Raw genomic sequence first — 141,393 nt, forward strand, 5'->3', positions numbered from 1 at the left:
CACACATAGCTAGACTAATCTCGTTAGAGATGATGCCCTACCGGTTAGTTGAAAGCGAAGCTTTCAAAGCCCTGATGGACTACGCTGTACCACGCTACGAGCTACCCAGTCGACACTTTTTTTCCAGAAAAGCCATCCCAGCCCTCCACCAGCATGTTAAAGAGCGCATCGTCCATGCACTCAGGCAATCTGTGAGCACAAAGGTGCACCTGACAACAGATGCATGGACCAGTAGGCATGGCCAGGGACGTTACGTGTCCATCACGGCACACTGGGTAAATGTGGTGGATGCAGGGTCCACAGGGGACAGCAAGTTTGGGACAGTTCTGCCTAGCCCACGGTCTAGGAAACAATTGGCTGTAGCCGTTCGCACCCCCTCCTCCTCCTCTTCGTCCTCCTGCAGAAGTGAGAGCTCGTCCACAGACCGCAGTCGCACAACCACTCCATCCGCAGCTGCCACTGTTGCACACCAGGTCTCCCATTATGGGGCAGCTACTGGCAAACGTCAGCAGGCTGTATTGGCTATGAAGTGTTTGGGCGACAACAGACACACCGCGGAAGTTCTGTCCGAGTTCTTGCAGAAAGAAACGCAGTCGTGGCTGGGCACTGTAGATCTTGAGGCAGGCAAGGTAGTGAGTGATAACGGAAGGAATTTCATGGCTGCCATCTCCCTTTCCCAACTGAAACACATTCCTTGCCTGGCTCACACCTTAAACCTGGTGGTGCAGTGCTTCCTGAAAAGTTATCCGGGGTTATCCGACCTGCTCCTCAAAGTGCGTGGACTTTGCTCACATATCCGCCGTTCGCCCGTACACTCCAGCCGTATGCAGACCTATCAGCGTTCTTTGAACCTTCCCCAGCATCGCCTAATCATAGACGTTGCAACAAGGTGGAACTCAACACTGCACATGCTTCAGAGACTGTGTGAACAGAGGCGGGCTGTTATGTTTTTGTGGGAGGATACACATACACGGGCAGGCAGTAGGATGGCAGACATGGAGTTGTCAGGTGTGCAGTGGTCGAAGATTCAAGACATGTGTCAAGTCCTTCAGTGTTTTGAGGAATGCACACGGCTGGTTAGTGCAGACAACGCCATAATAAGCATGAGCATCCCCCTAATGCGTCTGCTGATGCAAAGTTTGACGCACATAAAGGATCAGGCGTCTGCAGCTGAGGAAGAGGAAAGCCTTGATGACAGTCAGCCATTGTCTGGCCAGGGCAGTGTACAGGACGAGGTAGCGGGCGAAGAGGAGGAGGAGGACGAGGAGGATGATGGGGATGATTATATTTTTAATGAGGAAGCTTTTCCGGGGCCACTGGAAATTGGTGGCGCGGCAAGGCCGGGTTCTGGTTTTTTGAGGGACACAAGTGACGTGGATTTGCCTGAAACTGCCCCTCAACCAAGCACAACCGCAGATTTGAGAACTGGAACTTTGGCCCACATGGCGGATTATGCCTTACGTATCCTCAAAAGGGACACACGCATTACTAAAATGATGAATGATGACGATTACTGGTTGGCCTGCCTCCTTGATCCTCGCTATAAAGGCAAATTGCAAAATATAATGCCACATGAGAACTTGGAACTAATATTAGCAACCAAACAATCAACTCTTGTTGACCGTTTGCTTCTGGCATTCCCTGCACACAGCGCCCGTGATCGTTCTCACACGAGCTGCAGGGGCCAGCAGACCAGAGGAGTTAGAGGGGCAGAAATCAGAAGTGGCGTTGGCCAGAGGGGTTTTCTGACCAGGTTGTGGAGTGATTTTGCTATGACCGCAGACAGGACAGGTACTGCAGCATCAATTCAAAGTGACAGGAGACAACATTTGTCCAGTATGGTTACAAACTATTTTTCATCCCTTATCGATGTTCTCCCTCAACCGTCATTCCCATTTGATTACTGGGCATCAAAATTAGACACCTAGCCAGAATTGGCAGAATATGCATTGCAGGAGCTTGCTTGCCCGGCAGCTAGTGTCCTATCAGAAAGAGTATTCAGTGCTGCAGGTTCAATACTAACAGAAAAAAGGACTCGTCTGGCTACCCAAAATGTAGATGATCTAACCTTCATTAAAATGAACCACAACTGGATTTCGAAATCTTTTGCCCCACCTTGCCCGGCTGACACCTAGCTTTCCTATGAAAAGGTCTTGCCTGTGGAGTATTCTGAATGCCTTTTCCAATCTCGTAATTTTCTGCACCTGATTGTCCAGCATACATGTTTACACCTCACTAAATGGCCAAACTCCCCACACGGGGCCGTGGTATCGACACTTGGCGACAGCACCCGTGAGAGTGCAGTTTGTCTGAAGAGGTGGGTGAGCCCGCTTTTGGTCGACGGCACTGCCACTGGGTCCCTCCTAGTACAATAAAGTGTCTCTGGCGGTGGTGGTGCGCACCCAACGTCAGACACACCGTTGTAATATGAGGGGCCCTGGGCCTGTACCGCCGGCCACAAGACAGTTTCCCCCCACCCCAGCTTAAACAGTGCTCTACCACTTGCAAAATTATCTCACAGCTCCACCAATGTTTAGTCTATGCGCTGACATCCTTCAATGCCTGCCACTGACAATACCATTGTATTGACATTTTTGTTATGTTAGGCCTTCGATGCCTGTCTGTGGTCACTCCTTCCACTAGGCCTCCACTGACCACACCACTGCTGCCCGTGTACCCCTGTAACCAATTTAAAATTGCCTACAGCCATGTGTTATTATTTTAGGCCTTCGATGCCTGTCTGCGGTGACTCCTTCCACTAGGCCTCCACTGACCACACCACTGCTGCCCGTGTACCCCTGTAACCAATTTAAAATTGCCTACAGCCATGTGTTATTATTTTAGGCCTTCGATGCCTGTCTGCGGTGACTCCTTCCACTAGGCCTCCACTGACCACACCACAGCTGCCCGTGTACCCCTGGAACCAATTTAAAATTGCCTACAGCCATGTGTTATTATTTTAGGCCTTCGATGCCTGTCTGCGGTGACTCCTTCCACTAGGCCTCCACTGACCACACCACTGCTGCCCGTGTACCCTGGAACCAATTTAAAATTGCCTACAGCCATGTGTTATTATTTTAGGCCTTCGATGCCTGTCTGCGGTCACTCCTTCCACTAGGCCTCCACTGACCACACCACTGCTGCCCGTGTACCCCTGTAACCAATTTAAAATTGCCTACAGCCATGTGTTATTATTTTAGGCCTTCGATGCCTGTCTGCGGTGACTCCTTCCACTAGGCCTCCACTGACCACACCACTGCTGCCCGTGTACCCCTGTAACCAATTTAAAATTGCCTACAGCCATGTGTTATTATTTTAGGCCTTCGATGCCTGTCTGCGGTCACTCCTTCCACTAGGCCTCCACTGACCACACCACTGCTGCCCGTGTACCCCTGTAACCAATTTAAAATTGCCTACAGCCATGTGTTATTATTTTAGGCCTTCGATGCCTGTCTGCGGTCACTCCTTCCACTAGGCCTCCACTGACCACACCACTGCTGCCCATGTACCCCTGGAACCAATTTAAAATTGCCTACAGCCATGTGTTATTATTTTAGGCCTTCGATGCCTGTCTGCGGTCACTCCTTCCACTAGGCCTCCACTGACCACACCACTGCTGCCCGTGTACCCCTGGAACCAATTTAAAATTGCCTACAACCATGTGTTATTATTTTAGGCCTTCGATGCCTGTCTGCGGTCACTCCTTCCACTAGGCCTCCACTGACCACACCACTGCTGCCCGTGTACCCCTGTAACCAATTTAAAATTGCCTACAGCCATGTGTTATTATTTTAGGCCTTCGATGCCTGTCTGCGGTCACTCCTTCCACTAGGCCTCCACTGACCACACCACTGCTGCCCGTGTACCCCTGTAACCAATTTAGAATTGCCTACAGCCATGTGTTATTATTTTAGGCCTTCGATGCATGTCTGCGGTCACTCCTTCCACTAGGCCTCCACTGACCACACCACTGCTGCCCGTGTACCCCTGTAACCAATTTAAAATTGCCTACAGCCATGTGTTATTATTTTAGGCCTTCGATGCCTGTCTGCGGTCACTCCTTCCACTAGGCCTCCACTGACCACACCACTGCTGCCCGTGTACCCCTGGAACCAATTTAAAATTGCCTACAGCCATGTGTTATTATTTTAGGCCTTCGATGCCTGTCTGCGGTGACTCCTTCCACTAGGCCTCCACTGACCACACCACTGCTGCCTGTGTACCCCTGGAACCAATTTAAAATTGCCTACAGCCATGTGTTATTATTTTAGGCCTTCGATGCCTGTCTGCGGTCACTCCTTCCACTAGGCCTCCACTGACCACACCACTGCTGCCCGTGTACCCCTGTAACCAATTTAAAATTGCCTACAGCCATGTGTTATTATTTTAGGCCTTCGATGCCTGTCTGCGGTCACTCCTTCCACTAGGCCTCCACTGACCACACCACTGCTGCCCGTGTACCCCTGGAACCAATTTAAAATTGCCTACAGCCATGTGTTATTATTTTAGGCCTTCGATGCCTGTCTGCGGTCACTCCTTCCACTAGGCCTCCACTGACCACACCACTGCTGCCCGTGTACCCCTGTAACCAATTTAAAATTGCCTACAGCCATGTGTTATTATTTTAGGCCTTCGATGCCTGTCTGCGGTCACTCCTTCCACTAGGCCTCCACTGACCACACCACTGCTGCCCATGTACCCCTGTAACCAATTTAAAATTGCCTACAGCCATGTGTTATTATTTTAGGCCTTCGATGCCTGTCTGCGGTGACTCCTTCCACTAGGCCTCCACTGACCACACCACTGCTGCCCGTGTACCCCTGGAACCAATTTAAAATTGCCTACAGCCATGTGTTATTATTTTAGGCCTTCGATGCCTGTCTGCGGTCACTCCTTCCACTAGGCCTCCACTGACCACACCACTGCTGCCCGTGTACCCCTGGAACCAATTTAAAATTGCCTACAGCCATGTGTTATTATTTTAGGCCTTCGATGCCTGTCTGCGGTCACTCCTTCCACTAGGCCTCCACTGACCACACCACTGCTGCCCGTGTACCCCTGTAACCAATTTAAAATTGCCTACAGCCATGTGTTATTATTTTAGGCCTTCGATGCCTGTCTGCGGTGACTCCTTCCACTAGGCCTCCACTGACCACACCACTGCTGCCCGTGTACCCCTGGAACCAATTTAAAATTGCCTACAGCCATGTGTTATTATTTTAGGCCTTCGATGCCTGTCTGCGGTCACTCCTTCCACTAGGCCTCCACTGACCACACCACTGCTGCCCGTGTACCCCTGGAACCAACATCAGAAAATATAAAAATAAGTATTTTGCTTATAAAAAAGAAAATACTGGAGAGATATCAAATGCAGACATTTTAACATTAAAAACAAACACATACAACAAAAATCTGGTACAGTACTAAAAATGGCCACCAGCTACAATAACTTTCTCCTGCAAGTAGTTAACTGAAAGGTTTTTTCAATTTTAAACACAGATATGGCATCCACCGAGTGTTGTCCTGTCGCGTCTTCTTTATATTATTGCCAAGAAGATGCAAAACAATGAAAATAATAAAATCATTATTTACCAAAAAAATAGAGTAAGTCAAAACCACATTGCAAATAAACATTCATTACAAATAAAGAAGCAGGGCGCGTCCGAGGGTGAGTATATACCTAATAAGAATATAATCACCCTCGGACGCGCCCTGCTTCTTTCCGACAGCCTTCCTTCCTAAGAATCAGCCCTTCCGTGGTGTAGAGAGAGGGTTTGTTACACTCCAAGGTGTTCCCCAGGTTGCCTTTCCTGAGCTTCGATCTTCCGGCTCTCGTTTAGTTGTTGGAAACTACGCTGCATTGGGCCTACAAATTGGGTATGGGGTGTAGAGAGATGGTGTGTTCCACTCCAAGGTGTTCCCCAGGTTGCCTTTCCTGAGCTTCGATCTTCCGGCTCTCGTTTAGTAGTTGTTGGAAACTACGCTGCATTAGGCCTACAAATTGGGTATGGGGTGTAGAGAGATGGTGTGTTCCACTGTAGAGAGATGGTGTGTTCCACTCCAAGGTGTTCCCCAGGTTTCCTCTCCATTGCTTCGATCTTCCGGCTCTCGTTTAGTAGTTGTTGGAAACTACGCTGCATTAGGCCTACAAATTGGGTATGGGGTGTAGAGAGATGGTGTGTTACACTCCAAGGTGTTCCCCAGGTTTCCTCTCCATTGCTTCGATCTTCCGGCTCTTGTTTAGTAGTTGTTGGAAACTACGCTGCATTAGGCCTACAAATTGGGTATGGGGTGTAGAGAGATGGTGTGTTACACTCCAAGGTGTTCCCCAGGTTTCCTCTCCATTGCTTCGATCTTCCGGCTCTCGTTTAGTAGTTGTTGGAAACTACGCTGCATTGGGCCTACAAATTGGGTATGGGGTGTAGAGAGATGGTGTGTTCCACTCCAAGGTGTTCTCCAGGTTGCCTTTCCTGAGCTTCGATCTTCCGGCTCTCGTTTAGTAGTTGTTGGAAACTACGCTGCATTAGGCCTACAAATTGGGTATGGGGTGTAGAGAGATGGTGTGTTACACTCCAAGGTGTTCCCCAGGTTTCCTCTCCATTGCTTCGATCTTCCGGCTCTCGTTTAGTAGTTGTTGGAAACTACGCTGCATTAGGCCTACAAATTGGGTATGGGGTGTAGAGAGATGGTGTGTTCCACTGTAGAGAGATGGTGTGTTCCACTCCAAGGTGTTCCCCAGGTTTCCTCGCCAATGCTTCGATCATCATGCTCTCGTTTAGTAGTTGTTGGAAACTACGCTGCATTAGGCCTACAAATTGGGTATGGGGTGTAGAGAGATGGTGTGTTCCACTCCAAGGTGTTCTCTAGGTTGCCTTTCCTGAACTTCTATCTTCAGGCTCTCATTAAATTGTGGTTAAACGGAACAACTGCATTTGGCGTACTAGTTGGTTTGGGGCCTACTATCGGTGTCTGCCGCTCCTTGCTGTTCTCCTGGTTTCCTGTCCTGAAATTCCGTTTTCAGGCGCTCGTTAAGTAGTTGTTAATGTTAGACTGCATTTGGCCTACTAGTTGGGTTGGGGCCTACTATCGGTGTCTGCCACTCCTTGCTGTTCTCCTCCACTGAACAAAGCTGTGCCGCCTGTTTACTACTGTTGCCAATTTTGAACTGCATTTCGACTACTTACTGATTTGGGCCTACTCTCTGTGTCAGCCTCTCATTCCAGTTGTCCTCCACTGCAATGCCCCCTGATTAGTCCTGTGTTACCAATATTGAACTGCATTTAGCCCACTTTATTCTTTGGGCCTATATCTGTGTTTCCTCCTCATCCTGCCCATTGCCCAGCCAGTGATAGATGAGTCTGCTGGTACATTGACCCATAACGCAACATTTCCCGTGCACGCTACACTGCAAGATTGTGACCCTGCTGAAAGTCAGGTCCCTCTTCCCGCATACCATACCACCTTACACGGGGACAAACAGGAAGGTGCAGATGAAAGTGCAGGTTCCTTCATCAGGTGGGGGGAGGAATACTAGTTGGCGACGTCACTGGCACAGGGCCTCTCATGGTACGCAAAAGTGTTGCTGCCGGTGGGAGGCGCCCCCGCCGTGCAAACACACCGCTGTACTTTGAGGGGCCCTGTGCCAGTGCCAATGCCAACGAGTGGGCCCCCCCTGCTTGCTCAGGTTCACAGCACTTGCAAAGTTGAAATACTTACCTCTCCCTGCTCCACTGCCGTGACGTGGTCCAGATTTCCTGGGCCCACTAATTACTTTAACCAGCCCTACCCACCACAACTTTAGCCAAATGACCCCCAATTTCAAATGCCTTCCAATTATTATAAGGTAAATTACGCTTGACAAGCTTCATTAAGAAGAATGGATGGTTTTGACATTAAAATGGGCACTCTAGGTGTTTTCCTGGCCCCCACTCACTGCCGACTATGCTGCCCCATTGACTTGCATTGGGTTTCGTGTTTCGGTCGATCCCGACTTTACGTCATAATCGGCCGATTTCACTCGACCCGACTTTTGAGATAGTCGGGTTTCGCGAAACCCGGCTCGACTCTAAAAAGGTCAAGGTCGCTCAACTCTAATAAGGAGGCATCCAATACCACCATACAACCTCCTTTATCCGACTGCTGCACTACAATATTAGAATTATTCTGCAATTCCTTAATAGCCCTGTGTTGATCAGTAGTTAAATTGTTGTAAAACTGTGATATTCATTATGCAATATATGCATTTGCTACCTGTCATGCAAAGCTCAATACATTGGTTGTACTATACGCAAAGTTAAAAAAAAATTGCAAAACATTTGGCTAATATTCACAATAAGAAAGCGGCATATTCTGGTACTTCTAAACATTTTGTCAATGTTCACAAAGGGGATACTTCCCATTTTGCGTTTTATGCATTCCAGAAGGTACATAACCCTATTCGAGGTGGTAATAGGCAAAAGCTCTTGACAATACGTGAAGGCTTTTGAATATTAAAACTCGATAGTAAATATCCTAGAGGCATAAATTTAAGAAATGATTTGTTTTATGTTTATTGATACGTTTGTGTCTGGTAATTATCTTCCCACTTTGTAACATTTGGTGCATAATTAATGTAATTGCGTACATGCTTTCTGATTGGTGTTTTGTCTTATATAGGCTTATGTCACTTTGCATTTTATATCCTATGATTAAGGGCGATAGTAACGCGCCAGAAACGCGTCAGGTGTTTCCTATGTTTTTAACATGGCTTGACATACCGAAATAAAGGTTTTGATATTTTTATACAGGTTGGATGTGCATTGGTGTGTCCATTTCCCTTGCTTTTTTTCTGTGGCTGTGCTCACCAGTGGAATGAGCACCCACCTGTTTTGCCTGATTGGACTCAGCCTCATTTGGTTTTCATTTTCTGTCCTGTTGAGGGCAGAGCAAAGTACTGCAGTGCACAGGTGCTGGAAAAGGTCAAAGAGCCCCGGCACCTGCACACTGCAGTACTTTGATCTGCCTTCAACAGGGTAGAGAAGTATGCCTGCAAAGGAGCGCGGTGCCAAGGAGACTGTGTGGATGATGCAGGGTCGCATCATCCACACGGAGCAAGCAGGAGGGCGACATCTCAAGAAGAACGATGCCCTTTCGGACCAGACCACCCCGAGTATAACAAAAGTTATTTTTTTTCTCTTACAGGTTGATTTGTTGTATATAGGCCCTGAAAGGTGATGGTCGTAACTCGTATCGGACAAAACTGCTGACAGGTTCACTTTAAATAAAGGTGCTTCCCCACACAAAAAAAGTCAGAAAGCGCCTGGGGTACAAAAATTGTCTTATTAGACATAGAAAGATACAAACTGAATGGTGACAATACCAGAAATGGTTCATTTGACTTACTCATTTACTAGTGCATTCTGTGCTGTTATGTGCGACATGCTGTACTTCGAGTTACTAAACTTTTATATAGTGCAGTCATTTCCTGGTTGCTTATGCACAGAAACCCTCAATATTACAGTCAATCCTTGGCTGCTTATTTGCTACAGGGGTCACATGATTTCGCCAAAAGTTGATAACAGGGGAATGGTGGACACATCACTGAGTATGGAGGAGTGCAACCAGTCCACGGACTGAGGATCGATTTTTTGTTTTACCTTCCCGAACCCCTGAATAAGGAGTTGTCGATATTGGACAACCTTATTAAGCCTAGGTACTATGCTTACTATACAAAAGTAAAAAACTTCATATTATTAGATATGAAAAAATGGTTTATTTGATTGAAAAATAAATGGTTTATTTGATTAACTGTAATTACTGACCACTGGCTGACTTTGGTTGAGTTTTACATGCCATCCTTTATAGAGCAACTAAACTTTTTTTAATCACATATGTAATTTCAAGACATATGGTAATATGGCTAGTTATGCAATCCTGATTCCTTATTATAAGAAAAGTGATTCAGAATTTCTGTCCTAAACGTTCATTGCTGGAGAAGATCAAAGTTAACAGTGTATGCTAATCCAAATACTGAGTACAGGGGTGAGAGGGCACAGTATGGAAGTCATGGGTAACCTTTCTCTTGTTTAGAAGATCACATGCTACAGCCCCAGTGAGAATGCTGAAGTCCCATGCCTGGCTAAGCTCCTACAACTTTAGAGGTCACAGTGTGGTTGCAGTGTCCTCTATTGTAGAAGTTTAGCTACTCTTTAATATAGGAAGACTGCACGCATTTCAGGCTGTTATGATTAGATCCGCTATCTTGATGACCTGCTCCATATTTGTGGTGGTCTGTGCTGCAGATTTTATAAAACAATCACCAATGATAGCCCTGCATTCCCAGGAGCTGTAGCGGTCTGCTTGGACTCTTCCTGCATGCTTTCAGGTAAGTCATTGAAGAGATACCCCTTTACCCCCTCTGGAGCCATGGTTGTCATCTCCTGGCCAGCATCTATTGACTGTCCACTGTGGTCATCTTTACAACTGACTTGATCTTGACATGCATCATTCAAAGAGGAAGCAGTACATGGAGAGGTGTCTTTGGGGTCTATCATTCGAGGGGTTGGGTGCTTTCGACTTTTGTGAGCAGCAAGGTTATCCCTCTTCTCAAACCTCTGACCACAAATATCACAGGGAAACTTATAGAAAGAATCTGCATCGTGTTTCTTCATGTGCCAGTTAAGTGACGCTTTCTGCCTGCAGGTGAAGCCACAGAACTCACATCTAGGTAAGAAAAAGATTACATAATCAGAATAGTAATAAAAGCAATAAATATATGGCAAGGGTTGGGAGAAGTCTAAAAACAAATTGCAAACTTGCAGTGTGTTGCAAAAAGTATTCAATCCCTTACAAAGTGAACAGATTTGTTTGCATTACAAAGTACAGTTAAACAGATGGTCCCAATCAAAAATGTTATTAAGAAAATGGTATCATATCGGGAGTAACCACACTGAAAGTTCATTATGTTTCAGCAGGATTATTTTTCAGTAAAATGAAACACTGAGATATTCTGTGTACCTCAGAAATTGTTGTCTTGCTAAATAGATTTTCCCTTGAAAGGGAAGCAGGTTCACTGTTAGAAACGGGCATTGTGTTAAGTTTGTGTTGCATAGTGTACTCAATTCTGGCTAGAATCATTTTTTGGCTCATCTTACATACAATGCTTAGCCATGTTCCTCTGATTCTTTTTAGGCGGTTATCTTCCGAAATAACATGTTTTTAGCCATCATCTCATGAAGTTGTCAAGTTACTGACATGGCTAAGAAGTGAACCATAATGCAGCCACCAGACTCTGCAGCTTCTTTAAAATGACTGTTGTTGCCTCACAAGTCCCCTACCAGTTCTGAAGTGGTGTTTCTCGGGAATTCATTGTCTAGGCAGTGCATGCGTGATACTATACAATATCAGCTTAGAGTTCCTCCAACAGTGCCCTTAGTGATGTCAACAGTTGGAATATAAGGTTTAGTCTTTTTCTAAGGGTGTATTCGTCACTTACGGATCATTCAACTTTATATAAAAATCCCTATTTATTATAATTGCCAGACCTGAAATAACAAGCACTTGTCACCTATTGTGTCCCCCCATTTCCTTGTAGATTGTAAGCTTGCGAGCAGGGACCTCACCCCTAATGTCACTGTTTAAATTGTCTTAACTTGTACTGAATTTATTGTCTGTACATGTCCCCACTTAATTGTAAAGCGCTGCGGAATATGTTGGCGCTATATAAATAAAAATTATTATTATTATCTGTACTTAGTCTATTATTATATTGATTTGATTGATATTGCTCAGTTTGACTAGTTGGTTCACTGATCACTTTTTCCTACGCCCCCTGCCTGGATGTGGCACTTTGGTGTCATTTTCATATTTTTAATTGCCTTTGTCTCTATTGTATTTATTTACTTCTGTTTTAATTATCTTGCAATAAAATTAAGATAATTTTTATTCAGCTCAGGTGTCCATTTTCCTTTGGTTTTTCTATAAGTCTATATGGCAGAGCTTATGTATTTGAATCCCCTCTTCTTGGTTTACTTTTTGTGTACACTGTAGAATGACAGACAGCTGCTAAACAGTTGCGGGGGAGCAGGCGGAAGTCACTCAGAGCAGGTGACAAGGAGGCACGATACACCTAGTCTGTAGTGATAATCTCCTGCTGATAAAACACTGATTTTATTGAAACGGCAACACACAGTCCAGTAAGAGAAACATTGCTGAGTTAGGGTCTCTGTCCCTACATCATGCTGCTTTCAGATTACAAAGCAAAAACAACAGATTCCTTTTAATAGACTAGTGATAATAAAGATAATATATTGTGCTAGGAAAATAGCTATGAAAGAATGGATGACTAAACCCCCTTTAACAAAGGAAAAATGGGTGTAAAGAAAATGTTAGAATTTGAGGCAATGTATCATACAGATAAAAAAGGGAAAATAGTCTAAAATGCTATGGGAACATGGGCTATAGCTGCCTTCAAATGGCGGAGAGTAGACAGAGAGAGAGGAGATCCATTTCTTTTCCTTTGGACATAGGGATAATAATTGGATTGGGAGAGTGGGTGATATTTTGTATGCTATACATTTTTTTACTACATGTACAATGTAAGTCTGTATGAAAAATTCAATAAGGAGCAATAAAAAAGCAAACCAATTCTGCTGTACGCGAAACTTAGAAGTGTAAGTATGACTAGATGAAAATGGTATTCTATAGTACAGGAGTATGCCATGACTTACTGAAGTGGCTTCTCGCCTGTGTGAATACGCCGGTGTATGATGAGGTTACTACTGCTCCGGAATGCACGGGCGCAGAATTCACAGATAAAGTCCCTCTGGTCTGATTAAAAAATAGGAAACTATTAGAAAACAACAATGAAGCCCTTGAAACAAATCGTTAAATATCCAGCCATTTCCTAAGATGTACATGCTTGTAGCCAATATAGTTACCATGACAGTTCTCAATGGCATTGTCAATGTCAGCTACTTTAATTTGCAAATTGCCTCTTCTGAGAAAAAGAGGACTTAAACTCTATAGCGCCACCTGTTGGAAGTAGCGATCCTACAAGTCACAATCAACTCTTTAACGAGTCGTGCAATATGACTTAGGATAAAAGCCAAATTAGTATCTCAATTCGCAGACACGGTGTTTCGGGCTGTTGGCCCTCGTCAGTGCGAAGCATGAGAACTAATTTGGCTAGGTGAGAGGCTCTGGACTGGGGTCTAAGGGGTATTGTTTCTCCTTATGGAGAGTGACATACCATCTCTGGCTTGTCAAGGTAAGGAGACTTATTCGCCGTGCAATGCTCCTCTGGGAAATATAATATGCAAATTGCCTCTTCTGAGAAAAAGAGGATTTAAACTCTATAGCGCCACCTGTTGGAAGTCACTCAAAAGCAGATAAACATAATATTCCACAAATTGATCAAAAAATCTTATCAATGATTCTTCTCATACACTAAAAATAGCCTGTTTTTCATTAGTGTTTTGTGTGTCAGTTTTTACCACCAATGTTCCATCAGAGTTTTTTTTTGAATACGAGAAAATAGGATACTGATAGCATCAGAGTGCGCTTAGGATTTTTTTTGAGGATCCACAGACTTCCATTGTGAGATTGATTTGTGACTCAGATGACAAAACAGACATGTGTGATTTTGTGCAGACCACTCAGTCAGCAAAAATACATATACATCTCAACAGTTCCATGGACTGTAACAGATGCGGGTTCTCCCACGTGAAAAAAAATGGATAGAACTTGTACGTGCAAAACTGACGACTGAACGAACCCTAAAGCCATATTCACAGTAGTATTTGGTCAGTCTTTTACATCAGTATTTGCAAGTCAAAATTAGGAGTGGAACAATCAGAAGAAAAGTAGAATATTAACATGTGCACCACTTCTGAATTTTTCACCCACTACTGGTTTAAAATTCTGACCAAATATTGAATGTGTGAACGTGGCTTAAGACTTCGGGCCAATCCTGACAAAATAGGCGGATTGAGTGGACTTCATTCTAATGTTGGGGTGTCTCAAACTTACCACTGTGTCTTTTCTCATGTTCTTTAAGATGCTTCTTAAAGTTGAACGTCTTCCCACACTCCGTCACTGAGCAGCGGAAGGTGCGCTGGTTCATGTGCTGATATTTCTGATGATACTAAAAGTAAATGGAAAGAATAAAAGGATACCTAAGGGGGACCTTTAGTATAATGATCTAGACGCCAGGGGTTATTTTTTGGGATAAATGCCCCAACTGAACTATCTATAGAAGAAAATGGATTCCATTCAGTCAACAATCACAAATCAACATTTGTACACTGAACCATGGATCTCTGAGGCACACCTAATGATTTACAATGAGGTTAGTGCCTACCTATAGAAAGCAGAACAAGATCAGAAAGGCTTTTGGTCGTTATCCAGTAAAAAGCATGCCCCCAAAAAATATAAAAGAAAAAAAAATGTTTCTTAGCAGATTTTTAGCTATATCTACAAAGCTGGGTGAAAATCAATATGGCTGCCATTGCTCCTCTTTAACCCCTTTGCACAGCAGCTAGTTTTGACCTTCCAGACCAGGGCCTATCTTTTAAGGGTAAGTTCACACAGCGTGTTTTTGCTGCGTTTTTTTGCTGCTTTTTTATGCTAATTTTCAGCTGCTTTTCACAATACCAGCAAAGCCTATGAGTTTTCAGAAATCTCATGCACACACATTGGTTTTTGGTTTGATCAGTATTTTGCGCTTTGATGCGTTTTTGGACTTAGAACATGTCACTTCTTTCAGCGTTTTTGCTGAGTTTTTTTCACCCATTGACTTGAATGGGTGTTGAAAAAACGCAGGTATCATTATTTGCTGCGTTTTTGCTGCTGAAAATCCAAGGACATTAGCATGGACAATGAGAAAAAAAAACACGCACCAAAAAACACACCAAATATGCAACAAAAAACACACCAAAACGCACCTAAACCTGTGTTTTTGACGCAGCTTCTTTCCTGCCAAGAAGATCAGGTTTTGCTGCAGAAAAAAAAAGCAGCAAAAACGCCCTGTGTGAACTTACCCTAAATCTGACATGTGTCTGTGGCACCCCAGAGTCCGGTTGCCATGGTGACACTGCCTCCCTCTGTAGGGTGATGTCATGCCTGGAAGCAGAAAGAGGTCCCCATGCCAGGTAATACACAGCATGCATCACAGTTCCTGCTCCAGGCCAGAGGGGGGAGCTTGAGACCAGACTTCTGGGGAGCTGCTCTCTCTGGACGGGAGGAGGAGTCAGAGTAGTCTGTGAGGAGTTAGTCTAGGAGAGAGGAGGGGAGACAAGGGCTCTGGAGAAATGCAGCTGTGTCAGAGCTGACCCTGGAGCGGAGCGCTGTCAAGGAGAAAGCCAGAGTCCTTGGCTGTGTGGGTGCTGTACTCCCCGACAGCTGAATCTGGAGGCCAGGAGACTGCAAGCTCTCTGGCCACACCGAACACCTGGAAGCACCGCAGCAGACCAGGAGCTGCCAGTGAACAGGCAGTGCCGTGATAGGTTTGCGCTGTCTGCCATACGGATCAAAGCCAACACGCAGGAGAGGGCCACAGCTTAGCTACAGGCAGCATGGACCCGAAAAGAGAGTGCAGTTGGAAGGCCTCCACCCCCACCTGGCAATGTGGACCCCCTGAATGCTTCCAGGCTAGCTGGTACCCTGAATTGCCTTGTCATCTATTAAGAAGAAAAAAGATGCACTTTCCTACGTCCCTTGCTTAATTTCTGCACCCCAACGTTCATAACCACCTGAACTGACTGTTATATCTGCCCTGGGGCCCTGCTGCACCATCTTTGCTGCGTCACCACCGGCCCCAGTGGACCTGAACTGCAGAGTCGGCCATCCCCTGCCGAACACCACGTGTGGCATCACGAATCAATCCCATATAATTTTCCATCTTGCATTTTTATTGCATGCCCAGGGCCACGGAGTCGGGTCATGGCCCCTTGACTTCCCCAAAGAACTGTCCGACCCGGTTCCGAGTACCCCACGGACCTGGTGGGCATTGTATGTCACCTTATGTGGTAATAACTCTGGAATGCTTCCACATATCCCAGTGATTCTGACTTTGTTCTTTGGGGACACATTGTACTTTATGACTGAGATATACAGTTAGGGCCAGAAATATTTGGACAGTGACACAATTTTCGCGAGTTGGGCTCTGCATGCCACCACATTGGATTTGAAATGAAACCTCTACAACAGAATTCAAGTGCAGATTGTAACGTTTAATTTGAAGGGTTGAACAAAAATATCTGATAGAAAATGTAGGAATTGTACACATTTCTTTACAAACACTCCACATTTTAGGAGGTCAAAAGTAATTGGACAAATAAACATAACCCAAACAAAATATTTTTATTTTCAATATTTTGTTGCAAATCCTTTGGAGGCAATCACTGCCTTAAGTCTGGAACCTATGGACATCACCAAACGCTGGGTTTCCTCCTTCTTAATGCTTTGCCAGGTCTTTACAGCCGCAGCCTTCAGGTCTTGCTTGTTTGTGGGTCTTTCCGTCTTAAGTCTGGATTTGAGCAAGTGAAATGCATGCTCAATTGGGTTTAGATCTGGAGATTGACTTGGCCATTGCAGAATGTTCCACTTTTTGGCACTCATGAACTCCTGGGTAGCTTTGGCTGTATGCTTGGGGTCATTGTCCATCTGTACTATGAAGCGCCGTCCAATCAACTTTGCAGCATTTGGCTGAATCTGGGCTGAAAGTATATTCCGGTACACTTCAGAATTCATCCGGCTACTCTTGTCTGCTCTTATGTCATCAATAAACACAAGTGACCCAGTGCCATTGAAAGCCATGCATGCCCATGCCATCACGTTGCCTCCACCATGTTTTACAGAGGATGTGGTGTGCCTTGGATCATGTGCCGTTCCCTTTCTTCTCCAAACTTTTTTCTTCCCATCATTCTGGTACAGGTTGATCTTTGTCTCATCTGTCCATAGAATACTTTTCCAGAACTGAGCTGGCTTCTTGAGGTGTTTTTCTGCAAATTTAACTCTGGCCTGTCTATTTTTGGTATTGATGAATGGTTTGCATCTAGATGTGAACCCTTTGTATTTACTGTCATGGAGTTTTCTCTTTACTGTTGACTTAGAGACAGATACACCTACTTCACTGAGAGTGTTCTGGACTTCAGTTGATGTTGTGAACGGGTTCTTCTTCACCAAATTAAGTATGCGGCGATCATCCACCACTGTTGTCATCAGTGGACGCCCAGGCCTTTTTGAGTTCCCAAGCTCACCAGTCAATTCCTTTTTTCTCAGAATGTACCCAACTGTTGATTTTGCTACTCCAAGCATGTCTGCTATCTCTCTGATGGATTTTTTCTTTTTTTTCAGCCTCAGGATGTTCTGCTTCACCTCAATTGAGAGTTCCTTTGACCGCATGTTGTCTGCTCACAGCAACAGCTTCCAAATGCAAAACCACACACCTGGAATCCACCCCTGACCTTTTAACTACTTCATTGATTACAGGTTAACGAGGGAGACGCCTTCAGAGTTAATTGCAGCCCTTAGAGTCCATTGTCCAATTACTTTTGGTCCCTTGAAAAAGAGGACGCTATGCATTACAGAGCTATGATTCCTAAACCCTTTCTCCGATTTGGATGTGGAAACTATCATATTGCAGCTGGGAGTGTGCACTTTCAGCACATATTATATATATAATTGTATTTCTGAACATGTTTTTGTAAACAGCTAAAATAACAAAACTTGTGTCACTGTCCAAATATTTCTGGCCCTAACTGTATTTATGTTGATATGCTTCCATTTATTTCAGAAAATATCTGAAATTTGCAACCTTTTGAAAACTGAGCAATTTTTTTCAAAGGTGGCATTTTTATGCCTTTTAAATTGTCATACCGCACAAAATAATTCATTAATACGTCTACTTTTCATCAGCATCATTTTTTCAATGTCCTTTCATTTTGTTAAGATGTTAAGAAGACTTAAAAAGTTAGAAGAAACCTTTCAAAAGTTTGCAAAACTCATTTTTTAGCGACCTGACAGCTGATACATGCTGCCAATCCATGGGCCGAAGGTATTAGACACTAGCTGTATACTCTCATCCAGGTACAGTATGTTTGACTCTCAAATGCAGTGGCATTTCAGAGAAAGACGTCTGCTAAAAGCTTTTCCCCACCCGCTGCCAGTGACTGACAGGTCTCTCCCTGCACGTATACAGAGAGACCTGTCACTACCGGGCTGCAGGCGGCTTTTAAAGCGTGTTTTTTCTCTGAAATGCTGCAACATATATGGTCGAAATCATGCAACTAGAGTCTGAAAAATACTGCTTTGGGTTTTTAGAAATATGTCACTGATCAAAGTTCAATGGCTGCAGAATGCTCACAAGTGTAGACCTAAAAAATACAGTGCTAAAAATTGAGCACAAATTGCAATCAATTAAATGTCACTAACCAGCGCTCAACAGCTGTAGGATGCACACACAAAATTAAGGCAAAAAATGACAGGAGAAAAAAAAAAAGATATATTTTGTGGTAAAATATTAACATGGACTCTGATCACTGATGTGCAATACTGAGCACAAGGGCAGAGGATGAGCACACACAGGTAGCACAAGCGAAAAAATAAAAATTAGCACACAAAAAAAATCAGAACCAAAATTTGAGCACAGTTGCAGGAGGGGTGATCGGAACAGCGACAGTGAAATTTAAAAAATCTGACCAGTGTCACTTTATGTGGTAATAACTCTGGAACGCTTTGACAAATTCCAGTGATTTTGAGAGTGTTTATTCGTGACATATTATTTATGATAATGGTAAATTTAGGTTGATATGTTTTGTGTTTACTTATAAAAAATATCAGAAATTTGACAAAAATGAAAAAAATTAGCAATGGGTGTGAGGCGGCACAAATCTCCTCCCATGGGTGCGGAGTAATGATGACCTGCTGACAATATCTATCTTCATTTGGTCACCATATGATTAGACATGGTGACCACTTCCTGCTGCGCAGTACAAGTATGGTGCTTGCCAGGAAATTCTTGTCAGCAGGACAGATCATGCTCAGTGTGTGTCAGGAAGGGCGAAAGGGGCTGCCACCTTCTTTTTCACACTTCAGAATTTAACATCTTGGCAGCAATGGCAGTGATAGGTTTTCTTACCTAGCTTTCTGAAGAAGAAAAAATAAATAAAAAAGATGAAACAGCTAAATAGAAGACGTAAAGGGTTACACCCACCAAAAACTAGTCATCCCCTATCTAATCTAAAGAGTACAGAGTTAACTTTTCCAACAGCCACATAGACAATGATTGGAGCGAAGTACGACATCCACTGAAGATGGTGAAACAGAGCCCTGATCGTGGGATTGTTGGTGGTCCTTGCGGTCAGACCCCAGTGATCAGTAATATTTAGCCCACTCTATGGATATGGAATACCTTCCATTTTGTCAATATCCATTTAATAAGTTGACATGCAAAAAATTTTTATTGAGGAGGGAAGATTTTTTCTATACATCTCAGAGATGGTACAAAGAACTTTTCAGAAGCTTAGGGGTCATCTAACTAATTACATTGCTGGGTAAAAAGGAAGTAAAAAAGATCAAATATTCTTTCCTGCACACAAAAGGATATTCCATCACTGAGAAAATCAACTTTGATTTTTTATGAATGAGGCTGCAAGTTCTCCACATTATTCTCTGCCTACCTCCACTCTCATGGACCTGAATTAACCTCTGTTCAAGGCCTCACTGTTATCAGCAGCGCTAAGCAGACATCTAGTAAGCCCACTGGGTTGGAAATGATATAGAAGAAAGATGTAATTAGTTTTGTGACCCTTAATCTCCTGACTGGTTCACTTTACTATCTCTGTAAATTACAAAATAATATTGTGGTACCGTAAAAATCGATGTAAATACTTATGTCCCAAAACATTGAGAAAAGTATTCAAGGAGTGATACCTTTATTGGCTAACCAGAGAAATTAAATTTGCAAGCTTTCAGAGCTCAAAAGGCCCCTTCATCAGGCTTATATTACAAGTGAGTTACTAAGAAAAGATGGCAACATTTAAATAGGAATTAGACAAGGACATGAGGAGATGCTTGCTACAGATAGGCCAAGGAGATCAAATTAAGGTTTTTGTTATACATGCAGATGAGGTGGAAGTGTTCTATTAGAGATCTGAAGACCTTCTTGTGGAGGTGTGAACTGTGTCCATGCAATGAGTCATGAATCCAGGTGTCAAATTCAGTCCTATTGTTAGAGATTGAAACATACACTGCTCAAAAAAATAAAGGAAAAACTTAAACAACAGAATATAACTCCAAGTTAATCAAACTTCTGTGAAATCAAACTGTCCACTTAGGAAGCAACACTGTTTGACAATCAATTTCACATGCTGTTGTGCAAATGGAATAGACAACAGATGGAAATTATTGGCAATTATCAAGACACACTCAATAAAGGAGTGGTTCTGCAGGTGGGGACATAGGAGGACAACAACCCATCAGCAGGACTGCTATCTCAGCCTTTGTGGAAGGAGGAACAGGAGGAGCACTGCCAGAGCCCTGCAAAATGACCTCCAGCAGGCCACAAATGTGCACGTGTCTGCACAAATTGTTAGAAACCGACTCCTTGAGGATGGTCTGAGTGCCCAAAGTCCACAGATGGGGGTTGTGCTCACAGCCCAAAACCGTGCAGGATGCTTGGTATTTGCCACAGAACACCAGGATTGGCAAATTCGCAACTGGTGCCCTGTGCTCTTCACAGATGAAAGCAGGTTCACACTGAGCACATATGACAGACGTGACAGAGTCTGGAGACGCCATGGAGAGCGATCTGCTGCCTGCAACATCCTTCAGCATGACCGGTTTGGCAGTGGGTCAGTAATGGTGTGTGATCGCTTTTCTTTGGAGAGTCGCACAACCCTCCATGTGCTCGCCAGAGGTAGCCTGACTGCCATTAGGCACCGAGATGAGATGCTCAGACCCCTTGTGAGATCATATGCTGGTGCGATTGGCCCTGGGTTCCTCCTAATGCAGGATAATGCCAGACCTCATATGGCTGGAGTGTGTCAGCAGTTCCTGCAAGATGAAGGAATTGAAGCTATGGACTGGCTCGCCCGTTCCCCAGACCTGAATCCGATTGAACACATCTAGGACATCATGTCTCGCACCATCCACCAACGTCACGTTGCACCACAGTCTGTCCTCCAAGAGTTGGTGGATGCTTTAGTCCAGGTCTGGGAGGAGATCCCTCAGGAGACAATCCTCCGCCTCATCAGGAGCATGCCCAGGTGTTGTAAGGAGGTCATACAGGCACGTGGAAGCCAAACACACTACTGAGCATCATTTCCATGTCTTGAGGCATTTCCACTGAAGTTGGATCAGCCTGTAACTTCATTTTCCACTTTGGTTTTGAGAATCATTTCAACTCCAGACCTCCCTGGGATATTTGTTGTGATTTACGTTGATAATTTTTAGGTTTTATTGTTCTCAACATATTCCACTATGTAATGAATAAGGATTTACAACTGGAATATTTCATTCAGTGATATCTAAGATGTGAGATTTTAGTGTTCCCTTTATTTTTTTGAGCAGTGTGTTTATCAACTTGAACATACACTTCTCTAGACGTGGACATAGTATGGCAGATCTAAAAGCCCTAATATTGAAAGGTCTTTTTAACAGTGACAGAGATGGAAAAATCTGGGAGTTCAAGTTGATAAGTATGTTTCAATCTCTAACAATAGGTCTGTGTTTGACACCTGGATTCATGACTCATTACATGAACACAGTTCACACCTCCAAAAGAAGGTCTTCAGATCTCTAATAGAACATTTCCACCTCATCTGCATGTATAACAAAAACCTTAATTTGATCTCCTTGGCCTATCTCTAGCAAGCATAACCTCATGTCCTTGTGTAATTCCTATTTAAATGTTGCCATCTTTTACAATTCACTTGTAATATAAGCCTGATGAAGGGGCCTTTTGAGCTCCGAAAGCTTGCAAATGTAATTTCCCTGGTTAGCCAAATAACGTATTACTCCTTGAATACTTTTCTCAATTTTTTGGGACATATTTACACCAGCTCTGTAAACAAACTCCTCTACCCTTATAATAGACTCTGCCTGTCTAATGCACTCACATTCAGGTATTGTCTCTTTGAAAAGATCTTCCCGCAGTCATCGTATTCACACATTAATAGCTCCTGAGGTGTGGCTTTCCTGCAGAAAATACAGTTTTTCATTAAAGCGCCCATGTTAGATTAAAGTATATTGCTAGTTGAACAATCATTTAACAAAAGATCGTAATGACGAAGCAGTCATCATACATACATTCTAGTCCATATGGTCACTGTCCTCAAAGTAAAAAAAAAAAGTTAAAATAAATATTGAAATAAAAATAAAAAAGTTATACTCACCTTAACACCTAATCCCTGAAGCACTTGTCCCCTGTAAAAAATAGAAAAACACCAATACTCACCTTAACGCCTAATACCCGATGCCGATGTCACCTATAAAAGAGAAAAAATAATAAACCAATATAACCCTCACCTTTTCATCGTAATGCATACTGTCCCACAACGATTCGGATCACTTGTAGTCACATCAGCTGATGCGACTGCTCTACCTGGCTACACACTGACAGGAGCGTGTAATCGCTCCTGCAGTATGTAGCACTGAGCTGCGGTGAGAAAGTTCACCGGAGTTCATCAACTGATGAGCCCCAGTGATCTCAAAGCGCCACCGCTGCGCAAGAAAGTTCTCATACAGGAGGACCGTCAACACGTTCATCAGGGTTCAGCTGATAACCTCCTGTGTGAGTGTGAGCTTGCTGTCTTTGAGATCAGTCACATCAGTGTCTGCTGATGTGACTGCTCTCAAAGTCATCAGAATCGTCATGGGACATTATGGATTATTCATTCCCTCTGGACAGGTGAGCATTATGGTTTTTTTTTACAGGGGACAAGGGTATCAGGGATTAGGTGTTCAGGTGAGTATAATGTGCTTTTTATTTTAACATAAATGTGTAAAACCTTGTGGTCATTTATATGAAATAAAGGACTTTGTTCTGGGTGTTTTTTATTTACAATTTGAATATGGGGTTAGTGATGGGGGTGTCTTACTGATGCCTCTTCATTACTAACCACTGGGCTTATGTCAGCTGCCAATACAAGGCTGACATGATCTCCCCCAACCCTCTTACCCCATTTGTCACAGCATCAGGGCAAGTGGGAAAAGCAAGGCTAAGCGCCAGATTTGGTGCATCTTATTGATGCGTCCTTTCTGGGGTGGCTGAGAGCTGATTTTTAGTCTGGGAGGGGGCCAATAACCATGGAAAAGAAAAGGTTGAACAGGGATATTATATCACAAAAATTAATAAATATCTTTATTTAGCTCCAAAAAGCATTAATTGCTGTACAAAAACACATAAAATATTTACCATTGCGTTTTTGCTGCCAACATATTCCTAGAGATGCAGAAACGCTGCAGAAATTTTTGTAATCAAATACTCAGTGTGCACATACCCTTACTGTACATTTTATGGTAAAATGAATGGTGTTCGTCAAACTACAATTTAATCTGACAAAAATAATCCCTCATATCGCTCTCTTGACCAATGAAAAAAACTTATGGTTCTTGGAACAAGTGGAAGAAAAAAGAAAATTACAAAAATGAAAAAAGTGGTTATAGCAGGTGGCAGTGACATTTTCAATGGTGCCTTGAATTTGTATTGTTTTTAAGAGTGGACTTAAATATACATTATATATTCAATGGTTTGTTTCTTTAGTTCCTAATATATTTAGGTGTGCAAATTATTCTTGTGTTCTTTTCTTGTATGGTCTGTATTTGTTCTGCTTGCATTTTCTCATACATGTAAGGTATCATAAGGAGGGAGCACCAGTGTTTGCTGCGAGAGTCTACAAGACCGGTCAGCTTATTACACATGACTTACCTGATTCTCTTTTTACAAATTTGAGCCAGTTCTTCATCAATTAGAGATTTGTGCCTGGAAATGATATATTAAAGAAAAAATATTCTTACAAAATTGTAATCCTTCCCCAAATCACTTAACGGTTTAGGTGAGAAGAATTTTCCATTTTTGGTTGACATTCTCCTTTGAAGGTTATTCTCATAAAATTAACTGATGGCTTTTAGCACTAGCAACTGCCATCACTTTAGAAGTGAACTCATACTGAGAATTGGAAAATAGAGGGGCTGCAGTGCTGTTTAATTAAAGATTTTCAAAATACATAGACAGAGTTGATACGTTATAATACCAAACACATTGTGAAACAAACCATATTCATTCTTATGTATACAAACAACACAATGGAGTTTAGAACTTTAGCCCGCTGTCCCCTTCTAAAAAATATTCTGCTCAGTTATGGAAACGGTGAAGAAGATGCAGTGATCATAAAATAGTGTTACTGTAAGAAATGCACAGATCAATACTGCAGACACTTTTATTCTCAAGTCACAGAGGTATACCCCCAGCTAGGAAGTGATCATGTATTTTAATGATAAGTCACCACTTTGTAAGACTATGTTCAAAGATTACATTTTTGCAGTGTTTTTTGGTGCATTTTTTATCGAGCAGAAAATAAGCTACATTTTACAGTACCTGCAAAAGCTAATCATGTGCACATACTCTAAAGAAGATTTTTATTTCTCAGTCTACATCTTTTTGTAACAGCCATATTTTTCTATCTGCATCATACGTGTTTATTACAGCAATCACATGATAGGGACCTGAACTGATCCAGAGGTCCAGAAGATGTAACCAAGGCTAGCCTGCTGGTAACTGATCCGAGTATTGGTGTTGTAGTGGGAGAATCAGTGTCAAAGTATTTTTATGTTAATGATGCACACAGCCTAGTAAATACCAGCAAAAAATTACTTACGCCAGTCTAGGAGGTAAATCTGTCTCCAGATTTCATGATACAATTATTAAACAAATCTATTGGAACTGATCAGGATGGTGTACTTACTTTGAAAAGCCATGTCAGATTGGATGTACAGTCATGGCCAGAAGTTTTGAGAATGACACCAAAATTATATTTTCACATGATCTGCTGCCCTCTGGTTTTTATTAGTGTTTGTCTGATGTTTATATCACATACAGAAATATAATTGCAATCATATTATGAGTACCAATAGGTTATATTGACAGTTAGAATGAGTTAATGCAGCAAGTCAATATTTGCAGTGTTGACCATTCTTCTTCAAGACCTCTGCAATTCTCCCTGGCATGCTCTCAATCAACTTCTGGACCAAATCCTGACTGATAGCAGTCCATTCTTGCATAATCAATGCTTGCATTTTGCCAGAATTTGTTGGTTTTTGTTTGTCCACCCGTCTCTTGATGATTGACCACAAGTTCTCAATGGGATTAAGATCTGGGGAGTTTCCAGGCCATGGACCCAAAATCTCTGTGTTTTGTTCCATGAGCCATTTAGTTATCACCTTTGCTTTATGGCAAGGTGCTCCATCATGCTGGTAAAGGCATTGTTGGGCGCCAAACTGCTCTTGGACGGTTGGGAGAAGTTGCTCTTGGAGGACATTCTGGTACCATTCTTTATTCATGGCTGTGTTTTTAGGCAAGACTGTGAGTGAGCCGATTCCCTTGGCTGAGAAGCAACCCCACACATGATTGGTTTCAGGATGCTTTACAGTTGACATGAGACAAGACTGGTGGTAGCGCTCACCTCTTCTTCTCCGAATAAGCTGTTTTCCAGATGTCCCAAACAATCGAAAAGGGGTTTCATCAGAGAAAATGACTTTGCCCCAGCCCTCAGCAGTCCACTCCCTGTACCTTTTGCAGAATATCAGTTGGTCCCTGATGTTTTTTCTGGAGAGAAGTGGCTTCTTTGCTGTCCTCCTTGAAACCAGGCCTTGCTCAAAGAGTCTCCGCCTCACAGTGCGTGCAGAAGCACTCACACCAGCCTGCTGCCATTTCTGAGCAAGCTCGGCACTGCTGGTAGTCCGATCCCACAGCTGAAACAGTTTTAAGATACAGTCCTGGCGCTTGCTGGTCTTTCTTGGGCGCCCTGGAGCCTTTTTGACAACAATGGAAGCTCTCTCCTTGAAGTTCTTGATGATGCGATAGATTGTTGACTGAGGTGCAATCTTTGTAGCTGCGATACTCTTCCCTGTTAGGCCATTTTTGTGCAGTGCAATGATGGCTGCACTTGTTTCTTTAGAGATAACCATGGTTAACTGAAGAGAAACAATGATACCAAGCACCAGCCTCCTTTTAAAGTGTCCAGTGATGTCATTCTTACTTAATCATGACTGATTGATCACCAGCCCTGTCCTCATCAACACCCACACCTGTGTTAATGGATCAATCACTAAAACGATGTTAGCTGCTCCTTTTAAGGCAGGACTGCAATGATGTTGAAATGTATTTTGGGGGTTAAAGTTCATTTTCTGGGCAAATATTGACTTTGCAAGTACAGTAATTGCTGTTAAGCTGATCAATCTGACATTCAGGAGTATATGCAAATTGCCATTAGAAAAAATGAAGCAGTAGACTTTGGAAAAATTAATATTTGTCTCATTCTCAAAACTTTTGGCCATGACTGTATAATTATATTAAAATATGCATTACTATTATATGGATTTGTAAAATGCACATTTTAATATTATAATTATACATCTAATCTGACATGGCTCTTATTGTTGAATTTACCAAAATAAATCTTTTTTTATACTACTGTTCTCTATCCATTTTTTCATATGGAGTCTTGCACTTTGCTTCTTAAAAATGGAATTTTATCCATGAACATTAACCAGTCACAAGGCCCTTCCAGTTGTAAATATTTTTCAAGCAACACTAATGCATGTGTCATAGGTACCTGTAGATCTTGCTTGTTGTATCTACACTGTCACATTCACTTGAAACATCTATATATATAATTGTCCAAGGGTTTTTCCGTCTGTCTGTCTGTCTGTCCTGGAAATGACCGGCACAGCATCGACGTAGAAATCCCGCGTCTCTGATTGGTCGAGGCCGCCAGGCCTCGACCAATCAGCAACGGGCACAGCGACGATGATGTCATAAAGGACGTAGACATCTCACATCTCTGATTGGTCGAGGTCGCCAGGCCTCGACCAATCAGCAACGGGCACAGCGACGATGATGTCATAAAGGACGTAGAAATCCCACGTTTCCGATTCAGCGACGGGCACAGTATCGACGTAGATGTCATAATGGTTGCCATGGCGACGATGATGTCCTAAAGGTTTCCTCGACCAATCAGCGACGGGCACAGTCTGCCGCGAATTCTGGAATCATCATTGTCCATATACTACGGGGATATGCATATTCTAGAATACCCGATGCGTTAGAATCGGGCCACAAACTAGTCTATATATATAATTGTCTAAGGGTTTTTCCGTCTGTCTGTCTGTCTGTCTGTCCTGGAAATCCCGGCTCTCTGATTGGTCGAGGCCACCAGGCCTCGACCAATCAGAGACCGGCACAGCATCGACGTAGAAATCCCGCGTCTCTGATTAGTCGAGGCCTGGCGGCCTCGACCAATCAGCAATGGGCACAGCGACGATGATGTCATAAAGGACGTAGAAATCCCATGTCTGATTGGTCGAGGCCGCCAGGCCTCGACCAATCAGCAACGGGCACAGCGACGATGATGTCATAAAGGACGTAGACATCTCACGTTTCTGATTCAGCGACGGGCACAGTTATCGACGTAGATGTCATAATGGTTGCCATGGCGACGATGATGTCCTAAAGGTTTCCTCGACCAATCAGCGACGGGCACAGTCTGCCGCGAATTCTGGAATCATCATTGTCCATATACTACGGGGATATGCATATTCTAGAATACCCGATGCGTTAGAATCGGGCCACAAACTAGTCTATATATATAATTGTCTAAGGGTTTTTCCGTCTGTCTGTCTGTCTGTCTGTCCTGGAAATCCCGGCTCTCTGATTGGTCGAGGCCACCAGGCCTCGACCAATCAGAGACCGGCACAGCATCGACGTAGAAATCCCGCGTCTCTGATTAGTCGAGGCCTGGCGGCCTCGACCAATCAGCAATGGGCACAGCGACGATGATGTCATAAAGGACGTAGAAATCCCATGTCTGATTGGTCGAGGCCGCCAGGCCTCGACCAATCAGCAACGGGCACAGCGACGATGATGTCATAAAGGACGTAGACATCTCACGTTTCTGATTCAGCGACGGGCACAGTTATCGACGTAGATGTCATAATGGTTGCCATGGCGACGATGATGTCATAAAGGTTGCCTCGACCAATCAGCGACGGGCACAGTGTGCCGCGAATTCTGGAATCATCATTGTCCATATACTACGGGGACATGCATATTCTAGAATACCCGATGCGTTAGAATCGGGCCACAATCTAGTTATGTATAAATACCATGTTTTACTTTTTCAGTTCCTATTTTCAAGCAGCCCCTTTGCCAACTGTAAGACTATGTTCCAACATTCAGGATATAGCAAGGTTTTGGACACAGCATATTTTTGCTGCATCCAAAATGCTGCGTTCTAATCTTGCAGGTAAATCTGCATGTGTTCACTGAACCAAGTGGACTTACTGCATGTAATGAATGGCTAAGGGTGAGACTATGCAGCGAAGACTAGGGTCTGCGCTTCAGATAATTGACAAGCTGCAGCTCTTAATCCAGGCCGCGGGTGAGTTTACGCAGCATCGAATAGAAGCACAGTGGCCATGCAGCGTTTTGGACACAGCACAGGTGAGCTGTGTCCAAAATGCTGCTATTCTGCATCGTGGGCACATACCCTTAAGTGGCATGGTATCTCCTTGTATATTCTGCTATAATGATGTACTTTCTTACCCAATGGGCTTGGCTCCACTGAATTTATTATGTTTGTGCAGGTTTCATCAATTTCACAAATGGCCCGGTTATGGTCATGATACAGTTGATACAAAAGTTGAGGGCTAGCTTGGCCAACACAAAAAATTTATTGTGATGAGTTTTGCTATTGAGTGACCTATAAATACTATGGTCATATACATGGTGTCAGAGAACAAAAATATATGCAGGACCCTGGTCCAGTGGCCACATCAGTAACCTGTGGCTACCACACCAGAGCACTGTGAACTTCCTACTCTGTGTGATATTCCTGGCACCTCTTCTGATGTTATATGTGTGTGCTGCACTATGGAATGACAGGCCTACTAATCAGAAGAGGTGCCGGGGATGGCACAGGTAAGAGGGTAACTCTCCTCTGGTCCAGGGGCCAACATCAGTAACCTGTGGATACCATGACAGAGCACTGTGAACTTCCTACTCTGTGTGTTATACCTGGCACCTCTTTGATGTTATATGTGTGTGCTGCGCTATGTAATGACAGGCCTACTAATCAAAAGAGGTGCCGGGGATGGCACAGGTAAGAGGGTAACTCTCCTCTGGTCCAGTGGCCACGTCAGTAACCTGTGGCTACCATACCAGAGCAGTGCCATCTTCCTACTCTGTATGTTATTCATAGCACATCTTCTGAAGTTATAAGTGTGTGCTGCACTATGTAATGACAGACCTACTAATCAGAAGAGGTGCCGGGGATGGCACAGGTAAGAGGGTAACTCTCCTCTGGTCCAGGGGCTACGTCAGTAACCTGTGGCTACCATACCAGAGCAGTGCGATCTTCCTACTCTGTGTGTTATTCCTGGCACCTCTTCTGATGTTGTGTGTGCTGGACTGTGTAATGACAGGCCTACTAATCAGAAGATGTGCCGGGGACGGCACAGGTAAGAGGGTCACTCTCCTCTGGTCCAGGGGCCACATCAGTAACCTGTGGCTACCATACCAGAGCAGTGCGATCTTCCTACTATGTGTGTTATTCCTGGCACCTCTTTGATGTTATATGTGTGTGCTGCGCTAGGTAATGACAGGCCTATTAATCAGAAGAGGTGCCGGGGATGGCACAGGTAAGAGGGTAACTCTCCTCTGGTCCAGGGGCCACGTCAACAACCTGTGGCTACCATACCAGAGCAGTGTGATCTTCCTACTCTGTGTGTTATTCCTGGCACCTCTTCTGATATTATGTGTGTGCTGCGCTATGTAATGACAGGCCTACTGGGGATGGCACAGGTAAAAGGGTCACTCTCCTCTGGTCCAGTGGCGACATTCAGATACAATAATCAGTAAGCATCTAATACAGTAAGTGGCCGAGAGCATGGTCAGAATATACCAAAATAGCTCTCTCTATTATCAGACAAATACATATGAGTAGGAGTGTCGCTCCCAAATACAAGAGTACCAAACCAGCGAACCAAAGGAGTATCGACACAAAAATAGAAAAAAGATACCAATATTTTATTAATACATAAATACAACAAAAATAACAGACACATAAAACGGCATGATAGACTGTAACAAGAATTCCATCATGCTAGGAGGAGGAGAACCAACCAGTACACTAATGGTAAACCACACCGATACGAAATAAGACCCGGGTAAGTATCAGAGAAATTACTTCAAGTGATCACGGATATTAAAGTACCTACCATGAGGGATAATCCCTCCGGAGCCAGATAGGCACCATAAGGTAGTTAAAGATAATATAATCCTAGATACACAGTATCATCAACATGCTGTATACTCACCCATCATCAGTCTGTATCGACGTGGCCTTCCCACTGCCCCTGACGCGCGTTTCGCGTTCGTAGCTTTCTGGCTCCGGAGGGATTATCCCTCATGGTAGGTACTTTAATATCCGTGATCACTTGAAGTAATTTCTCTGATACTTACCCGGGTCTTATTTCGTATCGGTGTGGTTTACCATTAGTGTACTGGTTGGTTCTCCTCCTCCTAGCATGGTGGAATTCTTGTTACAGTCTATCATGCCGTTTTATGTGTCTGTTATTTTTGTTGTATTTATGTATTAATAAAATATTGGTATCTTTTTTCTATTTTTGTGTCGATACTCCTTTTGTCCGCTGGTGTGGTACAGTGGCGACATTAGTAGTCTGTGTGTGCTAGACCACAAACATCTGTCTTCTGTATTTGTGACACGAGAGAAAAACTGCTGAATGTTTCAGTACATCTTTTTACATTGACATTTGCATACTCTTATTGCTATAATAACGTTTTGCTCCTGCACATGTTGTATATAAGATACTAGCTGAAGAGCCCGGCGTTGCCTGGGCATAGTAAATATCTGTGGTTAGTTATAGCACCTCACTTCTCTTATTTTCCCATCACGCCTCTCATTTTCCCAATCACATCTTTCATTTTCCCCCTCACATCTCTCATTTTCTCCCTCACACCTCTCATTCTGCCCTAACACTTGTCATTTCAACCTCACATCTGTCATTTTCTGATCACTCCACTATTTTTCCTCACTCCTCTCATTTTGCACTCACACCTTTTCATTTTCACCTCACACCTCTCATTTTCACCTCATCACCTCAGTATATACATGTTTGTCATCTCCCTTATATATAGTATACATCTGTATGTCATCTCCTGTATAAAGTATATACCTGTATGTCATCTCCCCTGTATATAGTATATACCTGCTGTGTGTCATCTCCCCTATATATAGTATATACCTGAATGTCATCTCCTTCTATATATAGTATATACCTGTATGTCATCTCCTCCTGTATATAGTATATACCTGTGTGTCATCTCCCCTGTATATAGTATATACCTGCTGTGTGTCATCTCCCCTATATATAGTATATACCTGAATGTCATCTCCTTCTATATATAGTATATACCTGTATGTCATCTCCTCCTGTATATAGTATATACCTGTGTGTCATCTCCCCTGTATATAGTATATATCTGTGTGTCATCTCCTCCTGTATATAGTATATACCTGCATGTCATCTTCTATATATAGCATATACCTGTATGTCATCTCCTCCTGTATATAGTATATACCTGTAGGTCATCTGCTCCTGTATAAAGTATATACCTGTGTGTCATCTCCTCCTGTATATAGTATATACCTGTGTTGTGAATTCTGTGGTCAAGCTCCCTCCTGTGGTCATGAGTGGTACTTCGGCTGGTTCTGTCTATGAGCTTCCTCTGGTGGATGTGAGTGGGGCTGCGGCTTCTGAGTTTCCTTCCTCAGGTGACGAGGTTAAGTCGTTAGGTGCTGCTCTATTTAACTCCACCTAGTTCTTTGTTCCTGGCCTCCAGTCAATGTTCCAGTATTGGTCTTGCTCTCTCCTGGATCGTTCTTGTGGCATGTCTGCCCTGCATAAGCTAAGTTCTGCTTGTGTTACTTTTGTGTGCTATTTTTTCTGTCCAGCTTGCTATATTGGTTTTTCTTGCTTGCTGGAAGCTCTGAGACGCAGAGGGAGCACCTCCGTACCGTTAGTCGGTGCGGAGGGTCTTTTTGCCCCCTCTGCGTGGTTGTTTGTAGGTTTTTGTGCTGACCGCAAAGCTATCTTTCCTATCCTCGGTTTATTCAGTAAGTCGGGCCTCACTTTGCTAAAATCTATTTCATCTCTGTGTTTGTATTTTCATCTTAACTCACAGTCATTATATGTGGGGGGCTGCCTTTTCCTTTGGGGAATTTCTCTGAGGCAAGGTAGGCTTATTTTTCTATCTTCAGGGTTAGCTAGTTTCTCAGGCTGTGCCGAGGCGCCTAGGTTTTGTCAGGAGCGCTTCACGGCTACCTTTAGTGTGGTATTATAGGATTAGGGATTGCGGTCAGCAGAGTTCCCACGTCTCAGAGCTCGTCCTATGTGATTAGCAACTATCAGGTCATTTTCTGTGCTCGTAACCACCAGGTCCATTGTGATTCTGAATCACCTGTTCATAACATACCTGTATGTCATCTCCTCCTGTATATATATGTACCTGTATGTCATCTCCTCCTGTATATAGTATATACCTGTGTGTCATCTCTCCTGTATATAGTATATATCTGTGTGTCATCTCCCCTGTATATAGTATATACCTGTGTGTCATCTCCTCCTGTATTAGACCTCGTTCACACGTTATTTGCTCAGTATTTTTACCTCAGTATTTGTAAGCTAAATTGGTAGCCTGATAAATCCCCAGCCAACAGGAAGCCCTCCCCCTGGCAGTATACATTAGCTCACACATACACATAATAGACAGGTCATGTGACTGACAGCTGCCGTATTTCCTATATGGTACATTTGTTGTAGTTTGTCTGCTTATTAATCAGATTTTTATTTTTGAAGGATAATACCAGACTTGTGTGTGTTTTAGGGCGAGTTTCATTTGTCAAGTTGTGTGTGTTGAGTTGCATGTGGCGACATGCATGTAGTGACTTTTGTGAGATGAGTTTTGTGTGGCAACATGCGTGTAGCAACTTTTAGTGTGTCGAGTTGCATGTGACAGGTTAATGTAGCAAGTTGTGTGCAGCAAGTTTTGCACATGGCGAGTTTTGCGCGTGGCGAGTTTTATGTGTGGTGCCTTTTGAGTATGTGCAAGTTTTGTGTGAGGCAACTTTTGCATGTGTTGCAACTTTTGTGCATGTGGCAATTTTTCCGCGTGTGCAAGTTTTGCGTGTGGCGAGTTTTCCATGAGGTGAGTTTTGCACGTGTGGCGAGTTTTGCGTGAGCCTAGTTTTGCATGTGGCGAGTTTTGAGCGGCGACTTTTGTGTTTCGACTTTTATGTGGCAAGATTGGTGTATGTGTGGTGAAATGTGTGCTGAGGGTGGTATATGTGTTCAAGCATGTGATAGTGTGTGGTGCATTTTGTGTGTATGTTCATATCCCCATGTGTGGTGAGTATCCCATGTAGGGGCCCCACCTTAGCAGCTGTACGGTATATACTCTTTGGCGCCATCGCTCTCACTCTTTAAGTCCCCCTTGTTCACATCTGGCAGCTGTCAATTTGCCTCCTACACTTTTCCTTTAATTTTTTCCCATTATGTAGATAGGGGCAAAATTGTTTGGTGAATTGGAAAGCGCGGGGTTAAAATTTCACCTCACAACATAGTCTATGACGCTCTCGGGGTCCAGACGTGTGACTGTGCAAAATTTTGTGGCTGTAGCTGCGACGCCTCCAACACTTTTCCTTTCACTTTTTCCCCATTATGTAGATAGGGGCAAAATTGTTTGGTGAATTGGAAAGCACGGGGTTAAAATTTCACCTCACAACATAGCCTATGACACTCTCAGGGTCCAGACGTGTGACTGTGCAAAATTTTGTGGCTGTAGCTGTGACGCCTCCAACACTTTTCCTTTCACTTTTTTCCCCATTATGTAGATAGGGGAAAAATTGTTTGGTGAATTGGAACGCGCGGGGTTAAAATTTCGCCTCACAACATAGCTTATGACGGTCTCGGGGTCCAGACGTGTGACTGTGCAAAATTTTGTGGCTGTAGCTGCGACGGTGCAGATGCCAATCCCGGACATACATACACACACACACACATACACACACATTCAGCTTTATATATTAGATGTTTATACATCTAGGCATGAACATACTTTAATCACATGAGGTGTTTTTCACATACCAGTTTTGTGTATGATGTCAATGTCAATGTGGTAGAATTTCATTTAAACACCTCAAGTTATGGCATTACATGTCCACCAGTCAACTACTTGTTTGCGGATTGGCAGTTGTTTAATAGCCTTTTTAGACAAGCAGATAGCATTTCTTATGCAAACAGAATAATCAGATACACATAAACTGTCATTATTCTCGGCAGCACAAATCCTACTTACACAGGGTGATGTGCTGCCTGGAACAATGATTTTTAAGTAGGCATAAAAATGATTTTGCCTGATGGATGAGTGTTTTTCTAGTTCATTAATTGATTGGCAATTTTTTAAATTGCCCAATTATTGGGAAATTAATGTTCTTAGGAATTCTCTTTGATGATAATCAGCCAATGCAAATCTAGCTTTAGGAAAGAGCACTTGAGCTCTATACCATGACTAAGACCTGGTTCAGAATGATGAATTTCATGGTCCGTGTACTGACTGCAATGACTAGACCAACTGACGGGTCTCCTGTCCTGAACTCAACAGTTTGTTAGACAAATAGAGGCTGATGTGTTCGGGTCAGGAAACTCATGCAATGCCACCAAGGAGGCATCTGATTGGCTCCAATTTTATTCTGCAGAAGGGCAACCACAATGAACATACAGCCAATGTCATTAGGAACAATCATCGGGATAAAGGAGTCCTAGGATTAATAATATGGTCTCCACGGAGCCCTGATCTAAACTTCATTTACTCTTTCTGGGATTACATGAAAAGACAGAAGGATCTGCACAAGCCTACATCCATAGAAGATCTGTGGTTAGTTCCCCCAAAATATCTGGAACAAATTCCCTGCAGAGATCCTTCAAAAACTATGCGTAAGTGTACCTAGAAGAACTGATGCTTCAATGCGGTTTTAAAGGGAACCTGTGATCAGGATTGTGCACAGTAACACACAGTGTCAGGTCGGCGCCGTTATACTGATTAAAACGATACCTGGGTGATGAAATCGGTCTTGTGGTTGTTGTTCAATCTTCATTTTCAGTTTTGAGTTAATGATATGCTCGTGCTCTAGGGCAGCATGTGGGTTGGGGTGGGGGAGTCTTCATGTGGTGTTCTGCTTAGGGATTCATAATGCAGACTGCTGACGGGTCACTGATCCCTCAGTGACCTGCCCCCTATTTTACATAATGAATGTTATATATACAGTACGGACCAAAAGTTTGGACACACCTTCTCATGTAAAGATTTTTCTGTATTTTCATGACTATGAAAATTGTACATTCACACTGAAGGCATCAAAACTATGAATTAACACATGTGGAATTATATACTTAACAAAAAAGTGTGAAACAACTGAAATTATGTCTTATATTCTAGGTTCTGCAAAGTAGCCACATTTTGCTTTGATGACTGCTTTGCACACTCTTGGCATTCTCTTGATGAGCTTCAAGAGGTGGTCACCGGGAATGGTTTTCACTTCACAGGTGTGCCCTGTCATGTTTAATAAATGGGATTTCTTGCCTTATAAATGGGGTTGGGATCATCAGTTGTGTTGTGCAGAAGTCTGGTGGATACACAGCTGATAGTCCTACTGAATAGACTGTTAGAATTTGTAATATGGCAAGAAAAAAGCAGCTAAGTAAAGAAAAATGAGTGGCCATCATTACTTTAAGAAATGAAGGTCAGTCAGTCCGAAAAATTGGGAAAACTTTGAAAGTGTCCCCAAGTGCAGTGGTAAAAACCATCAAGCGCTACAAAGCTCACATGAGGACTGCCCCAGGAAAGGAAGACCAAGAGTCACCTCTGCTTCTGAGGATAAGTTTATCACCAGCATCAGAAATCGCAGGTTAACAGCAGCTCAGATTAGAGACCAGGTCAATGCCACACAGATTTCTAGCAACAGACACATCTCTACAACAACTGTTAAGAGGAGACTTTATGCAGCAGGCCTTCATGGTAAAATAGCTGCTAGGAAACCACTGCTAAGGACAGGCAACAAGCAGAAGAGACTTGTTTGGGCGAAAGAACACAAGGAATGGACATTAGACTAGTGGAAATCTGTGCTTTGGCCTGAGGAGTCCACATTTGAGATCTTTGGTTCCTACCACCGTGTCTTTGTGCAACGCAGAAAAGGTGAACGGATGGACTCTACATGCCTGGTTCCCACCGAGAAGCATGGAGGAGGAGGTGTGATGGTGTGGGGGTGCTTTGCTGGTGACACTGTTGGGGATTTATTCAAAATTGAGGCATACTGAACCAGCATGGCTACCACAGCATCTTGAAGTGGCATGCTGTTCCAACCGGTTTGCGTTTAGTTGGACCATTTATTTTTCAACAGGACAATGACCCCAAACACACCTCCAGGCTGTGTAAGGGCTATTTGATCAAGAGGAGAGTGATGGGGTGCTACGCCAGATGACCTGGCCTCCACAGTCACCAGACCTGAACCCAATCGAGATGGTTTGGGGTGAGCTGGACCTCAGAGTGAAGGAAAAGAGCCAACAAGTGCTCAGCATCTCTGGGAACTCCTTCAAGGTTGTTGGAAGACCTTTCCCGGAAACTACCTCTTGAAGCTCATCAAGAGTGTGCAAAGCAGTCATCAAAGCAAAAGGTGGCTACTTTGAAGAACCTAGACTATAAGACATAATTTCAGTTGTTTCACACTTTTTGTTAAGTATATAATTCCACATGTGTTAATTCATAGTTTTGATGCCTTCAGTGTGAATGTACAATTTTCATAGTCATGAAAATACAGAAAAATCTTTACATGAGGTGTGTCCAAACTTTTGGTCTGTACTGTATGTAAAGCTGCTTTTATGCTGAGTAATTCGTTACCTTTCTTGCAGAAATCTGGTTTGCTGCTTTATAGAAATCCACAGTTGAAATCATATGCTAATGGTTATACTGTAAGTGTGGTTGTCAGACACTGCACTTCCAGCTTTTCTGCCTCCCTCCCTATTCTGCCTCCTGTCACCTGTCAGTCACAGAGAGGAGATGAATACCCACATAAACAATAAGCAACAGTAAACAAGAAAAATTTAAAGACTATATACGGACAAAAAAACTGGTGCTATAAAGTCTCATAAAATATATCTTTATTATAATTTTATAAACTTAAAAATGCTCAATACAACTAAAGACAGAGTGCCCCAAAGAGGAGCAATGCATATAATATAACACAATAAATAAGATATGGTACTATATATCCCCTAGTCTATAAGATATATTCCTATACTGCCTAAGAGGATCATGTCTACCTATTTAGGAGGACTATACTTACATCAAGTGATGTGACAGGAAGGGGATGTGTGTGGTACGGTCTAGGAATATATCTTATAGAGTAGGGGATATGCGGTAGTACCTTATCTTACTTATTGTGTTATATTATAAACGGTACATTGTGTGCATTGGTCCTATTTGGGGCACTTTAATTGTATGACATTAAAACAACTCAACACAAATAAAGACAAAGATATATGTTTTATGAGACTTTATATCAGCAGTTTTTTTGTAGGTATGTAGTCACAGACAGGCAACAGAAGGGGAAAGGACAGAAGCAAGAAGAGCTGCCAGTTCAGCACTAAAGTGCCTTTTTATTCATGCCATTAGTTTGGAGTATAAAATCCTGTGATCCTCTCTTTAAGAGACCAAATGTGTATACAGAGCACCAGGAGTTCTGAGAGATACGGATGAGCTTCCAAGTTTCTACCTACCGGCTTGTCCTTTGGCTTCTGCACTGAGTACTCTGTCGATCCTGTCCATCGTCTTCATGTGGTTTTATTTGAGAGTTCTGATCGTCCTCCCCCACCACTTTTGACATCTCAACACTCTCACTCTGTGGCTCTTTGTGTTCTTCAACAGCAGCTAAACTATAAGTTAAGAGAACATGTAGGGAATATATGGTATGATTAATTATGTCTATCAGCTGATTTACTTAGAAAGGACAAAAAGCTAGAAATGTTCTAGTTTACAGTCTCCTGTGTTAACAATAATCTGAATGTGATTTTACCTACAATTTATGGGTTTTGTCTTCACGAGCCACTAGTTATATACCACTTGTGCGTTGGCGAGATTGTGCAAAGAGCTTTTTGCTACACGATTTTTGCAGGTGAGTAACAAGTTAGCAATCTCATTTATCTGGAAAAACACGTGACATATACTGGCCCATGCAATGATAGCCTGCACTACCTGCCCTACATGGACCATAAGATCAGACATATGAATGCAAAAAGAGGATACAACGGACTGTGTCACAATGATTAAACAGCAGCAAAGTTGTCTTTTTAATCATGCAGAGTTCTCCTTAGTCACTCTGCCCAATAACTAAGGGGCGCTAAAGGCATCTGTGCAGGCTATGATTTCTCTTGAGCAAGACACTTCCCCTTGATAAAGCTGCACACAAAACGCGCGTCAGGTCTGTGCTGGCAGAGCCCCACCGAGTCTCTTCTCCTCCCCTCACAATGGGTAAGCATTACAAACTGTGAACCAACTTCTTTTTACATTCTGAGTCTTTTTGGGCTTTAATTTCATATGGTGACTGGGTGCACAGGTTTTGTACATATTATACACGGCTTATTATGCTGGTCTGACTTAGTGGATCTCTGCACGTTAATCCTCCTTATTTTTGATATATTGTTGTATTATCTGTTACTTATTTTTAATGATTTTTTCTTTCTCTTTTATTTGCATGTCTTTTGGAGTACTCCACCGCTTGATGTCGTGGTATTATTACTTTAAGGGGGACACTAGACTCTAGTCCCTTACCCTTTAATGCAGGGGTCCCCAACTCCAGTCCTCAAGGCCCACCAACAGGTCATGTTTTCAGGATTTCCTTTGCATTGCACAGGTGATGCAATTATTACCTGGGCAAGACTAAGGAAATCCTGAAAACATGACATGTTGGTGGGCCTTGAGGACTGGAGTTGGGGACCCCTGCTTTAATGAATATGTGCTTTTGGAATGTCTCTTTATTATTATAGACTGCTTCATTGTTGCAGATTTTTCAAACATTTGTGACTTTTTTGGCAACGGAACATGGCCTTAAGAGTTTTTTTTAACCCCATTAACATGATCTCCAATCCAAACGGTTTAATCTGAAATGGGACCATTGAGGCCAATGGTTTGCTATAGCAATTGGAGGCCAAAGACTATGTTAACACATTGCATAAAATATCCACACCAGATTTGGTCATAAATCCGTAAAGGTACCGTCACACATAACGATATCGTTAACGATATCGTTGCTTTTTGTGACGTAGCAACGATATCGTTAAGGAAATCGTTATGTGTGACAGCGACCAACGATCAGGCCCCTGCTGGGAGATCGTTGGTCGCTGGGGAAAGTCCAGAACTTTATTTTGTCGCTGGACCTCCCGCAGACATCGCTGAATCGGCGATTCAGCGGCCCTGCGCTTAGTAACCCGATATTTACCCTGGTTACCCGGGGACTTCGGGATCGTTGGTTGCTGGAGAGCTGTCTGTGTGACAGCTCTCCAGCGACCAAACAGCGACGCTGCAGCGATCGGGATCGTTGTCGGTATCGCTGCAGCGTCGCTTAGTGTGACGGTACCTTTAAGGTACCGTCACACATAACGATATCGTTAACGATATCGTTGCTTTTTGTGACGTAGCAACGAGATCCTTAAGGAAATCGTTATGTGTGACAGCGACCAACGATCAGGCCCCTGCTGTGACATCGTTGGTCGCTGAGGAAAGTCCAGAACTTTATTTTGTCGCTGGACCTCCCGCAGACATCGCTGAATCGGCGTATGTGACGCCGATCCAGCGATGTCTTCACTGGTAACCAGGGTAAACATCGGGTTACTAAGCGCAGGGCTGCGCTTAGTAACCCGATGTTTACCCTGGTTACCAGCGTAAACGTAAAAAAAACAAACACTACTGCGCCTCCCATCTTCATACGATGACGTCCTCTTCTTGTTTTCCTGCCGCGGCTCCAGCGCAGGTGTACTTTATCTGCCCTGTTGAGAGCAGAGCAAAGTACTGCAGTGCGCAGATGCCGGGCCTCTCTGACCTTTCCCGGACCCGGGCCGCGACGCCCTTCGGACCCGGACCGCAGCGGCACCGCCCCTGGGTGAGTATAATATAACCTGTTTTTCTTACCTTTCAGCTTACATCGGGGGCTTATCTACAGCATTACAAAATGCTGTAGATAAGCCCCTGATGTTGGTGGCCTTATCTCATATACGATTTTTGGGGTGACAGATTCCCTTTAATAAATGCCGCTAGGGCCTACATTCCAGTTTTGTGGGAACACAAGGATCAACCCTTACTAAAAGTTTGGCCTTTAAAAGTGCAGGTGATGCGGATGGAAGACCTTTCAGCATGTATGAACGGGAACCATGACAAATTCCTCAACTCCTAACCTTATTGGGTTACATTTCTGGAATATGCCAAATGCAAAGCTTTACTTCTACAATATGCATTAATGGCTAATGCTTCAAATCTTGCCCTGCCTTTACTGACACCCTTACCTGTCCCACCTGTCCCCCTATCTTTCATACTTTCTCTTAATATAGCATCTAATACAAAGATCAAATAGGTAAGTGGCATTGTGTCTTAGCTGTCTTGACCTGAAAAGGTTGTAGTTTGATGTTGCCTGTCTTTCTATTTTATTGTCTTTATGAGGATTTGTTCACTGATCACATTGTAATGTTCTTGACACACACACATACCAGTTTAAAAATAAAAGATTAAAACAAAAAGAATGACTATAGAGATGTTAAAATCCTAAGCATGTGATCACTTTCATATTGCTCTGTTTCACAACATGTGAATGGGGATTGAAAACCCAATTCACTTGGATTATATTATTATAATAAGTTGTTGTGAATTTGGGGTGCAAAAAGGTGCAAATTGGTCACAAAACAGACGTATGCCAAAGTCTGCAACTTTTTTATTTCAGTATTCTGGTGCAAAGTCTATAATAAATTAGTCACAATGAGTACAGAAAAATTAACTTTTAAACTAATGGACTTTATTTAAAGGGAACCTGAAAGGCATACCTTCTGCCCAAACTGCCAATGGCTGTACATTCACCGCCATGTATGTTTGATTCTGAAACGCTGTAGCGTTTCAGGTAAAAACATGTGGTACTTCTAATAGCTTCCGGGGGCTGAGCCACACTGAGCAATAGTTGTACAGACGGGTCTCCAGCGACTTCTTCCCGCCATCTGACAGTGACTATCTATACGTGCTTATCAGTCACTGTCAGCGAGAGGGGAGATTCTGCCGGGGACCCACATATATAACTAGTGCACATCACGGCATACCTGGTTGTGATCATACAGCCAGTGGCTGAGAAATGCTGCCCACAGTTCGGACAGCATGGATCACCTGTCAGGTTCCCTTTAAAGATGGTCTGAAAATTGCTAACAGAACTTAAGGGTCTGTCCCGATGATTTGAAAAAGCTTCACAATCTAATATTCTAGAAAAAAAGTGTTCTAGTGATTGCTGGGGTCCCAATTCTCATACATGTATCATCTATCACCTGCATTCTGAATTATTCCTAAATGTATTTTGTGGCAAATCTCTTTATGTATGTAGTTTTTACATGGCACAGTTGTCTGTTACCTTTCAATGTTCTTTGAAGGTGTTTTTCGTCTGCAAACATCTTCTGTTAAGGAATCATCTACGGGACATATTATTTTTGCTAAATCGGTATTTGGAGCTGATCCATCAAGTACATCCAAATCTTGGCCTACAGAAATACATTTTCTTTAGTGATTATTTCATGTTAAGACATATTCTAAAATCTGTGAGTTTTCCATACCTTTCTCGTCACTGCTAACTCTGGTCAAACTCGTAATGTGAGTTTTTGAATGAGATACGTCTTCTTTCATATCATCTTTCGAGCAAAAAGTCCTGCTACTACGAGGAGACCTTCTGCAAGGTATTGATGCTAATGGTTGCTTTGGTTTAGTCATTATGGCTTGTTGGCAGATCTGTGATAGTTTGCTACGAGTGCTTTGATGTCTGCAAGCTCTGCCTAAAAGGAGATTTAAAGAGCCAGAATTTGAAATTTAAGCAAGTTGATATTTGGAAGGACCTTTAAACACAGAAAACAAAAGAATAGGATAAAACACAGCAAAAGAACAAAGACTAAATCAATTAAACGAACCACCTAGATCATTTTTTTACCAATTAAAAACAAATACCAAAATGCATGAAATATTTTTTCTAGTCCCTTTTTATTTTATTTTTATAGATTTTTTCAATGTAAATTTCTGTACACTATTGGGATAGCAATCCTGCCTGGGCTACCTAATCAAGATGGACACATCAAATACTAGTCTGGAGATAAAGCAGCGGTGAGGTGACCTCTGACCATGGTGTGATCCTGTCTTATCTGTCTCCAGCTTCATAACTGATCCATACACATCATGATAACCCCACCACATGATGATAATGAGATGACTGATGAGAAGTCATTTCTACAGAACATGAGACACATATTATAAGACAGTGGCAGCCTACAATCTACTATATACGGTAATTGTCTAAGGGTCACTTCCGTCTTTCTGTCTGTCCTTCTGTCTGTCACGGATATTCATTGGTCGCGGCCTCTGTCTGTCATGGAAATCCACGTAGCTGATTGGTCGCGGCAAAACAGCCACGACCAATCAGCGACGGGCACAGTCCAGAAGAAAATGGCCGCTCCTTACTCCCCGCAGTCACTGCCTGGCGCCCCCGCATACTCCCCTCTGTTCAGCGCTCACACAGGGTTAATGGCAGCGTTGACTGTGGTGAAACGCACTCGGTTAACGCTGCTATTAACCCTGTGTGACCAACTTTTTACTATTCATGCTGCCTATGCAGCATGAATAGTAAAAATATCTAATGTTAAAAATAAAAATAATAAAAAATAGTTACATACTCACCCTCGGTTGGCCCCCGGATCGAAGCGACCGGTTACCGATGCTCCTCGCGATGCCCCGGTGACCTCTCCATGCATTGCGGTCTCGCGATATGTTGACGTGCGGTCATCATCTCGCGAGACCGCAATGCACTCTTCAGACCGGAGCGTGCGACGAGCATCGCTAACCGGCCGCTTCGATCCGGAAGGTGAGTATGTAACTATTTTTTTTTAATTATTTTTTTAAACAGGGATATGGTGCATACTACGTGACTGGCCAATATACTACGTGACTGGGCAGTATACTACGTGACTGTGCTGTATACTACGTGGCTCTGTGCTGTATACTACGTGGCTCTGTGCTGTATACTACGTGACTGGGCAATATACTATGTGGCTGGGCAATATACTACGTGGCTAGGCAGTATACTACGTGGCTGGGCAATATACTACGTGGCTGGGCAATATACTACATGGCTGGGCAATATACTACGTGGATGGGCAATATACTACGTGGCTGGGCAATATACTACGTGGCTGGGCAATATACTACGTAGCTGGGCAATATACTATGTGGCTGGGCAATATATACTACATGGCTGGGCAATATACTACTTGGCTGGGCAATATACTATGTGGCTGGGCAATATACTACGTGGCTAGGCAATATACTACGTGGCTAGGCAATATACTACGTGGCTGGGCAATATACTACGTGGCTGGGCAATATACTACATGGCTGGGCAATATACTACGTGGATGGGCAATATACTACGTGGCTGGGCAATATACTACGTGGCTGGGCAATATACTACGTAGCTGGGCAATATACTATGTGGCTGGGCAATATATACTACATGGCTGGGCAATATACTACTTGGCTGGGCAATATACTACGTGGCTGGGCAATATACTACGTGGCTGGGCAATATACTACATGGCTGGGCAATATACTACGTGGATGGGCAATATACTACGTGGCTGGGCAATATACTACGTGGCTGGGCAATATACTACGTAGCTGGGCAATATACTATGTGGCTGGGCAATATATACTACATGGCTGGGCAATATACTACTTGGCTGGGCAATATACTACGTGGTTGGGCAATATACTACATGGCTGGGCAATATACTACGTGGCTGGGCAATATACTACGTGGCTGGGCAATATACTACGTGGTTAGACAATATACTATGTGGACATGCATATTCTAGAATACCCGATGCGTTAGAATCGGGCCACCATCTAGTAAGGAATAATAGCCAATAGGAAAACTGCAATATTTCAAAATATTTTCTTAAAATAGAAATTTAGATAGACACTTTTTGATACCTTGAACATAGAAAATGACCAACTATTTAAATCAAATTTTGAACTATGAATTCATTTGTAAATGTCACTTAAGTCCTTACCAGAAATTTCAGTTTCAGGCTTCTTCTTGATCAGGTCTATGGAGATGCTCTCCTGAGTATCTTCAGAAACCTCAAGATTTGGAGGCACTGAATCTTCATCTTCATTCTCTGTGTCTTCATCCTCTACTGAGGAAACTAGTATTTTGTGTCCTATACTTTGGCACAGACCCTCATTGGTTACTCTTACTTGGTCCTGCTGCGTTTCAGACACACTGCTTTTCAGTGACCATTCATTTCCAGGGGTCATCTGTAGTTTGTGTTCAGATGTTTGCTCAGTTATTCTCCCGGTATCATTACATTGCTCAGATTGAACATCATTCCTGGACTGGTTCCCTTGTAAGGTTTCTTGTACAACCGTGTTGTGTGGTTCTATCTCTGTTCCTTGCAGGCTTATTCTGTTTTCCGAATTAATCACTGGTCCTTGCTCTATTATCATACTAGACACATTCTCCTGTTCCATAGTACTGTTTTGGTCCATGGATGAAAGGTCTGCAATATCTTCCTTTGCATTATTATTTTCAAAGGCTGCATGTGGATCCCAATGAAACTGATGATCTTTTTTGCAACCCCATAAAAGAACTGGTGTTTCAGAGAACACCACTGAGCATGGTTGTGCCAAAATGGTGGGGGGAGAATTGCAGTTTCTGCCATGTTGGTGACATAAGAAAGCCAGATGATCAAGAGAAGGAACAGGTACAGAAAGCAGTGTAATTGGTTTAGGAACTATACAAAAAGAAAAAAGGAGATTAGAAAATCGGTATAGCAAGATGAGTTATTCACAATACTAGCATAATTGCAAAATTACCGCACTTTTAAAACATCTTTGTATTTAAGGATTCACTTTGCTTTAAGCGTAACACATTAATGACAAAGCCTATTTAAGACACATGCCCATTTAAAAAAAAAATCTAGTATATGTCCCTTTACGTGACAATAATTCTGGAATGCTTATACTTATTAACCCCTTCCTAAAATTGGACATCCTGATACGTCCAATGTCAGGGTCCATATTTGTGATGCTGACACATGAGCTGAGCTTGAATATCTGATAGATAATGACTGTCTTACACAGCCAGCATTTGCCACTAACAAAACCCTGATAGCTGTAGACAGCGGCATCTACAGCATGCGGTCTGTAGGATGCACGCAATTTAAGGGTTTCACAATAAATCACTGGGCTAAGGTGGGTGGCAATGGCAGCTGGGGGCCTGCTGAAAACCCTTATGCCTGCTATGATAGTGCTCCTATGAAAACCAATCACAGGCTAGCCTTCATAGGAAACCGTGATATTTGCTATATGCAGTAATACCATGGTATTACGGTATATACTATAGGCGATCAGACAACTACAGGTTAAAGTCCAGTAAGGGCACTAAAAATTGGCATAAAAAAGACTAAATGTTAAAAAATATATATATATATTTTTAAATCAATGTCCATGAACCCATTTTTCCCCCATTAAGAATATGAAAAATTAAAAAAAAATTGTTATTGCTGCGTCTGTAAAAGACTGATCCAACAAAATATAAAATTAATTAACCCGATCAGAAAACAAAGTAAACAAAGAAAAGTTAAACATCAGAATCGCAGAGGTTTTTAGGGTCACCAAGCCTCCCTAAAAAAGGCAGTGAAAAGCAATCCAAATGTTGTATATTTCCTCAATAAAGCCATCAGCTCACCATGCAAAAGCAAGCCTTAGTACCGTACAACAGCTCAATTGACAGAAAAATAAAAATGCTATGTGCCTTTGAAAATACTCAATAACTTTTTGCTGTTTTTTTTTTTTTACAAACTTCTGATTTTTTTCACTAAAATCAGTCTGCTAAAAATTTTTTACGAGTGATCAAAATGTTGACTCAACCCCAAAATGGTATAAATAAAAATGACAACTCACCACACATAAAACAAGCCCTCATACAGCTACATCAATGAAAACATTACAGGTCTCGGAAATGGTGACACAAATTATTTTTTTTTACAAAATTGTATTGACCTGGAGAATCATATTGTCAGGTCAATTTAGAGAACAGTGGACAACTTAAAAATAAAAACTCCAGTTAATATTTCCACACTTCTGTGCTGTGTAATAATATCTTTAAAGCTTATTTAGCCTGCACACTCCGGTGGGCGGGTCCTGTGGACACAACAGGTCATGTCCCTCTGATGACATCACAATCATACGTATTTTTATGTTGCTGTCTGCTTATGATTGGTCAGTGTCAAACATCAGGCAGAAGTACAGGCCCCCGGTAAAACTACTAATACTAATAAAATCCACTTGAACCTAACTAAAATTAACTCAACATGCAAAATATTTGTTAATATGTCCGCAAAAAAGAGGCATAATTTAAAAAAAAAAAAAAGTTTTGTTTCGCTCTGCGGCCAGTATTACATCATGTTTCCAGCTCAACATGAAAAATGTTGCCCTTTTTAATTAGGGAACACAGCTAGCATACGCAAGAAGGTGCTCTGGTCAGATTAAACCAAAGTAGAACTTTTTGAGTTGAATGCAAAACGCTATGTGTGGTGGAAAACTAACTCTATTTTCCATATGAAGAGATAAAAGACAGCGGCACTCACCAGTATGCTGAAATAAACATCTTTAATGTGCCTTCAGTCCAGAACACGGATTATATTAGACACATGCCAGGTTATTGTGAGGGAGCGGGGAGTGAAAGTGGACGACGGCCGTTTCGTGCAATCAGCACTTCTACGGGTCCCTACGAAACGGCCGGTAAAAGGTGTATCGGCTGTCGTTAATGGGTTAATGCAGCTTTACTGAAATGCAGGTCTTGGTGACTTTATTTCTAGCTTTGCACTTATCAAATAGATCAGTATGGGGAAGGAGCAGAGAAAATAGTTCTCTCAATGATTGGGAAGGAAGCCATATCAACTTTTTCCTTGATTAGAGGCTATACGATAAAGACTATTTTAGCTAGATTTTTCCTTACTAAAAGTGCATCTTATCATGCAAAACATATGATAATTTTCGACTGTTGTTTCATAGGTCCACAGAAGATACTCAGGCAAAATACCGTTAGCTGCCACAAATTCAAGTAAAGAAAACTGAATAAAAGTCAGAAAAAATCAAAAACTGAAAATGGATTAAAAAAAGAATGAGTGCTTATTCACAATAGCCAAGGTAGGATATTACCCCGAGATTGGCTGTTGAACCCCTCAAATGCAGTCAATAGTGATTGAAGGGACTATCTCTGTAATGTGACCACACTCCCATGATGAGATCATGCAATGCAGACATTTGACTATATTAATGAGCCTGAAAAAAACCCTCAAAAATATTCTTTATAATATAGAGGGAAAAGCATAAAAATAAAAGCCAAAAATACAACACTAATTGCATTGTAAAATTGATATTTTTTTAAATTCTTGACCTCCTAAAAATAAATAAAAATAGTCAAAAACTAAAATGAAAAATATTAAAAATTACAACTCATTGCGCAAAAAAATCTAATGGTTATGGATCTAACAATACAGAATTAAAAGAAAAATGTCATGCTACCAAGGACACAACTAGCTGCACTACAGTGAGTCCCAACTTACGTACATCCGACTCGCGTACGATCCCTTGTTATGAATGTAGGATTTTCAAAAAAAGAAAACCTAAGGCTACGTTCACATTAGCGTTTCCCGACGCTGCGTCGGGAAACGCTGCGGCGACGCATGCGTCATGCGCCCCTATATTTAACATGGGGGGCGCATGGACATGCATTGTGCTGCGTTGTGCGACGCATGCGTTTTTTTTGCCGCAAGCGTTGGGCGCAGAAACGCAACAAGTTGCATTTTTTTTAGTCCAAATTTCGGCAAAAAAAAGAACGCATGCGTCGCAAAACGCAGCGTTTTTGCGTGCGTTTTGATTTGCGTTGTGCGTTGCGTCGCTGACGCAGCGGCGCACAACGCAAATGTGAACGTAGCCTAACATACCCACCTCTCCGCTGACATGTCGCGCACAGCCTCTTCAAGATTTCCGACTGTGTCCAAGCCTTGGAGGACAGTATGAGTCATAAGGTCGCGATGCTAATGTTATTACTAGTGATGGCTCTGAGTGAACGTGCTCGCCACTACTCAATACTCACCCGAGTATTGGGGTACTCGGCGAGCATTTCTGGGATTATTCGGCGGTAACTGCAGTCTCCACTTCACGTTTTTGTCGGACTTTAGAGACCCAATCACGGTGCAGGGATTGTCTGCCAGGCCATGAAATGCCGCAGCCATCTTTGTTGTGGTCGTGCAGTGATTGGCTGGGTTGTACAGCATCATCCCGAGTATAAGAGACAAGGCGCCGCCCTGCTCGCCACATTCTGTTTCTGTTTCAGCGAGAGTAGGGAGAGCTGCCGCCGAGATAGGGTCAGAATCGTGGTTTTAGAGTTAGGGTAGGTCTGCAACTCTTACATCCACAACTCCTGAGAAACCAAAAGTCCTTTTTAGGGCTAATTCATGGGTCCTGATATTGCAGCTCTAGGCAGGCAGGGCACAGCATATCCACATCAGTGCAAGGCCTGAAGGCACTGTAGGTGCCTCCATTGCTCCCACTGCATCCCTCCCAAAGCTCAATAACTGCCTGCTGCTGCTGCAGCTTATTTACTATCTATATACCTTTTTTTTCCCAAAAATTCCCCCCCACCCCAAAAAAAAAAAAAAAAGTAAAATAAAATATATATATACATATATATATATATATACACAGTCTGTTCTGTCAGACAGAGGTTTGTTGAAAAGTGATAGCTTGTCAGGCATACGTAGCATAGTTGTGTGTGCTACCCTTGTGTCCCTTTTTTTTTTGGTGTTTTAAATTCACCGAAAAAGGCCTGATATATCTCTGCTCCAAGTTTTGGCATTGGAGGCTGGGGTACTTACTTTGTGGCTGTGTGATACTCAAATTCTATACAGTGCTATTTAGCCCCCCAATTTTTTTAAAGGCCACAGATTTGCCAGTGTGGTATTTCTGCTACAGCCGTCATATATCTCTGTTGCAAGTTTTGCCATTGGAGGCCAGTGTACTTACTTTGTGGCCGTGTGATACTCAAATTCTATACAGCGCTATTCAGCCTAAAAAAATTCACTAAAGGGGTTAAATAGTGGGACAGTTTAATAGGTCAGTATGTTCCAGACGCGGCGATACCAAAGATGTGTACTTTTTTTCAATAAAAATAATTATTTCTGGGTACAATATACTTTTATCTTTTTATTATTTTGAGATTTTTTTTAACAAAATTATTTAACTTTTATACTTTGTCCCACTATGGGACTTTCACTTTTTGCAGTCTGATCACTTGTAAAGCATAGCAAAGCAGCTTTGCTATGCTTTACAAACTAGTGCTGCATTGACAAACTTGATACATCATGCTCTAAGCATAATCTACAGTAATAATAAATCTAGCACGTTAGGTAGTGCTGGTGACACAGATGTCGTCATGACGACATCGGGTCACCATGGCAACAATTGGCCCCTCGGGATGACGTCATAGGAGGGGCCGATCAGAGAGCTGAGGGCCTATATGTTCATAATAAATGCCACTATATGATGCTAACGTATATACTGTTACAAGATGTGTTAAGAGAAGAAGCGTGAGCTGTCTAATTGGGAAGGAGGGGGGAGGGGTTGGTAAGGGGGGGTTGTTGTTGGGGAAAATCGAAAACACATGTATTGATGTCAAATGTTTTATTGAAATTTTCTACTTAATAAAAACCTATTTGACTTAAAAAGAGAGCTGAGGGCAGTGGCGTAACTTGAAACTCATGGGCTCCAATGCGAAAGCTCCACTGGGGCCCCCAAATATTTTAAATCTTTAATAGCAATAGTCTTTTGCTACAGGCCAAAGGGACTTTTAGGGCCCCCTAGTTCCAGCGCCTGGGTGCGATTGCAACCCCTGCATCTGTTGTAGTTACGCCTCTGGCTGAGGGGGCTCCCACTGTTATGGACCTGGTGGTTAGGAGCACCCGGAACGACCTGATGGTTAAACTCATACAGGACAAGCTCTGGGAAGTGGGAGCTCTGCTGACCGCAACCCCTAATCCTATCACACAACTAGAAATAGCCGTGGAGCGTACCTAACACGACCTAGACGCCTCTTCACGGCCTAAGAGCTAACTAGCCCTAAAGATAGAAAATAAAGCCTACCTTGCCTCAGAGAAATTTCCCAAAGGAAAAGGCAGCCCCCCACATATATTGACTGTGAGTTAAGATGAAAGTCACAAACACAGAAATTAAACAGGTTTCAGCAAAGGGAGGCCAGACTTACTAAACAGACTGATGATAGGAAAGGTATCTTTGCGGTCAGCACAAAACACTACAAAAAGACCACGCAGAGTGTGCAAAAAGACCTCCGCACCGACCCACGGTGCGGAGGTGCCACTCTGCATCCCATAGCTTCCAGCTAGCAAGGCAAAATCATGATAGCCAACTGGACAAGGAAACAATGAACAAATAATTAACTAGCAGGGACTTAGCTTCTGCTGGAGTAGACAGGTCACCAGAAAGATCCAAGAGCGAACTGAACCAGTACAAGAACATTGACAGCTGGCATGGAGTAACGATCTGAGTGGGGTTAAATAGAGCAGCCAGCCAAAGAATCAACCACGTCACCTGTGGAAGGAACCTCAGAAGCAGCAGCTCCACTCACAGCCACCAGAGGGAGTCCATGGACAGAACTCGCCGAAGTACCATTCATGACCGCAGGAGGGAGTTCGATAACAGAATTCACAACATCCCTCCCTCTGCATGCCTACTAAGTGCTGCAATCGATATCGATCGCGGCATTTAGCGGGTTAAAGTGCCACAGGTACCGCTCCTGGCACTGAGTGTCAGCTGTCAGAATCAGCTGACACCCGGCGGTGATCGCCCACGCACAGCCTCCTTAGCACAGGAGATCACCATGACATACATATACTGGATCAGTCGGGAAGTACTTCCCAACCATGGCGAATATATATTGCAAATGTTGGGAAGGGGTTAAAATGTTTTCAGTGGTCGTTGTGGTTGTAAATAAAGCATTTCCTCCCCAATATCAACAAAAAACGAATATAAAAAAAACAGCAACTAGGCACCATGTGTCATAAAAAAAAGAGGCAAAAGATATTTGAATATGTGAATGAGAACATTTTTTATAGCTGTTAAAATAGCTTGTACAAAAAATAATGTGCTTGGTCAAGAATGGGGCAAAATGGCCAGGTGTGAACTGGGAAATATGATTGTGAGAACACTTCAGAGAGCACAAACGTCTGCAAAACATTCATAATAGTGAAAACATACATACTGTGCTATTCACCATTATTGGCACCCCTTCATTTTTTTCATAAACTGTATAATATCTTCAGAAATAAATGGAAATGTACCAAAGTTATATCCTCAGGATTTTTTAATTAGTGGTCCAAACTAATACAGCAATAAAACATTCTTTTCAACTTATATGTTGCAATTTCAATGAAGAAACAGAATATACAGCATGTACAGTTATAATGGCATCCCTAATTAATATTTAGTTGCACACCCTGTGTACTTTTGGATGTGTGCTTTGGGTCATTGTCTTGCTGGAGGAACCATGATCTTCGACTCAAACCAAGTTTTCTTACACGGAGTAGGACATTTCACTCTAAAATCACTTGATAATTCTCTGATTTCATGATCCCTGTGATATGTTCAAGGCCTCCAGTACCAGACGCAGCAAAACAACACAGCATTATGGATCCACCACCATGCTTAACTATTGGTAGGGTGTTCTTTTCCTAATAAGCTTTATTGTGCTGCCTGTAAACAAATTGTTGCTTTGCATTGCCAAAAGCTCCATTTTTGTTTCATCTGTAAACAGAACATTTTCCCAGAAGGATTGTGGTTTGTCAAGGTACTCTTTGGCAAAGATCCTTTTTATGTCTTTTCTTCAGCAATGGTTTCTTCCTTGGCCTTCACCCACAAGGCTCTGCTTCGTTTAGTGTACGGCATATGGTATGGTACTTGTTGAATCCATGACCCCAGACTGTTCCGGGTTGGCATTCAGGTCTTTGGATGTTTGATGTGGTGTTTTTTCCACTAATCACACCAACCTTTCAAGACATCTCTTGTCAATTTTCCTCTCCCCCCCACGTCCAGGGAGGTTCTTGAAGGTACCATATTTAGCAAACTTAAAATTGCACACTGCTGAAACTGGGATAACAAGGTTTTTGCAGGTGACCTTATACTCTTTGGAAGTCTTTTGTTTGCTAATAATAGCAGTTCTCATGTCCTCAGTCTGCTCCTTTGTCTTCATCATTGTAACAAAGCAACAGGTCCTTTCATGTAGCTTTTTAAAACACTGAAGACATCATTCATTGGCTAATTCATGTCACATGTGCCCCAACAATTAATCACAGTTGATTCTCATTTGTAAATTACCACAGGCCAGTAAAAAATGTGTTTCTATACTAATTTCATCCCTTAATCCCATATGACGAACTATCCCATCAAGGTGACCTGGGAATTAATTCCCAGTAACGGGATAGTACGTCATATGCAATCGGCCGCGCTCACAGGGGGAGCGCGGCTGATCACGGCCGGGTGTCAGCTGACTATCGCGGACCACTCCTGGCACATTAACCCCCTGAACACTGCGATCAAATATGATCGCATCATTCCGTGGACATAGGGAAGCATCGCACAGGGAGGGGGCTCCCTGCAGGCTTCCCTGAGACACTCGGTACAAGTCGATGTGCTCACCTTGTACCGAGCGTCTCCTCCCTGCAGGCCCCGAATCCAAAATGGCCGCGGGGCTACTTCCGGGTCCTGCAGGGAGGTGGCTTACAAGCGCTTGCTCAGAGCAGGCGCCTGTAAGCCTCCAGCAGTGCACGTCAGATCGCTGATCTGACACAGTGCTCTGCAAAGTGTCAGATCAGCGATCTGTCAATATAGTATGATGTCCCCCCCTGCGACAATGTCATAATGTAAAAAAAAATATTTAGATGTGTAAAAAAAAAAAAATTCCTAAATAAAGGAAAAAAAAATATTGTTCCCATAAATACATTTCTTTATCTAAATAAAAAAAAAACAATAAAAGTACACATATATAGTATTGCTGCATCCGTAACGACCTGAGCTATAAAACTGTCCCGCTAGTTAACCCCTTCAGTAAACACCATGGGAAAAAAAACCCAAAGAGGCAAAAAACAACGCTTTATTATCATACCGCCGAACAAAAAGTGAAATAACATGCGATCAAAAAGACGGATATAAATAACCATGGTACCGCTGAAAACGTCATCTTGTCGTGCAAAAAATGAGCTGCCATACAGCATTATCAGCGTAAAAATTAAAAAGTTATAGTCCTCAGAATAAAGCGATGCAAAAATAATTATTTTTTCTATCAAATAGATTTTATCATATAAAAGAGCCAAAACATTAAAAAAATTATATAAATGAGGTATCGCTGTAATCGTACTGACCCGAAGAATAAAACTGCTTTATCAATTTTACCAAGCATGGAACGGTATAAACACCCCACCAAAAGAAATTCATGAACAGCTGGTTTTTGGTCATTCTGCCTCACAAAAATGTCACATGCCCGAAAATGTTACCAATAAAAACGTCAACTCGTCCCGCAAAAAACAAGACCTCACATGACTCTGTGGACCAAAATATGGAAAAATTATAGCTCTCAAAATGTGGAGACGCAAAAACTATTTTTTGCAATAAAAAGCGTCTTTTAGTGTGTGACAGCTGCCAATCATAAAAATCCGCTAAAAAAACGCTAAAAAAGTAAATTAAACCCCACTTCATGACCGCCTTAGTTAGGGAAAAATTATAAAATTGAAAAAAATGTATTTATTTCCATTTTCCCATTAGGCCTAGGGTTAGGGCTAGGGTGCTAAGGTTAGGGCTAGGGTTGGGGCTAGGGTTAGGGTTGGGGCTAGGGTTGGGGCTAGGGTTAGGGCTAAAGTTAGGGTTAGGGCTGGGGCTAAAGTTAGTGTTAGGGTTGGGGCTAAAGTTAGGGTTAGGGTTGGGGCTAAAGTTAGGGTTGGGTCTAAAGTTAGGGTTGGGGCTAAAGTTAGGGTTTGGATTACATTTACGGTTGGGAATAGGGTTAGGGGTGTGTCAGGGTTAGTGGTGTGGTTAGGGTTATGGTTGGGATTAGGGTTAGGGGTCTGTTGGGGTTAGGGGTGTGGTTGGGATTAGGGTTAGGGGTGCGTTTGGGTTAGGGTTTCAGTTACAATTGAGGGTTTCCACTGTTTAGGCACATCAGGGCTCTCCAAACGCGATATGGCGTCCGATCTCAATTCCAGCCAATTCTGCGTTGAAAAAGTAAAACAGTGCTCCTTCCCTTCCGAGCTGTCACGTGCGCCCAAACAGAGGTTTACCCCAACATATGGGGTATCAGTGTAGTCACGACAAATTGGACAACTTTTGGGGTCCAATTTCTCGTTACCCTTAGGAAAATAAAAATTTGGGGGGCTAAAAAAACCTTTTTGTGGGAAAAAAATTATTTTTTGTTTTCACGGCTCTGCGTTAAAAACTATAGTGAAACACTTGGGGGTTCAAAGTTCTCACAAAGTTCCCCCCTTGGGGGGGTTTAGTTTCCAATATGGGGTCACTTGTGGGGGGTTTCTACTGTTTACGTACATCAGGGGCTCTCCAAATGCAACGTGACGCCTGCAGAGCAATCCATCTAAGTCTGCATTCCAAATGGCGCTCCTTCCCTTTCGAGCTCTGCCATGCACCCAAACAGTGGTTCCTCCCCACATATGAGGTATCAGCGTACTCAGGACAAATTGGACAACAACTCTTGGGGTCCAATATCTCCTGTTACCCTTGGAAAAATACAAAATTGAGGGCAAAAAAATTATTTTTGTGGAAAAAAAATATTTTTTCTTTTCACGGCTCTGCGTTATAAACTGTAGTGAAACACCTGGGGGTTCAAAGCTCTGACAACACATCTACATAAGTTCCTTGGGGGGTCTACTTTCCAAAATGGTGTCACTTGTGGGGGGTTTAACCCTGCTGTTCTGTTCGGTCTGGGGAGACCTATTTTGAACTTTGGTATTTTTTGGGGTGTTCAAGATGCGGTTCTGAAACTTGTGGTTGATTGACTTAAATGAGGATGGGTCGGTCGGCCACGGGTTTCAGAGCCGCATCTTGAATATTTTAAAGAATATTGAAGTTCAAAGTCGGTCATTTTTGACCAACAGAACAGCAGGGTTAAATGTTTAGGCACATCAGGGGCTCTCCAAACGCAACATGGTGTCCCATCTCAATTCCAGTCAATTTTGCATTGAAAAGTCAAACGGTGCTCCTTCCCTTCCGAGCTCTGCCATGCGCCCAAACAGTGGTTTACCCCCACATATTGGGTATCAGCGTACTCAGGACAAATTGCACAACAACTTTTGTGGTCCATTTTCTCCTGTTATCCTTGGTAAAATAAAACAAATTGGAGCTGAAGTAAATGTTTTGTGAAAAAAAGTTAATGTTCTTTTTTTTTTAAAACATTTCAAAAATTCCTGTGAAACAATCTTAAGGGTTAATAAACTTCTTAACTGTGGTTTTGAGCACCTTGAGGGGTGCAGTTTTTAGAATGGTGTCACACTTGGGTATTTTCTATCATATAGACCCCTCAAAATGACTTCAAATGTGATGTGGTCCCTAATAAAAAATCGTGTTGTAAAAATGAGAAATTGCCAGTCAACTTTTAACCCTTATAACTCCCTAACAAAAAAAATGTTGGTTCCAAAATTGTGCTGATGTAAAGTAGACATGTGGGAAATGTTACTTATTAAGTATTTTGTGTGACATATCTCTTTGATTTAAGGGCATAAAAAGTTGAAAAATTGCGAAATTTTCAAAATTTGCGCCAAATTTCCATTTATTTCACAAATAAACGCAGGTAATATCAAATAAATTTTACCACTATCATGAAGCCCAATATGTCACGAGAAAACATTGTCAGAATCACCGGGATCCGTTGAAGCGTTTCAGAGTTATAACCTCATAAAGGGACAGTGGTCAGAATTGTAAAAATTGGACTGGTCATTAACGTGCAAACTACCCTTGGGGCTTAAGGGGTTAATGTAAATTGTGCCAATACCAGTGTCACAGCAAGTTTTATGTTTTCATATTTTTCCCTCCCATTGATTTTTGTTTTATATTATTGTTTATCATTTGGTCGTTTGCATTTAAAGGGAACCAGTCAGCAGGATTGTGCTGAGTAACCTACAGACACTGTCAGGTTGGCGCAGTTATACGGATTTAAAATGATACCTGGGTTGATGAAATCCGTCTTGTGGTTGTTGTTTAATCTTTATTAGTAGTTTTTAATGATATTTTCGTGCTTCGGGGCGGCCTGTGGAAGGGTCTTTATGTGGTGCTCTACGTACATACTCATCTGTATGGATTATGACAGGTTACTGATCCCTCTGTGACCTACCTCCTATTATAAATACTGTATATCTTATTTTTTTGAAAAAAATAAAATAATTACATTCATCATACTGGCGACAGCGCCTGTGCTGTAGCATGATGGGAACAATAATATCCATATATTAATTTTATTTAGTGATATAAATTTGAGAAAAAAAGGTATTCCTCAAAATGGCATCGTTCAAGCCTTCACAGTAGCATAAATAGGAAAGCAATAGATGCTACAGTGCAGGCACCACCGCAGGCGACATTTTGATAGAGGAAAAAAAAAATTGTCTCCTCCAAGATGGCGCCAGCCTAGCCTGTGTAGTAGCATTTATCGGTGATCCGATAAATACTACTGCGCAGGCGCCACGTTTTTTTTTCTCAAGAAATTTATATCACTAAATAAAATGAATATATGGATATTATACATCTGATCATGCTACAGCGCAGGTGTCGCAGCCGGTATCATTTTAATCAGAATAATGAAGCCAACCTGACAATATCTGTAGGTTACTCAGCACAATCCTGCTGTCAGGTTCCCTTTAACACGATTGCTATTTTCAAAAAACTTTCACTTGATTCATTTTTTTCAGGAGATATGTATTATGTACTTAAACTTTATGGGTACCAAAAACAATGAGAATGAGTGTATGCTATGATGAACTGAAGACAACAAAGAAACTAAATGATCCCCAATATAAAAAATGCATACAAAGAAAAAAGAAACGCCCCAACAAAGATTCCGATTACCTGTCTACTGAAAGGTGATGAGAGAGAAGGAATGAGAGGAAAAATGAGAGAGAATGAGAGACAGAGAAGGAATGACAGAGGAAAAATGAGAGAGGGAATGAGAGAGAATGAGAACGAGAGAGAATAAGAGAGAATGCAAGAGAGAGAGAATGAAAGAGAGAGAAAGAGAGAGAATGAGACAGAGAGAATGGACTTCTAGACCCCAGCCTGGACATGCCCCTATCCTCTAAAAGGAGCCTGATATATCCTGGACCTCTATATGCCTCACTACCCCCGCCCCTCTATTTTTTCCATTTGCTTTGGCAATGCTAACGTACTTACCGTAGTTTTGCCAATAAAGCACATTTGAATTGAATAAGAGAGAGAGAATGTGAGAGAAAGAGAAAGAGAGAGATAATGAGAGCGAGAGAGAGAATGAGATTAAGATAGAGAATGAGAGAGTGAGAAAGACAGAGAGAAAGAATAAAGGTACCGTCACACTAGACGATATCGCTAGCGATCCGTGACGTTGCAGCGTCCTCGCTAGCGATATCGTCCAGTGTGACAGGCAGCAGCGATCAGGATCCTGCTGTGCTGTCGCTGGGCGGGGAAGAAAGTCCAGAACTTTATTTGGTCGCTGGACTCCCCGCAGACATCGCTGAATCGGCGTGTGTGACACCGATTCAGCGATGTCTTCACTGGTAACCAGGGTAAACATCGGGTAACTAAGCGCAGGGCCACGCTTAGTAACCCGATGTTTACCCTGGTTACCATCCTAAAAGTAAAAAAAAACAAACACTACATACTTACCTACCGCTGTCTGTCCTCCAGCGCTCAGCTTCTCTGCACTCCTCCTGTACTGGCTGTGAGCGTCGGTCAGCCGGAAAGCAGAGTGGTGACGTCACCGCTCTGCTTTCTGGCCGCTGTGCTCACAGTCAGTACAGGAGGAGTGCAGAGCACAGCGCTGGAGGACAGACAGCGGTAGGTAAGTATGTAGTGTTTTTTTTTTTTTTACTTTTAGGATGGTAACCAGGGTAAACATCGGGTTACTAAGCGCTTCCCTGCGCTTAGTTACCCGATGTTTACCCTGGTTACCGGCATCGTTGGTCACTGGAGAGCTGTCTGTGTGACAGCTCTCCAGCGACCAAACAGCGACGCTGCAGCGATCCGGATCGTTGTCGGTATCGCTGCAGCGCCGCTTAGTGTGACGGTACCTTAAGAGAGAGAATGAGATAGAGAATGAGAGAGAGAGAGAAAGATGTTTCTTTTCATTGCAGTTTGAGAATCCAGTTCAGGTACTGTTCCAGTGCCCAAAAGGAATGTTTTTAAAAGTTCGGGTCAGGTACCAAAACTCTAACTTCCACCGGTCCGCCAATCCCTAATTATAAGCAATTATATTTATATTATTATGAAGGTTTAGGACTATAATCTAAATGAATCCTAAAGGCTTTGTTGTAATGAGGTGTTCCCACTTTGTCATGTTTTGACTCTGGATACAGATATTAAAATGAAAATAAGGGCCAAGTTCTATATGAATGGCTTTCTAATGGGATACTTGATCAACGCAAGTCTTTAGGAAACACAAAATATTTCTCACCTGGAGTTTCAGGCTTGGTAGATATCTTATGACTGGGAAGAAAAAAGAAATTGCAGTCAGGGCAAATACAGCTCAAGTTATTGTGCAAATGGTCAATTGTGAACACATACAGTGGGGAGAATAAGTATTTGATACACTTCCAATTTTGCAAGTACACTTCAACTGTGAGAGACAGAATTTTACAATACAAAAAAAAAAATCCAGAAAATGACATTATAGGAAGGTAACAACTGTTGGCACAATTATTCAAAAATGGACGAAACACAAGATGACTCTCAATACAAAATCTCACCTAGTGGGGTAAGGATGATTCTGAGAAAGGTCTGGAATCAGCTCAAAGCTACACGGGACGAGGTGGTCAAAGACCTGAAGAGAGCTGGGACCACAGTCTCGAACATTACCGTTAGCAACACACTACACTGTCATCCTGCAGCACCAGTTAGCCATGGAATTTCTTCCCAAGTGTCAAGGTTCTATTTAAAAGGAGCCAGACATACCAGCCAATGTAATCCCACCAAAGAAGCTGATGCGAAACTCACATTGGGGTATCAGCCCTCAACCATTCAGGTCATACACATGAGAGTTTGATGGATTCTTTTCATATTTCAGGTTGAAGTATATGTATCCCTCTGACACCAGTGTCCAGACTATTACTTGTTAGCACCGCTATCTAGCTCCCATATGGGCATACAATTCAGTGGCTAGGACATTGTTTCATAGGTACTATTTTAAGATACATTATGCTTCCCCTTGGTTAGGATATTGAACAGTTGGTATCCTTGGAATTACTATTTACCATATTGATTACTGAATATTATCCTGATATTGGTTGCATCATTGCATATACTGTGTCATCTGCATATTTGCTTGATATTAATTTTTACCACATGTATTTCATGGAATTCGCTATTCATTAGGTAAATTCAATTATTTACTAGGCTATATTTAGCTTTAGCCGTAGACACCATGTCTTACATGTACTGAACTAATTCCTTTTTTATTGATTTATCATTGTACATGTTTCCTGATACTCGTATATACTGATATTATTCTGTCTGTTACCTGGAGCCTCTGTCATTTTTCCCTTTTTCATCAAAAAATTAATTTGTAAGCCATCTATGATGATGAAATAATAAATTTTACTCTTTGGAGGAAGAAGGATGATTACAATCCAAAGAACACTGTTCCAACTGTGAAGCATAGTGGGAGAAACCTCATACTATGGAGGGGCTTTCTGCAAAGGGGACAGGGCGACTGCACCGTATTGAAGGGAGGATGTATGAGGTCATGTATCATGAGATTTTGGCCAACAACCTCCTTTCCTCAGTAACAACATTGAAGATGGGTTGTGACTTGGTCTTTCAGCATGGCAATGACCCGAAAGACACAGCAAGGGCAACTAAGGAGTGGCTCCGTAAGAAGCATTTCAAGGTCCTGGAGTGGCCAGCCAGTCTCCAGACCTGTAACCAATAGAAAATGTTTGGAAGAAGTTGAAATTCAACGATGCCCAGCGACAGCTCCAATAGCGGAAAGATCTGGAGAAGGTCTGTATGGAGGAGTGGCCCAAAATCCCTGCAGCAGTGTGTGCAAATTTCAAGAACTACAGGAAACGCCTGACCTCTGTAATTGCAAACAAAGGTTTCTGTGCCAAATATTAGGGCCTGTTTTTCTATTGTATCAGATACTTATTTCATGCAATAAAATGCAATTAATAAAATTAATTATGTAAAAATCATGCAATGTGATTTTATGGATTTTATTGTTAAGATTCTGTCTCACAGTTGAAGTGTACATACGATAAAAATTATCAACCTCTCCATTCTTTGTATGTGAGGAAACTTCATAAATCTTCAGAATCAGCAGTGTATCAAATACCTATTTTATCCACTGTATAATTGTGAGGTGAGTGAGAAGTGAGGTCAGAAAAAAAATGGTGAAATGAGTGTAACCAAGCACCTGTACTGACCTGTCCAGCAAGAATTTGGCAAGTTGAGAGTGCAGAGAAAAGCCTAACTGATTTTTCAAGGCGCACCATTCATCAAGGTGAGAGCCAAGACGGATTCGGCACTTTCCTCGCTGAGCATCTAAAAGCCGTCTCTTCTCACGCCGTGTAGCTTCCTAGAAGAACACGGACATTTCAAAGCTGGGTCTAATAAATTCCCCAATCACAGAATCGATACTCATGAAAGATCTACTTTGGATTCACACTCCTTATATACATGTACGGTCATAATGCCACTATTGTTTGATGTAAGCCTTACAGAGGTGTCCCCAAAAATCCATATTCACCCTGACATACTGCTAAAAAAAATCAAACGATGTAACCCAACATCCACACATTCCACCCATCCCTTAAATGTGGCATATGGGACACTCATAGATCATTTTACATACAGTACAGACCAAAAGTTTGGACACACCCTTCTCATTTAAAGATTTTTCTGTATTTTCATGACTATGAAAATTGTACATTCACACTGAAGGCATCAAAACTGAATTAACACATGTGGAATTATATACGTAACAAAAAAGTGTGAAACAACTGAAATTATGTCTTATATTCTAGGTTCTTCAAAGTAGCCACCTTTTGCTTCGATGACTGTTTTGCACACTCTTGGCATTCTCTTGATGAGCTTCAAGAGGTAGTCACCGGGAATGGTTTTCACCTCACAGGTATGCCCTGTCAGGTTTAACCCCTTCCCAACCTTTGACGCAGCGTATGCCTCATGAAAACCTGTGCCAATCCAACATGTGAAGCAGCATATGCGTCATGGTCGGATCGCGCTCCTGCAGGTCGGGTGAAAGGGTTAACTGTAATTTCACGCGACCTGCAGGGACAGGGGGAGTGGTACTTGAGCCCAGGGGGTGGCTTCGCCCCCCCCCCTCCCCTGTGGTTACGATCGCTCTGATTGAAAGTGAAACGTCACTTTCAACAGCCAATCAGAGCAATCCTAATAATTCACCAATGAAAATTGGTGTAATATTACAATCCAGCCATGACCGATGCTGCAATATCATCGGCCATGGCTGGAGACCGCGATCTGCCGCTGCCACCGCCCCGTCCTCCATCCTGTCCTCCGCTCCCCTCCGTCCTCCTGTCCGCTCTCCCTGCAGTCCGATCTCACCCCCCTTGTGGTCCGATCCCACCCCTGCATACTTACCAAGCTCCAGTGTCCCCCCCAGTGTCTGTCCGTCTTCTCCATGGGCGCCGCCGTCTTCCAAAATGGCGGGCCCAGCGCAGTGCGCCCACCAAATCTGCCGGCGGGCAGATTCTTTCCAGGTACATTTTGATCGCCGTGATAGGTTCTATATAATATAATAATAAATACACCCCCCTTTATCACTCCCATAGGTAGGGAGCATAATAAAATAAAGAAATATATTTACTTTTATTTTTCCACTAGGGTTAGGGTTAGAACTAGGGTTAGGGTTGCAATTAGGGTTAGGGTTGCAATTAGGGGTAGAATTAGGGTTAGGGTTGCAATTAGGGTTAGAATTAGGGTTGCAACTAGGGGTAGGGTTGCAATTAGGGGTAGGGTTGCAAATAGGGGTAGGGTTAGAATTAGGGTTAGGCATGCAATTTTAGTTAGGGTTCCAATTAGGGTTAGGGTTCCATCAAAGTCTGCATTCCAAAACGTCACTACTTCCCTTCCGAGCCCTGACGTGTGCCCAAACAGTGGTTTCCCCTCACATATAGGGTATCAGCGTACTCAGGACAAACTGGACAACAACTTTTGGGGTCCAATTTACCCTGTTAACCTTGTGAAAATAAAAAATTGCGGGCTAAAAAATAATTTTTGAGGAAAGAAAAATGATTTTTTATTTTCACGGCTCTGCGTTATAAACTTCTGTGAAGCACTTGGGGGTTCAAAGTGCTCATCGCACATCTAGATTAGTTCCTTGGGAGGTCTAGTTTCCAAAATGGGGTCACTGGTGAGGGAGCTCCAATGTTTAGGCACACAGGGGCTCTCCAAACGCGACATGTGTCAGAGGGTTCCTCGTGCGCACGTCCCCAGTTGCCTCCATGACCATACACTCCCGGCTCTTCTCATACCTGCATTTTTTATACCTGTATCTCCGTGTGGGACCCTGGATCTGTGCTGTCCCGACCTTACCAGGGAACACCTCCAGCTCGGGGTTCCATGGGGTCCCCACAACCTCTACTGCCATAACCTCTAGAGGGAGCCTATCGGGATTACACTCTGTCCCTAGGTTGTCGACCCCTATGGCAGGTATCTTAGCATCTTCATGTTCTGCACCCGGCACCATATTTACCGTGAGAGGGTTGACCCTGGTCTCCCACAGGGACCAGAATAGGGGCAAGTCTCTTCCCAACAAAGCCCATTATGGAAGGGTCTTCACCACTCCCACCACATGTTTAATGTCCCCACATGGTGTGGAAAAGTTATCCTCCCCTGTCGGGTATTCCCAGATTTCCCCGTGGATACCCATCACCTCCACTTTTGGTCTTTTAGGGCTCTCACCAGCAACAAGGGACCCATGAACCAAGTTAACTATGCTCCCCAAGTCTAGGAGAGCCTCTGTTTGGTACCCGTTCATAAGTATCTGGCACAGCTGAGGTTCACTGTCAGCGGTGTATGTAGTGGTGGTACCGACTGGCTAAGCATACATAGAAATATGGCGTCCATACCTGCAATCCATAGGTTTAGACACTAGCGGGCAGTTGGCAGCCACATGGCCTGGCCCTTGGCAATGCCAACACCTGATCTCTGCGGCATGGCTGTACCCAGCCTGAGCCATTTTAGTTTTCCCAGGCTCCTGGGCTGGGCTCCTGGGCTGGGGAAGCCTTACGTGACAACCGAAATGGAGCAGTGTCCCGTATAAAGTCCTGAGTGGCTGTATACCTCTCTACCAGTCCCACCACCTCATCCAGAGTAACTGGGTCCCCTTGTCCCACCCAGCGCTGTATGCTGGCAGAGCCCTCACCAGGCGGTCTACCACCACCCTCTCTACCATCTGGAACGGTGATAATGTCTCAGGTTGAAGCCATTTTTTTACCAGTTGCAGCAAGTCATATGCCTGATATCGGGCAGGACGAGTCTCGGAAAAAGACCAATGGAACATCCGATGGGCCCGTTACTTATTAACCCCCAGTCTGGCAAGGATCTCACCTTTCAGCTTCCCATAGTCCAGGGCATCGTCCCGACTGAGGTCTGTGAAGGTTTTCTGTGTATCTCTCGTCAGGAAGTTGGACACCACTGAGTCACCGGTAAGCTCTCCCGCTCCGCGGTGCATTCGAAGATGGTGAGAAAAGCCTCCATGTCGTCTTCAGGTTTCTTCTTCCTCAGCGCTGACCGGACTTTGTACCGGGCTTCCGACCGGTATATGGTTGCTGAAGGATCTACCTCTCGCATAGCCGCGATCTGCTGAATCAACAATTCATTTGTCTACTGCTGTTGCACCATCTACTGACACTGTAACTGCAGCACCTCCTGCTGTTGTGTTTGAGACACGGCCAACTGTCTTAATATTTCCTCCATCTTACCCACGGGCTTGAACTGTAGCGTTGCTTGCTTAAATATTGACATACAGCACTCTTTGGGTATGCCTTAGTTCACATGGCCTGCATTCTTTTCACCATATGTGATGCAGCGGTAGCACCATACACAGTGAAACGGCAGTGACCCAAGCAAGTGCAAACAAAATGTTCCTTTAATGTGGACTTCACACAGTCCATTAGAAATACACAGTAAACGACTTTAGTTTGCAGTCCCTAAACAGGCCAGATTTCCCTTTGTCCAGTTTCCCTGGGCGACCGCACGCTGATACCAAGTCTCTTTACTCACGCCGTTTACCGCACACTAGATCCTCCGGATTGCAGTCGGGTAAACATAAGACAGCTAGAGATGCAGGGTGTCAGTCTCTTTTGTTCCTCTTGCCCTTGTGTGGCTTCACACAGGGAGTGCTCTGCAGACAACTGCTCTGTCTGCTTCCAAGAACAACACTGACATACCTCCCCCTGTACTGCAGGGCTTTTTAATCAGTCACTGCTTCACCATTCTAATCATAGTTATAACTGTGACTGCAATACGCCCTCAGGCCTCACTACGCCTCTGTGCGCATTCTAGCTGTAACAGGGTTCACTACCTGACTATATATATATATATATATATACAGTTAGGTCCATATATATTTGGACAGACACAACATTTTTCTAATTTTGGTTATAGACATTACCACAATTAATTTTAAACAAAACAATTCAGATGCAGTTGAAGTTCAGACTTTCAGCTTTCATTTGAGGGTATCCACATTAAAATTGGATGAAGTGTGTAGGAGTTTCAGCTCCTTAACATGTGCCACCCTGTTTTTAAAGGAACCAAAAGTAATTGGACAGATTAAATAATTTTAAATAAAATGTTCATTTTTAGTACTTAGTTGAAAACCCTTTGTTGGCAATGACTGCCTGAAGTCTTGAACTCATGGACATCACCAGACGCTGTGTTTCCTCCTTTTTGATGCTCTGCCAGGCCTTCACTGTGGTGGTTTTCAGTTGTTGTTTGTTTGTGGGCCTTTCTGTCTGAAGTTTAGTCTTTAATATGTGAAATGCGTGCTCAATTGGGTTGAGATCAGGTGACTGACTTGGCCATTCAAGAATATTCCACTTCTTTGCTTTAATAAACTCCTGAGTTGCTTTGGCTTTATGTTTTGGGTCATTGGTCGTCGTTTCATACTATAGATGGACAATCAGTTTGGCTGCATTTGGCTGGATCTGAGCACACAGTATGGCTCTGAATACCTCAGAATTCATTCGGCTGCTTCTGTCCTGTGTCACATCATCAATAAACACTAGTGACCCAGTGCCACTGGCAGCCATGCATGCCCAAGCCATCACACTGCCTCCGCCATGTTTTACAGATGATGTGGTATGCTTTGGATCATGAGCTGTACCACGCCTTCGCCATACTTTTCTCTTTCCATCATTCTGGTAGAGGTTGATCTTGGTTTCATCTGTCCAAAGATTGTTCATCCAGAACTGTGCTGGCTTTTTTAGATATTTTTTAGCAAAGTCCAGTCTAGCCTTTTTATTCTTGATGCTTATGAGTGGCTTTCACTGTGCAGTGAACCTTCTGTATTTACTTTCATGCAGTCTTCTCTTTATGGTAGATTTGGATATTGATACGCCGACCTCCTGGAGAGTGTTGTTCACTTTGTTGGCTGTTGTGAAGGGGTTTCTCTTCACCATGGAGATTATTCTGCGATCATACACCACTGTTGTCCTCCGTGGGCGCCCAGGTCTTTTTGCATTGATGAGTTCACGAGTGCTTTGTTTCTTTTTCAGGATGTACCACACTGTAGATTTTGCCACTCCTAATATTGTAGCAATTTCTTGGATGGGTTTTTTCTGTTTTTGCAGCTTAAGGATGGCTTGTTTCACCTGTATGGAGAGCTCCTTTGACCGCATGTTTACTTCACAGCAAAACCTTCCAAATGCAAGCACCACACCTCAAATCAACTCCAGGCCTTTTATCTGCTTAATTGAGAATGACATAACGAAGGGATTGCCCACACCTGTCCATGAAATAGCCTTGGAGTCAATTGTCCAATTACTTTTGGTCCCTTTAAAAACGGGTGGCACATGTTAAGGAGCTGAAACTCCTAAACCCTTCATCCAATTTTAATGTGGATACCCTCAAATGAAAGCTGAAAGTCGGAACTTCAACTGCATCTGAATTGTTTTGTTTAAAATTCATTGTGGTAATGTCTATAACCAAAACTAGAAAAATGTTGTCTCTGTCCAAATATATATGGCCCTAACTGTATATGTATATATATATATATATATATATAGATAGATAGATAGATAGATAGGAAAAAACGAGAGCAGCACAATCCTCACCGGTGGGTGCCAAGCCTCCTGGATAGGACCATCCACTAGTCCAACCACGTAATATATCAAGCAAAAAAAGAAGGCAGCACTCCAACATCAGATAAAGGTGAAAAAAGGCTGTGAAGTTTATTTCAGACCCACATCTCGCGACGTTTCGGCTCGCACTGAGCCTTTCTCAAGCCGAAACGTCGCGAGATGTGGGTCTGAAATAAACTTCACAGCCTTTTTTCACCTTTATCTGATGTTGGAGTGCTGCCTTCTTTTTTTGCTTGATATATATACAGTGGGGCAAAAAAGTATTTAGTCAGTCAGCAATAGTGCAAGTTCCACCACTTAAAAAGATGAGAGGCGTCTGTAATTTACATCATAGGTAGACCTCAACTATGGGAGACAAACTGAGAAAAAAAAATCCAGAAAATCACATTGTCTGTTTTTTTATCATTTTATTTGCATATTATGGTGGAAAATAAGTATTTGGTCAGAAACAAAATTTCATCTCAATACTTTGTAATATATCCTTTGTTGGCAATGACAGAGGTCAAACGTTTTCTGTAAGTCTTCACAAGGTTGCCACACACTGTTGTTGGTATGTTGGCCCATTCCTCCATGCAGATCTCCTCTAGAGCAGTGATGTTTTTGGCTTTTCGCTTGGCAACACGGACTTTCAACTCCCTCCAAAGGTTTTCTATAGGGTTGAGATCTGGAGACTGGCTAGGCCACTCCAGGACCTTGAAATGCTTCTTACGAAGCCACTCCTTCGTTGCCCTGGCGGTGTGCTTTGGATCATTGTCATGTTGAAAGCCCCAGCCACGTTTCATCTTCAATGCCCTTGCTGATGGAAGGAGGTTTGCACTCAAAATCTCACAATACATGGCCCCATTCATTCTTTCATGTACCCGGATCAGTCGTCCTGGCCCCTTTGCAGAGAAACAGCCCCAAAGCATGATGTTTCAACCACCATGCTTTACAGTAGGTATGGTGTTTGATGGATGCAACTCAGTATTCTTTTTCCTCAAAACACGACAAGTTGTGTTTCTACCAAACACTTCCAGTTTGGTTTCATCAGACCATAGGACATTCTCCCAAAACTCCTCTGGATCATCCAAATGCTCTCTAGTAAACTTCAGACAGGCCCGGACATGTACTGGCTTAAGCAGTGGGACACGTCTGGCACTGCAGGATCTGAGTCCATGGTGGCGTAGTGTGTTACTTATGGTAGGCCTTGTTACATTGGTCCCAGCTCTCTGCAGTTCATTCACTAGGTCCCCCTGCGTGGTTCTGGGATTTTTGCTCACCGTTCTTGTGATCATTCTGACCCCACGGGGTGGGATTTTGCGTGGAGCCCCAGATCGAGGGAGATTATCAGTGGTCTTGTATGTCTTCCATTTTCTAATTATTGCTCCCACTGTTGATTTCTTCACTCCAAGCTGGTTGGCTATTGCAGATTCAGTCTTCCCAGCCTGGTGCAGGGCTACAATTTTGTTTCTGGTGTCCTTTGACAGCTCTTTGGTCTTCACCATAGTGGAGTTTGGAGTCAGACTGTTTGAGGGTGTGCACAGGTGTCTTTTTATACTGATAACAAGTTTAAACAGGTGCCATTACTACAGGTAATGAGTGGAGGAAAGAGGAGACTCTTAAAGAAGAAGTTACAGGTCTGTGAGAGCCAGAAATCTTGATTGTTTGTTTCTGACCAAATACTTATTTTCCACCATAATATGCAAATAAAATGATAAAAAAACAGACAATGTGATTTTCTGGATTTTTTTTTCTCAGTTTGTCTCCCATAGTTGAGGTCTACCTATGATGTAAATTACAGACGCCTCTCATCTTTTTAAGTGGTGGAACTTGCACTATTGCTGACTGACTAAATACTTTTTTGCCCCACTGTATATATATATATATATATATATATATATATACACACATACAGTACAGCCCACTAGACTAGATCAAACATACACATATTTGGTATCGCCGCGTTCAGAATCGCCCGATCTATCAATAAAAACAAAGGATTAACCTGACCGCTAAATGGCGTAGCGAGAAAAAAAATCAAAACGCCAAAATTACACTTTTTTGGTCGCCGTGACATTGCATTAAAATGCAATAACGGGCGATCAAAAAATTTTTATCTACACCAAAATGGTATCATTAAAAACGCCAGCTCGGCACTCAAAAAATAAGCCCTCACCTGACCCCACATCACGAAAATTGGAGACGCTACGGGTATCGGAAATTGCGCAATTTCTTTTTTTTTTAGCAAACTTTGGAATTTTTTTCACCACTTAGATAAAAAATAACCTAGACATGTTAGGTGTCTATGAACTCGTAATGACCTGAAGAATCATAATGGCAGGTTAGTTTTAGCTTTTGGTGAACCTAGCAAAAAAGCCAAACAAAAAACAAGTGTGAGATTGCACTTTTTTTTGCAATTTCATCACACTTGGAATTTTTTTCCCGTTTTCTGTTACAGGGCATGGTAAAACCAATGGTATCGCTCAAAAGTAAATCTCGTCCCGCAAAAAATAAGCCCTCACATGGCCATATTGACGAAAAAATAAAAAAGTTATGGCTCTGGGAAAGAGGGGAGCAAAAAACGAAAATGAAAAAACGGAAAAAGCTCCGGGGGTGAAGGGGTTAACAAGCACTTCCGGCAATTGCGCCGGAAATATGCACACCGGTGACCCCATCACGTGATCGCGGGTGTAACTACTCTGCTGGCATCACGGCATGGCCTCTCATTTCTCACACGATCTTACCTACTGATACAGGTCATGTTGTGGTTTCTGTCTCTAGCCAGCTCCACATTCAGTGCCTCTGCTCTCTGCATGCTTCCTGGCTGTGTGCATAGGGGGGCGGCGCCTAAACTCTCTGGTTCTTATAGGAATCAGGTGCACTTGTCTAATCTGTTCCTGACCAATTACCAAGAGGCCTCCAGTAATTACAGCAGCTTCACCCAGTGGACAGGGCCTGTGCAATGTGTTAACTCAGTTTGTGTTGCTTCTGAGCTGCCAGGCCTTGCTCTGTGTCTTCTCTGTAGGCTTGCCTTGTTCTTGTCTGTCTGCCCTCCAGGAGGCAGAATATCCTGGTCCCTGTGTCTTTGTTTCTGTACCTTGTATAGTATCATTACCTTGTGTGAACTCTGTCCTACCTCTGTCTCCTTGTCTGTGGTTTCTTTCCCTGCAGTTTCTCTCTGCTCTGCTCTCGGCTCCGCACTCTGCGACCATGCTTTGCTTCTTGCTCTACAACCTGTGACTTTGCTCTGCACTCTGGGGCTTGCTCTGCTCTTGGCTCTGCGCCTTCACTCTGCTCTTGGCTCTGCACTCTGTGCCTTCACTCTGCTCTTGGCTCTGCACTTTGTGGTTCTACCCTTATCTCTCTGCCGCTTTGCCTCTGCTCCGCACTCCTGCGGTTCTGCTCCGTTCTACTCTGCTCCTGCAGAAATCTCTTGCTGCAGCTCCTCCATACCTTGCGGTTTCACTCTGCTTTTGCTGCTGCAGAATCTCTTGCTGCAGCTCCTCTCCGCATACCTTGCGGTTCACCTCCTGTGTGAAAATGTCCCAACCTGTTCCTTCATACTCCTTTCCTTCCTGCTAGTTTCCCTACCTGCGTCTCCTGTGTGAACAGGTCCCTACCTGTTCCTTCATACACACCAACCTGCCCTGTGTCTCTGCCGTTCCTGCCAGCCCTGTGTTCTCTGCCGTTCCTGCCAGCCCTGTGTTCTCTGCCGTTCCTGCCAGCCCTATGTTCTCTGCCGTGCCTGCCAGCCCTGTGTTCTCTGCCGTGCCTGCCAGCCGTGTTCTCTGCCGTGCCTACTTGCCTACTTGTCCAAGTTTCAGCTGTGCTCATCTGCCAGTCGCCCGCACCAGTCCTAGTTTTCCTGTCTCCCAAGTGGAATCAGCAGCCACAGTCAGACACCACCCTGGAGTAGCACCTGGCAGCTGCCTGCTGCACAAGCCCGATCTCACCATCAGAGGCTCCAGCGAAACCCCAGGCAGCTGTCATAGTCCCAACCCTTCCAGGGTAGTCTGGTTTGTGGCACAGTGGGGTCACAAACCCCCCGAGCTCACGCCCACAGTCACTGATGTGTTGTCATGACAACCGGAGGTCTCCTGGAGAACTCTATGGTTGCCAGTGCCGGCTTGCTGTGAGCCACATGTAGCAGAGGCGATGGGGTTGTGGCAACTTCTAGTCACCTATGGAGACCATTGAAGCATGCCAAAAGTAAAAAGAAAACGTTTTAAAATTATATATATATATATATATATACAGTGGGGCAAAAAAGTATTTAGTCAGTCAGCAATAGTGCAAGTTCCACCACTTAAAAAGATGAGAGGCGTCTGTAATTTACATCATAGGTAGACCTCAACTATGGGAGACAAACTGAGAAAAAAAATCCAGAAAATCACATTGTCTGTTTTTTTAACATTTTATTTGCATATTATGGTGGAAAATAAGTATTTGGTCAGAAACAAAATTTCATCTCAATACTTTGTAATATATCCTTTGTTGGCAATGACAGAGGTCAAACGTTTTCTGTAAGTCTTCACAAGGTTGCCACACACTGTTGTTGGTATGTTGGCCCATTCCTCCATGCAGATCTCCTCTAGATCAGTGATGTTTTTGGCTTTTCGCTTGGCAACACGGACTTTCAACTCCCTCCAAAGGTTTTCTATAGGGTTGAGATCTGGAGACTGGCTAGGCCACTCCAGGACCTTGAAATGCTTCTTACGAAGCCACTCCTTCGTTGCCCTGGCGGTGTGCTTTGGATCATTGTCATGTTGAAAGACCCAGCCACGTTTCATCTTCAATGCCCTTGCTGATGGAAGGAGGTTTGCACTCAAAATCTCACGATACATGGCCCCATTCATTCTTTCATGTACCCGGATCAGTCGTCCTGGCCCCTTTGCAGAGAAACAGCCCCAAAGCATGATGTTTCCACCACCATGCTTTACAGTAGGTATGGTGTTTGATGGATGCAACTCAGTATTCTTTTTCCTCCAAACACGATAAGTTGTGTTTCTACCAAACAGTTCCAGTTTGGTTTCATCAGACCATAGGACATTCTCCCAAAACTCCTCCGGATCATCCAAATGCTCTCTAGCAAACTTCAGACGGGCCCGGACATGTACTGGCTTAAGCAGTGGGACACGTCTGGCACTGCAGGATCTAAGTCCATGGTGGCGTAGTGTGTTACTTATGGTAGGCCTTGTTACATTGGTCCCAGCTCTCTGCAGTTCATTCACTAGGTCCCCCCGCGTGGTTCTGGGATTTTTGCTCACCGTTCTTGTGATCATTCTGACCCCACGGGGTGGGATTTTGCGTGGAGCCCCAGATCGAGGGAGATTATCAGTGGTCTTGTATGTCTTCCATTTTCTAATTATTGCTCCCACTGTTGATTTCTTCACTCCAAGCTGGTTGGCTATTGCAGATTCAGTCTTCCCAGCCTGGTGCAGGGCTACAATTTTGTTTCTGGTGTCCTTTGACAGCTCTTTGGTCTTCACCATAGTGAAGTTTGGAGTCAGACTGTTTGAGGGTGTGCACAGGTGTCTTTTTATACTGATAACAAGTTTAAACAGGTGCCATTACTACAGGTAATGAGTGGAGGAAAGAGGAGACTCTTAAAGAAGAAGTTACAGGTCTGTGAGAGCCAGAAATCTTGATTGTTTGTTTCTGACCAAATACTTATTTTCCACCATAATATGCAAAAAAAATGATAAAAAAACAGACAATGTGATTTTCTGGATTTTTTTTTCTCAGTTTGTCTCCCATAGTTGAGGTCTACCTATGATGTAAATTACAGACGCCTCTCATCTTTTTAAGTGGTGGAACTTGCACTATTGCTGACTGACTAAATACTTTTTTGCCCCACTGTATATATATATATATATATATATATATATATATAGCTCAAAAAAATAAAGGGAACACTTAAACAACAGAATGTAACTCCAAGTAAATCAAACTTCTGTGAAATCAAACTGTCCACTTAGGAAGCAACACTGATTGGCAATCAATTTCACATGCTGTTGTGCAAATGGAAAAGATAACAGATGGAAATTATTCGCAATTACTAAGACACACTCAATAAAGGAGTCGTTCTGCAGGTGGGGACCACAGACCTCATCTCAGTACCAATGCTTTCTGGCTGATGTTTTGGTCACTTTTCAATGTTGGTTCTGCTTTCATACTCGTGGTAGCATGAGATGGACTCTACAACTCACACAAGTGGCTCAGGTAGTGCAGCTCATCCAGGATGGCACATCAATGCGAGCTGTGGCAAGGTTTGCTGTGTCTGTCAGCGTAGTGTCCAGAGGCTGGACGCGCCACCAGGAGACAGGCCAGTACACCCGGAGATATGGAGCGGGCCGTAGGAGGGCAACAACGCAGTTGTAATAAGATTATGCTAACGATCTAAGGAGACCGATGACGTGGGTCAGAATGACGACAAACACGGTATATCACAGTTCAGTGTATATATATATATATATATATATATATATATTAGAAAGATGAACTTCAGATGACTGATGTAAACTGCGGCTTTACAGATAGGAAAGTAATAAACAGTTTAAAGAATAAGTAGATGTTAGTAGTACAGACCGAGGATGCGAGTACAAGTTCAGCAATGCAGAATCCAGAGGACAGAGCCTGGGCTGGCTCCTAGTAGGGGGCAGACCATAGCAGAGGTGGGTGCAGAGCAGGTGTAGAGCAACATAGTCTTTCCGGTGGTACGTAGATCCAGAAGCAAGCGGGATATCCCGAGGAATAGAAGAAACAAGCAGGTTGCAAGTCCTTGAGCTTGGCAGCAAGTGAGGTACAAGATACACAAGCAAGGTATAGTGTGCAGAGTTCCTTTATATATGCAGCAGACAGGAAATAAGGAGTATCAGACAGGAAACAAGATGACCCCATGAAGCCAGCCACTCAATTTTGAGTAAGGGCAGAATCGAACAGAACTAAGGACAAGAACAGACAAAAACAGGTACCCAGTCCCAGCTCTTACACCAGCAGCAGGACCGCTACCTCAGCCTTTGTGCAAGGAGGAACAGGAGAAGCACTGCTAGAGCCCTGCAAAATGACCTCCAGCAAGGCCACAAATGTGCAAGTGTCTGCACAAACGGTTAAAAAAACGACTCCATGAGGATGGTCTGGGTGCCCGATATCCACAGATGGGGGTTGTGCTCACAGCCCAACACCGTGCAGGACGCTTGGCATTTGCCACAGAACACCAGGATTGGCAAATTCGCCACTGGCGCCCTGTGCTCTTCACAGATGAAAGCAGGTTCACACTGAGCACGTGACAGATTCTGGAGATGCTGTGGAGAGCTATCTGCTGCCTGCAACATCCTTCAGCATGACCAGTTTGGCAGTGGGTCAGTAATGTTGTGGGTGGCATTTCTTTGGAGGGCCATACAGCCCTTCATGTGCTTGCCAGAGGTAGCCTGACTGCCATTAGGTACCGAGATGAGATCCTCAGACCCCTTGTGAGGCCATCTGCTAGTGCTGTTGGCCCTGGGTTCCTCCTAATGCAGGACAATACCAGCCTCATATGGCTGGAGTGCGTCAGCAGTTCCTGCAAGATGAAGGCATTGAAGCTATAGACTGGCCCGCCCATTCCCCAGACCTGAATCCGATTGAACACATCTGGGACATCATGTCCCCCACAATTTACTAACGTCACTTTGCACCACAGACAGTCCAGGAGTTGGCGGATGCTTTAGTCCAGGTCTGGGAGGAGATCGCTCAGGAGACAATCCGCCGCCTCATCAGGAGCATGCCCTGGCGTTGTAGGGAGATCATACAGGCACGTGTAGGCCACACACACTACTGAGCATCATTTCCTTGTCTTGAGGCATTTCCACTGAAGTTGGATCAGCCTGTAAGTTCATTTTCCACTTTGATTTTGAGCATCATTCCAACTCTAGACCTCTGTGGGATATCTGTGAATTACGTTGATCATTTTCAGGTTTTATTGTTCTTAACACATTCCACTATGTAATGAATAAAGATTGACAACTGGAATATTTCACTCAGTTATATCTAGGATGTGAGATTTTAGTGTTCCCTTTATTTTTTTAAGCAGTGTGTGCACATTTTATATATATACTGTATATATATATATATATATATATATATACTAGTTGGTGGCCCGATTCTAACGCATCAGGTATACTAGAATATGCATGTCCACGTACTATATTGCCCAGTCCACGTAGTATATTGCCCAGCCAAGTAGTATATTGCCCAGCCACGTAGTATATTGCCCAGTCACGTAGTATATTGCCCAGCCACGTAGTATATTGTCCAGCCACGTAGTATATTGCCGTCACTTAGTATCTTGCCCAGCCACGTAGTATATTTCCCAGTCACGTAGTATATTGCCCAGCCACGTAGTATATTGCCCAGCGACATAGTATATTGCCCAGCCACGTAGTATATTGCCCAGTGACGTAGTATACAGCACAGAGCCACGTAGTATATTGCCCAGTGACATAGTATACAGCACAGAGCCATGTAGTATATTGCCCAGCCACGTAGTATATTGGCCAGTCACGTAGTATATTGCCAAGTATGTCACATGTTAAAAAATAAAAAATAAATATATACTCACCTTCCGAAGGAGCCCTTGTAGTCATGTCGCCTGTGTGCGGTGCACTCGGCAGCTTCCGGTCCCAGGGTTGGTAGCGCAGGACCCGTGATAACGTCGCGGTCACATGACCGTGACGTCATGGCAGGTCATTGTCGCATGCCATCCTTGCCACCGGAAACTGACGCTTGCTTGGAGCGGTTACCGGAGCGTCGCGAGAAGCGGGAAAGGCAGCGGACGGTGAGTATAAAATTATTTTTTATTTTTTTAATTATTTTTAACATTAGATCTTTTTACTATTGACGCTGCATAGGCAGCATCAATAGTAAAAACTTGGTCACACAGGGTTAATAGCGGCGGTAACGGAATGCGTTACCCGCGGCATAATGCGGTCCGTTACCGCTGGCATTAACCCTGTGTGAGCGGTGACTGCGGGGAGTATGGAGCAGGCGCCGGGCACTGACTGCAGGGGAGTAGGGATGGACTACTCGGACTGTGGCCGTCGCTGATTGGTCGCGGCAGACTTGACAGGCAGCTGACGAGACCAATCAGCGACTTGGATTCCATGACAGACAGAGGCCGCGGCCAATGAATATCTGTGACAGAAAGACAGACAGACAGAAAGACAGACAGAAAGACGGAAGTGACCCTTAGACAATTATATAGTAGATATATATATATATATATATATATATACACACTGTATATACACACACACACGTTAAAATCACCTCCCTTTCCCCATTCAAAATAAAATTAAAATAAAATCAAACATATATTTGGTATCAGAATCGCCCGATCTATCAATAAAAAAAAGATTAACCTGATCGCTAAATAGCCTAGCAAGAAAAAAAGTAAAAACGCCAGAATTACTTTTTTTGGTCGCCACGACATTGCATTAAAATGCAATAATGTGGGCGACCAAAAGATCATATCTGCACCAAAATGGTATAATTAAAAACATCAGCTCGGCACAAAAAATAATCCCTCACCCAACCCGAGATCACAAAAAATGGAGACGCTACAAGTATCAGAAAATGGCGCAATTTTTTTTTTAAACCCCTTTCTGACATTAGACGTACTATCCCGTCGAGGTGGTATGGGCCCGTATGACCGACGGGATAGTACATCTAACGCGATCAGCCGCGCTCACGGGGGGAGCACGGCCGATCGCGGCCGGGTGTCAGCTATCGCAGCTGACATCCGGCACTATGTACATTAACCCCCAACACACTAAGATCAAAGGTGATTGCAGCGATCCCCCAGCACAGGGAAGCATCGTGCAGGGAGGGGGCTACCTGCGTGCTTCCCCGAGACCCTCGGAGCAATGCGATGTGATCGTGTTGCTCCGAGGGTCTCCTACCTCCTCCTCCCTGCAGGCCCAGATCCAAAATGGCCGTGGGGGGCCATCTGGGTCCTGCAGGGAGGTGGCTTTCAAGCGCCTGCTCAGAGCAGGCGTCGGGAAGCCTCCCTGCAGTGCCTGTGTGATCGCTGATCTGACACTGCAAAGAAATTCATGAATAGCTGGTTTTTGTTTACTCTACCTCACAAAAATCAGAATAAAAAGCGATCAAAAAATGTCACATGCCCCAAAATGGTACCAATAAAAATGTCAACTTGTCCCGCAAAAAACAAGACCTCAAATGACTCTGTGGACCAAAATATGGAAAAATTATAGCTCTCAAAATGTGAAGACGCAAAAACTATTGCAATAAAAAGTGTCTTTTAGTGTGTGTGACGGCTGCCAATCATAAAAATCCGGTAAACAACCCATTATAAAAGTAAATCAAACCCCCCTCCATAACCCCCTTAGTTAGGGAAAAATATAGTTTTAAAAAATGAATTTATTTCCATTTTCCCATTAGGGTTAGGGTTGGGGCTAAAGTTAGGGTTAGGGTTGGGGCTAAAGTTAGGGTTAGGGATACAGTTAGGGTTGGGGTTGGGGCTAAAGTTAGGGTTGGGGCTAAATTTAGGGTTTGGATTACATTTACGGTTGGGATTAGGGTTAGAGGTGTGGTTAGGGTTATGGTTAGGATTAGGGTTAGGGGTGTGTTTGGGTTAAGGTTTCAGTTAGAATTGGGGGGTTTCCACTGTTTAGGCACATCAGGGGCTCTCCAAACGCAACATGGCATTCAATCTCAATTCCAGCCAATTCTGAGTTGAAAAAGTAAAACATTGCTCCTTCCCTTCCGAGCTCTCCCATGCGCCCAAACAGGGGTTTACCCCAACATATGGGGTATCAGCGTACTCAGAACAAATTGGACAACAACTTTTGTGGTCCAATTTCTCCTGTTACCCTTGGGAAAAAACAAAACTGGGGGCTAAAAAATAATTTGTGTGGAAAAAAAATGATTTTTTTATTTTCACGGCTCTGCGTTATAAACTGGAGTGAAACACTTGGGGGTTCAAAGTTCTCACAACACATCTATATAAGTTCCTTGGGGGGGGTCTAGTTTCCAATATGGGGTTAGTAGTGGGGGGGTTTCTACTGTTTAGGTACATCAGCGGCTCTGCAAATGCAATGTGATGCATGCAGACCAATCCATCTAAGTCTGCATTCCAAACGGCGCTCCTTCCCTTCCGAGCTCTGCCATGCGCCCAAACAGTTTTTGGGGTCCAATTTCTCCTGTTACCCTTGCAAAAATACAAAACTGGGGACTAAAAAATAATTTTAGTGGAAAAAAAAAGAATTTTTATTTTCACGGCTCTGCGTTATAAACTGTAGTGAAACACTTGGAGGTTCAAAGTTTTCACAACACATCTAGATAAGTTCCTTAGGGGGTCTTCTTTCCAAATTGGTGTCACTTGTGGGGGGTTTCAATGTTTAGGCACATCAGGGGCTGTTCAAATGCGACATGGTGTCCTATCTCAATTCCAGTCAATTTTGCATCGAAAAGATAAACGGCACTCCTTCCCTTCTGAGCTCTGCCATGTGCCCAAACAGTGGTTTACCCCCACATATGGGGTATCATTGTACTCAGGACAAATTGTACAACAACTTTTTGGGTCCAATTTCTCCTGTTACCCTTGGTAAAATAAAACAAATTGGAGCTGATTTAAATTTTTTGTGAAAAATAAATGTTCATTTTTTTAAACATTCCAAGAATTCCTGTGAAACACCTGAAGGGTTAATAAACTTCTTAAATGTGGGTTTGAGCACCTGGAGATGTGCAATTTTTAGAATCTTGTCACACTTGGGTATTTTCTATCATATAGACCCCTCAAAGTGACTACAAATGTGATGTGGTCCATAAAAAAAAATGGTGTATTAAAAATGAGAAATTGCTGGTCAACTTTTAACCCTTATAACTCCCTAACAAAACAAAATTTTGGTTCCAAAATTGTGCTGATGTAAAGTAGACATGTGGGAAATGTTACTTATTAAGTATTTTGCATGACATATCTCTGTGATTTAAGGGCAAAAAAATTAAAAGTTGGAAAATTGTGAAATTTTCGCCAAATTTCTGTTTTTTTCACAAATAAACGCAGGTAATATCAAATTAATTTTACCACTATCATGAAGTACAATATGTCACAAGAAAAAAAGTCTTAATCATCAGGATCCATTGAAGCGTTCCAGAGATATAACCTCATAAAGGGACAAAGGTCAGAATTTAAAAAATTGGCCAGGTCATTAACGTGCAAACCACCCTTGGGGGTAAAGGGGTTAAACAAAGTTTGTAATTTTTTTTCACCACATAGATAAAAAAGAACCTAGACATGTTTGGTGTCTATGAACGCGTAATGACATGAAGAATCATAATCGAAGGTCAGTTTTATCATTAGGTGAACCTAGTAAAAAAGCCAAACAAAAAACAAGTGTGGGATTTCACCGCACTTGGAATTTTTTTCCCCATTTTCTAGCACATGACATGGTAAAACCAAACATGTCGTTCAAAAGTACAACTCGTCCCGCAAAAACAAGCCCTCACAACGCCATATTGTCAGAAAAAAAAAGTTATGGCTCTGGGAAGAAGTGGAGCAAAAACGAAAACGCAAAACTCGCAAAACTGAAAAAAGCTCGGGGCTTAAGCCTATGTGTGCAGAAGATGATCAGATCCCATAAGGATCAACGCTCAGCAGCCGATAGTGACAGATATGTCATCACTACTAACACAGGAAAGTGTGAACATAGAATTACAGTGGGGCAAAAAAGTATTTAGTCAGTCAGCAATAGTGCAAGTTCCACCACTTAAAAAGATGAGAGGCGTCTGTAATTTACATCATAGGTAGACCTCAACTATGGGAGACAAACTGAGAAAAAAAAATCCAGAAAATCACATTGTCTGTTTTTTTATCATTTTATTTGCATATTATGGTGGAAAATAAGTATTTGGTCAGAAACAAAATTTCATCTCAATACTTTGTTATATATCCTTTGTTGGCAATGACAGAGGTCAAACGTCTTCTGTAAGTCTTCACAAGGTTGCCACACACTGTTGTTGGTATGTTGGCCCATTCCTCCATGCAGATCTCCTCTAGAGCAGTGATGTTTTTGGCTTTTCGCTTGGCAACACAGACTTTCAACTCCCTCCAAAGGTTTTCTATAGGGTTGAGATCTGGAGACTGGCTAGGCCACTCCAGGACCTTGAAATGCTTCTTACGAAGCCACTCCTTCGTTGCCCTGGCGGTGTGCTTTGGATCATTGTCATGTTGAAAGACCCAGCCACGTTTCATCTTCAATGCCCTTGCTGATGGAAGGAGGTTTGCACTCAAAATCTCACGATACATGGCCCCATTCATTCTTTCATGTACCCGGATCAGTCGTCCTGGCCCCTTTGCAGAGAAACAGCCCCAAAGCATGATGTTTCCACCACCATGCTTTACAGTAGGTATGGTGTTTGATGGATGCAACTCAGTATTCTTTTTCCTCCAAACACGACAAGTTGTGTTTCTACCAAACAGTTCCAGTTTGGTTTCATCAGACCATAGGACATTCTCCCAAAACTCCTCTGGATCATCCAAATGCTCTCTAGCAAACTTCAGACGGGCCCGGACATGTACTGGCATAAGCAGTGGGATACGTCTGGCACTGCAGGATCTGAGTCCATGGTGGCATAGTGTGTTACTTATGGTAGGCCTTGTTACATTGGTCCCAGCTCTCTGCAGTTCATTCACTAGGTCCCCCCGCGTGGTTCTGGGATTTTTGCTCACCGTTCTTGTGATCATTCTGACCCCACGGGGTGGGATTTTGCGTGGAGCCCCAGATCGAGGGAGATTATCAGTGGTCTTGTATGTCTTCCATTTTCTAATTATTGCTCCCACTGTTGATTTCTTCACTCCAAGCTGGTTGGCTATTGCAGATTCAGTCTTCCCAGCCTGGTGCAGGGCTACAATTTTGTTTCTGGTGTCCTTTGACAGCTCTTTGGTCTTCACCATAGTGGAGTTTGGAGTCAGACTGTTTGAGGGTGTGCACAGGTGTCTTTTTATACTGATAACAAGTTTAAACAGGTGCCATTACTACAGGGAATGAGTGGAGGAAAGAGGAAACTCTTAAAGAAGAAGTTACAGGTCTGTGAGAGCCAGAAATCTTGATTGTTTGTTTCTGACCAAATACTTATTTTCCACCATAATATGCAAATAAAATGTTAAAAAAACAGACAATGTGATTTTCTGGATTTTTTTTTCTCAGTTTGTCTCCTATAGTTGAGGTCTACCTATGATGTAAATTACAGACGCCTCTCATCTTTTTAAGTGGTGGAACTTGCACTATTGCTGACTGACTAAATACTTTTTTGCCCCACTGTATATAAAAAGGGAAGATGTACGGATGGCACACAGGGGACAACACAGGTGAATGCGCTGCCCTTATTTCTGGGAGACTCTGGATCGGCTCCTGTGCTCATCCCATAAGAGTGGTGCAAGCCCCGGCCACGCTCACTACGGTGTGCACACACACTCACACACACATACTGCACAAGCTAATTACAATGTGCGCACACACACCACACTACGGTGCAGACACACATACACACTACACAAGCTCACGCTCACTAAGGTGCACACACTGCACAAGCTCACTCACTATGGAGCACACACATACACACTGCACAAGCTCACTATGATGCTCTCACAAGCTAATTACAGCGTGCGCGCACACAGACACACTACACTATGGTGCCCACACACTGCACAAGTTCACGCTCACTACGGTGCGCGCACACACACTGCACAAGCTCACACTCACTATGGCGCACACATACACATTGCACAAGCTCACTATGGTGCTCTCACACACACTGCACAAGCTCACTATGGTGCTCACACACATACACACACACAGTACAAGCTCACTATGGTGCTCTCACACTGCACAAGCTAGTGCTCACTATGGTGCGCGCACACACTGCACAAGCTCACTACGGTGCTCTCACACTGCACAAGCTAGCGCTCACTATTGTGCGCGCACACACTGCACAAGCTCACTACGGTGCGTAAACACACTGCACAAGCTCACTCACTACAGTGTGCACACACACAGCACAAGTTCACGCTCTCTATGGTGCGCACACACACTGCATAACCACACACTAACTACGGTGCGCACACATTGCCCAAGCTCACACTCTCTACAGTGCGCACACACTGCACAAGCTCGCGCTCACTACGGTGCGCACACCGTACATTTTAAATCTCTAATAGCAATAGTCTTTTTCTGTAGGCCAAAGGGACTTTTAGAGGCCCTTAGGTTCCAGGGTCAGGGTGCGATTGCAACCCCTGCACCTGTTGTAGTTACACCCCTGTGTGTATGTATATATACTAGATGGTGGCCCGATTCTAACGCATCGGGTATTCTAGAATATGTATAGCAGTATATAGCACAGCTCACGCAGTATATAACACAGCCCACTGTTATGATACGGTGGTCTAGGAGCAACATGGAACGAGCTCTGAAGGAAGTGGTAACTGTACTGACCGCAGTCCCTAAGCTCAACACAACACTAGAAGTAGCCGTGGAATGCTCCTAACTCTCCCTAGGCATCTCGTCACAGCCTAAGAGCTAACTACCCCTAAAGATAGAAGCAGGAAAGCTATCTTGCCTCAGAGAAAATCCCCAAAGGATAGATTAGCCCCCCACAAATAATGACTGTGAGTGGAGAGGGAAAAGACATACACAGAATGAAACCAGGATGAGCACAGGAGGCCAGTCTAACTAAATATATAGGACAGGATGGAATACTGTGCGGTCAGTATAAAACACTACAAAAATCCACGCAGAGTTTACAAAAAATCTCCACACCTGACTAAAGGTGTGGAGGGCAAATCTGCCTCCCAGAGCTTCCAGCAAGACAGAATTAATTCACACTGATAAGCTGGACAAACATAGAAAGCACAGAATGGATAAGTCCACAATCTATGGACAGAAAAGGGCAAGCAAAAACTTAGCTTAGCTGAACTGGTCAGGATAACAGGGAACTCCAAAGAGATGTGAATCCAACCAGGAACCATTTACAAGTAGAACTGGCTGAAGATAGAGCCAGACTTAAATAGCCAAGCAGAAGAGACGATAAGTGGAGGCAGCTGATGACAGCTAACTCCAAGGAGCAGCCATACCACTAGAAACCACAAGAGGGAGCCCAAGAGCAGAACTCACAAAAGTGCCACTTACAACCACCGGAGGGAGCCCAAGAGCGGAATTCACAACAGTACCCCCCCCTTGAGGAGGGGTCACCGAACCCTCACCAGAGCCCCCAGGCCGATCAGGACGAGCCAAGTGAAAAGCACGAACCAAATCGGTGGCATGGACATTGGAGGCAACAACCCAAGAATTATCCTCCTGGCCATAACCCTTCCACGTGACAAGATACTGAAGCCTCCGCCTCGAAAAACGAGAATCCAAAATCTTCTCAACCTCATATTCCAACTCTCCATCAACCAACATCGGGGCAGGAGGGTCAACCGAGGGAACAACGGGCACCACATATCTCCGCAACAAAGATCTATGGAAAACATTATGAATGGCAAAAGAGGCAGGAAGAGCCAAACGAAAAGACACCGGATTAATAATTTCAGAAATTTTATAAGGACCAATAAACCGAGGCTTAAACTTAGGAGAAAAAACCTTCATAGGAACATGACGAGAAGACAACCAAACCAAATCCCCCACACGAAGCCGGGGACCAACACAACGACGGCGGTTGGCAAAACGTTGAGCCCTTTCCTGAGACAACGTCAAATTGTCCACCACATGAGTCCAAATCTGCTGCAGCCTGTCCACCACAGAATCAGCACCAGGACAATCAGAAGGCTCAACCTGCCCAGAAGAAAAACGAGGATGAAAACCAAAATTACAAAAGAAAGGTGAAACCAAAGTAGCCTAACTAGCCCGATTATTAAGGGCAAACTCGGCCAACGGCAAGAAAGACACCCAATCATCCTGATCAGCAGCCACAAAGCATCTCAAATAGGTCTCCAAGGTCTGATTAGTTCAATCAGTTTGGCCATTAGTCTGAGGATGAAACGCCGAAGAAAAAGACAAATCAATGCCCATCCTAGCACAAAAGGCCTGCCAAAATCTAGAGACAAACTGAGAACCTCTGTCAGACACAATATTCTCCGGAATGCCATGCAAACGAACCACATGCTGAAAAAATAATGGAACCAGATCTGAGGAGGAAGGCAACTTAGGCAAAGGCACCAGATGGACCATTTTAGAGAACCGGTCACAAACAACCCAGATAACAGACATCTTCTGGGAAACAGGAAGATCCGAAATAAAATCCATGGAAATATGCGTCCAGGGCCTCTCAGGGACCGGCAAAGGCAAAAGCAACCCACTAGTGCGGGAACAGCAAGGCTTGGCCCGGGCGCAAGTCCCACAGGACTGCACAAAAGCACGCACATCCCGCGACAAAGAAGGCCACCAAAAGGACCTAGCAACCAAATCTCTGGTACCAAAAATCCCAGGATGACCAGCAAACACTGAACAATGAACCTCAGAAATTACCTTACTTGTCCATCTATCAGGAACAAACAGCTTCCCCACTGGACAGCGGTCAGGCTTATCAGCCTGAAATTCCTGAAGCACCCGCCGCAAATCAGGGGAGATAGCAGAAAGAATCACCCCCTCCTTAAGAATGCCAACCGGCTCAAGGACTCCAGGAGAATCAGGCGAAAAACTTCTAGAGAGGGCATCAGCCTTAACATTCTTAGATCCCGGAAGATACGAGACCACAAAATCAAAACGGGAGAAAAACAGGGACCATCGAGCCTGTCTAGGATTCAGCCGCTTGGCCAACTCGAGGTAAATCAGATTCTTATGATCGGTCAGGACCACAACACGGTGTTTAGCTCCCTCAAGCCAATGTCGCCACTCCTCAAACGCCCACTTCATAGCCAACAACTCCCGATTGCCGACATCATAATTGCGTTCCACAGGCGAAAACTTTCCGGAAAAAAAAGCACACGGTTTCATCAAAGAACCATCAGACTCCCAATCATTGGAAAAAATCAAAATATCATCCAAATATACGACCATGGGGCGTGGCTATGTAAGCCAAGAGAGAAGACGCACCTTTTGGAGGCTCCCATTATCCTGATCTGAATCCGGCCATTTATCCCCCTGAACTGCAGCTGCACCGGCTGAGGCGGTGCTCTGAAAGCTCGGGAGACCGGCGACCCCCCCGGGTGGCGGCGGTGGAACGCTGGAGAGCCGATATCTGTGGCGGCCTGGAGGAGCGGCGAGGTCCCTGGGCTGCGGCGGCCATCTTTGAGCGCGGCTCCGACGGGCGGGACGCAGTGCCGGCGGCGGCTGAAGCCGGGTGGATCCCCCGGGGAGCACGGCAGGCACTTACATACAGCGGGGACGCTGTGGAACATCGAGGAGCAGGAGACAGGTGCCGGGTCTGGAGCGGCGGGCGGGCCCTGGGAGACGGCGGCCATTACCACAGCGCACTCTCCAGCAGCAAGGAGAGAGGCGCTATATAGCAAGACTGCGGTGCATTCAGGAGGTGAGCTACCGGCCTGAAACACTAAAAGGGGCAGAGCGGTGTGCGCCCTGGAAAATTGGGCCCTGCACTCCCCTTATCAAAACCCCTGCTTGCACCATTACTTTGGAGGGATCGTTCCCCCCTCCCTGCTGTTCTTCCTGGGGAACTGTGGCTGCTCTGGGACACAGTGCCTGGGCAAACTCCTAAGTTGATACATTTGCAGATATCTGAGACTCTTTGCTTGGTTTGCTGCCTCTCGGGGGTGCATCCCGGTGTTTGGCCCTGTCCGGTCTGCTAGTGGAGAATAGACTGCCATAATAATAAATTTGGTCATTTGGTGGGGATCTTCTGCCAATCACCATGCATCATCCTAAAGGAGCGGGGGCTGCTGACAAGTTGAGGAAATATGCCAGAGAAGATGCCCCAGATAATACACGCTCTCTCAGAAATAATCCCACGCAGAGTCAACGCAAAAATCGTCTTTCTGACAGCAATGAGGAGGGAGAACAAGACGAACTGACTCTTAAACAAGCATCTGAGCAGTTGATGCAGGCTATATCTCTCACCAGGTCCTCTCTCACTGAGAAAATAGAAGACGTGCATACTGAAGTGGGCCGTCTGCGACAAGATATACAAACTATGAGAGGGCGTATTTCAGAGGTTGAAACAAGGGTGTCTCAGATAGAGGACACCATTGCCCCAATGGAGGCTAAGTTATCAAAGGCCACTGGCTCTGTGAATGCCTGGAAGCAAAAGGCAGATGACCTGGAAAACAGGCTGCGCCGTAATAATATCCGAATTATTGGCCTACCAGAACGCTCGGAGGGTCAGCAACCTGAGCAATTTCTAGAGGACTGGCTTAAAACCTCCCTGGGAGACGGATTCTCCTCAACATTTTCTGTGGAAAGGGCCCATAGGGTCCCAACGAGACCTCTTCCTCCTGGAACTCCGCCCCGACCCTTTCTGGCACGTCTCCTTAACTGCAGAGACAGGGATGCAATTCTTCGCTTGGCAAGGCAGAAGGCCCCTATTAAATTCAATAACGCCACTATATCAATCTTCCCGGACTTCTCTATGGAACTTCAAAAGCAGCGAGTTCGATTTATGGAAGTCAAAAAGCAGCTCAGGGATAAAAACATCATTTACTCCATGCTTTATCCAGCTCGACTCCGTATTGTTCATGAAGGCTCCTCCCTGTTCTTCACTGACCCGGCGGAGGCGGTCGAATGGTTACGGTCATACAAGGGGCCTAGTACCCCGGACTCTTGAGTAGCTCTTTCTATCTGATGGCAACACAATCTAGAGCTCTCTATGTGGGTGCTGAGTTTGTCAACTATACCGGACGCTGATTCCAGTGAGGGTATCCCCTATTCTACTCAACTATAGGAGTGTAGGATTACACTCCTCCACTGTTCAAATGTTGTTTGGTTTGGTATTTTACACCAGTTTCAATTGTTTGTTATGTTTATTAGTCGCCAGTGATAACCTTATGCTCTGTATGATGTTCCTGATTCCCGCCCAGGCTGTGGTGTATGTTATGCCTTTTCCCGAACGTAGATATGGGATCTGAGATTGTATGTATGACGTGGAACATACGGGGTATTAAGACTCCTCGAAAGAAAATTAAGGTATTTTCACAAATTAAAAGGTATCATCCACATATTGTAGCACTTGTGGAGACGCATTTGACCAGAGACACAGCTAAGTGTACGCAAAAGCCGTGGGTGCAGTGGTCCCTTCACGCATTTCACACCAGTTACTCCAGAGGGGTCTCCCTGTTGGTACATAGGAATGTCAGGTGGGAGGCTAGAGAGTCACGACGCGATCCCGAAGGTCGCTTTGTTTTTGTTCATGCCTTTATTAATATGAAGGAATATGTGATATTATGTGTTTATAACCCACCCCCGGCCGGCATATCGGTTCTCCGCATGGCACTGGGTTTCTCCCTAAATTATCCTAATGCTAGTGTTATCTGTATGGGAGACTTTAATTTAGTCATGGATAATCTTAAAGACAGACTGAGACTAGACGGCGAGATGTCAAGGGGGCCCCTTTCTCAATCTCCCTCTCAATTGGCATCATTTATGAACGGTAGCGGATGGTTAGACCTATGGAGAATACGTCACCCTGAGATAAAGGAATATACTTGTCATTCTTCAACTAGACAGTCTCTATCCCGTATAGATTACATATTTGGATCTAGCGACCTAGCGCTGTGGGTGAATAGTGTCGAACATGGTAGCAGGGGGATATCAGATCACAGCCCAATTGTTCTCAAACTTAAATACGGTCAGTCAAATAATAATATACCTTGGAAATTGAATCCCTTCTGGCTGAAACTAATAGATGCTAGTGATAGAACGGTTGATCAGTTAAACCGCTTTGTCTCTACTCACCCAGACCCCTCGAATCTCAATCTGTTCTGGGACACTCTAAAGGCATATTTGAGGGGATGTCTGTCCTCTACAATCTCCTATATAAAGAGGGTGACGGCGGGGGAAGATGACGAGATTGAGCGACGGCTGAAGGACTCGGAAGCCGCCTATGTGGCCAATCAAACTAACGGCAACAGGGTGGAGTGGCTCACTTCCCAAAGATTATACACCCAAAATATAGACACTAAATCAAAACGTAAATTATTTTTTACCCGTCAGTCTTATTTTGAAATGGGGAATCAGGCCAGTAAACTCCTAGCTTTTTTGGTACGTCAGCATAACACCTCCAACACGGTACTACAGATTCGGACACTCGATGGTTCGTTGGTATCCTCCACCGAGGAAATTCTTCAAAGTTTTTGTAATTACTATAAGTCACTGTACAAATCGGGTGGTGGTCTTGGGGTCCCTGAATGTATAGACTATCTATCAGACATGGCATTCCCCTTACTGAGCCCAACCCAGCAAGCTTTTATGGAAGCCGAGTTTACTCTGGAGGAGGTGGAACAGGCTATAATGGATATGGCCACCGGGAAGGCCCCTGGACCTGACGGGTTTCCCGTTGAGTTCTATAAAAAATATCGGGACCACCTGGCACCACTCTTATTGAAGGTGCTTCAGAATATATGGGAGGGAGAAATTATGCCTGAAACATTTTATGATGCAAATATCATTGTACTTAAGAAGGAGGGAAAGGACCCCTTGGAATGTGGATCATATCGCCCCATATCATTGGTGAACGTAGATTATAAAATCTTCACTAAAATATTGGCCACTAGACTAAATACAATCATATTAGATCTTATACACCCAGATCAAACAGGCTTTATGCCTGGGAAAAGTACCTCTATTAATATTCGGCGGGTCCAATCAGTGATTCAATATAGCTCCCTAGAATTGGATAATAACTGGGCTCTGGCATCCCTAGACACAGCTAAAGCGTTTGACTCCCTTGAATGGCCTTTTCTTTCTGCATGTCTGCAGAAATACGGTTTTGGAGATAAATTTATTAGAGGGATAGATACACTATATAGGAATCCTAGGGCACGGGTAATTGTGAATAATTCTATCTCTGATTCCTTTACTTTACATAGGGGAACCCGTCAGGGATGTCCTCTGTCCCCGGCCCTCTTTGCCCTCGCGATAGAAGCATTGGCAATACGCATAAGGTCTTCCACGGATATCAAGGGAATAAGTATTGCGGATCGTGTAGATACCATCGGTCTATATGCTGATGATATGATCATATTTATGGATAAAACAGAAGAAACACTACCGCGAGTAATAACGACTATAGATAATTTTAGCAAATTCTCTGGTCTCTATATCAATTGGGATAAGTCTGCTCTGATGCCTCTGTCTCATGCGCCGATGCCCCGTCTCGAAAATCTCTCGTCACTACCTGTAGTCTCCAATTTCAAATATCTAGGAATACATATGTCTCAATATAGTCAGCTGGACCTACGACTTAACATTTATCCACTATTGGACCTGGCCAAATCTAAATTCATAGCTTGGAGCAAACTCCCTCTCTCCGTTGCAGGTCGCATTAATTTAGTTAAGATGATATTGCTCCCCAAATTTAATTATTGTCTCCAACATAGTGCTGTACCAATACCCAAATCTTTCTTTGCAAACTTAAACTCCCTGACCACGTCCTTTATATGGGGGAAGACTAGACCCAAACTCAAGCTATCTACTCTACAGAGACCGACAAGGGGGGGAGGGGCAGCCTTACCAGACTTTTATCTATATTATCTTGCTGGGCAGGCTAGGGCGATAAGCAAATGGATGCCTAGCAACTCCCTACCTAATTCAGAAAGCCATATAATCCATTCTGCCCGTATTGACTGTCCACTGGGTTTTTTGGAAATGGAGAAAGTCAGTGCTCCCCGTTTGCTGCCATTGCTTCGACAAGCGAGATTAATATGGAGACAAATTAAAAAAGTTATTAAATATACAGATATAATAGCCGAAATGCCACTGTGGTATAATAGTTATTTTCCAGAATTACTAAATCACCCGTCTACTGAGTTCTGGATCTCATGTGGTGTTCTCTCGGTAGGTAATTTATATAACCAGGATGTTTTTGTGTCCTTTGAACAATTGCGGGATACCTGCAATATCCCAAGATCTCAATTCTTCCGTTATTTACAGCTGAGGTCAGCTTTCCAGTCACATATGCGAAATGCAGGTGCAGGTCGAGCAATTTCATCTTTACCCCTTATAGGCATTCTCAAATCACAGGGTCCTCAGGGACTCATTTCCTCTTTATACACATACCTATTATCCGTGGGAGATGGGCTCACTATTAACACCTTAAAAAAGAAATGGGAGGGACTCCTTCCCGATACACTGGGAGAGGAGTGGGAAGATATTTTGGAATCTCCAACTAAAGTTTCTCCCTCAGTTAACAATAGGATGACCCAGCTATATATTACATATCAGACTTATCTGACTCCGACACGACTTTTTAAAATGGGCCGCCTTCAGACGTCAGACTGCTTACGGTGTCACACACATGATGCGGATTTTACCCACATGATATGGCGGTGCCCGGTAATCCTTCATTATTGGAAAGAAGTCACGACATTGTTAACGTCTTTATTGTTAATCCCTGTCCCACTTGAACCATTGACTTGCCTATTTGGGGTGTGGGATACAGAGACCTGGGATCACCATACTGGGATCTTCCTTCGAGAAACGCTCTTCTTAGCACGAAAGGTACTGGCATTAAGGTGGATGGGTAGCTCCTCCCCGTCTCTCAGAGCTTGGATTGACCTGGTGAACTCGGTTATCCCATATGAAAGAACACTGTACCATAATAGAGGATGCCCAGGTAAATTCGAAAAAATTTGGGGTAGATGGAACTCATCTCATCATACTCTGTAGTCTGCGTGGATTAGATATATGCACGGGGAGGAGGGCATGGGGTTTGGGGACATCGTTGCAGAGCAAACTTGAATCTGTTTTCTTTTGGCGACTTATTACTAAAGGTTAAAGTTGTTTAAGTTGTATAGTAGGTATTTTGTAGGTACTAGTGATTCAACATGCACAGTCTATTGCCTCTGAACTTTGGATGCGATGATGTTTGTAATCATTTGTATCTGATGGTATGTTTAATAATGATAAATGTAATATGTGCAATGTTTGTCTATTCTGAAATTAATAAACGAATTTAAAAAAAAAAAAAATATACGACCATGAATTTATCAAGATAATTGCGGAAAATATCATGCATGAAAGACTGAAACACAGATGGAGCATTAGAGAGCCCAAATGGCATCACAAGGTATTCAAAATGGCCTTCGGGCGTATTAAATGCAGTTTTCCATTCGTCACCCTGTTTAATACGAACAAGACTATATGCCCCTCGGAGGTCAATCTTAGTAAACCAACTAGCCCCCTTAATCTGAGCAAACAAATCAATTAGCAAAGGCAAGGGGTATTGGAATTTGACCGTGATCTTATTAAGAAGACAATAATCAATACAGGGTCTCAAGGAGCCATCCTTCTTAGCAACAAAAAAGAAACCTACTCCCAATGGTGACGAAGAGGGCCGAATATGCCCTTTCTCCAAAGATTCCTTAACATAGCTCCGCATGGCGGCATGCTCTGGCACAGACAGATTGAAAAGTCGGCCCTTAGGGAACTTACAACCAGGAATCAAGTTAATAACACAATCACAGTCCCTGTGCGGAGGAAGGGAACTGGACTTGGGCTCATCAAATACATCCTGGAAATCCGACAAAAACTCAGGGACCTCAGAAGAGGGGGAAGAGGAAATTGACATCAAAGGAACGTCACTATGTACTCCTCGACAACCCCAACTAGTCACCGACATAATTTTCCAATCCAGCACCGGATTATGTTCCTGTAACCATGGTAATCCCAGTACAACAACATCATGCAGGTTATGCAACACCAGAAAACGGCAATCTTCCTGATGTGCAGGAGCCATGTACATAGTCATCTGTGTCCAGTACTGAGGTTTATCCTTGGCCAAGGGTGTAGCATCAATGCCCCTCAAAGGAATAGGGCTCTGCAAAGGCTGCAAGGAAAAACCACAGCGCCTGGCGAATTCTAAGTCCATTAAGTTCAGGGCAGCGCCTGAATCCACAAATGCCGTGACAGAAAAGGACGACAATGAGCAAATCAGAGTCACAGATAAGAGAAATTTAGGCTGTATAGTACTAATGGTAACAGACCTAGCGACTCTCTTAGTACGCTTAGGGCAATCAGAGATAACATGAGCCGAATCACCACAGTAAAAACACAGCCTATTCTGACATCTGAATTCCTGCCATTCTATTCTAGTCAAAATCCTATCACATTGCATAGGTTCAGGACTTTGCTCAGAGGAAACTGCCATATGGTGCACAGCTTTGCGCTCGCGCAGACGCCGATCAATCTGAATGGCTAGAGACATAGATTCGCTCAAACTGGCAGGCGTAGGAAAGCCCACCATAACATCTTTAAGGGTTTCAGAAAGACCTTTTCTGAAAATAGCAACCAGAGCCTCTTCATTCCATTTAGTGAGCACAGACCATTTTCTAAATTTCTGGCAGTATAACTCTGCCGCTTCCTGACCTTGACACAAGGCCAACATGGTTTTTTCTGCACGATCCACAGAATTAGGTTCGTCATACAATAATCCGAGCGCTTGAAAAAATGCATCTACATTCAATAATGCCGGATCCCCTGTTTCAAGAGAAAAAGCCCAGTCTTGAGGGTCACCACGCAGCAAGGATATGATGATTTTTACTTGCTGAATGGGATCACCAGAAGAACAGAGTTTCAAAGCAAAAAACAATTTGCAGTTCTTTTTAAAGTTCAAAAACTTGGATCTGTCCCCAAAAAACAAATCAGGAGTAGGAATTCTGGGCTCTAAAGCCGGAGTCTGGACAACATAGTCCTGGATACTCTGTACACTTGCAGCAAGTTGATCCACACGAGAAAACAAACCCTGAACATCCATGCCAAAGCATATATCCTGAACCACCCAGATATCAAGAGGAAAAGAAAAAAAAAAGAAGACAAACTAGAGCACAGAAAAAAAAATGGTTCAGAACTTTCTTTTCCTTCTTTTGAGATGCATTTAATTCATTTTTGGCCACTTGTACTGTTATGATACGGTGGTCTAGGAGCAACATGGAACGAGCTCTGAAGGAAGTGGTAACTGTACTGACCGCAGTCCCTAAGCTCAACACAACACTAGAAGTAGCCGTGGAATGCTCCTAACTCTCCCTAGGCATCTCGTCACAGCCTAAGAGCTAACTACCCCTAAAGACAGAAGCAGGAAAGCTATCTTGCCTCAGAGAAAATCCCCAAAGGATAGATTAGCCCCCCACAAATAATGACTGTGAGTGGAGAGGGAAAAGACATACACAGAATGAAACCAGGATGAGCACAGGAGGCCAGTCTAACTAAATAGATAGGACAGGATGGAATACTGTGCGGTCAGTATAAAACACTACAAAAATCCACGCAGAGTTTACAAAAAATCTCCACACCTGACTAAAGGTGTGGAGGGCAAATCTGCCTCCCAGAGCTTCCAGCAAGACAGAATTAATTCACACTGATAAGCTGGACAAACATAGAAAGCACAGAATGGATAAGTCCACAATCTATGGACAGAAAAGGGCAAGCAAAAACTTAGCTTAGCTGAACTGGTCAGGATAACAGGGAACTCCAAAGAGATGTGAATCCAACCAGGAACCATTTACAAGTGGCACTGGCTGAAGATAGAGCCAGACTTAAATAGCCGAGCAGAAGAGATGATAAGTGGAGGCAGCTGATGACAGCTAGCTCCAAGGAGCAGCCATACCACTAGAAACCACAAGAGGGAGCCCAAGAGCAGAACTCACAAAAGTGCCACTTACAACCACCGGAGGGAGCCCAAGAGCGGAATTCACAACAGCCCACACAGTATATAACACAGCCCACGCAGTATATAACACAGCTCATGCAGTACATAACACAGCCCAATTAGTATACAGCACAGCCACGTAGTATATTGCCCAACCACGTAGTATATTGCAGAGACGTAGTATATTGCAGACGTAGTAAATAACACAGTCCATGCAGTATATAACACAGCCCATGTAGCATATAACACAGCCCATGTAGTATATAACACAGACCACGTAGTATATAGCAGAGACTTATAGTATAACACAGCCATGTAGTATATTGCACAGCTCATGCAGTATCTAACACAGCCCACGTAGTATATAACACAGCCACGTTGTATATAGCCCAGCCACGAAGTATATTGCACAGCCCACGTTGTATATAGCAAGGGTCCCCAACTCCAGTCCTCAAGGCCCACCAACATGTCATGTTTTCAGGATTTCCTTAGTCTTGCCCAGGTAATAATTGCATCACCTGTGCAATGCAAAGGAAATCCTGAAAACATGACCTGTTGGTGGGCCTTGAGGACTGGAGTTGGGGACCTCTGGTATATAGCACAGAGACGTAGTATATAACACAGTCCACGCAGTATATAACACAGCCCACGCAGTATATAACACAGGCCATGCAGTATATAACACAGGCCATGCGGTATATAACACAGCCCATACAGTATATAACACAGCCCACGTAGTCTATAACATAACCCACGTAGTATATAACAAAGCCCATGTAGTATATAACACAGGCCACGTAGTAAATAACACAGGCCACGTAGTATATAGCACCGCCCATGTAGTACATAGCACCGCCCATGTAGTATATAACACAGCCACGTAGTATATTGCACAGTCACGTGGTGTATAGCACAGCCCACGCAGTATCTAACACAGCCCACGTAGTATATAACACAGCCCTCGTAGTACGTAGCAATGTGGTCACTATATCCCTATTAAAAAAAGAATTAAAATAAAAAATAGTTATAGGCCGGCCTCACACTAGCAAGTTTTACGGACGTATGAGCGCATTAAATACGTCCATAAAACTCGCATTCCACACGGCCCAATTATTCTCTATGCCCCTGCTCCTATCTGCCGTATTTTACTGATCCGTATTATACGGCTTTCTACGGCCGTAGAAAATCGCAGCATGCTGCGTTTGTCACCGTATTGCGCAAAAAAATCGCCAATGCAAGTCTATGGGGGCCCAAAAAATACGGATTACACACGGACCAGCAGTGTGACTTGCGAGAAATACGCACCGGTGTTAGCGAGAAAAGCCGGCAATTCAGTGCGGTGTACAGTAAAATCACACTGACAGCTTACAATAGAATAGGTAGAATAAATGTGTACACATAGAATAGGTATATACCGTATATACTCGAGTATAAGCCGACCCGAGTGTAAGCCGACCCCCTAATTTTGCCACCAAAAACTGGGAAAACCTATTGACTCGAGTATAAGCCTAGGGTTGAAATGCAGCATTTACCGGTGAATTTCAAAAATAAAAATAGATCATTATTTCCCCATAGCTGTGCCATATAGTGCTCTGCATCGTTCATTATTTCCCCATAGCTGTGCCATATAGTGCTCTGCACCGTTCATTATTGCCCCATAGCTGTGCCATATAGTGCTCTGCACCGTTCATATTTCCCCATAGCTCTGCCATATAGTGCTCTGCACCGTTCATATTTCCCCATAGCTCTGCCCCGTTCATATTTCCCCATAGCTCTGCCATATAGTGCTCCGCACCGTTCATATTTCCCCATAGCTCTGCCATATAGTGCTCTGCACCGTTCATATTTCCACATATCTGTGCCCTGTATGCTCTGCACCGTTCATACTGCCCCATATCTGTGCCCCATATAGTGCTCTGCACCGTTCATACTGTCCCATATCTGTGCCCCATATAGTGCTCTGCACCGTTCATTCTGCCCCCATATCTGTGCCCCATATAGTGCTCTGCACCGTTCATACTGTCCCATATCTGTGCCCCATATAGTGCTCTGCACCGTTCATACTGCCCCCATATCTGTGCCCCATATAGTGCTCTGCACCGTTCATACTGCCCCCATATCTGTGCCCCATATAGTGCTCTGCACCGTTCATACTGCCCCATATCTGTGCCCCATATAGTGCTCTGCACCGTTCATACTGCCCCCATATCTGTGCCCCATATAGTGCTCTGCACCGTTCATACTGCCCCATATCGGTGCCCCATATAGTGCTCTGCACCGTTCATATTGCCCCATAGCTGTGCCCCATATAGTGCTCTGCACCGTTCATATTGCCCCATAGATGCTCCACATAAATCTGTGCCGCTGCTGCAATAAAAAAAAAAAAAAGCCATACTCACCTCTCTTGCTTGCAGCTCCCAGCGTCTCGTTCCGGCGTCCGGTCCCGGCGTCTCTCTGCTCTGACTGATCAGGCAGAGGGCGCCGCGCACACTATATGCGTCATCGCGCCCTCTGACCTGAACAGTCAGAGCGGAGCGACGCCGAGAAGATGGAGCGGCGCCCGGCGGGTGGAACGGGGACAGGTAAATATGCGATACTTACCTGGTCCCGACGTCCGGCTCCCTCTGCCTGTCACAGCTGTCTTCGGTGCCGCAGCTTCTTTCTCTATCAGCGGTCACCAATACCGCTGATTAGAGAAATGAATAGGCGGCTCCACCCCTATGGGAGGTGGAGCCGCCTATTCATTTCTCTAATGAGCGGTCCCACGTGACCGCTGACAGGAAGAGCTGCGGGACCCGGAGACAGTGTGACAGGCAGGGGCAGCGTCAGGATCGCTGGGACTAGGTAAGTATACCTCAGCGCCCTCACCCCCTCACCCGCCAACCCTGCCACCCACCTTGACTCGAATATAAGCCGAGAGGGGCACTTTCAGCCCAAAAATTTGGGCTGAAAATCTCGGCTTATACTCGAGTATATACGGTATATATATATATATATATATATATATATATCATTGAGTGAGACACATATATGTATATATATTATTTCATCCAGCGCGAGATAGCTTAAAAGCCAGTAATTTAATTGCCGGCTTTTGCTATCTCCTTCCTAAACCCGACATGATTTGAGACATGGTTTACATACAGTAAACCATGTCATATCCCCCTTTTTTTTTGCATATTCCACACTACTAATGTTAGTAGTGTGTATGTGCAAAATTTGGCCGTTCTAGCTATTAAATGAAAGGGTTAAATGGCGGAAAAAATTGGCGTGGGCTCCCACGCAATTTTCTCTGCCAGAGTAGTAAAGCCAGTGACTGAGGGCAGATATTAATAGCCTGGAGAGGGTCCATGGTTATTGCCCCCCCCTGGCTAAAAACATCTGCCCCCAGCCACCCCAGAAAAGGCACATCTGTAAGATGCGCCTATTCCTGCACTTGGCCACTCTCTTCCCATTCCCGTGTAGCGGTGGGATATGGGGTAATGAAGGGTTAATGCCACCTTGCTATTGTAAGGTGACATTAAGCCAGATTAATAATGGAGAGGCGTCAATTCTGACACCTATCCATTATTAATCCAATTGTATGAAAGAGTTAAAAAAAAACACACACACATTATTAAAAAGTCTTTTAATGAAATAAACACACCGTTTGTTGTAATATTTTATTGTACGCTCAATCCACTGGCTGAAGACCCTCGCTCTGTGACAAAGAAAAAATAATAAACCAACAATATACATACCTTCCGTAGATCTGTAACGTCCCACGTTGTAAATCCATCTGAAGGGGTTAATTTTTTTTTACAGCCAGGAGCTCTGCTATAATGCAGCTATGCTCCTGACTGTAAAACCCAGTGAATGAATGGAAACTAGGTCAATGACCTGTAGTTACCTTCATTCGCGGTGAGGCGCCCTCTGCTGGATGTCCTTCGAGCGTGGGAAAAAAATCAGAAAAGGTCCCAGGCTCAAGTTCAAATGAGGACAACCAGCAGAGGGCGCCTCACCGCGAATGAAGGTAACTACAGGTCATTGACCTAGTTTCCATTCATTCGCTGGGGTTTACAGCCACGAGCAGCGCTGCATTAGCAGAGCTCCTGGCTGTAAAAAAAATTAACCCCTTCAGATGGATTTACAACGTGGGACGTTACAGATCCTCGGAAGGTATGTATATTGTTGGTTTGTTATTTTTTCTTTGTCACAGAGCGAGGGTCTTCAGCCAGTGGATTGAGCGTACAATAAAATATTGCAATAAACGGTGTGTTTATTTCATTAAAAGACTTTTTAATAATGTGTTTGTGTTTTTTTTAACTCTTTCATACAATTGGATTAATAATGGATAGGTGTCAGAATTGACGCCTCTCCATTATTAATCTGGTTTAATGTCACCTTACAATAGCAAGGTGGCATTAACCCTTCATTACCCCATATCCCACCACTACACGGGAATGGGAAGAGAGTGGCCAAGTGCCAGAATAGGCGCATCTTCCAGATGTGCCTTTTCTGGGGTGGCTGGGGGCAGATGTTTTTAGCTGGGGGGGGGGGGGGGGCAATAACCATGGACCCTCTCCAGGCTATTGATATCTGCCCTTAGTCACTGGCTTTACTACTCTGGCGGAGAAAATTGCACGGGAGCCCACGCCAATTTTTTCCGCCATTTAACCCTTTAATTTAATAGCTAGAATGGCCAAATTTTGCACACACACACTACTAACATTAGTAGTGTGGAATATAAAAAAAAAGGGGGATATGAGATGGTTTACTGTATGTAAACTATGTCTCAAATCATGTCGGGTTTAGGAAGGAGATAGCAAAAGCCGGCAATTGAATTACCGGCTTTTAAGCTATCTCGCGCTGGATGAAATATTAATATATATACATATATGTGTCTCACTAACATATATATATATATATATATATATATATATACACAGTATATATGTTTTTATTATTTTTTGAGCACATGGATCCCTTGTATCCGTATGTCGGTTTTGCAAGCCTGCGAGAAAATCTCGCAGTATGGATGCCATACGGATTACATACGGAGGATGCCATGCGCAAAATACGCTGACAAACCCTGCCTACGGAGGAGATACGGACCACTATTTTGGGGACTTTTCAGCGTATTACGGCCGTAAATTACGGACCGTATTTTTATACGCTGAGTGTGACGCCGGCCATATACTCACCTTCCGGCGGCCCCCGGATCCAGCCCATGCCTTTAGCGATGCTCTTCGCGATTCCCAGTAATGCATTGCGGCAATAATGCGTGATGATGTAGCGGTCTCGCGAGACCGCTACATCATCTCCGGTCATTGCCGCAATGGATTCTTGGGACCGGAGCGTCGCGAGGAGCGGGAAAGGCGCCGGAGGGTGAGAATATAATGATTTTTTATTTTTAGCATTAGATCTTTTTACTGCATAGGCAGCATCAGTAGTAAAAAGTTGGTCACACAGGGTTAATAGCAGTGTTAACGGACTACGTTACATCGCGTTATGATGCGGTGTAACGCATTGCGTGTAACGGACTGCTAAACCGCTATGGGGGCACTAACTGGAGGGGAGAAGGGAAGGGGAATTCACGGCCAGACTGTGGCCGTCGCTGATTGGTTACGGCCGGCAGGCGTGTGTGTATGAGGTGTACGGAGCGGAGCTGTGTGTGTATGAGGTGTATGGAGTGGAGCTGAATGTGTACGAGGTGTACGGAGCGAAGCCGTGTGTGTACGAGGTGTATGGAGCGGAGCTAAATGTGTACGAGTGTATGGAGCGGAGCTGAATGTGTACGAGGTGTATGGAGAGGAGCTGAATGTGTACGAGGTTTACGGAGCGAATCCGTGTGTGTATGAGGTGTATGGAGCAGAGCTGAATGTGTACGAGGTGTACGGAGCGGAGCTGAATGTGTACGAGGTGTATGGAGCGGAGCTGAATCTGTACGAGGTGTACGGAGCGGAGCCATGTGTGTATGAGGTGTACGGAGCGGAGCCGTGTGTGTATGAGGTGTATGGAGCGGAGCTGAATGTGTACGAGGTGTATGGAGCGGAGCACGTGTGTACGGAGCGGAGCCGTGTGTGCAAAGAGTACGGAGCGCAGCCGCATGTGTAGGAGTAGCTATGTGTGGGCATTATACGGTACGAAGTATCATGTGCAGCCAATAAACAGTATGGAGCATCATGTGTGGTCATTATACAGTATGGAGCATCATGTGTGGTCATTATACAGTATGGAGCATTGAAGCATCATGTGTGGCCATTATACAGTATGGAGCATCATGTGCGGCCATTATACAGTATGGAGCATCATGTGTGGCCGTTATACAGTATGGATGCGGCCATTATTCAGTATGGAGCATCATGTGGGGCCATTATACAGTATGGGGCATCATGTGCGGCCAATATACAGTATGGAGCATCATGTGTGGCCATTATACAGTATGGAGCATCATGTGCGGCCAATATACAGTAAGGAGCATTATGTGTGGCCATTATACAGTATGGAGCATCATGTGTGGTCATTATACAGTATGGAGCATCATGTACGGTCATTATACAGTATGGAGCATTATGTGTGGCCATTATACAGTATGGAGCATCATGTGCAGTCATTATACAGTATGGAGCATCATGTATGGCCATTATACAGTATGGAGCATCATGTGTGGCCATTATACAGTATGGAGCATCATGTGCAGTCATTATACAGTATGGAGCATGTGAAGAGCAGAACAAAAATGATTACCTCAATGAACAAAAATAAAAAAAAGAATTTGTGATAAATATTGACCTGTCCATTCAAGGACATTTTAGCTATAGTATGAAATCCTGTTTTTCTTGTCTGTGGAATTGCCTTTGTACTGTTTGTTGTGAAACTGCCGCCCACGAAACTGTTTTCTTTTCTTTTCTTTCTTTCCTGTTTTGTCTCTTTGTTTAAACATGCAAAACTTGTATAACCACTAACAACTATATAAAGAAGGGATAGCACTTTGAAGGCAGGCGTGCTTCAGAGACTTCCCAATGATACACTATACAAGACGTGTCTTGTGTATTATTTCTGGTGATGCCCCACTTCCAAAGGCTGCTCCGACTGAGTGTGATCCCGACATTTCCTGGCGCCTGAACAGGGACCCGAGGTCTGTGTATTCCTTCAAGAACACCGGCAGAATACGAACGAAAAGAGAATCTGGGATAATGGACGGCAGATGAACAAAAACCTGGACAGGTAAGAGACACTGTTAGATCTCTTATATCTGCCCTGCACTGTCCGTAAGATTTTCTGTGTCGTGTTCTTTAGCGGGTAGTTCTAGTAGAGGAGGATACCTATAGCTCGGGTTCTTGAACTATTTAGGAATTGATCACCTCACGGAGTACGGCATTGAATGAGAGTGAATGTGAATAGAAGGTGTGTGGAAGTTGGGAATAGCCCTATAAGCCGCCCAGGGGGTTGAAACAGAAGAAGTGACTGTCCCACTGGGCAACGTGGTTGCGTCCTTTCGGGGAGACCTCCGCGCCTATGTTCAATCTCTGATCCTGTCTTTGACAAAAACCTGGTGACGGATAAGTGTATGATAGTATGAGCCCAGGACAGATAAATTAGCCTGGGACAAGAATACGTTGTATGTGATAGTATAAGCCCAGGACAGATAAATTAGCCTGGGACAAGATACGTTGTATGTTCTTTTTCTGTCTGGTTGCATTTGTGTTGTTTGCTATAGGTATAGGAATCAGGATTTTCTTACATCAACACAGTTTAAACATCCTAGCTCCTTAGGGAGAAGGTAACGAGGTATTCTCATACCCAAACGCCACCTAGGGCAAGAAAAAGACATCCTAGCTCCTTAGGAAGAAGGTAACGAGGTATTCTCATACCCAAACGCCACCTAGGGCAAGAAAGCTCAGGATAAGAAAATGGGGAATAAGCAAACAAAGTCGGAACCAGAAGAATTAGATATCTATACTATCATAAAGGAGAGAAGTGGTGAAGATGCCACTAAAGGGCTGAAAAAGATTTTTAGTAAGTTTGGAGTTACTAAGGCAGAAGCTTTTAGTAGAAAACTATGGGAAGGAATTCAGGAAAGGAAAAAAGGCATAATCAGAGACAAGAAATGGATAGATCAGATCCAAGCATTGATTGATGTCTCTAGGGTAGCAGAAAATGAGGGATGGACATATAATCAACAGAGTAAAAAGTGGTGTATTAGACCCACAGGCTGTGGAGAAAAACAAAATGTGGAATCTAAAAATACCCCACCCCCATACCTTAACCCACATGCCCCATCTTTTCTCCAAACACCACCTCAAAGTTTAGCCGCACCAGGAGGATGGGTATGTCCGCACTGTGGACAACAAAATCCAGACTGGAGAAATGATTGCCTAGCCTGTGGTACACCTAGACATGGCGCTGTACTTGCCCCTGTTAGGGTAGTACCAAGACCCTTTAGGGAACCTGGTGCTGACGGAGTAATGGGAACTAGATATCACCAAACTCGACAATATTTCCCTTGGTCCCCCGCTGAAGGCATTTCTCTCTTGCATAACGCACCAGATCCCACCCAGTGTCCAGTTAGATTTGCACAATATATACAGCAAATTATGCAGACTCACGCTGGAGTTTGGGCAGATGGAGAAGAATTATGTAGAATGAAAATGACTCCTGGACTCTTCCAGGAGCTATTAGCAAATCTACAGGTACATAGGCCCCAAGCAGGAGATGGTGCCTTACAAACGATAGAATCAGGTACACAATTTGTAGATCACTTAATGGTTTTCATGAGGGAGAGACAGAGGCAGAGAGGAACAACGGGAGTGGTGGCTCAGAAATCTGGACAATCAGTAGACGAATATTATCTAAGTGTAGAAAATAATTTCAGAGATGAAGGCATGGATCTAACCGCTCCAGGAATGATGAGGTTAGTTACAAAAACCTTTATAGATGGATTGTCTCCAAAAGTGAAGGAAAAGCTTAAGGCCGCAACCCCTGATTGGAGAACCTTGGAAGACCCACACCTGGCTAGACAGAAAGCTGTAGGGATAGAAATGGACTTAAGAGAAAATTCTAAGCCAGTAAGAATTGCACAGGCTAATTCTGGCTCTGCTAATCAAAAGTTTGCTTGTCATTACTGTAAGAAGCCAGGACATTTCCAAAGGGAATGTAGGAAGAGAAAAGCAGATATAGATTCAGGAACCTTTGTACCCAAAAATAGGATAAATAACCCAGTGCCTGATCAAACAGACAGCTCAGAATGACTGAAAGTTATGCAGGTCTCTCTTCCTTCTAGAAGACCAATAATACAAGTTGAAGTTGAGGGTAAAAATGTACCTTTTCTGATACGGGAGCAACATCCTCCATTTTAAATCAGGACTTTTTACCATATCCTGACAATATATCCTCAAAGGTTACATATGCAGAAGGGTATGATGGTAAAATTCAGGCGTTCCCCTTTACAAAACCTTTAAATGTGAGCTTTGGCCCTAAAACTTTTGTATCCAAATTTTTATTTGCTAAAGGTGCACCTACCTGCTTGTTGGGTACTGATGTCTTAAGTAAAATGCATGCTAACATCCATTTTAGAGAAGATGGCACAGTTATGCTGACCATCCCTGAAGATGCAGAAACTCTGGAACCATATGTTAGAATACAGGCAATGGAGGATTTTCCCGAAATTTACACTCAACAAGCAAAAATTGACTTGTCTCGGGTTCCTGACAGCCTATGGGCAAAAGGAGACACTGATGTAGGATTTTTATCAGTAGCTCCTATACTGTTAGAAACTGCCCCGGGAACCATATTACCTCAGCTTAGGCAATACCCCATCAGCGCCCAGCAAGAACATCCGATTTCTCAACAAATTCAGGATTATGTGTTACAAGGTGTTTTGGTAGAAATCAGGTCACCCGCCAATACACCCTTATATCCTGTTAAAAAGAAAGTGTCCTCCAAAGAAACTATGGTGAAATATCGCATGGTGCACGACTTACGGGAAATCAATAAGGTTTTGGCACCGGTCACCCCTGTGGTACCGAATCCTCATACCTTACTGTCTCAAATTCCCAGCACTGCTGCATATTTTACGGTAATTGACTTATCAAACGCATTTTTTTCTGTGCCACTACATAAGAACTGTTGGCATTTGTTTGCCTTTACATTAAAGGGTAAACAATTAGCATGGACAAGATTGCCACAAGGTATGGTACACTCACCAACTTTGTACTCTGAAGCAATGCAGTCCGTGCTAAAAAATTTCATCCCAGAACCAGGAGTAGTCATTCTACAGTATGTAGATGACTTACTTATTTGTTGCCCTGATGAGCAGACGGCAGTTACCTCAACTGTTAATTTCTTAATTTTCCTAGCGCAAGAAGGCTGTAAAGTAAATAGACAGAAACTCCAGGCTTGTCAACAAACAGTCGTGTTTTTAGGTCACTGCATATCACAGGGCATCAGACACCTCACACCTCAACGTACGGAAGCCATACGTAACATGCTTGAACCCAGGAATCACAAACAGCTGCGTGCTTTCCTAGGTATTGTTTCACACTGTAGACAGTGGATCATACATGCAAGTCAACTCATGCAGCCTTTATATGACTGTATTGCCAACACACCATATTCACTCAGTGAAGAGGCTAAACAGTCATTTTCCTCTTTGAAAACAGCACTGGTATCAGCTCCGGCTTTGGGACTCCCAGACTACACTAAACCTTTTCAATTGATGGCAGCTGAGATATCCTCACATGCTACAGGGGTGCTCACACAAAAACATGGAAACAAACAGAGACCTGTGGCATACATATCAGCTCATCTGGACCCTGTAGCTAGAGCCGCACCTTCTTGTGTAAGAGTAGTAGCCGCAATTTCACTGTTATTAGATAAAGCTTCTGAGATTGTTCTTGATCACCCACTTCTAGTTCAGACCACTCATGATGTACATGGCATTCTTAACCAGGTCCAACCTAAACATATTTCAATGGCCAGACACCTCCGTCTCCAATGTTCCCTACTACTGCCGCCCAACATTTCCTTTGCCAGGATTCAGACTCTTAATCTCGCGTCTTTGCTCCCTTTAGAGTCTGAGGGGGGTACCATACCTGAGGAAACTGCACTCTCCAACTCCTTTGAAACTGCACTCTCCAACTCCTTTGACCCATCAAAGTCAATGCATGATTGTGTACAATTAATGGAACAAGAGACTCAGGGCTTATGTAATGTACGTGACAAGCCACTCTGTAATGCTACATTTGAACTTTTCATAGATGGCAGTAGATATGCAGATATGAATGGACAATTTCATACAGGTTATGCGGTAGTAACTCAGCATAAAGTGCTGAAAGCAGAACCTCTCCCTGCTAATCAGTCTGCACAAGAAGCAGAACGTACGGCATTAGTTGAAGCTCTAAAAATAGCCAAAGATCAGACAGCAAACATATACACTGATTCTAGATATGCACATGGCATTATTTTCGATTTTGGCGTAATATGGAGAGCCAGAGGTTATATGACTGCTTCAGGCCAACCTGTTAAACATGCCTCCCTCATTAGACAGATTCTGGAGGCAGCACAAGAAACTAAAGAAATAGCGGTGATAAAGGTAGCTGCACATGTGAGACTCGACACCGAGGAGGCCAGGGGTAACGATAAAGCCGATAAGGCAGCAAAACAGGCAGCACGTAAACCCTTACATCATGCCCACACACTAGATAGCTCTGAAGATGATGAGGAAAGATTGAAGGAAGCTCAGAAACAGGTAGACGACGAAGAACGAGGGCAGTGGCAGAAAAAAGGGGCAGAAGATCAGCAAGGATTATGGAAAAAAGGAACTTTGTTGTGTTTACCCAGAGCCTGGTACCCCGCAGTGGCAAGTGACCTCCACCTACCCACGCATGTGTCGGCAAATGGTATGACGCTCAAGGTAAAAGAAAGGTGGTTGGCTCCAGGCTTTGGTAATTTTGCTCGGAACATGTGTGCTGCATGCGCTATATGCCTGGCACACAATCCAGGTCAGGCCATTAAAACCCCAACCAAGCATCATGTAAGACCACTGTATCCCTTTCAAAGACTCCAGATCGACTACATCCAACTTCCTAGGTACAATGGATACGAATATGTGCTTGTGTGTGTGGACATGTTCTCAGGGTGGCCAGAGGCTTATCCAGTTCGTAAAGCCTCAGCAAAAACTACTGCCATTAAAATAGCACATGAACTGATACCCCGTTACGGCATGCCTGAGGTGATCGAGTCAGATAGGGGTACCCATTTTACTGGGGAAATATTCCAGAATGTTATGAAAATGTTGGGAGTAGAAAACCAGTTTCACACTCCATATCATCCACAGAGTTCAGGTAAAGTGGAAAGATTAAATGGGACAATAAAATTAAAAATCCAGAAGGCCATGGCAGAAACAGGAAAGCCTTGGACCGAGTGTCTACCACTTGCCCTGTATTCCATCAGAAACACCCCAAGGGGGAAGGCTAAGCTGTCACCACATGAGATTCTTTTTGGTAGAGCAGCAAATTTGGGTTGTTATTTTCCACAACAACTGATGTTGAATACTGAGACTTTAACTGCTTATGTACAAAAATTACAAAAACGTTTAACTAAAGTGCATTCGCAAGTTTTTGCTTCCCTTCCAGATCCAGAAAATCTCGAAGGAGGCCACAAGTTGGAACCTGGTGATCAAGTCTACGTGAAAAGACACACCAGAAAGACTCTGGAACCGAGATTTGACGGACCTTTCCAAGTCCTGTTAACAACTCCAACAGCAGTCAAGCTTGAAGGAAAGGCATCATGGATACATGCAAGCCATTGCAAAAAAGCAGTATAAGACTCATGATATTGATGTTAATAATGTTAACCTCAACGGAGGCATGGGAAAGACTGAATTCTCTAGCCCCTTTGAACAATAGATTCGTACAACGACTCAGGGATCAGTATGACAAAGACAATGACCAAAATAAGGATAGCTGGTGGTCAGATACCTTTTCTTTTCTTAACCCGGCCAATTGGTTCAGAGGGATCGGTGGGTGGGTTACCGGGATTATGCAAAGCCTAATACATACAGTTATGGTTATTGTAATTATATATGTATTATTCAAGGTTGTACTCAAGGGTATCTCGGTATGCACAAATAAATTTTGTGTAATGGATGCGAGAATATAAAGTTTTTTTTTTTTGTAATATCACAAAAAGAATGACTAAAATGATCGACAAGGTTTTGAATGGAATATGTCAAAGGGGGGATTGTGAAGAGCAGAACAAAAATGATTACCTCAATGAACAAAAATAAAAAAAAGAATTTGTGATAAATATTGACCTGTCCATTCAAGGACATTTTAGCTATAGTATGAAATCCTGTTTTTCTTGTCTGTGGAATTGCCTTTGTACTGTTTGTTGTGAAACTGCCGCCCACGAAACTGTTTTCTTTTCTTTTCTTTCTTTCCTGTTTTGTCTCTTTGTTTAAACATGCAAAACTTGTATAACCACTAACAACTATATAAAGAAGGGATAGCACTTTGAAGGCAGGCGTGCTTCAGAGACTTCCCAGTGATACACTATACAAGACGTGTCTTGTGTATTATTTCTGGTGATGCCCCACTTCCAAAGGCTGCTCCGACTGAGTGTGATCCCGACAAGCATCATGTGTGGCCATTATACAGTATGGAGCATCATGTGTGGCCATTATACAGTATGGAGCATCATGTGTGGCCATTATACAGCATGGAGCATCATGTGCAGTCATTATACAGTATGGAGCATCATGTGTGGCCATTATACAGTATTGAGCATCATGTGTGGCCAATATACAGTATGGAGCATCATGTGTGGCCAATATACAGTATGGAGCATCATGTGTGGCCATTATACAGTATGGATGCGGCCATTATACAGTATGGAGCATCATGTGGGGCCATTATACAGTATGGGGCATCATGTGCGGCCAATATACAGTATGGAGCATCATGTGTGGCCATTATACAGTATGGAGCATCATGTGCGGCCAATATACAGTATGGAGCATCATGTGTGGCCATTATACAGTATGGAGCATCATGTGTGGCCATTATACAGTATGGATGTGGCCATTACACAGTATGGAGCATCATGTGTGGCAATTATACAGTATGGAGCATCATGTGCAGTCATTATACAGTATGGAGCATCATGTGTGGTCATTATACAGTATGGAGCATCATGTGCAGCCAATATACAGTATGGAGCATCATGTGCAGTCATTATACAGTATGGAGCATCATGTGTGGCCATTATACAGTATGGAGCATCATGTGCAGGCATACAGTATTGAGCATCATGTGTGGCCATTATACAGTATGGAGCATCATGTGTGGTCATTATACAGTATGGAGCATCATGTGCGGTCATTATACAGTATGGAGCATTATGTGTGGCCATTATACAGTATGGAGCATCATGTGAAGTCATTATAAAGTATGGAGCATCATGTTTGGCCATTATACAGTATGGAGCATCATGTGTGGCCATTATACAGTATGGAGCATCATGTGCAGTCATTATACAGTATGGAGCATCATGTGTGGCCATTACACAGTATTGAGCATCATGTGTGGCCATTATACAGTATGGAGCACTGTGTGGCCATTATACATTACGGAGCATCATGTGTGGCCATTATACAGTATGGAGCACTATGTGGCCATATTTTTTTGTTTATAATTATTCTTTAGGCTGGGTTAACATTGCATTACTGGGTGTCCGCTGACGGAATCTGTTACATAGCGCGAAGAACGCTATGTAACGGATCCGTTAGCGCACCCATTGACCGCAATGTATGTAACGTATCGCTAACGCATGCCATTTTTGGCATGCGTTAGCGATATTCCGTTATTTTCTGACAAACCTCGAACGCTGCTTGCAGCGTTTTTGGGTCCGTTCTCGCTAGCGCAGATCGTGCATCTACGCTAGCGTGATCGCTAAACGCAATCACTTTTTGGACATTGCGTTAACGCAGTCCGTTAGCGTATGCGCTAAACGGACTGCACTAACGCAATGTGAACCTAGCCTTATGAAACAGTGTGATCAGCAGTGCTAAATGGGTGTGGTTGGGACATGGATATGGGTGTAACATAGTAACATAGTAACATAGTTAGTAAGGCCGAAAAAAGACATTTGTCCATCCAGTTCAGCCTATATTCCATCATAATAAATCCCCAGATCTACGTCCTTCTACAGAACCTAATAATTGTATGATACAATATTGTTCTGCTCCAGGAAGACATCCAGGCCTCTCTTGAACCCCTCGACTGAGTTCGCCATCACCACCTCCTCAGGCAAGCAATTCCAGATTCTCACTGCCCTAACAGTAAAGAATCCTCTTCTATGTTGGTGGAAAAACCTTCTCTCCTCCAGACGCAAAGAATGCCCCCTTGTGCCCGTCACCTTCCTTGGTATAAACAGATCCTCAGCGAGATATTTGTATTGTCCCCTTATATACTTATACATGGTTATTAGATCGCCCCTCAGTTGTCTTTTTTCTAGACTAAATAATCCTAATTTCGCTAATCTATCTGGGTATTGTAGTTCTCCCATCCCCTTTATTAATTTTGTTGCCCTCCTTTGTACTCTCTCTAGTTCCATTATATCCTTCCTGAGCACCGGTGCCCAAAACTGGACACAGTACTCCATGTGCGGTCTAACTAGGGATTTGTACAGAGGCAGTATAATGCTCTCATCATGTGTATCCAGACCTCTTTTAATGCACCCCATGATCCTGTTTGCCTTGGCAGCTGCTGCCTGGCACTGGCTGCTCCAGGTAAGTTTATCATTAACTAGGATCCCCAAGTCCTTCTCCCTGTCAGATTTACCCAGTGGTTTCCCATTCAGTGTGTAATGGTGATATTGATTCCTTCTTCCCATGTGTATAACCTTACATTTATCATTGTTAAACCTCATCTGCCACCTTTCAGCCCAAGTTTCCAACTTTGCTACAGATGGATCTGGCTGAATACTATCTTCTCTTGTATTAACTGCTTTACATAGTTTTGTATCATCTGCAAATATCGATATTTTACTGTGTAAACCTTCTACCAGATCATTAATGAATATGTTGAAGAGAACAGGTCCCAATACTGACCCCTGCGGTACCCCACTGGTCACAGCGACCCAGTTAGAGACTATACCATTTATAACCACCCTCTGCTTTCTATCACTAAGCCAGTTACTAACCCATTTACACACATTTTCCCCCAGACCAAGCATTCTCATTTTGTGTACCAACCTCTTGTGCGGCATGGTATCAAACGCTTTGGAAAAATCGAGATATACCACGTCCAATGACTCACCGTGGTCCAGCCTATAGCTTACCTCTTCATAAAAACTGATTAGATTGGTTTGACAGGAGCGATTTCTCATAAACCCATGCTGATATGGAGTTAAACAGTTATTCTCATTGAGATAATCCAGAATAACATCCCTCAGAAACCCTTCAAATATTTTACCAACAATAGAGGTTAGACTTACTGGCCTATAATTTCCAGGTTCACTTTTAGAGCCCTTTTTGAATATTGGCACCACATTTGCTATGCGCCAGTCCTGCGGAACAGACCCTGTCGCTATAGAGTCCCTAAAAATAAGAAATAATGGTTTATCTATTACATTACTTAGTTCTCTTAGTACTCGTGGGTGTATGCCATCCGGACCCGGAGATTTATCTATTTTAATCTTATTTAGCCAGTTTCGCACCTCTTCTTGGGTTAGATTGGTGACCCTTAATATAGGGTTTTCATTGTTTCTTGGGATTTCACCTAGCATTTCATTTTCCACCGTGAATACCGTGGAGAAGAAGGTGTTTAATATGTTAGCTTTTTCCTCGTCATCTACAACCATTCTTTCCTCACTATTTTTTAAGGGGCCTACATTTTCAGTTTTTATTCTTTTACTATTGATATAGTTGAAGAACAGTTTGGGATTAGTTTTACTCTCCTTAGCAATGTGCTTCTCTGTTTCCTTTTTGGCAGCTTTAATTAGTTTTTTAGATAAAGTATTTTTCTCCCTATAGTTTTTTAGAGCTTCAATGGTGCCATCCTGCTTTAGTAGTGCAAATGCTTTCTTTTTACTGTTAATTGCCTGTCTTACTTCTTTGTTTAGCCACATTGGGTTTTTCCTATTTCTAGTCCTTTTATTCCCACAAGGTATAAACCGCTTACAGTGCCCATTTAGGATGTTCTTAAACATTTTCCATTTATTATCTGTATTCTTATTTCTGAGGATATTGTCCCAGTCTACCAGATTAAGGGCATCTCTAAGCTGGTCAAACTTTGCCTTCCTAAAGTTCAGTGTTTTTGTGACTCCCTGACAAGTCCCCCTAGTGAAAGACAGGTGAAACTGCACAATATTGTGGTCGCTATTTCCTAGATGCCCGACCACCTGCAAATTTGTTATTCTGTCAGGTCTATTAGATAGTATTAGGTCTAAAAGTGCTGCTCCTCTGGTTGGATTCTGCACCAATTGTGAAAGATAATTTTTCTTGGTTATTAGCAGAAACCTGTTGCCTTTATGGGATTCACAGGTTTCTGTTTCCCAGTTAATATCCGGGTAGTTAAAGTCCCCCATAACCAGGACCTCATTATGGGTTGCAGCTTCATCTATCTGCTTTAGAAGTAGACTTTCCATGGTTTCTGTTATATTTGGGGGTTTGTAACAGACCCCAATGAGAATTTTGTTACCATTTTTCCCTCCATGAATTTCGACCCATATGGACTCGACATCCTTATTTCCTTCGCTAATATCCTCTCTTAAAGTGGACTTTAGACAAGACTTTACATAGAGACAAACCCCTCCTCCTCTCCGATTTTTACGATCCTTTCTAAACAGACTGTAACCCTGTAAGTTAACTGCCCAGTCATAGCTTTCATCTAACCATGTCTCGGTTATTCCCACTATGTCAAAGTTACCTGTAGATATTTCTGCTTCTAGTTCTTCCATCTTGTTTGTCAGGCTTCTGGCGTTTGCGAGCATGCAGTTTAGAGGATTTTGTTTTGTTCCAATCTCCTCGCTGTGGATTGTTTTAGAAATGTTCTTACCTCCCTTCTGAGTATGTTTTCCTGGGTCTTCTTTGTTCGAGTCTAATGTTTTTCTTCCCGTCCCCTCTTCTTCTAGTTTAACGCCCTCCTGATGAGTGTAGCGAGTCTTCTGGCGAATGTGTGTTTCCCAGGTTTGTTGAGGTGTAGTCCGTCTCTGGCGAGGAGTCCATCGTACAAGTAATTCACACCGTGGTCCAGGAATCCGAATCCTTGTTGTCTGCACCATCGTCTTAGCCAGTTGTTTGCATCAAGGATCCTGTTCCATCTCCTGGTGCCATGCCCATCTACTGGAAGGATAGAAGAAAAAACTACCTGTGCATCCAGTTCCTTTACTTTCTTCCCCAACTCTTCAAAGTCTTTGCAGATTGTCGGTAGGTCCTTCCTTGCCGTGTCATTGGTGCCAACATGTATCAGAAGAAATGGGTGGACGTCCTTGGAGCTGAAGAGCTTTGGTATCCTATCGGTCACATCCTTGATCATCGCACCTGGAAGGCAGCATACTTCTCTTGCAGTTATGTCCGGTCTGCAGATGGCTGCTTCTGTGCCTCTCAGTAGTGAGTCTCCCACCACCACCACTCTTCGTTGCTTCTTGGCTGTACTTTTTGCTGTCACTTGTTGCTGTGTGCCCTTTTCTTTTTTGCTTGCTGGTATTGCTTCATCCTTAGGTGTGCCATCTTCATCCTCTACAAAGATTTGATATCGGTTCTTCAGTTGTGTGGTTGGTGATTTCTCCATGGTCTTCTTGCTTCTTTTGGTCACATGCTTCCACTCATCTGCTGTGACTAGTTATGAATGGGTGAGGTCAGAGGCATGGCCTAAAATTTGCGGCGACGCGCGTTGCAAGCCGCAAACTTTGTCCCTCTTTCCCATCTTCAAAGGTTGGGAGGTATGTACAGTAGATATTATTGATACACATATATATATATATAGATATATATATATATATATCTACTATATAATTGTCTAAGGGTCACTTCCGTCTTTCTGTCTGTCTGTCTTTCTGTCACAGATATTCATTGGTCGCAGCCTGTGTCTGTCATGGAATCCAAGTCGCTGATTGGTCTCGCCAGCTGCCTGTCATGGCTGCCGCGACCAATCATCGACGGCCAAAGTCCGATTAGTCCCTCCCTACTCCCCTGCAGTCAGTGCCCGGCGCCCGCTCCATACTCCCCGCAGTCACCGCTCACACAGGGTTAATGCCAGCAGTAACGGACCGCGTTATGCTGCGGGTAACGCACTCCGTTACCGCCACTATTAACCCTGTGTGACCAAGTTTTTACTATTGATGCTGCCTATGCAGCGTCAACAGTAAAAGGATCTATCGTTAAAAATAATAAAAAATCATTATGTAGTCACCGTCCGCCGCCTTTCCCGCTCCTCGCGACGCTCCGGTAACCGCTCCATGCAAGCGGCAGTTTCCGGTGGCAAGGATGGTATGCCACAAGGACCTGCCATGATGTAACGGTCATGTGACCGTGACCTCATCACAGGTCCTGCACGCCTGCGCGAGAAGGACCTGCCATGACGTCACGGTCATGTGACCGCAACGTCATCACAGGTCCTGCGCTACCAACCCTGGGACCGGAAGCTGCCGAGTGCACCGCAAACAGGCGACATGACTACAAGGGGCCTTCGGAAGGTGAGTATATTTTTATTTTTTAACCTGTGACATACGTGGCTGGGCAATATACTATGTGGCGGGGCAATATACTACTTGGCTGGGCAATATACTACGTGGCTTGGCTCTGTGCTGTATACTATGTGACTGGGCAATATACTATGTGGCTCTGTGCTGTATACTACGTCACTGGCCAATATACTACGTGGCTGGGCAATATACTACGTGGCTGGGCAATATACTACGTGGTTGGGCAATATACTACGTGACTGGGCAATATACTACGTTGCTGGGCAATATACTACGTCGCTGGGCAATACACTACGTGGCTGGGCAATATACTACGTGGCTGGGCAATATACTATGTGGCTGGGCAATATACTACGTGGCTGGGCAATATACTACGTGACTGGGCAATATACTACGTGACTGAGCAATATACTACGTGGCTGGGCAATATACTACGTGGTTGGGCAATATACTACGTGGCTGGGCAATATACTACGTGGCTGGGCAATATACTACGTGACTGGGCAATATACTACGTGGCTGGCAATATACTACATGACTGGGCAATATACTACGTGGCTGGGCAATATACTACGTGGCTGGGCAATATACTACGTGGCTGGGCAATATACTACGTGGCTGGGCAATATACTACGTGGTTGGGCAATATACTACGTGGCTGGGCAATATACTACGTGGTTGGGCAATATACTACGTGGTTGGGCAATATACTACGTGGCTGGGCAATATACTACGTGGCTGGGCAATATACTACGTGGTTGGGCAATATACTACGTGACTGGGCAATATACTACGTGGCTGGGCAATATACTACATGACTAGGCAATATACTACGTGGCTGGGCAATATACTACATGACTGGACAATATACTACGTGGCTGAGCAATACACTACGTGGCTGGGCAATATACTACGTGGCTGGGCAATATACTACATGACTGGGCAATATACTACGTGGCTGAGCAATATACTACGTGGCTGGGCAATATACTACGTGGCTGGGCAATATACTACGTGGCTGGGCAATATACTACATGACTGGGCAATATACTACGTGGCTGAGCAATACACTACGTGGCTGGGCAATATACTACGTGGCTGGGCAATATACTACATGACTGGACAATATACTACGTGGCTGAGCAATACACTACGTGGCTGGGCAATATACTACGTGGCTGGGCAATATACTACATGACTGGGCAATATACTACGTGGCTGAGCAATATACTACGTGGCTGGGCAATATACTACGTGGCTGGGCAATATACTACGTGGCTGGGCAATATACTACATGACTGGGCAATATACTACATGACTGGGCAATATACTATGTGGCTGGGCAATATACTACGTGGCTGAGCAATACACTACGTGGCTGGGCAATATACTACGTGGCTGGGCAATATACTACGTGGCTGGGCAATATACTACGTGACTGGGCAATATACTACGTGACTGAGCAATATACTACGTGGCTGGGCAATATACTACGTGGTTGGGCAATATACTACGTGGCTGGGCAATATACTACGTGGCTGGGCAATATACTACGTGACTGGGCAATATACTACGTGGCTGGCAATATACTACATGACTGGGCAATATACTACGTGGCTGGGCAATATACTACGTGGCTGGGCAATATACTACGTGGCTGGGCAATATACTACGTGGCTGGGCAATATACTACGTGGTTGGGCAATATACTACGTGGCTGGGCAATATACTACGTGGTTGGGCAATATACTACGTGGTTGGGCAATATACTACGTGGCTGGGCAATATACTACGTGGCTGGGCAATATACTACGTGGTTGGGCAATATACTACGTGACTGGGCAATATACTACGTGGCTGGGCAATATACTACATGACTAGGCAATATACTACGTGGCTGGGCAATATACTACATGACTGGACAATATACTACGTGGCTGAGCAATACACTACGTGGCTGGGCAATATACTACGTGGCTGGGCAATATACTACATGACTGGGCAATATACTACGTGGCTGAGCAATATACTACGTGGCTGGGCAATATACTACGTGGCTGGGCAATATACTACGTGGCTGGGCAATATACTACATGACTGGGCAATATACTACGTGGCTGAGCAATACACTACGTGGCTGGGCAATATACTACGTGGCTGGGCAATATACTACATGACTGGACAATATACTACGTGGCTGAGCAATACACTACGTGGCTGGGCAATATACTACGTGGCTGGGCAATATACTACATGACTGGGCAATATACTACGTGGCTGAGCAATATACTACGTGGCTGGGCAATATACTACGTGGCTGGGCAATATACTACGTGGCTGGGCAATATACTACATGACTGGGCAATATACTACATGACTGGGCAATATACTATGTGGCTGGGCAATATACTACGTGGCTGAGCAATACACTACGTGGCTGGGCAATATACTACGTGGCTGGGCAATATACTACGTGGCTGGGCAATATACTACGTGACTGGGCAATATACTACGTGACTGGGCAATATACTACGTGACTGGGCAATATACTACATGGCTGGGCACTATACTACGTGACTGGGCAATATACTACATGGCTGGGCAATATACTACATGGCTGGGCAATATACTACGTGGTTGGGCAATATACTTCCTGGCTGGGCAATATACTTCGTAGCTGGGCAATATACTTCGTGGCTGGGCAATATACTACATGGCTGGGCAATATACTATGTGGTTGGGCAATATACTTCCTGGCTGGGCAATATACTTCCTGGCTGGGCAATATACTACGTGGACATGCATATTCTAGACTACCCGATGCGTTAGAATCGGGCCACCATCTAGTGTATATATATATATATATATACACACACACAGCAGGCACTCATAGCTAACTCGCAGACTGCACACCACGCCGTGCTATGGAGAAGGACCTTGTACATATGAGACCTGTAGGAAGCGGCCAGCAGACAACTGCGCTCCTTACAAGAGCACTGAACAGGAGTCACGTGATTACCACCGCACACTACGTACAGGTGAGCATGCTGGAACTTCTAGTCCCACAGCAAGGAGTCACCAGCACCTGAGCGTCTTCCGCCTCTGCTAGCAGCGCACCACAGGCATTTACCCATCAGTGACGTCACTCTGGCGGGCCCTGACTGCCATCTTAAGAAGCTTCACATTGAAACCCCGCAATCCTCACCTGCATTGCCCTTTTAAGAGGGTGGTCCGCACTGCACGGCCCGGCGCTGCTGTAAGTTCCTTGTTGAACCTTGTACATTGACGTCAGTACGTGGGCGTGAACAGGCGACGTCACCACTAGTGACGTATTACATGCAGCTGCACGAAGGCGCCATTTTTGGTGATGGAAAACTTTTCTGCTACCAGGAGTCACAGTAATAAGCACTAGCAGCCTTCCGGCATCCAGCATAACACACCATTGTAAGAAGCCGCATTGCCCCATATGTGTGTATGGACGTCTAACAGAGCGCACACAGCTCAGGCATACATGGCGATTTCACAGAATTATGTAATTTGTAAAACAAAGTTATTTCTGTCATACTTTTCTGAGACCAGTAACAAAACACAGCAATTCTGGTTTTTATATATTTTCTTGTGCTCAGAGGCGTTTCTGGCACGGGTTTTATGCTTTGATAGATCAGCTTTTATTTTTTATTAACCCCTTCATGACCTTGGGATTTTTCATTTTTCCATGTTCGTTTTTCGCTCCCCTCCTTCCCAGAGCCATAACTTTTTTATTTTCCCGTTAATTTGGCCATGTGAGGGCTTATTTTTTGCGGGACGAGTTGTACTTTTGAACGACATCATTGGTTTTACCATGTCGTGTACTAGAAAACGGGAAAAAAATTCCAAGTGCAGTGAAATTGCAAAAAAAGTGCAATCCCACACTTGTTTTTTGTTTGGCTTTTTTGCTAGGTTCACCAAATGCTAAAACTGCCATTATGATTCTCCAGGTCAGTACGAGTTCATAGACACCTAACATGACTAGGTTGTTTTTTACCTAAGTAGTGAAAAAAAATTCCAAACTTTGCTAAAAAAAAAAAAAAAATTGCACCATTTTCCGATACCCGTAGCGTCTCCATTTTTCGTGATCTGGGGTCGGGTGAGGGCTTATTTTTTGTGTGCCAAGATGACGTTTTTAATGATAGCATTTTGGTGCAGATACGTTCTTTTGATCTGGTAACCTGATCCACTTGTAAGTGTATATAAATATGTAGGGTATAATGGGACTGCAAGATACAGGACCAGTAAAAAATACTTATAAAATTTATAGGAACTGTGACTGCTGATGAGGAACTTGACTGACTGCTCAATACTCTTTTAGGCCTCCTTCATACCTCATTGTCTCGAGTATGTGTGGTGACAGGGTTCACACCTACTGAAGACACACGTAGACCCATTTGTTGTGAATTCTGTGGCAGAGCTCCCTCCTGTGGTCACAAGTGGTACTTCGGCTGATTCTCTCTGGGAGCTTCCGTTTGTGGAGGAAACTGGTACTGCGGCTTCTGAGTTTCCTCCCTCAGGTGATCTGGTGAGGTCGTTAGGTGCTTCTCTACTTAACTCCACCTAATGCTTTGATCCATGCTTCCTGTCAATGTTCCAGTGTTGGACTTGTTTTTCCCTGGATCATTCCTGTGGCCTGCTGCTCTGCATAGCTAAGTTCTTCTTGCTATTTGTTTGCTATTTTTTCTGTCCAGCTTGTCTATTTGTTTTGCTGGAAGCTCTGGGACGCAAAGGGTGTACCTCCGTGCCGTTAGTTCGGTACAGAGGGTCTTTTTGCCCCCTTTGCGTGGTTTTTGTAGGGTTTTGTGTTGACCGCAAAGTTATCTTTCCTATCCTCGCTCTGTTAAGAAAGTCGGGCCTCACTTTGCTGAATCTATTTCATCCCTACGTTTGTCTTTTCGTCTTAACTCACAGTCATTATATGTGGGGGGCTGCCTTTTCCTTTGGGGTATTTCTCTGAGGCAAGGTAGGCTTATTTTCTATCTTCAGGCTAGTTAGTTTCTCAGGCTGTGCCGAATTGCATAGGTAGAGTTAGGCGCAATCCACGGCTGCCTCTAGTGTTGTTTGGAGAGGATTAGGGATTGCGGTCTGCAGAGTTCCCACGTCTCAGAGCTCGTTCTATTATTTTGGGTTATTGTCAGATCACTGTATGTGCTCTGACCTCCATGTCCATTGTGATACTGAATTGCCTTTCATAACACCCATTCAAGTCTATTGGTCTGCACTGATGTCATTGTGTTCACAGGGACCATGTGTTCGTGTGCAAAACAAGTAGACATGTGCATTTTTTTCTGCAGCACGTCCCACACACAATGCACACTGATGTCACACCGATGACATCTCTGTGTCATCTGTGTGACACGTATCGGTGGCTGGGAATAGCAGTACAGTTAGCGCTGTTTCCAGGCTGTCCGCAATTCTCATCATCCTCTCTTGATCTCCCTGCGATCAGCAAGACCAGGCGGCGCTGATTATAGTTGCAGTAAGCGCATTAAATAAATAAGGGGCCAATATCCATAAAGGAACCAATATCCATAAAAGTTTGCAGCCTATTAATTTCAGCTCACAACTGTCTGCATAGCCTTTACTGGTTATTAAAAAGGGGGACTAAAAAAAATGACATGGAGTCCCCCTTATTTTTCATAACAACCAAAGGCTAAACAGACAGGTACGGGCTGATAATAGGCTGGGAAGGCCCATGGATATTGGCCCCCTCTCAGACTAATAACACCAGCCCTCAACCACCCCAGAAATGGCGCATCCATTAGATGCGCCAATTCTGGCGCTTAGCCTCGGATCTTCCCGCTGTGCTTGCAAGCAGGGCAATGGTTTTGGGGTTGATGTCAGCTGTGTAATGTCAGCAGACATCAAGCCCAAGGGATAGTAATGGAGCGGTGTCTGTCAGATACCTCCATTGATAACCCCGTGGTCAAAGTAATAAACACACACCACTCGTTTCTGCAACACGAAAAATGTCATTGGGTGTGAATGCTTTCGCAAGCCATTCTATCTATCTATTTATCTATCAATCTATCATCTTTATCTTTGCTCATCTATCCAGTACTTGTCACACTGATGGTGCACACAGATGGCGCATGTGTAAGGAGGAAGACCGGGCTGCGAGTACCTGTACTGAGCCGAGTCCGGAACTGTCGAGGCTGCGTCCCATGTTTGCCGGAGTAAGGAATAGAGGACCAGACAGGCCCAGTGACCTGGGCAGTGGGGGCGGGTTTAGACCGGGAACCTGGCCGGAAGCTGGGAGAAAAGCGCGCAAAGGTACAGTGGTTTTGCTGCCGTCAGCGTGAGAGCAACAAGGTGGGCAGTGCGCTCGGCCCCCGAAGCGCTGACACTGTGACGGACTGCAGCAGACAGCTCCCGGTGCCACCAGCTAGACAGCTAGTGTAGGAGGCACCGCACGCCTAGTGACAGAAAAGTCGGTGCACGTGCAGAGAGCCCAGGGCCAGATACAGGACAGTACCCTGTGGACAGTACTGTCGGACAGCTTACCACAACCCACATTTAAGCCCTGGATTGCTGCACCTTTTGTTGCGTTGGCTGCACCAGCTTATGGACTAGGGGCTCAGCGGAAGGTACCAGAGGCAAAAAAAGCCAATATTTTCATCTATTATATTTTTAAAAATTACAAAAAGGAAAATGGACCTACGCAAAAGCTTGGAGACTTGTGTACTAAGATAACTTTGAATAGCAAAGAAGAAAAAAAGCCAGCTCACCAAGTAGCCACCGCAGGAGCACGGAACCCAACGCTGATCCACGCGGTCATCTCATGAAGAAAAGAAAAAATCGTTCCAGCTCCAAATAGTAAAATCCAAATTCCAACTTTATTAAGCCAATATAAAAACAACGGTGGACATGTGCATATCAGGACACGAGCGACGCGTTTCGATCCTACACGGATCTTTATCAAAGCTAAGATAACTTTGACCAAGGTTCAGGACCTTAATTAGCCTGTTAGCGTTATGGCTTGTTCACTATCATGATTAGGAAAGGCCAGGTGATTAAAATTTTCCAGCTTTCTAAAAACCCAGCCTCCTCTAACCTTGTGCCAAAGAACAGCAGCCATTGGTTCTTCTAAGCAACAGCCTAGCACTCTGAAAATGAAAATGGTGGAGGCCCACAAAGCAGGAGAAGGCTATAAGAAGATAGCAAAGTTGCCCTTTCTTTAGTTCGAAATGTAATTAAGAAATGGCCGTGAAAAGGAACAGAGGAGGTCAAGATAAGATCTGGAAGTCCAAGCAAAATGTCAGTAGAGCTACTCGTAGGATTGCTAGAGAGGCAAATCAAAACCCCCGCTTGATTGCAAAATACCTTCAGAAAAATGTATCAGATTCTGGAGTTGTGGTAAATTGTTCTACTGTTCAGAGACACCTGCACAAATATGGCTTTCATGGAAGAGTCATTAGAAGAAAACCCCTCCTGCGTCCTCACCATAAAACTCAGTATCAGAAGTGTGCAAAAGGACATCTAAACAAGCCTGATGCATTTTGGATACAAGTCCTGTGGAACGAGGAGTTTAAAATAGAACTCATTGGCCACAATGATCAAAGGTATGTGTGGAGAAAAAAGGGGCACAGAATTTCAGGAAAAGAACATTTTCTCAATTGGGGGTGGATCAATCATGCTTTGGGGTTGTGTTGCAGCCAAAGGTACAGAGAACATTTCACTGGTAGAGGAAAGAGATGATTCCATGAAATATCAACAAATTGTTGATGCAAACATAACACCATCTGTAAAAATGCTGAAGTAGAAAAGAGGATGACTTCTACAAATGGATAATGATCCTAAACACATGTCAAAATCCATACTAGACTACCTCAAAAGGCGCAAGCTGAAGATTTTACATTGGCCCTCACAGTCCCCTGATCTGAACATCATTGCAAATCTGTGGCTGGACCTCAAAATTCAAGTGCATGTGAGACGACCCAGGAATCTTACAGAAACTGGAAGAATTTTCCAAGGAAGAATAGATGAAAATTCTTCAAACAAGAATTGAAAGACTCTTGGCTGGTTACAAAAAGCGTTAACAAGCTGTGATACTTGCAAAGGGGGTGCTACTAGGTACTAACCATGCAGGGTGCCCAAACATTTGCAACAGTCCATTTTCCTTTTTGTAATTTTTAAAATGTAATAGATGAAAATATATATACCGTATATACTCAAGTATAAGCCGACCCGAGTATAAGCCGACCCCCCTAATTTTGCACAAAAAACTGGGAAAACTTAACGACTCAAGTATAAGCCTAGGGTGGAAAATGCAGCAGCTACTGGTAAATTTAAAAAATAAAAATAGATACCAATAAAAGTAAAATTAATTGAGACATCAGTAGTTTAAGTGTTTTTGAATATCCATATTGAATCAGGAGCCCCATATAATGCTCCATACAGTTTATGATGGGCTCCATAAGATGCTCCATATTAAAATATGCCCCATATAATGCTGCACAAATGCTGATTATGGCGCCATATGATGCTCCATACAGACATTTGCCCCGTATAATGCTCCACAAATGTGGATTATGGCCCCATAAGATGCTCCATACAGATAATTGCCCCATATAATGCTGCACGTCGCCCCATAAGATGCTCCATACAGATCCCCATATACTGCTACACATGGCCACATAAGATGCCCCATACAGATATTTGCCCCATATAATGCTGCACATGGCCCCATAAGATGCTCCATACAGATAATTGCCCCATATAATGCTGCACATGGCCCCATAAGATGCTCCATACAGATAGTTGCCCTGTATAATGCTCCAGAAATGTGGATTATGACCCCATAAGATGCTCCATACAGATATTTGCCCCCATATAATGCTGCACATGGCCACATAAGATGCTCCATACTAATATTCGCCCCGTATAATGCCCCACAAATGCTGATTATGACCCCATAAGATGCTCCATACAGACATTTTCCCCGTATAATGCTCCACAAATGTGGATTATGGCCCCAGAAGATGCTCCATACAGACATTTGCCCCCATATCATGCTGCACATGGCACCATATAATGCTGCACATGGCCCCATACAGATATTTGCCCCCATGTCATGCTGCACATGGCCACATAAGATGCTCCATACAGACATTTGCCCCATATAATGCTCCACAAATGTGGATTATGGCCACATAAGATGCTCCATACAGATATTTGCCCCCATATCATGCTGCACATGGCCCCATATAATGCTGCACATGGCCACATAAGATGCTCCATACAGATATTTACCCCATATAATGCTGCAGATGGCCACATAAGATGCCCCATACAGATATTTACCCCATATAATGCTGCAAATGGCCACATAAGTTGCTCTATACAGATATTTGCCCCATATCATGCTGCACATGGCCCCATATAATGCTGCAGATGGCCACATAAGATGCCCCATACAGATATTTACCCCATATAATGCTGCAGATGGCCACATAAGATGCCCCATACAGATATTTACCCCATATAATGCTGCAGATGGCCACATAAGATGCCCCATACAGATATTTGCCTCATATCATGCTGCACATGGCCCCATACAGATGCCCCATACAGATATTTGCCCCCATATAATGCTGCGGATGGCCACATAAAATGCTCCATACAGATATTTCCCCCATATCATGCTGCACATGGCCCTATGCAGATACCCCATACAGATATTTGCCCCCATATCATGCTGCACATGGCCCCATACAGATGCGCACCGACGTTCAGGAAGAGGGCGGCACGCACTAATCGCGTCACCGCGCCCTCTGACCTGAGTGTCACTGCGGAAGACACAGCGGCGCCAATGGTGGAACGAGGAGCAGGTGAATATCGCGCACTGCCCCCCGTCGTACTCACCTCGTCCTGGCGCCGTCACTGCACGTCTGTTCCCTGGCGCCACATTTTCTTCCTGTAGTGAGCGGTCACCGTTACCGCTCATTACAGTAATGAATATGCGGCTCCACTCCTATGGGAGGTGGAGCCGCATATTCATTACTGCAATGAGCGGTACCATGTGACCGCTCAGTACAGGGAGAAGCTGCAGCGCCGGGAAGCAGGCAGGGACCTGCAGGGTCTGCGCCAGGAGCAGGTGAGTATAATTAGACAGCCCCCGCCCCCCCTCCCCTGCCGACCCCTGGATATGACTCGAGTATAAGCCGAGAGGGGGACTTTTAGCTCAAAAAAGTGGGCTGAAAATCTCGGCTTATACTCGAGTATATACGGTATATAGTTTGGCTTAAGATACAAAGGAAATGTGTCATTAGGCCTTTTAGAGATCATTTCATCTTCAACTTCACAATAATGGTAATTTTGACCTGGCGTGTCCACACTTTTACATGCCACTGTATATTTTTGCCTAATTCTTTCCTGTTTTAAGACTGTTTTTTGTTCTTCTAAATTCTTCTAAGCTGTGCCTATTTTAAAGTATACTCTCTACTTTTTCATCTGTTGTCTCTGTTTGCCTTTCTGGGCATGTGTTTGTAATCCAGGTGTCGCAATATTTTTGCAGAAATTTAATCCAGCTCCCACCTAGTGATTTTTTGCATGTCTGAATTTTGGACACAAAATGTTACAATTGTGTTCAACGTTTTAAAAAAAGGTTGTCCACTACTCGGAAAACCTCTTCTCAATCACCATAGTTCCTCGATGTAAAATAATTTCACCTATGCTCACCTCTGGTGCGAGAGCTGTTCTGGCGATGTCGGCGCCACGTGGCAGTGTTATATAAAGCAAGCCATGCAGCCAATCAGCGGCTGCTTTCTTCACTCCTGTGTGCGCTTTTTTTGGAGATTGATAACCACTAATCACGATCATCAACAATATTTTAGCTGTGTAATTTTAGATTTATGTATTTATTTTTTCATACTTATAAAGCAACATTAGTTTTCACAGCGCTTTACACACATCATCATCGTTAGGTTGTAGTCACAATAGTGTATAACAAATCGGTCCGAAGTTGACCCAGAAACTTTGATACTGAGAGTAAAATTCCAATACACTTAACAGCTTAACTAATTAAATAATTAATTTGTTTTCAGTCCCCTGCACTTTGGTAGCACTTTGGCAGCACTTTGGCAGAGCTGAATCCCTGCTATTTGCACTGTCAGATAAATGTTTCCGCATGCGCACTTAAGGGGCAGATGGTACAAATTACAAATTGTACATTCCACGCAATATAAGTTATTTGTAGGTTGAAGTACAATCAATATAGAACTGTATTCCACATTCTTAGCTATGGGCATAAAAGTGGGGCCTTATTATATGTTATACAGCGCCTTGCGAAAGTATTCGGCTCCCTGGAGCGTTTCAACCTTTTCCCACATATACATTTTTGGTGAAGAATCAACAACAAATGGAACACAATTGTGAAGTTGAACGAAATTTATTGGTTATTTTACATTTTTGTGGAAATTCAAAAACTGAAAACTGGAGCGTGCAATATTATTTGTCCCCTTTAACTTAATACTTTGTTGCACCACCTTTTGCTGCGATTACAGCTGCAATTCGTTGGGGTATGTATCAGTTTTGCACATCGAGAGACTGAAATTCTTGCCCGTCCTTCCTTGGCAAACAGCTCGAGCTCAGTGAGGTTTGATAGAGATCATTTGTAAACAGCAGTTTTCAGCTCTTTCCACAGATTCTCAATTGGATTGAGGTCTGGACTTTGACTTGGCCATTCTAACACCTGGATACGTTTATTTGTGAACCATTCCATTGTAGATTTTGTTTTATGTTTGGGATCATTGTCTTGTTGGAAGACAAATCTCCATCCCATTCTCAGGTCCTGTCTTTTGCAGACTCAACAGGTTTTCTTCAAGAATGGTCCTGTATTTGGCTCCGTCCATCTTCCCATCAATTTTAACCATCTTCCCTGTCCCTGCTGAAGAAAAGCAGGCCCAAACCATGATGCTGCCACCACCATTTTTAACAGTGGGGATGGTGTGTTCAGGGTGAGGAGCTGTGTTGCCTTTATGCCAAACATATCGTTTGGCATTGTTATTGTGGATATCTTTGAGAAATGGCTTTCTTCTTGCCACTCTTCCATATAGGCCAGATTTGTGCAGTGTGCGACTGATTGTTGTCCTATGGACAGACTGTCCCACCTCAGCTGTAGATCTCTGCAGGTCATCCAGAGTGATCATGGGCCTCGTGACCGCATATCTGATCAGTCTTCTCCTTGTTTGAGATGAAAGTTTAGAGGGACGGCCGGGCCTTGGTAGATTTGCAGTAGTATGATGCTCCTTCCATTTCAATTTGATCGCTTGCACAGTGCTCCTTGGGATGTTTAAAGTTTTGGAAATCATTTTGTATCCAAATCCGGCTTTAAACTTCTCCACAACAGTATCACGGACCTGCCTGTTGTGTTCCTTGGTTTTCACGATGCTCTCTGTGCTTCAAACAGAACCCTGAGACTATCACAGAGCAGGTGCATTTATACGGAGACTTGATTACACACAGGTGGATTTTATTTATCATCATTAGGCATTTAGGGCAACATTGGATCATTCAGAGATCCACAATGAACTGCTGGAGTGAGTTTGCTGCACTGAAAGTAAAGGGGCCGAATAATATTGCACGCCTCACTTTCAGTTTTTGAATTTCCACAAAAATGTAAAATAACCAATAAATTTTGTTCAACTTCACAATTGTGTTCCACTTGTTGTTGATTCATCACCAAAAATTTACATTTGGTATCTTTATGTTTGAAGCATGATATGTGGGAAAGGTTGAAAAGTTCCAGAGAGCCGAATACTTTCGCAAGGCACTGTAAATGTTATTGCCTTGCACTGATAATGGTAATGGTGGTTTTCCCTTAGAGTAAGCTCATGGTTCTTCAGTCACTAATGTCCACATAATGGTGAAAGGAAAAGTGCCACTGAACCAAAAATAATATATATTGGGTGTGTTTTCAAACATAAACCAAAAGAAAACAACCCTTAAAATTTAACTTTTAATACTTAATGTTGTTAAGAACATTACATTCATAATTTTTTGAAAATAAACATAAAAGTAGCAAGGGGTTAAACACAGCGTGGTGTAGCAATCCTTCACTGGCCCTAAGGGGTCCCTCATACACTGATGGTCTACCTAGCAGCGGAGGTTGGCATTAGAATTGAGTGAATTTGCTTGGGTCCCTGCTTATTTGGCAAGCTATAGCACTTACCGAATAAGCTGCAGAGGGAACCCGGCTTCCTGGATCAGCTGTTCAGCTTCGCAGCTGCATGTGTTGCAGCCAGTAGCGTAGCTACCGGGGGGCAGAGGGGGCCATCGCCCTGAGCCTGGTGCTCAGAGGGGGCCCACCCGGAGCTACGCTATGGGGCCCCTGAGCAGGCGGGGGGCCCGGTGCCAGCAGTTTGCCCCCCACCCATCATCGCAAGGTCAGCTGTTTCGGCATTTAATCGATACAGCTGACCACATTGATGAGGGAAGGAGCGATACGCCCCTTCTCCCATCATCCCCCTGTCAGTGTCTGACGTCACCAACGCCAACACTGACAGCAGGCGTGGTGACGTCACTACCCGGCACCCACTGTCAGGAGATGATCAGGAGCTCGGAGCACCACGGAAACAAGGAGGAAAAGAGGTGAGTATTTAGTGCTTTTTTAATGGGGCTGCCTTATACTACAGGGTCTGCCTATGGGGTTGCTGCCTTATACTACAGGGTCTGCCTATGGGGGTGCTGCCTAAAACTACATGGTCAGCCAATGGGGGCTGCCTTATACTACAGGGTCTGCCTATGGGGATGCTGCCTTATACTGCAGGGTCTGCCTATGTGGGTGCTGCCTTATACTACAGGGTCTGCATATGTGGGTGCTGCCGTATACTACAGGGTCTGCCTATGGGGATGCTGCCTTATACTGCAGGGTCTGCCTATGGGGGTGCTGCCTTATACTACAGGGTCTGCATATGTGGGTGCTGCCGTATACTACAGGGTCTGCCTATGGGTTGCTGCCTTAAACTACAAGGTCTGCCTATGAGGGTGCTGCCTTATACTGCAGGGTCTGTCTGTGGGAGTTCTGCCTTATACTACAGAGTCTGCCTATGGTGGTGCTGGCTTATACTACAGGGTCTGCCTATGAGGGTGCTGCCTTTATACTACAGGGTCTGCCTATGAGGGTGTTGGCTTATACTACAGGGTCTGCCTATGGGGTGCTGGTTTATACTACAGGGTCTGCCTATGAGGGTGCTGCCTTGTACTACAGGGTCTGCCTATGGGGTGCTGCCTTATACTGCAGAGTCTGCCTATGGTGGTGCTGGCTTATACTACAGGGTCTGCCTATGAGGGTGCTGCCTTTATACTACAGGGTCTGCCTATGAGGGTGTTGGCTTATACTACAGGGTCTGCCTATGAGGGCGCTGGCTTATACTACAGGGTCTGCCTATGAGGTTGCTGGCTTATAATACAGAGTCTGCCTATGGGGTGCTGCCTTATGCTATAGAGTCTGCCTATGGGTGCTGCCTTATACGGCAGGGTATGCCTATGGGGGTGCTGCCTTATACTGCAGGGCCTGCCTATGTGGGTGCTGCCTTATACTACAGGGTTTTTCTATCGGTTGCTGCTTTATACTACAAGGTCTGCCTATGGGGGTGATGTCTTATACTACAGGGTCTGCCTATGGGGTGCTGGTTTATACTACAGGGTCTGCCTATGAGGGTGCTGCCTTGTACTACAGGGTCTGCCTATGGGGTGCTGCCTTATACTGCAGGGTCTGCCTATGGGGTGCTGCCTTATACTACAAGGTCTGCCTAAGGGGGTGATGTCTTGTACTACAGAGTCTGCCTATGGGGGTGCTGGCTTATACTACAGGGTCTGCCTATAGGATGCTGCCTTATACTACAGGGTCTGCCTGTGAGGGTGCTAGATTATACTACAGCATCTGGCTCTGGGGGTGCTGCCTTATACTACAGTGTCTGCCTATGGGGTGCTGCATTATACTACAGGGTCTGCCTATGGGGTGCTGCTTTATGTCTGCCTATGGGGTGCTGCCTTTTACTACAGGGTCTGCCTATGGGGTGCTGCCTTATACTACAGAGTCTGCCTATGGGGTGATGCCTTATGCTATAGAGTCTGCCTATGGGTGCTGCCTTATACGGCAGGGTATGCCTATGGGGGTGCTGCCTTATACTGCAGGGTCTGCCTATGTTGGTGCTGCCTTATACTACAGGGTTTTTCTGTCAGTTGCTGCCTTATACTACAAGGTCTGCCTATGGGGGTGATGTCTTATACTACAGGGTCTGCCTATGGGGTGCTGGTTTATACTACAGGGTCTGCCTATGAGGGTGCTGCCTTGTACTACAGGGTCTGCCTATGAGGGTGCTGGATAATACTACAGGGTCTGCCTATGGGGTGCTGCCTTATATTGCAGGGTCTGCCTATGGGCGTGCTGCCTTATACTACAAGGTTTGCCTAAGGGGGTGATGTATTATACAACAGAGTCTGCCTATGGGGATGCTGCCTTATACTACAGGGTCTGCCTGTGAGGGTGCTAGATTATACTACAGCATCTGGCTCTGGGGGTGCTGCCTTATACTACAGTGTTTGCCTATGGAGTGCTGCATTATACTACAGGGTTTGCCTATGGGGTGCTGCCTTTTACTACAGGGTCTGCCTATTGGGTGCTGCCTTATACTACAGAGTCTGCCTATAAGTGCTGCCTTGTGCTATATTCTGCCTATGGGGGTGCTGCCTTATACTACAGAGTCTCCCTATGGATGCTGCCTTGTGCTATAGAGTCTGCCTATGGGTGCTGCCTTGTGGTATAGAGTCTGCCTATGGGTGCTGTCTTATGCTATAGTCTCCATTTGGGTGCTGCCTTTTGCTATAGAGTCTGCCTATGAGTGCTGCCTTATAATGCTGGGTCTGCCTCTGGGGTGCTGCCTTATATTACAGGGTCTGCCTATGTGGGTGCTGCCTTATACTACAGGGTCTGCCTATCGGTTGATTCCTTATACTACAGGGTCTGCCTATGGGGGTGCTCCCTTATACTGCAGGGTCTGCCTATGGGGGTGCTGGCTTATACTTCAGGGTCTGCCTATGAGGGTGCTGGCTTATACTTCAGGGTCTGCCTGTGAAGGTGCTAGCTTATACTACAGCATCTGCCTCTGGGAGTGATGCCTTATACTACAGAGTCTGCCTTTGGGGGTGCTGCCTTATGCTACAGGGTCTGCCTATGGGGTGCTGCCTTATACTACAGAGTCTGCCTATGGGGTGTTGCCTTATACTACAGAGTCTGCCAATGGGTGCTGCCTTGTGCTATAGAGTATGCCTATGGGTGCAGCCTTGTGCTATAGATTCTGCCTATGGGTGCTGCCTTGTGCTATAGAGTCTGCATATAGGGCTGCATTGTGCTATAGAGTCTGCCTTATAATTACAGTTAGGGGGCCATCGTACAGTGTGGGGATTACAGTGAAGGGGCCATCATACAGTGTTGGAACCATCAAACAGTTTGGGGGTACTAAGGGGTCAGTATACTGTGTGGGTGGTAGTATACAGTGAGGGGGCATTATACTGTGTATAAGAGAGCATCATACTGTGTATAGAGGAGCTGTACAGGGGGGAGACTCGGTCATTATTGAATGTAAAGTGGGCATTTACCTTGTTATAGTGGAACTCAGGTTACTGTGACTATTCAAAGGGGCACACAGGGCATTATTACTTTCTAGGGGGCAAAATATGGGCAATGTTTTCTAGGGCACTTGTGTCCAGCATTACTACGGTATATTATAGAGAGTTGCTTTAGAATTTAGAAGGCATAGAGAACCACACAGCAGGTGCAGTAATAGGGACACATACGGCAGCAGCGCTTCAGTATTGGGGTATCAGCAGGATGAGGAGTTTGGGCAGGTTGGGAATAAATGGTGATGGCTGGATGGGAGAAGTGAAACGTGACTATGTTGCCTTATGCTTATTAAGACCCCCGAGAATGATAAAGCAGAAAACCCCAAGTCTACCTCCTGAAGCTGGAAACAAAGCTCTTCACCCAGTGTCAGACCATCGGAGGTGGAGACCTCCACCGAGGAGACCACCAAGCCCACACAGATACATGCAGAGCAGAGATAGGGATGAGATAATAAACCTGCTCAATGCACTGCGCAGAATAATAATGTGACTGGATGGAACCAAGCACCGCTATAAAACTGTCAGAAATCCAGTTTGTCCCACACAGCCATACTCATTACAAGGTATATACACACAAACCACACAGAAGAATGTCTTCACTTACAATCAGCAGCTGGAATATCCAGGGTCTCAACGCCTCAACCTTTGTATCTAAAACAAAGGACCCTGATTTTATACAAAGTATGAAAAATATAGACATTCAGATCCTCCTGGAAACATGGACCAGAGCCAAAAACGAATCCCTGGTGCCTATTGGATACAAGGAATTCTTGGTCCATGCCCAGAAAAATAAAAACATCAAACAGGGCCGGGGCTCAGGAGGAGTAGCGATCTGGTATAAAGAGGAGCTCCACCAGTACATCAAACCGGTGAAGAAAGGAGACAGCCACATATGGATCAGAATCAGCAGCTCCATCCTCACCTGTCAGTCTGATGTCCACCTCTGTGCCACCTATATACCACCGCCAGAGTCCCCCTACTTCAATCCAGACTGCTTCGAGATCTTACAAAGAGAAGCCGCCCATTATCAGGCCCTGGGCAAAGTTCTCATCTTTGGAGACCTCAATGCAAGAACAGGGAGAGAGAGAGACTTCCTGACCACGGATGGAAACATCTACATACTTGGAGCAGAGAATGACGGCCAAGACCCTGTACACACTGAGAGAAACAGCTATGACAGTACAGTCAACAAAAGTGGCAGAAAGCTCCTGAACGTATGTAAAAGTTTAGGACTTCATATCCTTAATGGACGAAGCAAGGGTGACTCCTTAGGAAGGTATACACTAAACTCCCATGAGTGTAGTTGATTACGCCATTACAGACCTGAACCTGGCAGATGTCAGCGCCTTCATAGTCACCCCACAAACGCACCTGTCAGACCACAGCCAACTTCTTCTGTACATGAAATCTACAGAGAAACCATCCACTCAGAAGCCACAGCAGAGCGGCCTCTTCACCCGGCCTCCATCCTATAAATGGTCCAAAATGTCGGCACTAAGATATAAAGAAGCTTCCAGCAGACCTGAAATACAGCGGATGCTCCACCACTTCTACAACCTTGAGTACATGCCAAACCCAGAGGGAGTGAACCAAGCAGCAAAGGACCTCAACAATATATTCTACGCAACGGCCAGACTGTCCGACCTTAAAAAAGTCGACTACAAGAGACCAAAAGAAACACAGGTCAATGGCTGGTTTGACAGAGAATGTAAAGCTGTACGGAAGACCCTGAGAACAGCCTCCAACAAGAAACACAGAGACCCCAACCACCTGGGTCTGAGGGAAGCCTATGACTCCATACAAAAGCAGTACAAAACCATCCTCAGGAGGAAGAAGCAGAGTTACATCTCTACCAAGCTCAATCAACTCCAAGACGCCCTCCAAGACAACTCCTTCTGGGAACTATGGAACCACATGGGCACCAAAGACAAGAAAAACAACAACCATATCCAAAATGGCAACCTCTGGCTCCAATACTTCAGAGACCTCTATAAAGACATTCCAAAGGAAGGACTAAGCCAAGAACAGGAAAACATAATGGCGAAACTAAAAGCAATGGAGGAAAAAATCAAAAACTTCCAAAACCCGGTGGATACACCTATAACACTACAGGAAGTAACCGAGAGACTCTCCTCCATAAGATGTAGAAAAGCCGGTGGCCTAGATGGAATCCTACCAGAAATGCTGAAGTACAGCCCACCAGAAATACAGGCTGCAATGGTTAAACTCTTCAATATTGTACTGAGTGCCGGCTACTTCCCTCGTACCTGGAACCAAGGCCTCATCACACCCATCCACAAGAGTGGGGACAGGTATGACCCAGCCAACTACAGAGGCATATGCGTCAGCAGCAACCTGGGAAAACTGTTCAACAGTATCCTGAACAAGAGGATCCTCACCTTCCTCACCGAGCACAACGTCCTCAGCAAGAGCCAAGCAGGGTTCATGCCGAACCACCGCACCACTGACCACATCTATACTCTGCACAGCCTCATTCAGAGACACGTCTACAATACAAAGAATGGGAAGATATACGCCTGCTTTGTGGACTTTAAAAAGGCCTTTGATTCAGTGTGGCACCCGGGCTTATTCCTGAAACTGCTGGAGAGTGGAATAGGAGGAAAGACCTACGATGTCATCAAAAGCTCCTACACCGAGAACAGCTGCAGCGTGAGTGTGAGCGGCAAAAGAATGGCTTTTTTCCAGCAGAGCCGCGGAGTAAGACAAGGCTGCAGCCTAAGCCCAACGCTCTTCAACATCTACATCAACGAGCTGGCTACCGCCCTGGAATCCTCCTCAGCACCAGGTCTCACCCTCCACGACGCCCAGGTGAAATTCCTGCTGTATGCAGATGACCTGCTGCTGCTGTCACCAACCGAGAAAGGCCTCCAGGACAACCTGAAAATCCTAGAGAAATTCAGCTCCACCTGGGCCCTACCGGTCACCCTAAAGAAAACCAACACCATGGTGTTCCAGAGGAGAAAGAGAAGATCAGACCAACACCCATCATTTATCCTCAACAACTGCGACCTCACAGGAACGGACAAATATACCTACCTGGGCCTAGAGATTCACCGGTCAGGGAACTTCAAACAAGCCATAGAGACCCTGAAAGACAAGGCCTGCAAAACCTTCTATGCCATCCGAAGGACACTCTACCATCTGAAGCCACCAGTGAGGGTCTGGCTAAAAATCTTCGACTCCATCATCGCCCCAATCCTCCTGTATGGCAGCGAAGTCTGGGGTCCTCACACCTACCCAGACTGGTCAAAGTGGGACTCCAGTCCAACAGAAATATTCCACCTGGAATTCTGCAAGCACCTTCTCCAGGTCCATCGGAGCACCTCCAACAGTGCTTGTCGGGCCGAGCTGGGCAGATTCCCTCTACACCTGACAGTTCTAAAGAGGGCGCTGTCATTCCGGGCTCACCTGCATAGGAGCAATCCAAGCTCCCATCACCATAAAGCCCTGATACATGAAGGTGAAACCGAAAAACCAGAACCCCCGGAACAGCCCAGCCAAACCCAACCGGAGCAGAACACCAATCACAACAACCTGACAAAAGCCGGAATTAGGAAGATGGCAGATGAAGGCCAGGAGAGGTATGTCAGTGACTGGAAGAATGATATCATCAGCTCACAGAAACTGACCATGTACCGGAGCCTACAGAGAGATTACAGACTGGCCCCATATCTGGAGAAACTCCCGGACCCCAGAGACCGCCAGATCATGAGCCGATATAGACTCAGTGCCCACAGTCTGGCCATCGAATGTGGCCGACACAGGCAGAGCTACAAGCCCAGGGAGGAAAGACTGTGCCAACACTGTGATCAGGAGGCCATAGAGGACGAAACCCACCTCCTGCTACACTGCTCCAAATACTCAGCAGTGAGGGACACTCACTTCAGGAGACTCTCACATCTCTTCCCAGACTTCATCACCATGAAGGAGGAAGAGAAAACACATATCTTGCTGGGAGAAGAAGAGAGAGCAGTGGAGATAGCAGCGCGGTATGTGAGCGAATGTCATAGACTGCGAGAAAGAGAACTATGATGCCATGGACTATAGCCCCCAACCTGGACCTGCCCCATCCACCTCCCCTATGCCATGGACTATAGCCCCCACAATGGACCTGCCCCATCCACCTCCCCTATGCCATGGACTATAGCCCCCAACCTGAACCTGCCCCATCCACCTCCCCTATGCCATGGACTATAGCCCCCAACCTGGATCTGCCCCATCCACCTCCCCTATGCCATGGACTATAGCCCCCAACCTGGATCTGCCCCATCCACCTCCCCCACAGCTCCTACCCAACATCCCCACAGTCCCTATCCCTATTGCCTCTATACACTTGCTTTGGCAAAACTGATGTGTATTTGGTCCTGCCAATAAAGCTTCTTTGAATCTTGAATCTTGAATCTATGTTGTATTCTCTGCAGCTGAGTTGCGGCTGGAAGAAGCTGTCATGTCGGACTGGCCCAGATGAAAAAGATGGGAAAAGTGAACGATTAAATCAGGAGAACGTCAGCAGTAAGTCATTATCTGTAACTGTGCTGTGATCTCTTATATGTTCTGTAGGACTGGTATCTATACCTGACCATATGGCGGTAATATCTATGTTGGTCTATATATAGAGATTATCTTCAGTAATAGCGCGGTCATCTGCTGAAGTTCTCCACTATTAGGGTGTCACCGAGTTGTAATCAAGGTTAGAGAGTTAGGCTGGGGTCACACTAGACCGTAATACGGCCGAGTGCAATGCGATAAAAAATCGCATTGCACTCGGACCAATATTACCATATGGGGCCGATCCCACCAGCCGACTTTTTCTCGGCCGTTTTCCTCGGTCCGAGACACTCGCAGCATGCTGCGATTGTCTCGGACCGAGGAAAACTCGCGGCTCACTCGCACCCATATAAACCTATGGGTGCGAGTGAGACAGCGCACACCACTCGGATATCATCCGAGTGATGTGCGCTATAAGCGGACCCCAGCAATGGAGGAGATGGAGAAAGTCATTTCTCCGCCTCCTCCGCAGCTGTGCTCCAATCCTCCCTGTGCGAGAGCCTGTTTGTTGGGCTCTCCACACAGTCGCGACCAGAGGCGTAGCTAAGGTTTTGGTTCAGGAGGGGTGAAACGTATGAGTGGGCCCCTAAGGCCGGGGTCACACTGGCGTATTGCATCCGATGCGAGAGCATCGGATGCAATATGCTAATGACACTCAGCAGAGCAGGAGCCGAGTGTCATGCGTCTGTGCTCCAGACGGATGCAATGCGCCAGTGTGACCCCGGCCTTAGGGGCCCACTCATACGTTTTGCCCCTCCTGAACCAAAACCTTAGCTACGCCTCTGGTCGCGACTGTGTGGAGAGCCCAACAAACAGGTTCTCCATGCATGTGTCGTGCCTATCACACAGCCACGACACATTCAGCTGTGGCGCCGACCAGCTGAGTAGCCGGCACGATCCAGGAAGCCGGCTTCGCACTGCAGCTTATTGAGTAAGGGCTATAGCTTGCCGAATAGCTAGGGACCCGAGCAAATTCGCTTAACTCTAGTTGGCACCCTAAAATTCGATATATGGCGACCCCGCTCAATGTCGGCAGTCCGTTATGCTATATCAGTATTCATAGACAACTTGAAAAGCTATTTTAAATTCAGAAACGATCACAATTGATCATCTCTTTTTCCTATTATGGCACACTCCTTCTTTTGGTCCCCTGATGAACCCCGATAACAGAAGGGGGCGAAACACGTAGGGACAAGGGACATAAATACTGGAAATTACTACAACCAGCTAAGTGATCTATTGTGATCTTTTTTTTAATTTAAAATGGCTTTTCAAGTTGTCTATGAATACTTATATAGCACATTATTGTCTGTATAGAGCACCTTAAAACTGCATCTGAAGGTGACCTATACACATTTGCATTAAATGCACTACTGTATACAGCTATGGATGTATTTTGAGCACATATGAACTTTACTATACATTAATGAAGCTGTGATTTAGCTATGGAGATATTCAGCTATTCAGCAAGAGTTGCCATCTATTGCTATATTAACCTCTGGCTCCCTGGCCTCCAATTACCAGAGATAATCTCTTCCTCATATAAGTCAGGAAAATAGCGGTCTCTTAGGAGCGCTGTGAGGACAGCAAGGGAATTTCCACCTGATGAAGACGGGGTACCATTGAAACGCGTTGTGGTTTACACCAATATTTTTGTCCTGGCTTCATTTCAGCTCTCATGTGACTGTGCTTGGTTTTTCAATCTCTTCCTCATAGACACAGCATAGTGGGAACATAGACAACAAGTTGTATACTGTGTGCATGTTGGTGTAACGGGGTTACCACTACGCAGCATATGGTTGCTCCTACTACGCTGAGAAGAAGCACTTCTCCAGTGTATTAAACGTGTTTATTTCTTCCAGAAGAACAGGGGTTAATCAGCCATATTGGAAACTCCTACATTCAGCTGTGCTCGCTTACTCTAAGCATACTTTTTCCCTTCATATCCGCACAGCTGCGCATGCATCCTGCGTAGCTATGTTTAACATTTGGTACACAGGGTCATGCGTTTGTCTGCGGATGCGTCCGCGTCTGCAAATGTGTACTTAGCCTTAGCCACTCCTTTTCCCTATAAAATCTGGGCTCGATTACCAAGTCATGAACAGAGTTAACATTTGTTGCATGATATTAGAGTGGGAGAAGTTGGTTTTGTGAAGGAGTGCTGGAGGAGTTTATTAACTACTGTTGTCTGGTTTGTATGCTTGGAAATCCCTTTAACCTTTCCTGTTTTACTTTCTTCCCCCTCCCTTCACACCCTGGTGTATACCTCTGTAATATGTGAGTGTATATTTTGTGTGTGTGGAGTTTTCAGTTTACCCTTGTCTTTGGTACCCTGTCTGTCGGGTTGGTGTACTGCGGTGCACAGTAGCGTCTCTTCCCCGAATTGGGGAAGGGGACAGGCGAAGGGCTGTTCTAGGAGATAGGGCAAGGGCGGAGGCCCCAGCATCTTCGCCATCTGATGTATCCCAGGGAACAGGGCAAGCTAGGGTGCCCCCTAGTGTTAGGGCAGGAAAGGTAACCCTGGTTGAAGGTCAATCGCGACAGTTGGTTTATTGGTATGAGTCTAAAATAGGGCATTTAGGGACTTTAAGAGACTGCCGAGGTGCCATATGGAACTTTAGGGTGCCACCTTCCTCTGCTAGGTAGGCCATCAGTGTATAAGGGACCCCTTAGGGCCAGTGTGTAATGCTCGCGCCCTGACTGGGTGATGCGAGCGTGGGATTGTGGCCCCACTGTGCCACAAACCCAAGTACCCTGGAGGGGCGTGACTAATCAGCTACCTTGGTGTTCACTGGAGCCTCTAGTGGTGAGGTCATGCTTGTGCAGCAGGTAGCTGCCAGGTACCACTCCAGGGCGCTGTCTGGCCGTAGCAGCTGATCCCACTTGGGAACGGAAGTCTATTGACAGGTGCGGGCAAGTACAGACGAGCACTACTGGTACTCAGGTGGGCACAGCTGACACTCTGGCAGGCATGTGGGCACGGCTGGCACTCTTGGCAGGCAAGCGGGCACTCTTGGCAGGCGGGAACGGCTGACACTCAAGGCAGGCAGGTGGGCACGGTTGGCACTCAAGGCAGGCAGGTGGGCACGGCTGGCACTCTAAGCAGGCAGGCGGGAACGGCTGGCTCGACTGGAACTGGTTCAGGTAGGACAGGAACATAAGCAGGTACGAGTAGGGATCAGATAGGAACCAGTTCAGACTGGAGGGACAGGAATTGTTAGAAACCAGTTCAGACTGGAGGTACAGGAACTGCTTCAGGAGACACAGGTACATAGACAGGTATCAGTATGATAAGGGAGCAGGTAGGAACCTGTACAGACTAGAGGGAGAAGGACACACAGGGCGTGGAGCGGGAGCAGTGCAAAGCCGCAGAAGTCAAGACAGGAGCAGAGCAGAGCCGCAGAATGTGGCGAGCAGAGCGGAACTGCAGGTTGTGGCGAGTAGAGCGGAACCGCAGGTTGTGGCAATCAGAGCGGAACCGCAGGTTTCAGTGAACAGAGAGGAACCACAGGTGGCGGCGAGAAGCAGAACAGGGTAGAGCTGCAAGTTGCGGCGTGCAGAGCAGAGAGGCACAGAGCCGCAGGTGGCGGCGAGTAGAGTAGAACAGTGCAGAGAAAGTGGACACAAGGGTACAAACAGCTGAGTGGGAAAGGCAAACAGACAAGGATACAAACAAGTACAGGTATAGACCAGAGTTCAGCCATGGACAGATACGGGAACAAGTACAGGACAAGGATACAGGCCTGGGTATGAAGCCCCCAGGATAGCAGAGATAGGACAGGACCTGGCAGCTCAGTAGCAAGACACTAACTGAGGGAAAAAGTTGCTCAGGCATCCCCCTAGGGGTGGGGATGCCTTAAGTACCTGAGGCTTCTTGGCAATTTGCAGGGAACACCTTAGGAAAGTGCACACAGTCTCTATAAGAAACAGGAAGTGCCGGGGCCGCCGCCCTAAGCATACAGCCAGGAAGTATGCAGCAAACAAGGACATGAGGCCCACAGCAAGGAGCCGGCAGGGAACAGAACTCACAGCATGGCCCGGAGTGGTGAGTAAGGCTACTTTCACACTTGCGTCATTCGACGCACATCACAATGCGTCGTTTTGGAGAAAAAAATGCATCCTGCAAAGTTGCACGCAGGATGCGTCTTTTCTCCATAGACTTTCATTAGCGACGCATTGCGACGTATCGCCACACGTCGCATCCGTCGTGCGACGCATACGTCGTGTTTTGGCGCACCGTCGGCACAAAAAAAGTTACATGTAACTTTTTTTGAGCGTTGAGTCCGCCATTTTCGACCGCGCATGCGCGGCCGGAACTCCGCCCCCTCCTCCCCGGACCTTACAATGGGGCAGCAGATGCGTTGAAAAACTGCATCCGCTGACCCCGTTGTGATTTTATTTCACAGTATGCGTCGGTACGTCGATCCGACGCACTGCGACGGGCCCGTACCGACGCTAGTGTGAAAGTAGCCTAAGAGAGGAGATGGGAAGCCATGCAGTGATGCCGGCAGGGTTGTTTACTTTTTTAAAGGGAAAGTGCTACCTCAGATAACGTGTCGAGAGGACTCCGCTCTGTTGTTCTCTTTGAAAGTATTAGAATGGAGATAGAAGGAATAAAATAGACACCACACACTTATGGGCATATGTCCATGATCAAGAGAGTACGTGGGTGGGTCAAGTACATTGATGCAGTTATGAAGAGAGAGCGTGAGGATCTCCCTCCTGAGTTACCACATTGTGCAACCATTAGGCATCTGTGTGGTTACAGTCTTGTGGAGTATTTGTGCTTCGGTGGAAAGGCTCTGTGTTGGATCACGAGGGGCGGGGGGGGGGGGGGGGTAGGAGGAGACAGAATAGGTGAAAAGTTTGATTTTGTTATTTTACAACTTAGGCAGAATTATTTAATATGTTTACATTGTATAACCCCTTTTGATGCTTTGCTTAAATTTTTTCTTTGAAAGCCTTGTTTACTAATAGTAACAGGGCTGTGATAATTTATCTACAGAGAAAAAGAAAATACATCAGATTTATAGTTACTGTAGACAGAAGAGAGAACTAATATAGCTGGGGATCCCCTCTGCATATAAACTCAAAGCTATCTAACAAAGCCAACAGCTTGACTTGAAGCATGCATTCAAATTAATACTTCATGAAACAGAAAGCCATCTGCTAAGCCAGCTCTGTTACCAAATGTTTGCACAGGTAAAATAGGTAACCGCTTTTGTGCAGGGGTTACATTACCAGGGGCATCTTAGTCACGGATGGATGACATCATCCCACCTAACCTGAAAACACCATGAAGGAAAAACAGAATATCAAGTTCATAGAAACATGGAAACTTAAAGAGTTTTCCAGTATTAGATAATGATGGCCTATCCTTCATGACATCTAATGTCATTATGTTTTAAACGATGTAGCAAATCGATTGGCATTTAATACCATAAAAATGTTGCAACTATGCTGAGGGTTTGGATGATATCTTTCACATTATGTAATTTGTGAACAGAGTCAGAATAGGCGGCTTCACAGGAGCGCCAAGCTGGTGATGGGAGTTTTTTAGTGCAGATAGCACGCTGCAGCTTCGGCCGGATGCCTGAGAAGAGGATAAGACTGGATGAAGTAAAAATGGACCGGTCATATGGAGCGCAAGCGACACAGTTCAGCTGGTATTAAAAAGTCTTCATTTAATATTTCCACAATGCGTTTCAACGGAATAGATTCGTCTTCTTCAGGTGGCAGTTATACATAGCGTAGAACAAGGGAGGTATATAAAGGAAGAACAGCAAATGAAAATTAAGAAGCAATTTCTAAGAACACCCACATAATTAAAAATGCAAATCATAGCTGCACTAACAAAAAAAAAAAAACACAACACACACATACATATACATAGCTGCACTAGCATAAATAAAGATAAAACCAACCTAAAAACAATTTAAACAATTAAAATAATGTACACAAAATAATAATAATAATAATAATCTTTATTTATATAGCGCCAACATATTCCGCAGCGCTTTACAGTTTAGCAGTTTCAAACACAACAGTCATAAGTAACAATGATAACCAATACAATAATTAAAGCAACACAAGACGACCCTGCTCGTGAGAGCTTACAATCTACAATGAGGTGGGGGAGATACAAAGCACAGGTGTGTATTTACAATGATGTATTTACAATGATGGTCCAGGCATCTTCAGGGGGTGGGGGATAGATGGAGATAGTGAATGGGCTACACACACAGAAACATAAAATGACTTTGATTACTGAATGTGATAGGCCGCTTTGAACAAATGTGTTTTGAGCGAGCGCCTAAAACTATGCAAATCGTGGATGGTCTTAATATCTTGGAGTAGAGCATTCCAGAGGATTGGTGCAGTTCGGGAGAAGTCTTGGAGTCGGGAGTGGGAGGT

At 44.2% G+C, this 141,393-nt stretch overlaps 1 protein-coding gene across 1 annotated transcript; it reads right to left on the reverse strand.

The window, feature by feature from the left end:
- Window positions 1–9,300: 9,300 nt before the first annotated feature.
- On the reverse strand, window positions 9,301–117,043 carry LOC138665456 (zinc finger protein 692-like). Its single transcript, XM_069752961.1, has 12 exons — window positions 116,960–117,043; window positions 61,357–61,508; window positions 59,391–59,422; window positions 44,686–45,408; window positions 42,187–42,402; window positions 41,988–42,114; window positions 38,110–38,265; window positions 23,909–23,962; window positions 22,098–22,176; window positions 14,008–14,122; window positions 12,708–12,807; window positions 9,301–10,701 (listed from the first exon to the last, which is right to left on the reverse strand). Exons 1-12 carry the CDS (start codon window positions 117,035–117,037, stop codon window positions 10,284–10,286), a joined length of 2,250 nt encoding a protein of 749 aa, XP_069609062.1. The 5' UTR covers window positions 117,038–117,043; the 3' UTR covers window positions 9,301–10,283.
- Between the last annotated feature and the right edge of the window lie 24,350 nt (window positions 117,044–141,393).

This window comes from Ranitomeya imitator, chromosome 2 (assembly GCF_032444005.1).
Source record: "Ranitomeya imitator isolate aRanImi1 chromosome 2, aRanImi1.pri, whole genome shotgun sequence".
Lineage (NCBI taxonomy): Eukaryota > Metazoa > Chordata > Amphibia > Anura > Dendrobatidae > Ranitomeya > Ranitomeya imitator.

Excerpts from the sequence above, each read along its gene's own strand:
- LOC138665456 (XM_069752961.1), bottom strand. The coding sequence starts at position 117,037 with ATGTACAAGGTTCAACAAGGAACTTACAGCAGCGCCGGGCCGTGCAGT. Across the intron at positions 45,409-59,390 it reads TACCAAGCCTGAAACTCCAG|TTCCTAAACCAATTACACTG; the intron begins GTGAGAAATATT and ends CTTTTTGTATAG. Across the intron at positions 42,403-44,685 it reads GCCTGAAACTGAAATTTCTG|GCAGAGCTTGCAGACATCAA; the intron begins GTAAGGACTTAA and ends ATCTCCTTTTAG.